We start from the raw sequence: 135462 nt of genomic DNA, 5'->3' as shown, positions 1-135462 counted from the left end.
GAGTCTTCAAGGTGGGTATTGTGATTCCCCCATTTTACAGATGAGGAAATCAAGGCTCAGAGAGGGGCCAAACCCCCCATGGCTTGTAAGCGGCTATATTGGAACTTGTGGCCAGAAGAGCCCTGGTACCAGCCAGTTTGGGCAGAGGGGACTTTGGTTGAAGTTGCAGCACTGGGGGCAGGGGGTGGGTGGTTAGTCTTGGGCGATGAGAGCCAGGGTCAGGGTGTGGCCAGATCTGCCATCCCTTCCAGCTGCTCTGTGTGTCAATGCCATTCTTTCAGGCAAATTCCCTCACTCCCCTGGGCCCCCAGGCTTCCTTCTCCCAGCTCAAATCACTCAACTCTGCCCCCAGAGGGAAAGAAACTTTCTCTTGAATTCCAATCAGAAAACCCTCAAGGCACGACTCTGATTGGCCCCAGCCAGGGGGTGGGGCACTGTGATTGGCAGCCCCCTTGAGAACCTCAGGGGAGGGGGAGGGGCGTAGGTCTCTAGAAAAGGGAGCCCTAGTCCCAGTTGTGCTTAGTCACTCAGTCGTGTCTGACTCTGCAACCCCATGGACTGTAGCCCACCAGGCTGCTCTGTCCATGGGATTCTCCAGGCAGGAATACTGGAATGGGTTGCCATGCCCTCCTCTAGGGGATCTTCCCAACCCAGGGATTGAACCCAGGTCTCCTGCATTGCAGGCAGATTCTTTACCGTCTGAGCTCTTCCCAGAAGGGGGTTTAAAGGCTCACACAAACAAAGCCCCCTGTCTCTGACCTTGTGCCAGCAGACCCCACCCCTCATTCCTGGGCTAGGCTTTCTCTGATGCATCACCTAAAACCCTCTGGGTGCCTTTCGGTTGTTCCTGCCTTCCTCCTTCCCAGTGCTGAGCTCCACTGGCTCCACTAGGATCTCTCCAGCTGAGATACAATGTGCATTCACCCCTGCCCACCCCCCTTGCAGTTTCTTAGTTTCTTGCTTTGTATCTGGTTTGAGGAGGAGGGTTAATATTCACCTGATTGATTCTGCTCCAACAGCAGAGCTGCTGCAGAGGCTCCTGGAGGGCTTTGAGACTCACCACGTCCACGGTCAGGGGCAGAGCTTTCCTGTGTGGAGGGCTGTGCTCCTCTCTGCTCCTGAGTCCCCACTCCCCAGGCACTGATGCACTGTGTCTCCTCAGACAGGGTGCCGGGCCCTATCTGACTTGGGTTTCCTTATCAATAGTCCTGATTGTCCTTTCATTTGGACTAATATCTAATAACCATTGTGTCTTTCTTTTTCTTGTTTTTTAGTCTTTATTGAATTTTTGTTATGCATTGCTTCTGTTTTGTGTTTTAGTTTTTGGCCCCTAGGCATGTGGGATCTTAACTCCCTGACCGGGGATCAAACCTGCAGCCCCTACATTGAAAGGTGAAGTCTTAACCACTGGACCTCCAGGGATGTCCCCTGTCCTGTCTTTGATCTCACTGTCTTCCTTATTCTTTCTGCCTCCAGTCACTACCTAGCTCTAGTGTGATCTTTCCAAAATGCCGATCTGGCCAGGCCACTGCCGTCCCTACTAAGAAGCCTTCCATCGACCCTGGAATTAGCCTAGAATGCAAGGCCTTTGGTGATGTGGTTGTTGCCTACCTCTCCTGCCTGACCCATCTCTCTTGCCTCTGTGCCTTTGCACATGCCATTTCTTCTGCCTGGAACTTCTGCTGGCTCCCATTGGCAACTTCCCCTTTAGCCTCCCAGATCCAGCCCCAGTGGCCCCCTCTGTGAAGCTGCCCCTGAACTCCCCGCTTCAGCCGTCAGCACTCACTGGGCTCCACAGGCCTGGCACACATCGCCACTCTTGCACTGTCACTGGCTGTCATCTGTGTCAAGTGGTTTGCGTTTGTGCACTCAGCTGAGGGCTCCATGTGGAACTATGGCTCTTTACTGGGAGACCAGAAAGTGAAAGGGTTAGTCACTCAGTCCTGTCCCACTCTGCGGTCCCATGGACTGTAGCCTGCCAGGTTCCTCTGTCTCTGGGATTCTCCAGGCAAGAATACTGCTGTGGTAGCCATTCCCTTCTCCAGGGGATCTTCCTGACCCAAGGATCAAACCCAGGTCTCCCACACTGCAGGCAGATTCTTTACTAAACCACCAAGGGAGCCCTGAGAGATGGAATGCACAAATCTCTCCAAACAATGGTTTTCTCATCTGCAAAATGGGGATACTGATCATCCTTACCCAGCCTTACTGTATCCAGAACATGGCTTGAGATTATTCCCAGGGAGAGTTTTGCAGGTGGTATCCATTCCTCCCTCCCCTTATTGCTTCCTGGGCCTCAGTGCTCTTAGGACCCCAGGTGGGAAGCAAGCCCAGATGCTGTCCAGGGTGCTGAAAGAGACTTACCACCCTCCCAGGAAATAAGGAGACAACAGCCTGAGCAGCTTACCCAAGCTCACCTGCAGCCTTTCCTTGCCTTTCAGACTGTGGCAAGGTCGTGGGTGAGCAGACCATCCCCACTTTCATAAGATCATACCCCAGGAATGTCCAACAAAAATATAACGCAAACTCTCTCTCACTCTCAAAGTCGCTCAGTCGTGTCCGACTCTTTGCAACCCCATGGACTGTAGTCCATAGAATTCTCCTGGCAAGAATACTGGAGTGGGTAGCCATTCTCTTCTCCAGGGGATCTTCCTGACTCAGGGATCAAACCTCAGTCTCCCACATTGCAGGCAGATTCTTAATCTGTCTGAGCCTAATGCAAGCTACATATGTGATTTAAAGCTTTCTAGGAGCTATTATTTTAAAAGTAAAAATTAGTAACATTCATTTAAATAATCTATTTAGCCCACTATATCAAGAATGTTATTATTTCAAAAACACATAATCAATATAGAAGATTACTGACGAGCTACTTTACTTTCTTTTTCCATACCTAATTCTCTGAAAGTGTGTGCATTACATGTACAGTACATCTCAGTTCAGAATTGAGGACTCAGTAGCCACATGTGGTCAGTGGCTATCATATTAGACAGCACAGCTCTAGACAGAATAAAGGCAGTGACCTTGGGCAAATCAATTCAGCGACCTCTGAAAAGGAGGTAGGAATACTACCTGCCTCAAATGGTCATGGGAGGATTCATGGAGGTGATGTTAAAAGGGTTCCCAGCTCAGTGCCAGTACCGAGAAGGTCCGAAGTCGATATTCCTGGGATTTGGGTATTCAGGAGACGCTAGTTGGCAGAGAGGGGGTGTTAGGGATATAGGAGAAGGTCCTGAGGAGAACTGTGCGCTGGCATCAGGCCTACTTATACTACACACCCCCTCCCCTCACCCTCTACAACCACTCTCAAAACCTGTCTTCCTTTTTTCCTGCCTGCAGCCCCAGATCCTGGGATAAGGGAGGCAGGTTAGGAAAGGCACTTGGATCAACATATTAAAACTCAATTGAGTTTAATTCACTTCCATTCGACACCAATTAAAAGAAAATTAGGTGGCCTAGGTGGCTAGAGGGGAAACCTGGGTGGAGGAGGCTGCCAACTCCTGTCTCTCTCGACTCGTTTCCCTTGAGGCTTCTTCTTGCGCCCCCTGGGCAGTTTATGGGGTCCAACAGTTGGGGCTTTTAGAGCCGGTCCCCAGTCCCCCCTATTACTCCTCCTTGCACTTTTCCAAGGACACCAACCCCAGGAACCCCCCTACCTCTCAGACCCTCGAAGAACTTGCTAAGTGTCCAGAGCAGGGGAGACTCTAATAAGGGTTTTGGTGTTTCAGACTAGTGGAAATCCAAGAAGGGTGTTGGGCAGGGGGTGGCAGGATCAGATTTAATAGGATTTCTCAGGATGGATGGGAAATGGATGGGGGCAGTTACTGAAGAGTGAGATGGATGTGGAGAGACCAATGAAGAGACCACCCATAACAAGGAAACTTAAATTAGGAGGATGCTACAGAGGGGGCATGGACTCTGAATGTATGCAGCAATGGGATTGTCAGCCCCTGGTATGGGCATTATCAGAAGGAGCCAAGGGCGACTTGTGGGCTTCTGTCTTAACATGCCTGGATGGATGACCATGCCATTGAATTCGGGGGCCAGGAAGAGAACCAGCTGTGCGGCAGACAATTACGACTTTCACCTTGAGCCTGTTAACACTGCAATACCTTGGAAATAGTCAAGGGGGAATTTCAAGTAGGAAGTAGGTGGTTAGACATACAGGACTAGAATTCAGGAGAAAGGAGGGACTAGAGTCACTGACATGGCAGGAAGCATACTGGAGCAGGCTGCAGGGTAAGGAGGAGGTGAAGAAATTAAGGCAGGATAGACAATTTCTGAAATGGAGCTAAGAAAAGAAGGAAAGAAAGCTCAGGGGCCACTGTTGATTCTGAAGGTGAAGTTACCTGGAGAGGATGATGGAATGTTTCCAAGGATGGAGAGGCCGTCCTTACCCCCTCCCCAAGATCCTACATAATGATAGACCAAAAATAACCAGTCTTACTGTCCTGGGAGGCAGGGTCCTGAGCCCTGGTAATGGATATCATCACAGAGATTGATTCTGCTCATTTGCTGGGCGGCAGGCCAGCCACAGTTCCTGAAGGAGGATGGGGGAGGAGAGGGGTGGGCATTCAACAAAACCTTGGCTCTAAGGTCTTCTGGGAAGAGGGAACTCTGGACTCTACAGAGTAGGGAGCTCCCAGGCACAAGATGGACAGACAAACCCACTGCCTTGGGCTCTCTGCGGCCCTTGTCCCTGTTCCTTCTGACCAGGCAGGAACAGGGGCGAGCTCACCCCACAAGCGTCAGCTGCCCACTGACCCTTCTCCAGGCTGGTATGTCCCCATCCCCAGCGGTGGCACAGCACAGCCCCAGCCATCAATCCAGGCATCCCCAGGGTCAACCAAGAAAGTCAATATTTAATTTGGGCACCATGTTAATGCCATCGATTGCTGACTCCCCTCCTCCACTTCCTCAGACTCATTTGTCACTTCCCACCCATGGGGGGCAGGGTGGGGTGATGCAGTACTGGAACCCAGGGGCGGTGGAGCTCCACCAGGGTCCGCTTGGGAAAACTGGCTGCATGTGGGGGTGCTGCCCTTAGCCACCCAGCCTCCCATTCTCCCTGCAAATCACTGATCTGCTTTGTTTGAGTTTCCTGAGCTCTGTCTCCAGTGAGGAGCAGGTGGGGAGGTGTACATTCCTCCCAGGCAGGGACTGAGCCTAACCCCCTGTAGGGTCCGTATACAGAGCAGGTGTGGTTGCACGTTGAGCAATGAAGGGAAGGACAGAAACCGTGAAGGACCCACCGTGGGACAAAAGTGAGGCCCAGTCCTGAGACCCGGAACCCGAGGGCCGTGTTGGCTCAGGCTTCTGGAGCCCCTCCCAGGCACCCGCCACTGTGCCTGTGTAATGCTGAGGAACCCACACAGGGACTTTATATGGAGTCCTTCTCTGGGCCCTGGAGGTGGGCTTCGGGGAGAGTCGAGCTTAGAGGCCTCGAGCCCCTCTGAGCAGTGAAAGAGGCTGAGGGGAGGGCAGAGCTCATCCCAAAACTAGGTGTGGGACCAGCTCCACCATGTGTTCTTGTCAGCTGTGTGGATCTAGATATGGGCTGGCGGGCTGTGCCTCTGCACGCAGCCCAGCCCACTCACCCTCAGGAAGGGCATGGAGTCTGCTTTACAGGCCAGGCTTGTGCTCAAACCACAACTCCATCCCAAACTTCTGATCGACCTTGGGTAAATTAAATAACCTCTCTGAGCCTTAGATTCCTCTTCTGAGAAGTTTCTTAGGGCCTGGATCATTTTTTATAGTTTTAGAGGGTCAGGGATGGGCAGGGGCAAACCTTGGTGGCCCAAGGGGGTATTACGAGAGTTCTCACATCGAGCAGTTGCAGCCTTGAGAACCTGCTGGCAACGATGCTCTGAGGCTGCTCACTATCAGTTAGGCCTAGGCCACTGTGGCCCCCTTGGTGTTCCTCATCATGCAGAGCTCAAGAGCCAAGACTGTGTCACCAAGGGGACAGTCAGGTCAGGCCGGCCATGTGGCACTGGGTGTGACCCAACAGGCAGTCCAGCTTGGGGCACCAGCAAGGTGGCAACAACATAGGTACACACACACACACACACACACACACACACACACACACACGCACGCATGCACGTGTGTGTGTGAAGAAATACTGCTTCGATGAACTTGCCCAGAGTTTTGTGACTGAAAAATCCACAAAGAAGTTGTTTTCATTTCAGCAGACATGTAAGTATTATGCCTTGTGGGTTACTGTTATTTCTGTTATGAATCATGTATGGGGAGTATGAGGATATCTAAATGTCTTAGTCTGGCCCAGATGACTCCCATTCTGAGCTGCCGAAACTTCACAGCAGCCCAGCTGACCCACTCGGAGCCACTCAGTCAAGCCTAAAGCCAGAAGAGCCTGGCTTGGTCATTCATTTATTCAGTAAACACTGGCTGATGCCAAGTTGTGCCAGACCCTGAACTGGGCACTAACAATGTAAAGATGAGGAAGACATACTTTTTAAGAAGGACACAGAAGAAGAGGGAAGCAGGACAAAGGGATGGATTTTGTTTCCTCTGCCCAAAACCTTCCAGGGGCCTCTTGTTTCTCTTAGAATAAAGTTACATTTCCTTCCTGTGGCCCCTGCCCATCTCTCTTGACAGAGCTCTAGTCACGTGGCCTCCTTTGTGCTCTTTGAACATGTTTCTCCCACCCCAGGACCTTTGCATATGCTATACCCGCCACTTGAAAGGTTCTTCCCTGGTTATCTGCTTTGCTGGCTTCTCATCTTTTGACTGAAGCTCTAATGCACCTCCTGCATACCCCTTGCCCTTCTGGACCATTTTTAATCACATGACCCTAATCCTTCCACAGTACCGCTCTCCTGGTGAAATTATGGCACCTAGCTTCTGTTTGGGCTTCCCTGGTGGCTCAGATGGTGAAGAATCTGCCTGCAGTGTGGGAGACCTGGGTTCAGTCCCTGGGTTGGGAAGATTCCCTGGAGGAGGGTTGTCTCCTCCACCAGACTGTAAGCCTGTGAGAGGGCAAAACAGGGTGAGTCTCTGACATTCACACCATTGCCTGGCACATGATAGGAACTTCATAGCTAATATGGAATGAATGAGTGAATGAATGTGGAGTTGAAGGTTCCCATTGGAGATCAAGAGACAAGTATCCAGAAAGCTGGTAGAGCTAAGGCTCTGGCCCTTGTTTCCCTACTGCAGACCAACTGCGTCTGCGTCTAGACTTGGGAGTGGAGGGAGGGTGTTGCGTGTGCAGGCCTGGAAGGGGAGAGCCCCAGAGAACACCAGCCTTCGAGCATGCATATTGCATATTAACTTGCTGCTGGACTGGCAGCTCCAGCTGCTAATTAACTATTTAGTGTTAGGGCCAATGGTTGATTGGGGATGAAGGGCACGTCCACTTGTGTGTGAGAGGGTTATGTGCAGCTATTTAGGCAGGGGTTTGCTCCCAGGTGGTCCCTGGGTGCTAGCACGTGCAGCTACGTGTCTGAGTGGGCTCTGCCCTTAGCTGGCCGACAGCACATATGGGTGATTGATGTTTTACATGCCATCACTTCCAATCCCAACCCAGGGAAGGAAGGGTCCTTAGAAACCATGAGTTTCACTCCCCCCCCTCCACATTGTGCAGGCCCACAGGGGGAGAGATTGCTCAACATTACACCAGGAGTCCATGGAGGGGAGAGTCAGGACTAGAGCAGAGTGGACACTGAGCATTTATGGAGAACTATGGTGAACCTGGCGCTGCTCTGGGCACTGGGGACTCATCACATGAGGGAAGCTCACAATCCAGGAAAATGAGCCTGGGAAGAGGGAGTCAGAACTGGGCATGAGCAATAGGCCCAAGAGCAGGAGGCGTCTCCTTTGCCGTTAGGGGGAGGGTGTCAGGGGAGGCACTTAAAGAAGACCACACTTGTACAGAGCTTTGAAGACTGATTGAAAACTCAGCAGGCAAAGAAAAGGGAAAGGACGCTGCTGGTGGAGGGTGCCACGTAAGCAAATGCACGGAGGCATGAAACAACCTGGAAAGTTTGGAAAATTGCAAATCATGAGGTTTGGGTGGAGAGGAAAGTGTGAGGAGGATGGGTTGCAGAGATGAGGTGGTGAAGGGAGACAGGTTCCGATGGCAGTGGGCCTTGTGGGCCACAATAGGGGTTTGGATTTTATTCTGAGGACTCCTGGCAAATCACTGGAACAGACTTGGGCTTTAGAAAGATTTCTGTAGCTCTCAAGGGAAAATGAATTCAACAGATACATTTTGAATGCATCCTTACAATGTACCAGGCACCGCGCTGGGTCCTAAGAATTCAGTTCTGAATGAGGCACACCTAGTCTCAGTCCTGCAGTTGGAAGCACAGACAGGTGGAGCAGGTGGGACTGTTGGCACACGGACTCAAGAAACACCCTATTTTTGTATTCTCATTAAATCAGCTCCACTCTGACTCTCACTCTAAGCCTTTTCCTACATGTTGGCAGAAGATTCAATCTCAACCATCTTTGGGGCTGCCTGTCACTTTCCCTATAGGCTTGTGCGAGGACCTGCTGTCCCACCTGGGGTCTAAACATGGAGTCCTGATTCTGGGTACACTGGTTATACAGAGATAGATGCTCATTGTACTAGTCCATAGGGTCCCTTGAGCTTTGGCAACTCAGCTGTTCCTCTGCCACCCAGAGGCATTGAGGTTGGTACCCTAGTGCTTGGGCTCTGGCCTCCCCAGGTTTCCACCCATCCCCTCAGTTCCCATTATCTATTGGGGGAGGGGCTACAGGACCCCAATCTCCACCATTCAGATGATCCCTGCTTCTGAATCCACTGCAGCTAGCTGCGTGCTCTCCTTTCTCTGCCCTCGTTGGCTGCCCTCTTCTCCCCATCCCTTGGGAACACCTAGCGCAGTCACTTCCAGAAGGTTAGCTTTTTCAAAAGTCAGGATGAGCCATCAGACTTCAAGTAGCTTTTGTGTTCAACCCCTCACAAGTTCCCCGAGGCTAGGAAAATCAAAGGGCTCAGATACCAGCTTGGAACTGGGAAGGGAGCAAAATAATTAACATCTCAATAAAATATACTGCCACAAAAGTGGATAGGTGATGAGAGACCCAGGCACTGGGTCCTGTGGGAGCTCAGACAAGAGGTACCTAACTCATGCCAGAAGGTCAGGAAAAGCCTCCCAAGGAGGGGACTTTTTTTCTTTTTTTTTTTCAGACAGAGTCCTGAAGACAGTAAGGAAAAGTATTCTGGGAGGAGGGAACAGCAGGTATGAACGCCTCGAGGTGACAGCCCCCAGGGGTGTGTGATGAACTGATAATTGCTCTGTGAGAATAGCTGGGATTGAAGGAGGTGAATCTGGGTGATGAAGAGCCTCCCAAGTCCCAAGCCAAGGTTTGGATTTCATCTGACCACGAGAAGCCACGGAAAAAAATTAATCAAGGAAGTGACCCAAGCAGAGGTCTGGTTCAGAAACATTTAGTTGACTAGTAGTAGAAGAATGAATGGAGAGAGGGTAAAATTGGAGGCAGGGAAGGCAGTTGCCAGGAACTGCAGGGATCCAGGCAAAGGATGCTGGCTGCCTGGACCCCTGATGGTGGCAGTGATAAACAGAAGAGGGCATTATCCTTAAGTAATGAGGGAAGAGGGACAGGTTTGGGGGGGAGGGGGAGGGTGGATCTTCGAATGACTATCAGGGGTGAGTCCTTGAGATGGAGCAGAGCAGGATGTTGGTGTAAAGGTGTCAGCAGAAAATCTAGGGAGAAGAAGGAAGGATTCGGGGTGCAATGGACCCCTCCCCGCACCCCATCTCTGCATCCCGCGATTCCCAAACTTCCCGCTAGATGGAGGGCTGGTGCTGGGAGACCGGCTCCGCCTCTCATCGTCTGCCCCTCACCCTCAGTGGGCTGGACCTCCACTTGAGCTTCTCCAAACCCCCTGTGTCCCTGAGCTCGACCCAGAGCACATGTATCAATATTTGGGGTCATCAGCTGTCCCCACTCCCTAGGACTCTGTTCTCAGCCTCGAGGGCCCAGTAGTAAGGGCCCTCTGCCCCAGGTTCCCTCGGTGTAGAGCTCTGTGTCCAGGTATACAGGAGTGTTTACTTGCTGGGGGCTGCCTCCACCCCTTCAGCCTCCAAAACTGCCTGGCTCCCACAGATAGGTCCTCAGCCTAGAGGCATCCCCATCAATGGCGCCATTGTTGCCGTCGATGCTCTCCTTCTCCCGACCTCACGCTGCGGGAGGAGGCCCCCATCCCTCTCACTTTTGCCCCAGCCCCCAAAGACGGGCCCAGTTCCGGTGCCAGGCTGTTAAGGAGAATGGCATCTAAGCCTTCCTGGACTTTGGGAACAGGATACGGGCTTGGCTGTGGGCGGAGCTAGTTAGGAGGCGGGGCCCAAGGTGGAGTCAGGGATGCCACCCGGGCCGTGGGTGTGGCCCAAGGCGGGCTGGGGGCGTGGCCTACGGCGGGGTGGGGTTGGGATCTCCCGAAACTGAAGGCTTCCTCCGCGCTCTCCCAGCACTCCCCACCTCCCAGCCCCTGCGGTCGCCCGGGAGTCCTGCCCGCTCTGGCTTTCAGTCCTATAGCCAGACAGACGGACGGTCGGGAGGCTCCTGGCCCCACTTAACAGAGGTCGTTTCTCAGGAGGCCGCGCCCAGCTCCCTGAAATTGCCAGGCCTTGAGAAGCCGAAGGGGAAAGGGGAGGTACATTTTCTGGGCGCTCACCTCCCCCACCCCCTACACCCCAAGTGTTTCCGTTCTTTGCTAGACAGACAGCTGGAGGTCCTGGGGCTTACGTCCTGAGCTGGAGAAGCTGGTCAGGCGCCTGCACTCCCATGAACCTCCCCCCGCCGCCCCTCGACGCTCCGGCCTGGAGCCGGCTCTAAAAATAGATCGAGGCCCGGGAGCGTGCCTACGCAGGAGGGGGTCTGGGAGGCCTGAGTCACCCTGCCGGCAGGGCCTTCCCGCGTCTCGGGAGCCGAGGCCGCCTTGACGGCTGGGCATCGCTCCGATCCTGTTGGCCCGACTCTGCACTTTTGGCTGTGCCATGTCCCCCTCCCAGGCCCGGGGAGCCAGCCAGGCGATGGCGGACCCGGCCGCGTGAGCGGTAGCAGCCACAGCCGGGAAGGATTAGGAGTCCCCCGGTCCTGATTTATTTAGTTGTTTTTGTGTGCCTGCCGGCAGCGCCCCCATCCCCCACCCGCCCGCAGGGCAGTCATGTCTACACCTGCCCTTCTCTCCTGCCCAGGCCCACAGAGATGTTCTAGGCTTCTGGGTGGGGACCTGGCCTCCGGGCAGCAAGAAGTCCCAACTTGGATCTTCGAGGTTCCAGAGTTAGCATTCCCATTCAACAGATGAGAAAGCTGAGTCCAGGAGAGAGGAAGGGGGCTATCACACAGAAGATTGTGCTGTGATATTCCTGGGTTCAAATCCCAGCTCTGACTCCTAGCCAGCCACTTCTCCCTGCCTGTTTCCTTACAGTAAAGTGCTCGAGTTGAAGATGACACCCATTCACCTGTAAAATTGGAATAAGTATAGGTACTTAGGATTGTCCAGACGATTAAAATTATTCTTTAAAAAGCAGCAGTGACCTGCTGGGTGTTACATGTGGGTTTAGTTCCAGCTCAGCAAGTCAGTTATCTCTGTCACCTATTTTTCTAGCTTCTGGATGTACAGAGGAGGATTAATGAGTGTGGTGCGGTGAGCCCCACCTCCTACCCGCAGGGGCTCAGCCAAGATGACTGGGGCCTGGTCAGGGCGCTTAAGTGAATGTGGAACGCTTGGGTCAGAGTGGAGGGAGGAAGGGCAGCATCCTGGCTTTGCCTGGGTCTGGCTCACCTGGCTGAGATGGTAAAGAATCCACCTGCAATGAGGGAGACCCGGGTTCAATCCCTGGGTTGGGAAGATCCCCTGGAGAAAGAAATGGCAACCCACTCCAGTATTCTTGCCTGGAAAATCCCATGGACGGAGGAGCCTGGTGGTTACAGTCCATGGGATCCCAAAGAATGGGACATGACTGAGCAACTAACGTTGGTTCCCGTTCTGAGGAGGGGGCATGTTTGGGTCATTACAGGTTTAAGAGCCTCAGGCTCAGGGAACAAAGGGGCTCAAGAGTCTCTAAGATCATCTTTTCCTTGTTGGCAAAGGGTGCAGGCCCTGAATCCAGGTCTCCTGTCCCAGGCTCTTTCTCCCCACCTTCCAACCACCTCTGTCCTCTGTCCTCTGTCATCCAGACACCAATATCAAGCCTATTCTGAATGATCAAGTCTGACAATACCCCAGTTGGTTTTATTTCTTTATAATATATTATTTAGGCCACTTCATGGAAAAAATTGTCTGATATCTGTTGGAAATATCATTGACCTTTCAAGGCTACATGAAATCAGCTTTGTAAATAGGAAGGCAGGTGGGGTGGGGAGGGACTGCCAGTGATGAACATGGGTGTAAGATGCAGAGCAAGAGTGCCCGGTGAATTAGCAGCCCTCCCCAGTACTAATGATGTTAATAATTAACATTGTTAGCATTTACTATGGACTTGGCTTAGCTTCATGTATTATCTCATTTAATCCTCCCAACAGTTCCGTGTGGTTAGGTGCTATCCTTATCACCCCATTTTACAGATATGGAAACTAAGGGCTTAGAGAGGTGAAGGAAGAGAACGAAGCCAGGAAGTAGCAGAGCCAGGAACAAACCTTCTCTGAGCTTAGATTTTATTTCCTGCCTTGATGAAAAAGTTGGATTTTCACCCTGAAAATCTACTCCCTCAGCCTCCCTTTCTAGCTAGGTTGTCAGGACTCCCCACCCCAGGCCTGGGCACTACTGGGAGGAGGTGGGGCTGGGCAGCAGCCAGTTTCTCTCCACCCAGAGTTCCAGGATTCAAAGAATTTATGAGTCCAACTGTCTGAGACTCTTGCATGCAAAGACAGAATCTCGGAGTCCCCAAGTGCTCCTCTCCCCACCATGCCTCACCCAGGAGACTCCTTGGCTTGCTCTCCACCAAAGGGAGTTTGTCCTGGGCCCTGTTTCATTCCTGCTGCCAGTATTTATAAAGGGCCTAGTCTCTGTCACATGCTCTAGGGATAAATGGTAGCAAAAACAGGGCTTTCGGCGTGGCTTACAGTCTAACAGGCTGATAATTAATTACACCCCTCCCTCTTCCAAGCTTCTGCTCAGATCTGCCCTTTCTGGGAGACTGTTCCCAATTGCTTTCCTCAGCCTCTTTGGGAAGGAAGGTGAAGATAGTCTCAAAGCTAAACATGGGAAGGGCAGGTGGGAAGGGAAGGCAGCCAACAGACTGTGTTTGTTGTGGTGGTAAGGTTACACTCTCTCATCGTGTGTATGGAATAGCTAGCATCTATTGAGTTTCAGGAGCTGTGCACAGCACTTGAAATGTCTCATCTCAGGGAACTCTCACAGCATCCCTGTGAGCTGTGGACAATTCCATTTTACCAACAAGGAAACTGAAGTTCTCTCCAGGAGATGAAGGGATTTGTCAAAAGTCACACAGCTCATAAGTGGTAGGAGTGAGGTTTGAACCCGATTATTCTGAGGCTGTATCCCCCACCCTTAACACTATGCTGAGTTCTTGCTTGACTTTTAGGTAAAGAAACTAAGACCTAGGACTTCTTGGTGGTCCAGTGGTTAAGAATCTGCCTGCCAGTACAGGAGATACAGGTTCTATACCTGGTCTGGGATGATTCCACAGGCCGTGGGGCAACTAAGCCCGTGCACCTCAACTACTGAGCCCATGCGCTGCAACTACTGAGGTCTGTGCACCCTAACTAGAGCCTATGCTCAGCAACAAAAGAAGCCACTGCAATGAGAAGCCCGTGCACGAAAACAGCAGCCTCGGCTTACTGCAACTGGAGAAAGTCTGCGTGCAGCAACAAAGACCCAGCGCAGCCAAAATAAATAAATAAATAAATAAAAATTTAAAAGAAAGAAACTAAGACTTAGAAAGGCCTAGCAATTGGCTAAAGATCATACAGCAAAACAGGGCTGCGAGTTGAGTTGGCTGGTACCCAAAATGATGCTTGGGTGAAGGTGTACAAGCTATCCTGCTAGGGCCTTGGGAAGCCAACTGTCACACCAGAAGGGATTACTGGGAATGGGGCAGGGCCTGGAGGAAGACTGGTGGGGGGCAGGTCTCTCTGAGGGTCTTCAGTGCTGCTTGGGCTGCACCCTCATCCCTGCCCCACAGGCTCTGTGCTATGGGGCAAAGGACCTTGCCCCATCCCCCCTGCCGGGGATGTCCCGGCAGAGGCACTGTCCCTCCCATGTGTGTTCTGAGATGTCCTCTCTGTGTCCTGCTCTGTGCAGGCCTGGGGAGGTGGCTGGTAGACAGGAGAAAAGGATGTTTAAGTCCTTCACTGAGTCCTTCACCACCCTGGGGGCTTCCAGTCTGTCTGGAGAGGAGGGAGGTGCCCTTGTTGGGAACAGTGATGCTGGTGAGCCTTTATAAGCATATTTGGTAGGTGCTGACACCAGGAGAGCACCTTCCCCTTCTCTCTCCCATAATCCTTTCAGCAAACCCTAAGTGACAGATACTGTATCTCTGTATACTGATTCTGCATACAGATGCTGTATTTCTGTTTATCCGAGGAAGAGGTGAAGTGATGCCACCAAATTACAGAGCCATGATTTGGACCCAGACATAAGTAATCTAACACTGTACTCTTCTGCAGGGCTTCTCACATGTGGTTCCTGGGCCCCAGCACCAGCATTGCTTGGGAAGTTACTTGAAAAGTAAACTGCTGAATCAGAAACTCTGGGGGTGAGGGGCTGACAGTCTGTGTTTAACAAGTCCTCCAAGCTCCCAACTTCTGCTCTCCTGCCTTATAGGCCCTGGGTGAGAGTGGGGCAGGGTGCAGGTGACCCATCTAAGATCATGGGCCCCGGAGTCAGACAGAGCTGAGTTCAGGCAGAACTAAGTTCAAATCTCTGCTCCACCAATTTCCAGCCCTATGACTTTGAGACTTTAATCATGAATCATTGCTTTCCTATCCTGTGAAGTGAAGGTGATAACAGTGCCTCACCTCCTAGAATTGTTGCTGGTTAAAAATGGAAATGGCAACCCACTCCAGTGTTCTTGCCTGGGGAATCCTGTGGACAGAGGAGCCTGGTGGGCTGCTGTCCATGGAGTCGCACAGAGTTGGACACAACTGAAGTGACTTAGCAGCAGCAAAGATCTCATTTGACAGATGAAAAAAATGGCAACTCTGGGATCTCCTTGGGGGTCCAGTGGTTAAGAATCTGCCTGACAATGCAGAGGTTGCAGGTTCAATCCCTGGTTGGGGGACTAAGATCCCATATGCCGAGCTGCAACTACTGAGCCTTCATGCCACAGCTAGAAAGTCTGTGTGCCACAATGAAAGATCCTGCATACCACAACTAAGACCCAACACAGCCAAATATTTTACAAAAAAGAAAAGAAAAAACAGTGACTCAGAGAGGGAAAGGGACTTCCCAGACCCCTGCTGTGTGAGCTTCTTTCCAGAGAGGACTCTGCCCTGTGGGTCTGTCCCAAAGTGACCGTTTCCCATCCAGCTCCATCCTGGCTAGCTGTGTAACCTTGAGCTGATTATTCATGTTCTTTCTGCCTGTCTCCTCAGGCTTAGAGTGGGGATCATAACAGTGCCTGGGCTTCCCGCCGTTGTGGCGAGACTAAAATGAGTTTCTCCGTGCGTGGTGCCAGCCAGCAACTTGAAAAGGGCTCAATAAATGTTAGCTGCTGTTATTGAAGGCAGAGACAGGAGCAACCCCTGTGTCTTCTAATGGCCTCCAGCCCTGGTCAGAGCATGATTGAGAGTTTAAAGGAGGTCAGAGAGCGTGGGAAATCTGAGGGGCGGAATCTTCCCCTTGGAGGAGAGCATTCTGGACAGGATCATTCTGTATTGTGAGAGACTGTGTTGTGCCTTGTACGATGTTTAGCAGCGTCCTGTGGCCTCTACCGTCTAGATGTTAGAAGGTCCCCCCGCCAAGCAGTGATGACCCCAGATATCTCCAGATGTTACCGAATATCTTCCTGGGAGGAAAACTGCCCCTGTTAAGAATCACTGACATTATCAGGCAGGGTGGTCTGAGGTGCTTGAACACACCAGGTGGGTTAACGCGGGATCCTATTGTTTGCCTCATGGGATGGTGGGGAGGCTGGGGTCCAGGGCCACACAGCAGGTAGAGATGGGCCCGGACTCCAGGGCTCTTGTGCCTGTCGCCTCTCCACAGGTCCCTCAGAACAGGTGGGCAGAGCCCAGGGGACAACCAAGCTGGGGCTCAGGATGCCTGGAGTGTCCCCGCTTCCCCCATCGGGGTCTACTTCCCTGACCACTGCCACACGCCTGGCAGTGCCCGTCAGAGTCTGGGCTCACCTTTCCAGAAGCTCCAGGGTGGCCAAACCAAGCAGGCACCTGGTGCCAGGTGCCACTGAAGTGGGCATCTAAGAATGCAGCCAGGGCTGGGGTTGTCAGTGTGGAGCTCGCCATGGCCCTGTGGGGGAGGGGGGCATCAGCGGAGTGGACTGTCAGCCCGCCCGCCAGGGCCATAAAGCTGCCACCAGAGGTGAAAGATGGGTTCCCCTGCCACTGGGATGCAGAGAGCCGTGGAGACGTGGTGACAGGGCTGATTTAGCGGGGGAGGAGGGAGGATGAGAGACAGTCAGAGATAAAGAGCCAGAAACAGAGGCAGAGAGACAGGGTGAAGAGAAGCAGAGAACAAGATGAGACAAAGACGGGAGAGAAGGACGTAAAGACGCAAAAAATGCAAGAAAACAGATCAGAGACACACAGAGAGATGCAGTTAGAGACGCAGATCCAAAAATAGAGGGAAAAAGGAGTCAGAAACAGACACAAAGATGAGAGGGAGCTGCAGAGGGGGCTGGAGTCACAGAGAGGGAGGAAAGAGAGCTAGAGAATTGGACGCAGAGAAAAGAGGCCGTGAGGGAGACACGTTCAGTCAAAGGAGACAGGATGGAGACATCCAGAGATGCTCAAGGGGCTGACCTCTGCCTCTTCTCTGTGACTCATGTCCTCTGGGCATGTTTGTATATCTCTGCCCACGTGCACATTCACGTCTGTGCTCATGTGTCACACCTCCCGTGGGAGCCATCTGTGTCTGAGAGCCCGGCAGTGCTTGGGTGCGTTCATCTGCTAATTCACCACTGGCTGCCTGTGGGGTGCAGGGCAGTGGGTATCAGTGAACAAGGCCCGTCATGGAGATGCTTGCTTATTCATAGAAAAAGTATACAAACAAATACCAGAGCTGTGCAGAGATGTGAAACGGAGTCATGTATTAGAGGACGACTCAGGGCTCCTCTATATGTGGTGGTCAGGGAAGGTCACTGAGGAGGTGACTGGTGAGGTGAGACCTGGATGTCAAAGAGCCAGCCTGGCAAAGATCAGGGGCAAATCCTTCCAGAAGGATGACTTGGTACAAAACTCCGAGGAGAAAACCAACTTGGTGAATGCAAGACTGAGAAAGGAGGCTGGTGGGGCCACAGCTTCAGGGGGTGAGGTGGCTGGACAGGAGAGCAGAGGGCAGATCATGAAGGATTTGGTAAGGCCAGGGGAAAGATGTCGGGGCTCTTCTAGGTGAAATAAAAGCTGGAAGATTGAAGCCGGAGAGTGATGCCAACAGATACAGGTTTGGAAAGATCTCTCTGGCTGCTGGGTGGTAAGTAGGGGGTTGCGAGGCTCCTGCAGTAGTCTAGGCAAAAGAGGTGGGTGGCTTGGGTGAGACTGGGGAGAAGTGGGTAGATGCGGGCTGTGTTTTGGGTGTAGAATCAACAAGATAGTGGGATGGCAGGGAGAAAGGAAGGAGCCAAGGATGACTCCTGGGTGGTTTGCCTGAGCATCTGAATGAATTATGGTGGTGTTTACCAGCATGAGGAAGACACGGAGAGGCGGCTCTGGGGGACCAGTACCGGAGTCTGTTTCGGCTGTGTGATGTGCCTGTGTGTGTGTGCACCTGTGTGCACATCTGCTAGGGCCCAGGTGTGCACGTGTGCCTGTGTGGGTTCAGACCACCTCTTGCTTGGCCGTGTGGGGGCTCCTGGGCCTGACCTGGGCCAGGCCCTGTCTTGATTCTTCGCTTCCCCCAGCCCCAGGTGCTGCCCCTGCCAGATGGGGATTCCCCAAGGGCCAGCAGGAACAATGGGGTGGGCAGGCCCTTGGCGCTGCTGACATCTGGGCACACAACCCCAGGCCCAGGAGGCCCGGGAGCCCCGCCCGGCAGCAGCAGGCAGGCTCCGGGGCAGCTGGTGGCGATTAGCAGCGTTGATTACCTCGTGGCGATGCCATCTGGGGTGAGGGCACTGAGCCCAGCCCCACGGGATACCCTGCTTGCTGGCATGCAGGGCTTTCTGGGGCTGAATGCATGTAAATGTGTCAGTGTCACGGCCTGCGTGTGTGTGGATGCCCGTTGGTGAGTACATATCTGAGCAGGGGTTTCCGTGGGAGCCGAGTCTCTGTGGCTCCCTGCGTCTGTGTCTGCATGTGTGTGTGCTGCAGGTCTGCAGGTTTCCCTGTGTGTGTATATGAAGAATGATGCCTGTGGGCACGGGTGTGTGTTTCTACGTGTATGTTTGTGCACACACATCTGCATGTGTTTCTTTGTGCATATCCAAGTACATGAAGTACTGTATGTGTGCATTCTGAAAATGATGCACCTGTGTTTGAGTACACCCAGGGATGTATTTCTGTGGCTTCATCTGCGCTCACACGTGTGTCTCTGTGTATCTGCTTATGTGGAGGAGTATCGTGTGTATGCACGTGTCTGTGTAAAGCTGTCTATATTTGCACATGGAGTCTATACACACGTGCTGTGAGAGAACATACCTAACTCTCTGCTTCTGCATGGGTGCATATATGTGTCCAGAGCAGGGAGGGGCACAGGCTCATTTCTAGACTGTGTCTGTGATAGTGTATCCAGGCATAGGGTGTGCCCCAGGCTTGGCTGTTCTTATGAGCACCCTTAAGGAGCAATGGAAAGGGATCTGGACTCCCCCTTCTCAGGTCCCTTCTGCTCCGGGTCCAGCCTAGGAGGGTCTGGGGTATGAGTGGGGGAAGGATTGGGGGTGCCCAGGGTGGCACAGTGGTTAAGAGCATGTGCAATGGGTCCAGGCTAGCTGATGTGGGCCCCTGCCCCACCACCCACTAACTATGTGACCTTGGGCAAGTTGAGTCACTCCTATGCTCCGGGTTTCTCCATCTGTAAAATGGGGTTAAGCATAGAATTCTCTTTCTGGGGCTGTTGTGAGGGTGAAAGGAGCTAGCCGATGTGAAATGCTGAGCGCAGAGCCTGGCCTCTGTCTGGGTGTTGTCTATTCATTCCCAAGTGCCTGCCGCTGGGGCAGCACCCTGTGGAGGCGGAGCCTGTACCTACCCACTCCTCAGGCCAAAGCTCCCAGAAAGCCCCACCCCCTCCACTTCCCGCCTGCTGAGCTCAGCGCTTCCCAGGCCCTGCCACTGTCGTAGCCACATCTGGGCCGGCTCTGCACAGGGACCACAGTGGTGCGCCTCCGTGGCCACGGATGGGGTTTCCGCTGACTCAGCGCCTCAGGCTCTGGAGGCGGGAAATCCCAGTCCTGCCCCCCCACCCCCACCTCAGGTTACATGGGGCCACAGGGCTATGGCTCTACAATGTTGCTTTTCCAGGAAGCCCCCTAGCCCCAAATCAGGGGACTCCAGTTGCTCCCCCACGGGCATTTTTATGCTCAAGGACTTCTTGAACCTACTTCTCAATAGGTCGTTATCCTTGGGGCCCAGAAATTTGCTACCTCCCTTAGGAGGGTCACCTTGATCATCCCCCTGCCTCTGGACAGAACTAGACACTTTACCTGCTTCCTTCTCCTCGGAAGTCCAACCTTCTCCTCATCCAACCTCAATTCCCCTTGCTTCCTTGCATTCTGAGCATAAAGCAAAACCCTCTCCATTGCTGGGCTGGCCCAGCGTCACCCCCTCACCCCATCCTCCATCCTCAGATCCTGCCAGCATTCACCATAATAATGATAAAATAGCGAACATTTATTGAGCTCCTCTTTTGTGCCCTTGGTAAGCACTTTTACAGACTAATTTGTTTTCTGCTCACAAAGTATATGCAGTCATTATCCCATTTTACAGATGAGAAAGTAAAGTCATCGTTAAACAGTAAGTTCACAACACGAGGATAGGGATTTGAGCCCTTCTAACCTCAAGGAGTTAGGAGGAATAAGGGTACCCGCTGGGTTCCACTTGTCTGGAATTGAGTCCTGAGAAGAAGGGGTTAATTTAGCACCCTCCCCAACTCCTGGAGGGAGCCCCCCTTCCCCCAGTTCAGACGGTCAGAGAACAGAGTCACAGGGAATGTCAAGCTCAGAAACTGGAAAAAGCTGACCAAGGAGTCTTGGGCAGCAGCCACGTCACGGGTGCAGCGGAACTGGGGAGGAGGGTCTTCATTCCCCCTCCCCCAGCCCCACCCCCACCCCCGTTTCTGGAGGCCCAGCCGGGGAAGGGGAAGGTGATGGCAAAGGGGAGGCCTTTCAAGCTCCAGGCCTGGCTCTTAAAGGGCCGGACTCCTCCCCACCCCACCCGCCTGCAGCCAGAGCCCCCTTGCAGGGCAGCTCCGGGCACGCAGGGTCCCGCCTAGCTCGCTCGCTCACCTGGCGGGCAAATGGGAGGGGCGGGCCTGGGACCGCAGCCAGGCCAGCAGCGGGGCCGCGCGTCCCGCCGCCTCTGCCACCGCTGGAGCCCCTTCCCGGTCCTCCCTCCCTCCTCCAGCCTGGCGGGCGGGTCCAGCTGTGTTCCATTAGCGGCCCTGGCAAGTCCCCAGCCCCCTGGAGCCGCCCCCTATTCCCCCACCCGGAGTAGCCGGCAGTCCCTGGCAGTCGCGCGCGCGGGCGCGCGAGCGGGACAGTCTTCAGCCCCCAAAGCTCGGGACCCGGGAACTTGGGGTCCCCGAACCCGGCCAGAAGTGATCCAGGACCTTCCAGCGGGCTGAGGAACCCAGGCCCTGCTTTCTGGGGTTGGCTGCATTGGGCTGCCTGGATTACTCAGTGAGGTGGGGGCGAACCCCAGCCAAGGTAAGTGAGGGTGGAGGGGGTTGCCTCCCGGCGCTGGGCTTGCTGTGTGATCTGGGGCAAAAGGCGTTCCCCCTCTGGACTTAAGTCCTCTTCTTTCCAGCCGGATAAGCTCTACCTCCATGGCAGTTCTGACTCTCCCTGACCCCAAGTCTGTGCCTCCCTGTTGGGATGGGATCGTTTCCTCGCGGAAGCATGTCTCCTATCTCTGTAGTGCCCTGCTCTGGCTGGGGCTAGGTGAGTGGAGGCCAGAGGTCAGGAGCGGGAAGGGGACAGGGAGCACATGGACGTTCACGCCTCCACACACACGCAGACGCCTCTCGCAGCTGGCAGTCCTTCCACTGACTGGCAGGAGGGGGAGGTCAGGAGAGGGTTGGAGGGATACCGGCAGAATGGGGGATGAGTAGGGTGGGGGAAACAGTGTCAGACTTTATTATTTTTGGGCTCCCAAATCACTGCAGATGGTGATTGCAGCCATGAAATTAAAAGACTCCTTGGAAGAAAAGTTATGACCAACCTAGATAGCATATTCAAAAGCAGAGACATTACTTTGCTGACTAAGGTCCGTCTAGTCAAGGCTATGGTTTTTCCTGTGGTCATGTATGGATGTGAGAGTTGGACTGTGAAGAAGGCTGAGCGCTGAAGAATTGATGCTTCTGAACTGTGGTGTTGGAGAAGACTCTTGAGAGTCCCTTGGACTGCAAGGAGATCCAACCAGTCCATTCTGAAGGAGATCAACCCTGGGATTTCTTTGAAAGGAATGATGCTAAAGCTGAAACTCCAGTACTTTGGCCCCCTCATGCGAAGAGTTGACTCATTGGAAAAGACTGTGATGCTGGGAGGGATTGTGGGCAGGAGGAGAAGGGGACGACAGAGGATGAGATGGCTGGATGGCATCATGGACTTGATGGATGTGAGTCTGAGTGAACTCCGGGAGATGGTGATGGACAGGGAGGCCTGGTGTGCTGCGATTCATGGGGTCGCAAAGAGTCGGACACGACTGAGCGACTGAACTGAACTGAGGGTGGGGGAACAGTTCTGCCTCAAGAAGAGGGAGATTGGGGTCCTATTTCCAAATATATGGAGGCAAGGGATCCTTCCTGCTCTCGTTCCCCATCCAGAGCTGAGGGAGGGGGAAACAGAATTCCTTTACAGCTGGAGAGAATGAGGTCAGGCTTGCATAAGAACTTCCCAACAGGAGGGCTTGCAGGAAGGGTAGTCATCGCCTGCCCTTGTGCACGTGTATGCGTACAAGCTGGTGTATCTGGGTGGCCCCTGAACACATGTCTCTGTGAGCATGCCTGTGTGTAGGTAGGCTTGTGTGCACACAGTGCACAAATATGCCTGCGTGTATATATGCCTGTATATCTGTGTGTATCATGACTGTGTGCGCACGCGCGGGCTGCCTGTCTCAGGGGACGCCGGATGATGTATGGCTCGCCTGGCCGCTTGCTGAGCCCGCATTGATTTATCTGGGCCCATCCATCAGGGTTTAATAAAACTAAAAGACGAGCATCCATCAGCAGGGGAGATTGGCAACAAGGTCCTGAGCCCCGTGACCTGCTCTCCCTCCCACTGCACCCATGAGGGAAGCTTCCTTGGCCCCTGTGATGACTCTAGGAGACTCAGCTCAGTTGTCAGCCCCTTGTGGGTGCCCAAAAGGGCCAGCTGGCTGAGCTGGGTGCAGCTAGCCAGGTACCAGATAAGCATGTACCTATACAGTGCACAGGTTGATAAAATATTGAAATACTTCCAACTGTCTTGGCAGATAGCATCTGCTTCAAACTTCCGCGCTATCCCCAGTGACCTGGCCTTTTAGGACCCTCTCGATCTCTCTTCAGTCCAGCAACTGTCCACTAGCACAGCCCGATGCTGCCTGGACCTGGTTTCAGTGCTCTGGCCAGCATTCTGCGCTGGCTGCTGGATGTCCGTGCCATACTGGTGGTTAAATATTTTGAATATCACCACAGCCCAAATCCTAGCCCAAGGCCTGCGGTTGGGCCTCTGAGAGGGACTGATGCCTGGCCAGACCTCCTGCCACCTCAGGACCAGCACCTGGGCCCCACGGGCTGGCTTCTGCTTGCCCACGTGAGAAATCGTTCTCTGTGAGCTCTGGAATCCACCCTCCCCCTCCCTATGGTTTTCAGGTGCTGTGGCTGCAGTCGACTTCTCTGGACCGGGATGTGGGCATCTTGGGCCCCTGGCTTGTGGCTGCTCAGTCTCTGTGTCACCTACAGCCATGGGGCAGATGCAGGTGAGATGATGTGAGGATCGGAGTGCCATAGGCCTGCCACTGGCTCTCTGAGGTGTGGGGCCCTATGCAGGTATGTGCCCATGGACCTCAGTCACGTGGGCATTTATAGGAGAGTCCAGAGGCTGGGCTCAGGGTGGCCTGAGCTGTTTGCACACACGAGCCAGCATGAGGCGAGCTAGAGCAGGGGTTCCCGACCTCCAGGATCTAACACCTAATGATCTGAGGTGGAGGTGATGTAACAATAATAGAAATAAAGTGCACAGTAAATGTAATCATCCTGAAACCATCCCTCTCGGACCCCAGTCCTTGGAAAAATTGTCTTCCACGACACTGGTGCCTGGTGCCGAAAAAGTTGGGAGACCGCTGAGCTAGAGAGTGTGTGTATTTCTGTCTACATATCTGTGTGTCTCTGGGCCTCTCTGTTTTTACATCTCAGAGCTGCTCTGTGCTTCTGTACATACTCCTATGTCTCTGTGTGTGAGAAGAACCCCCTTCCCCAATACATAAACCCAACCTGTGCCCCAAGGGCTGGTGAGGCCAGCGTGGTGGGGAGGAGCCGGCAGAAAGCTCTCCTTGCAGACAGGCCAGGACTCTCCAGTCCTTTCCATGTGGAGGATCCATTCTCCAGCCCACGTGCTCCTCCTCCTCCCTGGCAATCTTGGATAAAGGGCCTGTCTCAAGGCCCAGACACTGGATAAGACAGAAGGGTGTAGCTTTCCAGGGCCCAAAGCCAGAGGAAGTTGACCGGGCAGCTTGCCCTGCCCTGCTGGGTGCCCTCTGGCCGTGTAGATGAGCAGAAATAGAAATCCTAGAACCCCCCAATCCAGCCAAAAGAGGCAGAAAAACCCAGGGACAGATGTGAGAGGGTGTATGTGGCAACCTGTGGGTTGTGTGTCTACATATGTGTTTTCGCATGTTCCCACGTATGCTTTACTCTCCTTTCCCTCACTGGGTCCCCTGGGGATTGGGGCAGAAAATTTCAACATCTGTAAGGAATTTGGGCCCATTGCCAAGGGGTGAGTCACCCCTTGCTGCTGCTGATACTAAAGACGGTGATAGTTTTTCTGGCCAAACCTGCGGCAGAAGGATTCCATGAGGGGGGTTGGTCACTGAGCCTAGGGATCCAGGATTCCTTCTTCTAGCAAGGGATCCAAGGAGTCCAGTGTCCCGGCCTCTGGGAGCTATATCCATCGCCTGGTCCTAGCTACCCTATCTGCATTGATGAAAAAGCTCTCTCTTTTTAAAAATTCTAGCCTCTATCTCTTCTGTTGTAGTACCTCTCTCAAAACTTCTGTTCAATCAGCCCTAGAGAAGAGGCAGGCCCATGGCTGCTTACCTGGTCCCTTTAAGGTTTTGGAGACCTGAATAAGCTATCCCCTTCTGCAGGAGCCTCTACCCCCTTCATATAGCCTGTCTGGAGCCCTAAAGCTCTGGTGGTTCCCTTGAGCTTGTGGTCCACTCAGGCCCTCAGCCTTTCCTCACAGTTTCATAAGGTGGCTCTCCAGGTGAAAAGTCAGTCTGTTGACTCAGACTTGTGTCTGGCCTGCTTTGTTTTGGCTGCGGAGCGGAACCCCACCCATTGCTGAGAGCACGTGTACCGGCGGCACATGGCATCCCTGGTGGCACAGGCATCTGCAGCTCACACATGTGCAGACCCGCGTGTACATAGATGTATAACACAGTGTGCACGGATCTGACATCTCCTTGCCCTTGAAGTGCTCCTTTGTCCCCCACTCAGGTGTGTGTCGTGCGATATGTGAGCTGTCTAGAATTTCTTTCATTCTCTAGAATGAAAGCAGCCTGGCCCCTGTCCTGGGGCTCTAGGAGATCTTGCTCAGCTATGAACTCACTTAGTAGCCTTAGGCCAGGCCTCAGTCTTCCCATCTGTGCCCTGACTCCCAGGGTGGGTAGGTAGGATTAGTTGCTAGGTCATGTCTGACTCTTGTGACCCCAGCAGGCTCCTCTGTCCATGGAATTTCCCAGGAAAGAATACTGGAGTAGGTTGCCATTTCCTTCTCCAGGGGATCTTCCTGACCTAGGGATCGAACCCGGGTCTCCGGCATTGCAGGCAGACTCTTTACCGACTGAGCCACCACCAGGGTCAGAAGGCAAAAGCTGAAAGGAGCCCAATGCAGAGCCTGGCTGAAGATCCAGAGTAGGGAACATGAACTGGCTCTGTCCCAGGTTCCCCAAGAGCTATGCCTCCACCTCAGCCTGAGCCCCTCCAGATGCCCTCACTGCCAATTCTTTTGCAGGGGAGCAGTGCCCACCTTCACAGCAAGAAGGACTCAAGTTGGAACACAGAAGTGACTTATCGACCAACGTGACTGGTGAGCACCCAGCTCAGCCTTTTGTCCCCCCTCCGCCATCTTCCTGGAGTGGCCTGTACCCCACTCACCTGCCCAGCTGAACTCGTCATCTGGTGTCTCCCTTAAAGGCTTCAACCTCATCCACCGACTCAGCCTCATGAAAACGTCTGCTATCAAGAAGATCCGAAATCCCAAGGGACCGCATATCCTGCGACTGGGAGCAATCTCAGTCACCCAGCCCACGCGGTAAAGGCCCCAGTGTGGCCACTGGGGAATCCTACCTACCCACCCTGGGAGTCAGGGCACAGATGGGAAGTCTGAGCCACACTCCTCAGCAACTCTGGATGTGGAGCTAAGCTCAGGGGGACCGTGGGTCATTTATTTCACTCCTTGCCAGGAGTCAGCCTGGTCCCACTCCTGGGCCTGGCAGGGCAGGCAGCGAGGGGACTGGCAGGCCTACCCTCTGTCCTTTCCCCATCTCTGGCTAGCAGTAGGTGAGGACAGGTCTGCATCCCCTGGGCACGGTGAGGACCCCAGGATGGAGGAGGGAGCCTGAAAGAGTTGGGTGTGTTTGTGTGTGTGCGTGTGTGTATTCACATGCGTTGATGCGTGTCAAGTTCAAGCTCCTATAAGTTTCTGAGTGTTCTGGCCTCTGCTTAACTCTCCAGCCTCATCTTCCAGAACGTTCCTCTTTCTTTCCTGATTCTCTAGTCATGCTCAATCTAGTCATCTCTTTTCAGTATCTCTTCCCTTCCCCCAGGCCTGGTCATGTTCCCCATGGCATCCTGGTTTCCTTGGAATCCTCGTGAAAGAGCGAAACAGTCATTCTGAGGATTCTTTGTTTATGGCCTTACCTCCCCCATCATCCCGTCAGACTTGCAGGCTGCCTGAGGACAGACCTCTTCTCTGTCTTTTCATCTGTTACCTGCAGCAACCAGACCACCCCTGATGCATAGTAGGCCCTCAAGAAATGTCTGTAGAATGAATGGGTGTGTATATGTATATGTGTGTCCATGGGACATTGAATGCCTATCTATGTCTCGTGTAGGTCCAACAGTGCTGAGGGCCCAGAGTGGGTAGTGGATGGTCTCTTACCTGAGCCTCAGGGTACCCTCCCTCTTCTACCCCCAGACGTGTGTTCCCTCGGGGCCTCCCCAGTGAGTTTGCCCTGGTGCTGACACTATTGATGAAGAAACACACCCACCGGAACACGTGGTATTTGTTTCAAGTGACCGATGGAGACGGGTACCCGCAGGTGAGCCTGGTGCCCTGCTCGCTCCACCCGTGTTGCTCTTGGGTATCGAGCAATACCAGTCCAGCCCAGCTTCTGTCCCAGCTTGTGATTCTGGAGCCTCCCTGCTCCACCCCAGTGCCCACCCTTGAGGCCACCTGCAGCACACCTATCCCATTCTTTTAGAAGGTATTTCTCTGTGACCCCAGCCAGCTTTCCTAGCTTTGTGGGCTGAGTTTCCCCTCTTGTGAAATGAGCGGGAGGGCCCTTACCTTTGTCAGGCTGTGGCTCACGGGGCTCTGATTCTCTGTCCCTGCCTTTCCCCCGCTGCACACAGATTTCCCTGGAAGTCAACAGTCAAGAGCGGAGCCTGGAGTTGAGGGCCCGCGGCCAAGATGGTGACTTTGTGTCCTGCATCTTCTCAGTGCCCCAGCTCTTCGACCTGCATTGGCACAAGCTGGTGCTGAGCATGGCCGAACGAGTGGCCTCCGTGCACGTGGACTGCATGTCAGCCTCCTCCCAGCCTCTAGGGCCCTGGCGATCCATACAGCCTGTGGGCCATGTCTTTCTGGGCTTGGATGCTGAGCAGGGCAAACCTGTCTCGGTGAGTGCTAGGTCAGGCTTGGACTCTGCTCCCACTTTCTGGGAGCCTGAGTGGGCTCCCCAGAACCTGTATCTCACCAGGGCTCAGAATCCCCTTATGCTTCCCTATTGACCTCCAGGTGCAGCCTGGCATTCAAGGCCTTTCGTGACTTGGGCCCTAAAATGGCTGCAGCATCACCTTCTGCTCTGTCCATGCACCTTGGCTCTGGTTGATCCCATGCCGGCCATCCTTCTCACCTAATACTTTCACACCTCTAGCCTTTGCCTATGCTGTTACCTCCACCTGGAATGCTTGTCCTTGCATACCTACCTGCCGAATACCTACTGGTCCTCACAGCTTAGCTTGAATGGAACCTCCTCTTCCCCGCTTCCTCTGGCCAAAGCGAACGTTTCTCCCGCCTCTCCCTCTATCTTGGGTGTATGGTTTTGCTTTGTATTTTGTGACTATATTCTTGATGATCTCCCAGGCCAGACTGGAAAGCCTCTGAGGGCAAACCCTGGGATGGAGCCATCTCTGTGCCTCCTTGGGGGCCAGGACACAGAGCTGTTTGCTAAAATGAAGTGACACTTGTGTGTCCCCTGCAGTTTGACCTTCAGCAGGCACACATCTACTGTGACCCAGAGCTCGTGCTGGAGGAGGGCTGCTGTGAGATTTTACCAGGAGGGGTGAGTGGCCTGGACCCAGCCCAGCTGGGAGAGGCTGAGGCACTGCCCTGGGGCACAATGTGCTGGAGGAGAAGGGCCGGCAAGGGGATGCCTAGACATCTTAGGATGCTAAGGCATCCTAAGGGTTAAGGGGGGTCCACCTTCTGTACTGACCCCAGCCCTTCCCCCACACTTGACAGTGTCCCCCAGAGACCTCCAAGGCCCGCCGGGACACCCAGAACAATGAGCTCATCGAGATCAATCCACAGACTGAGGGCAAGGTCTACACCCGCTGCTTCTGCCTGGAGGAGCCCCAAAACAGCAAGGTGTGTAGCCAGGGTAGACAGACATGGGCACAGGCTCGAGTGGTCCTGTCCCTCCCCCGATCTGACTAAAGCCTGCCCCCAGGGTCAGTTGGTCACATGCGCCGGGGCAGGGAGGTCACTGGAAGGCCTGCCTATTTGCTTCCTACCCCTACTGGATTCCAAGAGGCAGAGAGACAGCCCACTGTATGACCCTGTGCCTGCCTGCTTGCTGGCATTGAGAACTGTGCCTATCGAACTCTGACACTAACCAGAACTTCACTGGTACCATCCCAGACCCTGGTGAGGGAAGGATCAGGCTGGCACCCAAAGGCATTTTCTCCAGGACACAGATACCTAGGATCAGAGGCCAGGCGCCACACTGCTTGTCTTGGGGCTCACTCATTCTTCTGGGCTCAACCTGGGCCAATGCCAGACTGGTTCCATGCCCAGCACCATGGCCAGCTGCCCTGCCTGCTCCCAGATTCTTTAGGGGGTGGCAGGGAAACCCAGTTCCTCTTGTAGCCCCACCCCTGGCCCTGCAGCCTCCCTGCCCACCAGGCATCTTGCCCAGCCTTTGGCTCCAGGAACACAGGATCCCATTGATTCATGGTCTTGTTTTCTCCGACATCACGTGGGTGGGGGGAAAGAAGGGGGGTGGACTGTGGGGGTGCCAGGGGTCTGAGCAGGCTCTCGATACCCTGGGAGCTGCCAGATATCAGGCTGAGGGGGTCCCTGGGGTCCATGCCCCTGCCTAGGGGTCCCCAGAACTGTCTCCTTCTTAAGACTTGGCCCTTATTCTTTCTGCTCAGGTGGATGCCCAGCTGTCGGGAAGAATCAGCCAGAAGCCAGAAAGAGGAGCAAAGGTAGAGGCAGGCAGTGGGCGGAGGAGCCTACGGCGTCCTCAGTCTGCCCTCCGCGTCCTCTGTAAACCCCTTGAGTAAGAGATTCTCTCCGCCCACGCTTGTCCCACCTGCCCCCACTCTTGGACAGAGCTTAGGGTTTGAAGATGCCAGCTCTGAGAAGGAAAGATGAAGGGGGAGAGGCAGAAAAGTACCTGGCTCTCTGTAGGGCCCCTGCTCCTGGTGGTTCTTGGGTAGGGATCTTGGAAGCCGCGCTTTGTCCCCTCCATTTCCCACCCGTTCTCATGCCCCCTCCTCTTCCCAGGCCCACCAGGAGACAGCAGCCGATGAGGTAAGCCTCCCATCTAGACTGGAGAAAAGAGCTTGGTTGGAAGGGTGCCAGCCTGAGCCCTTTGGACAAGGCTCTGAGGCCCTGGAGGCTGGGCCTGGGGTGGGATGACCACACAGCTCCCGGCATTTTGTCTGCCTGCTGCTTCTCCTTAGGAGGTGGCTGTTTAGCCCTGGACACTCCTGTTGAGTGGGCAGCAAATGGCCATGTGTGTCTTGGAGAGAGCCCAGGCCTTGCCCATGGGACCCCTGATTTGGGGGTCTCACTCTGCTCCAGTATGCTGTGTGATCCAGGGCCCACTGTTGTTCCTCTCTCGGCTTCAGTTTCCTCATCTGAGAACTGGCTTGGCTCTGGGTTGGTGGGAGTTGGGGGACATGGCCTATTTGAAGGGATTTCGATCTTTATGCTCCTCAACTCCACCCAGACACCTGTGTACTTGGTGTGTGTATGGGGGCCAGTGGGGTGCAGGAGGCTGGCCCTAGGCTCTCAGACCTGGCCTCCAGGTCCATTCTTCCCTTTCAGTGCCCACCCTGTGTCCATGGTGCCCGGGAGAGCAACGTGAGTGGAGAGAGTGTGCTGGGTGGGGTGGGAAGAGGCTGGGAGTGGGCACTGCCTAGAGGTTGGCTTGGCAGCGTCTTGGTTCAGGACAAGGGGGTCTTTGTGCACTTTCACACTCTCTGCCCACCCATCCCCCAGGGCTGGGCCTGACCCTCACCCCCAGCCCCACCAGGCCAGGGCCTCATGGACGGAAGCCTCATGCCCTGCGATCCCGGCAACGCACTAGGCTCCAGGGTGGAAGGGGGATGGGGTGGCAGCCTGCAGGGTCAGGGCCTCAGTACTGATCCCAGCACTCCCCACAGGGACTCACGCCTGCTTTGCTTGGAAGGCTTCCCATGTCATTCTAGAGACAGAGAAGGGGAAGGGCTGGCTCAGGGTGACACAGCCCAGCATGGCCCCCTAAGCCACATGTTGACTCGGGGCCTCCCCTCTAATCCCTCTCCAGGTGGTCCTGGCCCATTCTCCCTCTGGGGGGCCAAAAGAACAAGGGAAAGGGGCTCACTTGTGAGCCCAGCTGGTACCCAACTGTGCCTCTTCCGTGGGCAGTATGAGTCACCACTTTCCCACAGCCTGACATTCTGAGTTGACATTCTGCATTGATCCACAAAGGACACAACCCTCTCTCCCCTCAGCTCTAAGCCCCTGGCCTTTGGGGATGTCAGGAAGTACCCCTCTGCTGCCCGCCCCTTTTTTCATCCTGTCCCCCACCAAATCCAGTAAGGCTGATCATCCCCAGATATGCAGGGGTTACCATGGCAACTGAGCAGCCATGTTATCCTAGCAACTAGGGGGTGGAGCTAGCCAAAGCCGGGCAGGTTAGAGAAGATAGGTCAAACCCCTCTAAGTTTGACAGCTTTAGTATATAAAATCAGCATGCTGGTTGGCCTGGGAGGCAGAGCAGGGGCTGGGATACAGGATGTTGGTTCAGCCACTCCTGTGTGACCCTGACTAAACTGCTTGCCCTCTCTGGGCCCCTGGTTTCCCCCTCCTCCCTAAGATGATTATGTCCTCTCTCCTCTGTCCTTTCAGGTCACAACTGGTCCCTCTGGCCCCCGGGTAAGTCCCAGATGGAGAACAGGACACCCCTGCCCTCTTCAGTGGTGCTAGCCCATCTCATGGCATGTGGCCTCCTGGTTGTGTGTTTATATCAGGGCTACCCAAGCCTACCTGGGCTTCCCAGGTGGCGCTAGTGGTAAAGGACCCACCTGCCAGCGCAGGAGATGGAAGAGATACATGTCGGGCAGATCCCCTGGAGGGAGGCATGGCGACCCACTCCAGCGTTCTTGCCTGGAGAATCCCATGGGCAGAGGAGCCTGGCGGGCTACAGTCCTACAGGCTACAGCTCCCTACCTCTAGGTCTCACAGAGTTGGACATGACTGAAGTGATTTAGCGTGCATGCATGCACCGAAGTCTGCATAAGGGTGGGGCTGATTAGATGTATATTTGCATGTGTGTGTGTTTGTTAGAGAGAGTAGGGGGTGTATGAATCTAAAGCTGTAAAGAACTGCGCGCATCTAAGGGTCTATTTTGCGTCAGGCCCTGGGCTACCATTGGCAGTATGACCTTCTTAAACTGCCTCAGGCACAGGTACTGTCATTTTATTTCAGGGCCAGCTATGCCCACATGTGTGACTGGTGTGATTTTGTGTGTGTGTGACTGTGCATTTCTGAACACATGTTTGCATGTGCAGGGGGTGAACCTGTATACCTGTGGGCCTGACAAGACCATAGAACTGTGTGATGGGCTAGGCAGCATGTGCAAATGTGAGATTGCACTCTTGGGTGTGCCCATGAATAAATAATGTTATTCTTGGGGCCACCTCCGTGTGTGTGCTAAGTGGCACTGAGCAGTTTACCTGCAGGGTTACATTTCTTCTGCATTATAGCCCCTTAGCCCCTTGAGGTAAGTGCGGACATGAATCCCATTTTCTTGATGAAGAAACTGAGGTTCAAACAAGTCGCATGACTTGCCCTAAGTCATGTACTAATAAGGTGTGGAGGTAGGATTTGAACTTGGGCAGCCTGAGACTCATCGTTATGGGTGTCTGCCATTCCACATGTGTGTGTCCAAGCACGTGTGTCCCTAAGCCCCTGGGTGTGAGCTAGCATGCTTGGAAAGGGGTGTGGGGAAGAGATGCTTTCTGCGTGAGACTATAGATCTACCAAATATAGCCTTTTGGGGTGGGAGGGACAGGCGGATGGATGCGTATGGGATCCATATGCTGTGTGCGTGGTGGTGGGGGTTGGGGTAGGGCTGTGCTCATTTACACACCCATGTGTGGTGGATGCATGGAAAAGATCAGACTGAGGAGAGCTTCTTCAAGGCTCTCATGTGCTTCTCTGGTCCCAGCCCTTGTCTTGGTCTCATCCACAGGGAGGGAAAGGTGAGCGGGGCCTGCCTGGTCCATCAGGACCCAAGGGAGAGAAGGGAGCCCGGGTAAGTGCTCCATCCATGCCCACAGCAGGATCTTCCCAGTGTGCCCTGGGGTTGGTCTGGAATGTGAGCCATCATCATCCCATCATCTTAGCTGGAAATCTGCAGCCTGGTCTTAATAGAGGAGGAGGGCCAGGATCTTTCAAGGGGTTAGTGTGTAGAAACCTCTATTTTCTAGGGGCACCTGGGATGATGGGATTCCTGGGCCCTTCCTTCTCAAAATAGGTCTAGGGCAGCTCCCCTAGGAAGCTGATTCCTTGCTCCCCACTTCTAGGGCAGTGACTGTGTTAGACTCTCCCCGGATGCCCCGCTTCAGGTAAGACCTGGAGGAGAGGCCTGCTTTAGGGCCAATATGTGGTGACTCCTGGGGAAGGGGGCTGTGCCCTCCGAGCCCTGGGGGTGACCCTGGGCCCCTCTCAACACCTTATCTCCCTGCTCAGTGTGCAGAAGGCCCGAAGGGAGAGAAGGGGGAGTTGGGAGCCTTGGTGAGTATGCGACCAGGGCCAGGGCAGGGCAGTGGGGTCGTGCCAGTCTCCCCATCCTTTCCTCACCTCTCTTGTGTGTCCCCTTCTCATCTCAGGGACCCTCAGGACTCCCCGGCTCCACAGGCCAGAAGGTAATGGGCCTGGATTCTGAGGGGATGGGTACCGGGGAGGTCTGCGAACCCTACAGACAGGAAGAGGGAGGTGTCCACAGTCATCCTAGAGGATGACGTCATTGGGCCCAGAGTGGCTGGCACCCCCCCAACACCCCCAGTCATCCTGCCTTGTCCACATTCCCACCAAAACCGGGAGGAAAAAAGCCACAGACTCCCTGAGTGAGTGGCCTGGCTAGTTGGGCAGTTCTTTCTGTTGTCTACCCTCCTGTGAAGCCATTTAATCTCTGGGGAGGCTGAGACTGGCTCTCGGGAGCAGATGAAGCTGTCCTGGTTCTTCCAGCCCCTTCTCTCAGCCCCTGTCACTCTGCCTCTTCCTCCTTCAGGGCCAGAAAGGCGAGAAGGGAGACGGAGGCGTGAAGGGCTCGCCGGGAAAGCCAGGCCGAGATGTACGGTGCTGGGACCCTTACCCCCACAACCCCCTCGTCCCTCAGCACGTGGTCTTGAAGTGCCGAACTGTAACCTTTGGAATCCAACCCACGGCCCTTGTTCAGACAGAATGGAGACACAGGGAGGGGAGGGCTGTGCCCCAGGAGGGGGCAGAAAAGGGCCTGACTGACTCCCAGCTTCCCAGATGGCGCCAAGGGTAAAGAACCCGCCTGTCAATGCAAGAGATGCAAGAGACGCGGGTTCGATCCCTGGGTGGGGAAGATTCCCTGGAGGAGGGCGTGGCAACCCACTGCAGTATTCTCACCTGGAGAATCTCATGGTGGGCTGCAGTCCATGGGTCGCAAAGTCAGACACACCTGAAGCGACTCAGCGCAACATGACTCCCAGTCCAGGAGCCCGTGACCTCTAGGCCCTGAGCTGACATCTCATGGCCTTGGGCACTGGCTGGAGTCTGGCTTTGGGACAGGGCAGTGAGGGTGGGCATTTCCACATCCCAGTGGGGCTGCTGTCCTGGGAGGCGCCAGGCCTCAGCCATTCTCACAGCCTCCCCCCCGCCCCGCCCACAGGGCCGGCCAGGAGAGATCTGTGTCATAGGGCCCAAAGGGCAGAAGGTGAGCTGCGGCCCTCTGACGGGGAGGAGCTGGTGGGGGGCGCAGAGGCAGTGGTTCGCTCACACCCACCTTGTCTGTGCTAGGGAGACCCTGGCTTTGTTGGGCCTGAGGGGCTGGCAGGAGAGCCTGGGCCCCCAGGCCTCCCTGGGCCCCCTGGCATAGGACTTCCGGGGACCCCGGTGAGTACCCCTTGCTCCTCCTGCCGTTTTCCCCTCAGAGACCCTTCTCCCTCCCGGCCGGGGTGGGGAGGTGGGGCTGGGTCCCAGGGAGCCAGGCTGGGGGAAAGGGCCAGTGTGGACCTCACTGTAATGGGAGGCCCCTGGCTGACCCACCCTGTTTCTGCCCTCAGGGGGACCCAGGTGGCCCTCCAGGCCCCAAAGGAGACAAGGTAAGCACAGACAAGAGTGGGGGCCCATGTGGGAACCCCCTGCTTGGTGAAAGGAGAGAGGAAAATGGGGCCGGGGTGGCCGGGGCAGCAGGAGGCAGGCAGCAGGCAGGTTGGGGAAGGGGCTGGGGGCTGGGCCCCTCAGTGGGCAGTGTCCCCTGCCAGTGCTTGCTGATGTGAAGGCCTTGGCCTTGGTTCACAGGCCTAAGTCTGGTTAATGACCACAGTGGTCCAACTGGAGGACCCAAGCTCATGTGAGGGCCTTGTGCCTCAAGAGCAGAAGCCCTGGAAATGTCTGTCTGCTGCGGTTCCTCTGGGCTCACCCAGGTCACCTCCCAACCTGCTGCCCTGGGGCAGGGACACACAGAGGCCTCGTGATCCCCCTTCCTGTGCAAGCAGAAGGACTCGGGTTAGACACAGAGAAGGACAGGCAACAGGAAGGGAGTGTTTGTTGACAAAACTGACCAAGAGGAGACAAGAGATTTGGCAAGATTGTCCTGCCATCCAGAGGGGACTGGAGGGTGACGGGGTGGATGGGCTGAGGCCACAGCCAGCACCCTTCTCCTTAACCCTTCTTCTGACCGCAGGGCAGCTCCGGGGTGCCTGGAAAGGAAGGTCCTGGCGGGAAACCTGTGAGTGGCCCAGTGGGAGCACAGCTGCCCACCATGCCCAGACCTCCTCTACCAAGGCCCCCAGAGGGAGGGGGTTCTGTCCTCCAGCCCTCTCGGCCATGGCTAACACCTGCTGCTTCTCCAACAGGGCAAACCAGGGGTGCCCGGGCTGAAGGGAGAGAAGGTGAGTCCCAGGCCTGGTTGCACTGGGGTCAGGTGGGAGGTCAAGCCTATCTCTGAAGGTGACAGTGAGCATCAAGGGTGCTGAACCTGAGACCTTCCTTGGGGGACCCCCACCCCTCCTTTGTTCCAATAGCATGCCTTTGACTACTAAATAAAGGGCCTGGCTTTGGAGTTACATAGCCAAGTTCAAATCCCACCTTTGCCACATACATGAATGTGACAAGTCAGTTAGCTTCTCTTTTTTGGCCAAGTTTCCACACCCCTAAATGGGACACAATGATTTCTTATGGCTTGTTGTGAGGAGGTAGTTTTTGATGTCCAGGAATTGTGCTCTGAGTGAATGAGTCAGGTGAACAGAAAGCACCCTCTGCCCCCCTAGTGTTCCTGCTGCCCACTTTGCCCTGGCTCACCCCTTGTCTTCCCCAGGGTTTCAGCCCCACCCTGTCCGCTCATGGTCTTTCCCTTCTGCTAGGGTGACCCCTGTGAAGTGTGCCCAACACTGCCTGAAGGGTTCCAGAACTTTGTGGGGCTCCCTGGAAAGCCAGGACCCAAGGGAGAACCAGGTGATCCTGCACCAGCCAGGGTGAGTGCCTAGGGTGGTCTACAGGACTCCATCAAAAAGCCTGGGGGCATAATCATGGAGAGGAGTTGGGCAGAGGGGCTGGAAACTTCCCATGGCCATAGAGACCTCGTGAGCAGAGAGTCTAGGATCTTAGTTGCATGGGGGTAGGGACTGAACCATAGAGTTTAGGGCTGGGCTAGAAGGCTGCCCCAGGTCTCCTTAGCAACCAAAGAGGGTTCTTTAAGCCAAGGCTTAAGATGCCTTTTGGGCATGCTGGGGTGGAGCCAACCCTCATAGTGAGTGAGGCTGTGCCCTCCTCCTGGGATTGGATGCTGGTTGAGGGTGGAAGAAATGAGTGGGCAGGTGTGGTTAGGGTCCTGGCTTGGACTGTGTGCTCCACTCCCTCACAGATGCTTTTTTTCAGGAGGGTCTGGGAGCTGTGGGACAAAAAGGTGATCGGGTATGTACAGGCAGCTTCCAGTGGGGTAGGTTAGCCTGGCCTTCCTTCCTCTCTGTCTGTCACCTGGGTTGATGAGCCCCAACTCTGGGATGCTGACCTTGAACCCCCTGGGACTCCTGGCTGTTTGAAGGGTTTGTGGTATGTGACATGGCTGTCCTCATAGATGGCTGGGAAATTTGGGGTGCCTCAACATACCCAATCTCTCAGCCCATAAACCTCTTCTCCCTGCAGGGAGACCCTGGCATCCAAGGCCTCAAAGGAGAGAAGGTGAGGGACCCCGTCCTCTGGCTGCCCCCCTCTGATCACTGCGAGCCTTTCTGATCCCTTCTCTTCCTTCCCCAGGGGGAGTCCTGCTCGTCCTGCAGCTTTGCCGTAGCGGCCCAGCATCTCCAGCCTTCTGCAGGGGCCAAAGGAGACATGGGCCCTCCTGGCCTCGGTTTGCCAGGGCTTCCGGTAAGTCACTGCTTCCCCCAGCCAGGCCAAGGCAGCCCATCTTTGCCACACTGGGAGCCTCCCTCGCTCCTTAGGCCTAGTGTCCCAAGCAAGGCAGAGGCCAGGAGGGAGGCCCTGAGGTAGGGGCCCCAGGCCTGTAGCCCAGTGTCTCCCTTCACCCCTGCATCTCCCCAGGACTCCCTCTTAGAACCTCTGAGTGCCAATCTGTGTAACAGCTGTAGTTGTCCAAACACTGTGGGGTTGTGGGATTTGTAGTTCTGGGCTGGCCTTTCTCTTTCTGGGTGGACACTGGGACTCCTGGAATCTTGGAGGGATTGGGAGTCAGTGCAGAATGCAGTGACTGTGACTTGATTGTTTTTTTCAGGGGAAAGCTGGGGCCCCAGGGCCAACAGGGCTGAAAGGAGAGAAGGTGAGATCTGGTTAGATATCAGGAAAACTGGGATCTTCTTGACAAGGAGGCAGGGGAGGGGGCCCCTGGGTGGGGCATAGGGACAACATGGACAAGAGACCAAACTGTAAATCCACAGAGAAATAAATTCATCAATGTTTTGCAGACTGGAGTCAAAGAATTTATTTCTGAGAGCCCACATGCTCTCCAAGAGAGTTCTTTTAGTATTGTATTTTTAATTTATTGATGATCCAAAACAATGGAGTACCTTCATAAAATAACAATAACAGCCCTTCCTTACCACTTACTTTGTGCCAAGTAGCATTCCAAAGGCCTATAGATGTATTGACTTGTTTCCTCCTCCCAAAACCTCATGGAGTAGGTACTCCATTATTTCCATTTTGTGGATGAGGAAACAGAGGTCCAAAAAGACCAAGTAAATTTGCCCAAAGTCGCATGGGTGTTCGGGTGCAGACCTGGGATTTGAGCACAGGGAACCTGGCTCCAGCGTCTATAGTCTTGCTACTCGGCTGGGTCGCTCAGTTTCAGCGCCCTGTGAATGTATGTATTTGTGGTTTGTTGGAGACAAATGACACCATTGAACTGGTAAAGCAGCTACTCCAGTGAGGGGTTTGCTGGGTGCACGGGGGTTTAAGTGTGAGAAATCCTGGAATATATGTTCAGACTCCGCTCTACCAGGCAGATCATTTGTCAGATTTCTCAAATGGAGCTTTGCACCCTCCTCCTCACCTGTTTCTTCTTCCAGCCCTCCTGATGGCCATAAATGGCATATACCCAATTCTTCAAGCCTCCTCAAACCCCAAACCTGTCTCCACCTCATCTCCTCCATCTGACAGGTCTCTCCCAATCCTCCCTCTCCCCCTGCTTGGCTCACCTCCACGGCTGCACATCGTCTTGGTCCCACCAGCCTCTTACTTGGATGGAGGTGGCAGCCCTGTAGCTCGCCTGCCTGCAGCCACTGCAGCTCTTCAGCGTGTTCACCCAGTAGCTATTGTGGCTTTGTTAAAACAAACACACGCTCAAGTTACACTGTTTCCCTGCTGAAAATCCTTCTGGGACTGGACATTGTCTCAGAGGCTGGTTGTGCCTAGCAAGACCCCAGACGCCCAGCCCTGCCCACCTTTGCAGCTCCATCTGGTTCTTCTCTCCCCATTTCCTGTGCTTTAGCTGTGCCGCCTCCTTCCTTTCTGGAATATGTCAAGAATGTTCCCACCTCTTAGATTTTGTCCTTGTGGCTCCCACTGTCTGGAACGTTTTCCCCCTCTTGCTCCCCCTGCTCTTTCATTGACTGGGCCTTAGTCTCCTCTTTCTGACAACAATTGTTAGAATATAATAATAAACAGTTCTCTGACCATCCTGTCTAAAACGGCCTGCCCTGCCTACTTTGTCTCACCACCCTGCTTACTTCCTTCAGAGCACTCCTGGCCATCCAGTTACAATTACTTAAACATTATTGGTGTCCCCCACAAAGGTGTAAGCTTCACAGACGTTTTTGTCTGTGCTGTTCACTGCTACTGACCGGCACCTTGCCCAATGCACAACACGTCCAGGTGTCCAGCGAGTGACTGTTGGATAAACGAATTCCTGATCTTTGTGTGCTGGGCCAGAGCTGAGGGTGGGTCTGGTATTCTGCAGCCTGCGCCTGAGGACAGAAACAGGCTGGCCACAGTCTCCCCTGGGGACCTTGGCGGAAATCCCTTTGCTTTCTGGGTCTCAGTTTCCTAGCCAGGAAATGGGAGTGGGGATGGTTAGGGGTCCCCGGGGGCCTCTCTTGTGGCTTGGGGTTTTGGAATGACCTAACACTTGTGTGCCTCCCCATTTTGACGCTGTGTTCTCTGCTTTGCTCTCAGGGTAATTTCGGGGAGGTAGGGCCAGCTGGCAGTCCGGTAAGTGAGCTTTGGATGACAACAGCTCGAGGGAGCAGGACGAGGTGGGAGGTGGACAGACGTTAGGCCCCAGCATGGCCCAGGCAGATGCCGGGCATCACACATGGCTTCTTATCACACAGGGGCCACCAGGGCCTGCGGGACCCACAGGCATCAAAGGGGAGAAGGTGAGTCCGAAGACCTTCCCCATGCAGTCAGGGCCAGCATCCCAAACACACTCCTCCTGTCCTACTTCAAACCCTCCCAGGCTGCCCACTGCCTGAGGGTAACATCGGATCCCTTACCATGATGTTCAGAACTCCTGAGGCTTGGCCCCACCTCCTTTTTTAATCTGGTTTTCCACAATGTCTCCTGAGAGACCTGTCCCCCTGTCCAGTCCAGGTACTAGGTCAGGCCCGGCTACATTCCCAGCCCCAGATTCCAAGCCTGGGCTGGGGTCCCCCAATCCTGTGTCCTTGCTCGGCAGGGGGAGCCTTGTGAGCCATGCAGAACCCTGACCGAGCATCAGGATGAAGACAGCCACGTGGTAGCCTTGCCGGGGCCCCGCGGAGAGAAGGGGGAGCCCGGGCCTCCAGGTTTCGGTCTGCCAGGAAAACAGGTGAGTTCTGGGGCCTGTGGAGGTGGGATACAGGCAGGGCTGCCTGGGTCTCTAGGCTCCTGGTGCAGTGGAGGGGTAGGTGGGAGCGTGGAGGGGCCAGTGCCTCTGTCCCCAGAGGGAGCTGGCCTGACGGACCTCTGCCCTTCGTCCTGGGACACAGCATGGCTGAGTGTGCAGAAAGACCACCAACCTGGCACCAGACAGACCTGGGTGCAAAGCCCGCCTCTGCCTTTTACGAGCCCTTTGATTTGAGCCAGTTACCTCCCTTCTCTGTGTCTCTGTTTCCTACAAACAGTGTTGCTGTGAAGTCTAGGAACAATGTGTGTGAAGCATTGGTGGCACACAGTAGGCATTCAAGAATGATAATCACAGAAGAAAAGAATGACGGTTACCACTGGGCGATTGTTACTGTTACCGCTTCACTCATAGCAGGGAACGCTACCACAGTGCATATCATGGGCCATTTGCAGCCTCATATATATCAACTTGTCTAATCTCACAAGGGCTCTGTGGGATAGAAGGCTGTGCCCTTTTTATCATCCCCATTTGATAGATAAAGAAACTGAGGCACAGAGAGGTTAAGTAGCTTGCCAGTGTCACCCAGGCAGGAAGTCTGACACAAGGCTCTTAATCTACACAAATTCACTAGAAGGAGAGCAGAGGTTTTGTTTTGTCTCTGTGTTGTCTTTTCCTCGGATCTAACACACTGCCGGACACGTAAGGGTGTCTAGTATGAGGGAACGGACGCTGGAAATGGTTTCTTCTCAGGGCAAGGCCGGAGAGCGTGGACTGAAGGGGCAAAAGGTGAGAGAAAATTCGGTGGGCACAGGTGGGCACCGCCTTCTCTCAGATGCCGTCCCCACCTCCTATTCCTGAATCCCGCTCTCCACTCCCTGCCCAGCCCCCAACCCCAGTGAAGGGCTCTGAGTGCCCGTAGGTCCCAAGAGGCCACCATGCCCTGAGCTGGGTCATCCCTGCCCTCCTTGAATATTACTCCTTACAGGGTGATGCTGGGAATCCTGGAGACCCTGGAACGCCAGGCACCACGGGGCGGCCAGGACTGTCGGGAGAGCCAGGGGTTCGGGGCCCGGTGGGGCCAAAAGGAGAAAAGGTCAGTCAGGCAGGGGGCAGGTTGCCCCACGAGCAGAAGGAGATCAGGCAGAGAGCTAATGAGGGGAAGGACTTTGGGGTCAGGCCATGACCCTCATGAGATGCTGCCGGCACCGGGTGGAGGCGCCCTGGCTCTTCTCCAATATTGATATTCCGGGCTGAGGAGGGGTGGGCAGAGGGGCGGAGCTCCCCGAAGGGCACAAGGACCCCCGTTTCCAATGCCTCCTCTCTTGGCGGCCGGGCCTGGCTCACGGGTTCCTGGCTGTGCCCATCTCTGACCAGGGTGATGGCTGCACCGCCTGCCCCGGCCTGCAGGGGGCGCTGACAGACAGAGCAGGGCTGCCTGGAAAGCCAGGCCCGAAAGGAGATCCTGGGCCAGAAGGCGTGGGCCGGCCTGGTAAACCGGTGAGTTCTGGCTACCTGCCTTCTCGTCCTTCCCTCCCTGGGCTTTCTTTCTCTCCCTCCTGCCCCCTTGTCCTGGTGGGAGCCCTGGCTCACCTGTGTCTTTTAGGGCCAGCCTGGTCTACCAGGAGTTCAAGGACCCCCAGGACTGAAGGGCATACAGGTGTGTGTGAGTGTGGGGGGCCTGGGCTGCAGCCCTGTCGGGGTGGGGAGAAACTGGGGGCAAGTGGGCCTGGAGTGGGGAAGGGAGATCAGCCACTGAGCAGGGGGAGGGGGAGGGGGAGGAGGTTCAGGAGGAGGGGCTGGGGCAGGGGTGAAGGATGAAGATGGAATCTCAAGCTCAAGCTTGTCCTTCTGCCTATTTAGGGAGAGCCCGGCCCTCCAGGAGTGGGAGTCCAGGGGCCCCAGGTGAGCCTCTAGCGTTCCTTTGCCTGCTTGCCTCCCAACACCTACTCTCAGTTCAGTTCAGACGCTCAGTATTGTCCCACTCTTTGCGACCCCATGGACTGCAGCACACCAGGCTTCCCTGTCCATCACCAACTCCCGGAGCCTACTTAGACTCATGTCCCATTAAGTCAATGATGCCATCCAACCATCTCATCCTCTGTCGTCTCCTTCTCCTCCTGCCTTCAATCTTTCCCAGCATCAGGGTCTTTTCAAATGAGTCAGTTCTTTGCATCAGGTGGCCAAAGTATTGGAGTTTCAGCTTTAGCATCAGTCCTTCCAATGAACACTTACTTAGCCAACTGCTTACTCCCATCTGCCCCTCCAAACCTCAGCCTCCTCCCCGCCCCCAGAGGCTCCAGGGCACATCCCTGGCCTGCTGTCACTTCTCTCTGGGACTTTGGTTTGGACCCCCTGCCCCTCTTTGACCCTCCAAGTCTCCTTGTGGAGCCCTCCTGAGTTTGGGCTGGCAGATACCCCACCCTAGAGCAGGTCTGCCAGTGGGGCAGGTTGGCTTGGGCAGCTGTGACCCAGGCTGCCTTTTTCTGACTTTCAGGGGGATCCTGGAGCCCAGGGTTTGCCTGGCATTCAGGTACGTCTGCCTCGGGCCTTGGAGGAGCCTGGCAGGGGAAGGGGCCACCCAGGGATAGAGATAACTAAGTGTGCTTCCATCTGCAGGGGCTTCTGGGCCCTCGGGGACCACCTGGTCCTGCTGGAGAGAAGGGTGCCAAGGTGAGCCTCTGAGTCCTTGGGCTCTTGACTAGTAACGCTTCAGAATGTCCTGGCTGTGGGCACAGGGGATGTGGGAACTGAGGGATACTTATCAGACGGCTGCCCAAGGCCTGGTCTCACCTGCTGGATTGTCGCGAGCTTCAGACTTGGGCCCTGCAAACTTGGTACCCTCTCTTCCACAGGGATCTCCAGGAGTGAAAGGAGCCACTGGGCCTATGGGACCTCCTGGTGCCAGTGTCTCTGGGCCTCCGGTAAGGGCCCCTTCTGTATTCCACACTGGGGATGTTGCTGAGACTAAGGGCCTTGCTGCCAGGAAGAGGGCATGGGGCTGACCTTGCCTGTGGGGGATGGGAGGCGAGAGGCCTCAGCTCAGCCCAGGGTGGGAGTAGGAAGACCACACTGTTTGGCGGGAGTCCCTGAAGAATGACAGTATTGACCACCACCAGTTTTTGAGCAGTGACCACGCTGAGGCCCATGCTAAAACAGATTAACTTAATCCTCACAACAGCCCTGTAAGTGAACAGCTATGATTATTCCCATTTCACAGATGAGGACAATGAAAGCCTGAGAGTGAGGAGACAGAGCCAGGATTTGAACCCAGTTCTGTCCGACTCAAAGCCCATATGTTCAGCCCCCTACCCCACTTCAAAACTTGGAGTCATTCTGGATTATCTAAAACAGAGCTGACCAGTAGAACTCTCTGCCCCGCCTGAGCTACAGCCACCAGCCCCGTGTCACTCTTGAGTATTCAAAATATAGCTAGTGTGACTGAAGAATGAAATTTTACATTGAATTTAATTATTTTAAATTTAAGTGGCCACATGTGGCTGTTGGCTACCATGCTGGCCAGCATAGCTCCATCTAGACCAGCAACACTTTCCGTCTCATTACCCTCAAGGACCTCCCTTGATTACTGTCCCACCAATGATTCCCATATTCTGAAAGATGTATCTATTGAACAAATTGCACAGATTAGGTAATAATAAGTTCATTTCCTCATTTTTATTCATCAAAGACCTATATAACAGCTAGCTTCAGCTCCACATGAACCCACTAGAATTTTTCAAGACGATATAATTCTAGCCTGAATCAAAGAAATGCTACTCTGCAGCCAGCCGGTGCTGTGCCAGGTCGTGGGCAAATGTATAATTTTTCTTAAGCTTTTGGTAACGTTGAAAATAGCTCAGTGAACCATATCTTTTCTATCTTTATCGATCCCTAGAGAAAGTCCAGACCCAGTTTGGGAATCACTGATTCTCATGAGGGGGCTACGGCCCTACCCAAGTCCCCACTGTCGGTCTGGGTCGTCATGGTCCCTGCCTGAGCCGAGGAGCACCCCCCGCCCAGCCCCCGGTAAAGGCATATGTGAAGGTGAAGGAGGCCCTGGTCCTCAGGGAGCTCCGAGTCCCATGTGGGAAGGTGGCCTGTCCGGCAGGAGGCAGCTGTCTGCATGTGCCCTGGCTGGTCTCTCCAGACCAGCTTCCCTCAAGCTGAATCCCAGCCGCAAGGCTCCACAGTCCCTAGCTGAGTGATCTTCAGCACGTGACAGCCTCTCGGAGCCTTTAATTCCCTTTAATAAGAGCCGAAATCCCTATCTCCTCCTTAAGTCAACTGAGAGAACTTTTATGATGGAGAGACTGTGTCTCAAGCACCGAAGAGAGAGAGGATAGAGCAGGTACCTTGGGATAGAGCACAGACCGGGGTGCAGCCGTCCTGTTGGGCCTATTAGAAAATCTCATTAAGCCTTAGTTTCCTCCCCTGTGGGCTTCCCTTGTGGCTCAGCTTGTAAAGAATTCACCTGCAATGTGGGAAACCTGGGTTTGACCCATGGGTTGGAAAGATCCCCTGGAGAAGGGAAAGGCTACCCACTCCAGTATTCTGGCCTGGAGAATTCCATGGACTGTACAGTCCATGGGGTCGCAAAGAGTTGGACACGACTGAGTGACTTTCACTTCCTCTCCTGGAAGTGGAACAATACCATCCTACAGGGCTGGGAGCAGGGGGGTTCCGTCCACTGCCCTCTGACAGGCACTTGGCCCAGTGTCTGACACCCAGAAAGTGCTCAAGAAATGCCAGTCTTCCTCCTTCCTCCTCTCCTTGTCTCGTGGGCCTCAGTCTCCTCCTCTGGACATGGGCACTGAGATGTGGGTTCCAGGGAGCCCGGCGCTGCTTCCGTTTGTCCCGTCACCCTCCCCTCCAAGCAGGCCAGCTGGCTGGCTGTTGTCCAGCCCTGCCCACTGACCCTGGGCTCTCTCCCTGCAGGGCCCTGATGGGCACCAAGGACAGACTGGACTTCCAGGAGCCAGAGGGATGCCGGTGAGTGCTGTGTCTCAGGGCAGCAGGAAGCCACCGCTGGCCTTGATTCTGCAGCGCTATCTCCTCACCCACCTGTGTTTCTTCCCTGCAGGGTGAGAAGGGATCACAGGGAGAGAAGGTAAGTCCCAGGGACCTGTGACCAGTACCTCCAGGGGAATTAGCAGCCCCTAGAACCCTGCCACTCGGGGGATTCTCTGCACTTGGTCGTGACCCTGGACTGGAGGATGAGTGCTGAGGAGTCATCCTGGTCTTCTTGCCGCCCACCAGCTCCCTGGTTCCAGGTTGCAGGGGGCCCCAAACATTTCCCAGCTCACCTGGTTGCCAGCCCACGGCTCAACCAGGTTCCTAGGAGACCCAGAGAGCTCCAGGTCTCCCTACAGTGGGCAGCTGCATTTTCAGATGAGTGCCGAGTCACAGGACAGGGGAAGGAACTGGGTTCAGAAGAACTAGTGAGAGGACAGGGATGTGAGGGACCAGGAGAGAAGGGCATGGAAGGTGGCTGGGCCAAGGGGAATGAGCCCAAAAACCTGTGCAGTCGCAGATGGTGATGAAGCTGAAAAGGCAGTAATGGGAAGAGCTGTTGTTTGCTGAGTGCTTGGCATGTGGCAGGAACTCTGTATACATTCATCCAGTCCATCCTCATGACAGTCTATGCAGTGGGCATTATTATCCCCATTGTACAGATGAAGAGACTGAGGTTCAGAGAGGTTGAACAGATTACTCAAGGGCATAGTCATAAGAGGCAGATCCTGGATTTAAACCCTGCCCTCTCCATCTCTGGAGCCCACCCTGCCTCCCAGCTGTCAGTTTCCAGAGGGTACTCCATCCTTGTCCCTCTGCCACTGACAAAGGCTCTTCTCTTTTCAGGGCGAGCCGGGGGAGTGCTCCTGCCCCTCCCGAGGGGACCCCATCTTCTCTGGCATGCCGGTAAGTGGTGCCAAGAGCCTTCCCCCCGAACCTGGGGGAGAGGCCTGGCTTTCTGCCCCGTGCCCATGATGCACGGGCCCCCGTGCCCTGGCCAGCTGCCTCCCCACGCAGCCCTGCGCTTGGTGTGGACGTTGCCTATAACCTCTCCCCTTCTTTTGCGACCCCCACTCCCACCCAGGGTGCTCCGGGACTTTGGATGGGCAGCTCCTGGCAGCCGGGCCCGCAGGTGTGTCGCTTGTCTCCTCTGCGTCTCCTCTTGTCCGCCAGCACCCCAAGGCTTGCCCGTCCTCACACCGCTGCCCCAGCGATGGGGCGGAACTTTCTTCTGGGTCTGATGATTTCTTCTCTCCCTCAGGGTCCTCCGGGTGTTCCTGGACCACCAGGCCCTCCTGGAATGCCTGGGCTGCAGGTAAAGAGGGAGAGTGAAGGGAGGGCAGGGCGACAGGGCGCATGCTGTATGCTTGACCCCAAGTGTGCCGCTCCCTGGCCCCAACACCTGTATGTGTCATTTCTCGCTCCTTGTCTCCTGCTTCCCAGAGTGGTACCCAGGGCCCGCTGGTCCCTGAGGGCAGGCTGTGTGTACTCCCAGCTCCTTTCTGAGGCATGTCCCATTGAGTGTAGCCCAGGCATCGCACTGACACCCGTGCCAGCTTGGGCCTTGGTCAGCTGGCGGGAACCCAGAATCTAGGTCGACTAACAATCCTTGACACTGGTACAGAGCTCACCATTTTGGAGCAGCATTGACCATTCATTCATGCAACATATATTTCTGCGCATCTAGCACTTTCCATCTGGCACTGCTTTAGGTGCCAGCAATACAGCAGTGTACAGAAAGAGATCTCTGCTCTCTGGGAGCTTGCATTGTAGTAGGAGAGACAGATGATAAGCCAGAGAAAGAAATAAAATATAGTATGTTAGAAAGTGATACGCCCTGATGAGAAAGCTAAAACAGGGAGTGAAGATAGGAAATGGGAGGAGCCCAGGGCAGATATTTGAGAAAAGTGTTGGAAAGAAGGGAATGCCTGAATCAAGACCTAAAGGAAAAAAAGAGAAAAATAAAAAGATGCAAAGAAAATGAAGAGTGAGCCTGCAAAAGAGAATATTCATGACAGACAAAGCAGTAGGTGCAAAGGCCCGGGGGTGGGGCCATGCCTGCCATGCCTGGGGAGCAGGAAGGAGGCCACGGAGCGGGGAAGAGGAGCAGGCGGCATCGGGAGAGCCACGTGGCATTGTGATTAGAGTGTGCGTTCCGGAACCAAGCAGCCTGACTTTGAATCCCACGTCTGCTATGTGTTAGCTTTGTGATGCTGGGTATGTTACTTACCCTCTCTGTGTCTCAGTTCCTTCATCTGTTAAGGGGAAATAATTACCAAACCTACCTCATGGGGCCTTTGTGAGTATTGTTAAACAAGTTCAGTTCAGTTCAGTCGCTCAGTCGTGTCCGACTCTTTGCGACCCCATGAATCGCAGCACGCCAGGCCTCCCTGTCCGTCACCATCTCCCGGAGTTTACTCAAACTCACGTCCATCGAGTCGGTGATGCCATCCAGCCATCTCATCCTCTGTTGTCCCCTTCTCCTCCTGCCCCCAATCCCTTCCAGCATGAGGGTCTTTTCCAATGAGTCAACTCTTTGCATGAGGTGGCCAAAATATTGGAGTTTCAGCCTCAGCATCAGTCCTTCCAATGAACACCCAGGACTGATCTCCTTTAGGATGGACTGGTTGGATCGCCTTGCAGTCCAAGGGACTCTCAAGAGTCTTCTCCAACACCACAGTTCAAAAGCATCAATTCTTTGGTGCTCAGCTTTCTTCACAGTCCAACTCTCACATCCATACATGACCGCTGGAAAAACCATAGCCTTGACTAGACGGACCTTTGTTGGCAAAGTAATGTCTCTGCTTTTTAATATGCTATCTAGGTTGGTCATAACTTTCCTTCCAAGGAGTAAGCATCTTTTAATTTCATGGCTGCAATCACCATCTGCAGTGATTTTGGAGCCCCAAAAAATAAAGTCTGACACTATTTCCACGGTTTCCCCATCTATTTCCCATGAAGTGATGGGACCGGATGCCATGATCTTAGTTTTCTGAAATGTTGAGGTTTAAGCCAACTTTTTCACTCTCCCTTTTCACTTTCATCAGGAGGGTTTCTAGTTCCTCCACTTTCTACCATAAGGGTGGTGTCATCTGCATATCTGAGGTTATTGATATTTCTTCTGGCAATCTCGATCCCAGCTCGTGCTTCTTCCAGCCCAGCGTTTCTCCTGATGTACTCTGCATATAAGTTAAATAAGCAGAGTGACAATATACAGCCTTGACGTACTCCTTTTCCTATTTGGAACCCGTCCATTGTTCCATGTCCAGTTCTAACTGTTGCTTCCTGACCTGCATATAGGTTTCTCAAGAGGCAGGTCAGGTGGTCTGGTATTCCCATCTCTTTCAGAATTTTCCACAGTTTATTGTGATCCACACAGTCAAAGGCTTTGGCATAGTCAATAAAGCAGAATTAGATGTTTTTCTGGAACTCTCTTGCTTTTTTGATGATCCAGCGGATGTTGGCAATTTGATCTCTGGTTCCTCTGCCTTTTCTAAAACCAGCTTGAACATCTGGAAGTTCACGGTTCACATATTGCTGAAGCCTGGCTTGGAGAATTTTGAGCAATACTTTGCTAGTGTGTGAGATGCGTGCAATTGTGTGGTAGTTTGAGCATGCTTTGGCATTGCCTTTCTTTGGGATTGGAATGAAAACTGACCTTTTCCAGTCCTGTGGCCACTGCTGAGTTTTCCAAATTTGCTGGCATATTGAGTGCAGCACCCTCACAGCATCACCTTTCAGGATTTGAAACAGCTCAACTGGAATTCCATCACCTCCACTAGCTTTGTTCATAGTGATGCTTTCTAAGGCCCACTTGATTTCACATTCCAGGATGTCTGGCTCTAGGTGAGTGATCACACCATCGTGATTATCTTGGTCTTGAAGATCTTTTTTGTACAGTTCTTCCGTGTATTCTTGCCACCTTTTCTTAATATCTTCTGCTTCTGTTAGGTCCATACCATTTCTGTCCTTTATTGAGCCCATCTTTGCATGACATGTTCCCCTGGTATCTCTAATTTTCTTGAAGAGATCTCTAGTCTTTCCCATTCTGTTGTTTTCCTCTATTTCTTTGCATTGATCACTGAAGAAGGCTTTCTTATCTCTCCTTGCTATTCTTTGGAACTCTGCATTCAGATGCTTTTCTCCTTTGCTTTTTGCGTCTCTTCTTTTCACAGCTATTTGTAAGGCTTCCTCAGACAGCTCTTTTGCTTTTTTGCATTTCTTTTTCTTGGGGACGGTCTTGATCCCTGTCTCCTGTACAATGTCACGAACCTCTATCTATAGTTCATCAGGCACTCTGTCCATCAGATCTAGTCCCTTAAATCTATTTCTCACTTCCACTGTACAATCATAAGTGATTTGATTTAGGTCATACCTGAATGGTCTAGTGGTTTCCCCTACTTTCTTCAATTTAAGTCTGAATGTGGCAATAAGGGGTTCATGATCTGAGCCACAGTCCACTCCTGGTCTTGTTTTTGCTGACTGTATAGAGCTTCTCCATCTTTGACTGCAAAGAATATAATCAATCTGATTTCAGTGTTGACCATCTGGTGAAGTCCATGTGTAGAATCTTCTCTTGTGTTGTTGGAAGAGGGTGTTTGCTATGACCAGTGCGTTCTCTTGGCAAAACTCTATTAGCCTTTGCCCTGCTTCATTCTGTACTCCAAGGCCAAATTTGCCTGTTACTCCAGGTATTTCTTGACTTCCTACTTTTGCATTGCAGTCCCCTATAATGAAAAGGACATCTTTTTTGGGTGTTAGTTCTAAAAGGTCTTGTAGGTCTTCATAGAACCGTTCAACTTCAGCTTCTTCAGCGTTACTGGTTGGGGCACAGACTTGGATTACCATGATATTGAATGGTTTGCCTTGGAAATGAACAAAGATCGTTCTGTTGTTTTTGAGATTGCATCCAAGTACTGCATTTCGGACTCTTGTTGACCATGATGGCTACTCTATTTCTTCTGAGGGATTCCTGCCCACAGTAGTAGATATAATGGTCATCTGAGTTAAATTCACCCATTCCAGTCCATTTTAGTTTGCTGATTCCTAGAATGTCGACGTTCACTCTTGCCATCTCCTGTTTGACCACTTCCAATTTGCTTTGATTCATGGACCTAACATTCCAGGTTCCTATGCAATATTGCTCTTTACAGCATCGGACCTTGTTTCTATCACCAGTCCCATCCACAACTGGGTATCATTTTTGCTTTGGCTCCATCCCTTCATTCTTTCTGGAGTTATTTCTCCACTGATCTCCAGTAGCATATTGGGCACCTACTGACCTGGGGAGTTCCTCTTTCAGTATCCTATCATTTTGCCTTTTCATACTGTTCATGGGGTTCTCAAGGCAAGAATACTGAAGTCGTTTGCCATTCCCTTCTCCACTGGACCACAATCTGTCAGACCTCTCCACCATGACCCATCCATCTTGGGTGGCCCCACATGGCATGGCTTAGTTTCATTGAGTTAGACAAGGCTGTGGTCCATGTGATCAGATTGGCTAGTTTCAGTGCGTCTGCCCTCTGATGCCCTGTCGCAACACCTACCGTCTTACTTGGGTTTCTCTTACTTTAAACGTGGGGTATCTCTTTATGGCTGCTCCAGCAAAGCACAGCCGCTGCTCCTTACCTTGGACGAGGGGTATCTCCTCACGGCTGTATAGAACCTTGCCTGATATATAGTAAACACACAGAAGACATTAGCCATCATTATGACAACTACTGTTATGATTTTACATCCGTTCTCTTGCATTCATCTGGGCCTTACATCAACTCCAATAGGAGGGCAGTGTTATCCCCAAGTCACAGCTGAACACACTGAGGCTCTGGGAGGTGAAATATCTTGTCTAAAGTCATCGGCTAGGAATTGGCAGCACTGGACTGGGGCTTTCCCAAGCAGGGCACTTTTGTCTGACCTCCACTGCCCTGCAGGGTGGCTCCCCCAGGCTTGCATGCCAGGCCACACTTCCCAGAGACCCTAGGAGGCACAGACAGTGGCTTCTGCAAGTCTGGCTCCCAGCTCTTGAACGAGTGAGTCTCACCTGATAAAGCAAAGGAGAATCACATGGAAGATTTTTACAAACCACTTGCTCTGCCCTGATGATCTATTATACACCGGCTTCCACCCTGGCCTGAGAATTGGCTCTGGGGACCCCCTTTGCTGATGGGAGCCTCTGTCAAGATTCCAGTTCTCTGTCTCTTCAGAGCCAACTTTGGGTCCCCCACAGGCCAGCCTCACCTTTACCAAGTGTCCAGACTTCCTGCCGCATGGCCAGGAAACAGGAATCAGTCTGCAGGGGGCTTGCGGTTTGCCAGGAGAAGTGTGAGAGTCATTTCAAAGTGACCCATTAACAAGCACACGCTGATGTCATGTGAACCTGGCCAAGACACGCTGGGGGAACGAGGCAGAAAGAATGACTGCCACCAAGTCTGGGCCCAGGCACCAGAGTCCCCGTCTGGCACCAGTGCTGGAGACCCAGCTGAGGCTGCTGCCAGTGGGCACCTGCCCCATGCTAGGCCGGGGCAGGTCCCCATGCCTGTGGTCTCCCGCAGTCCTTCCAAGGAAGAGAGAGCCCAGCAGTAACTCTCTTCAGGCACAGGAACAGGCTCAGAGATACACAGCATCCCAACTCCAGTAATGACATCCATTCCTACAGACATTAAGAAATGTGCGGTTCTATAGCTAGTGGATGGTGCGTAGGTAGCTCTTCAGTCTACAGTAGAACCAAGTGGGAGGTGGGGTGCTGGGAGGGCAGGACAAGAAATTCACAGTCTCAGACTTGAACGAACACATGGGCAATGAAGAAGGGAGCAGGGGTGACTGATACTTCAGGGGTATGATTAGAATGAACATGGTCAGGTGCTATTCTAAATACTTTACCTTCTTAACTCACTGAGGGCTCAGAATGAGCAGGGCTGGGTGACGGCACGTGGGGTGCAGGAGGGGCCGGGGGAGACTGGCTCTAGGTCCGTCTCAGGCCTGGTGGAGCCTGGCCTGAAGTCAGGTGGGCTGCCAGGGAGGATGCCAGGTTCTATTGCTGGGCACTGCGCCTTGAAGGGAGGCCGGCTATCAGAGTAGACCAAGGGAACCCCGCTGGGGGGAGCAGCAGTGCATCCACGCGGCACACAGTTGATGCGTGCCTCCTCCAGGGCACTGGGGATTCAAAACTGAACACACGCCCAGCCTCCATGGAGTATTTAATATGCAAATATGCATTGTGTGTCTGTAAGGGGAACGGAGTCTGGGTGACAAACATTTAACATGAGCATCGCAGGTGCCAGGCTCTGTACGAAGCTCCTTATAGCCATGATCTCCTTTATGTCACCCCGTAAACTACAGAAAAGGAAACGGAGGCAGAGATTTTTTTTCCCCTCCCAAGCAACCTGCCAAAAGCTGTGCAGGTGGTCAGTTAGGATCTGCACCTGGATGGGTCTGACTCCCGGCCTCCACCCTGTGTGTGCACGAGCGTTCTGGGAGATGCTTTTTGAGGAATGATGCTGAAATAGTCGTTAAGAGGGGGGTTGAAGTCAATGGTCCTCAGTCTGCATCTCGCCTCTGTGCCTTGCTCATCCTGTGACCTTTAGCAAGTTACTTGCCTCTCCGAGTTCTTCGTCTTGTTTTTACGCTGGAGATAACACCCAACACACCGAAACAATTGTGGTGACTAAATGAGAAAATACAGTGAGAAAATATAGGAAAAGTACTTAGCACAGAAAGAAACCATAGTTATTTACTACAGAGAAGACCCTCTGCCCCTAACGTGCAGGGGAAGAACTCTTTTGGACTGTTTTATTGGGGGGGGGGGTGTCGCCCCTCTGGGCCTACCTCAACTACCCCTACGAACCGTCTGGAGACTTTCGAGCTAAGAACAGACATCAGCTTTGTGCCAGCCCAGGCTCTCATCTCTGCAGGATAAAGGGAAGGGGCAGTGATGGTGAGGATGAATCAGAGGGACCTGCAGGCTAGAGAGAGGTGTCCACTCACCCGTGTCTCTTCTTGGCTGCAGGGGGTGCCCGGGCACAACGGTTTGCCAGGACAGCCCGGGCTGACTGCAGAACTGGTAGGTACTGGCCAGATCTCACCACCCACCACCTCCCCTACTCTTCTCAGGGCTGAATTTGCCATGCCAGCACCCTTAGTCTCAGTGCGGGTCCCTCTTCCCTCCCTCTTCCGAGGCTGGGAGAAGCCTGGATCCCACGTGGCTTCCCAAGGCTTCACCTGGTGCCCTAAGTCCCCATGCTCCTTCTGAGACCTCGTGTCTGTCTCTTGCAGGGATCCTTGCCCATTGAACAGCACCTCCTGAAGGTAAGAGCGTCAGAGGAAGAGCATGGGAACCGGCAAGGCTTCCCCTAAGGGGGTCGACATAGTCAGCGCTCAGCTGCACAGCGCCGCTCACACGGCGCCCTCACAGAGAGCTGCAGATGGAGCTGTTTGTGGGGACCAGGCATGCCACACATCTGTATAAGGGGGCCTAACACAGTGCCGGCTCAGAACAGACCCCCCCAGTCAGTGTTTGCTGAACGAGTGTTTGAAGGAATCCTGCAAAGGCACCCACGTGGCCATGGGTGCTCTTGTCAGTTGCACCTGTGAGACCTGCCCGCAGCTGCCGCTGGTGAGGTCACAGTGGGGCGGAGCGGGGAGGGGAAAAGTGCACTCTTCCAGCTGCCTCGCAGGGGCCTGCGAGGGTTATGCGCTACGGTTAAGACTGGGTGAGGGCCTGGAAGAAGCCTCCGCTGTCCCCGGTCAATTCAGAAAGAATCCAGGAAGGAGCAGGGTTTGAGAGGCAATTCTAGTGGTGCAAGAACCAGGAGCTGGGGCCTGGTGGGAGGGCTGGCCTGAGCTGTCAGCAGCATTAAGTCTCACACCCCGGGGCTGTGGTCTGGTCTGACCTCCCACGCTGGGCACCATGGGTGACACAGCCTTTCATTGCTCAATCACCTCTAAAGACCAGATCAGGACTCTTCCTCCTCCAGCTCAGCAGCCCTAGGGGTCCATCCCAGGCTCCCTCCGGAGCACCCCTGTCCTGGGCACCCCCTTCTAGCACTGGCTGGTAAGTGCTCTGGACCTCCCATGAGTCCAGCAGTTCTGCTCAGAACAGAGCATGGGGTGCCCCACCCTGCTGTGGACAGCAGTCGTTGTCAGAAGCAGCTTGAGGTTGGGCTAACCTGGCGACAGTTATAGGTTGGATCATGGTGAGGCTGTGGCAGCGAACCCCTGCTCTTCCACTCTAGGCCTCTGGCAAGCCGAGGTTCCCCAAGGTCTGCCCCCGGGCAATGATGGTATGACTCCAAAGGTAGCATTCAACATTCTCTGTGTAACATGTCATTTGACAGCTTCGTGATCAAGTGCTCCATGGAGGGCCCCCGACAGGAACCGAGTGTGGTCTGGAGAAGGGGTCCGATGGCGCCCCAGGGGGTGCTGACTCCCACAGGCCCTCACAGCCCAGGGAAAGCCTGAGTCTGTGGACAGAGCGCTCGTTACACCCTCAGATCAAACTCCAATCCCGGGTCCCACTTAACTTATCTAAAGTTAAGTCTCTTTGAGCCTTGGCTTTCTCATCTCCAGAGTGCTTGTAAGATGACCCGCCTCACTGCACTGTCTGGGTTGAACGCGGTCATGTGCAGAGGCCTGTCACCACGCCTGATGTCACGAGTGCTGAGTCAATGACAGCCATTATCACTGAGCTGCACAGCGAACAGTGGCGATGGAGTGGCAGCTCCTCTAGAGGCCCACGGACGCCCCCCCACCCCACCAGGCTGTGGGTAGATGCCCGGCTCCCGAGTCCTCTGAAACTGTAGTCTAGTTTTCTCTAGTAGGTTTCATTTTAAGGGGGAGCAAGGACTCATAGCCTCCATCAGACACTCAGAGAGGTCTGTGACCCCAAGAGGTTAAAGCCTCCAGGAAAGAGGAGGACCTTTCTCATCACAGGAAGACTTCAGGCCCGCACACTGGGGAGCCCGTGACAGCCGGGACCTGCCGTCCCATCCCCAAGGCTGCGAAGGGCCGGCAGCTGTTTCCTTGGCTCCCTTGGGCAGAGGAGCTGCTGTGTGGAGCTGGCCTTTTCAGGCTGAATCCTGGTGGCATGTCCTCACAGTGGGCGCAGGTTGCAGGAACAGCCGGGACAGATGGTCCTCCCTCCGGCGGGCCCCTCCGCCTCCTCCCACATGGCTCTCTGCAAAGTGGCATTGGCTTGGCCCTACTCGAGCTTCTTCCTGGAGGAAACTCAAAGCCAGTGTTGGGACCGGGTTCCCCAAGGAGGCAGCCAAGTGGCCGCAGGGATGTGGCTGGGGAGGAAGAGAACGGTGGCTGGGGAGGTCTTAAGAGTGTGGGTGGGGGCCTAGTCTGCAGGGCACCCCGGGCTGGGTTCGGAGCAGGGATTCCCCCCATCCGGCCCATCCTGGCCCTTCTCCGGCTCTGGCCCCACCGCCCTCCCTTTCTCCTCATCAGAGCATCTGCAGGGACTGTATCCAGGGCAAGATGGCCCACGAGGTGGCCCTCCTGGAAAGCGGAGAGAAGGGAGACCAGGGCATCCCCGGCGTGCCAGGCCTTGACAGCTGCGCCCAGGTAGGAGGCAGGGGCGGGGGGTGGGGGACTCGGGGTGGCCCTGGTGGGGGGCGAGCTCCCCAGCTGACCCCCGACGCTGACTGGGCCTCTGGCTGTCGTCCGCAGTGCTTCATGGAGCGGGAGCGCCCGAGAGCCGAGGAGGCCCGGGTGAGTGGGCCTCCGTCTTCTCCTCGCCTCCTGCCCCGTGTCCCACGGGGCTGCTCACACTCACTGTCCATCCCGCTCCAGGGGGACAACCACGAGGGAGACCCGGGCTGTGCAGGGAGCCCCGGGCTGCCGGGTCCTCCGGGACTGCCTGGCCAGAGAGGAGAAGAGGTAAGAGCCTGGGCTGGGCCCCGAGGCGGCTGGTGTCTGCACCTCAATGAGCCCCGGTTCCTGAGGGCAGTCTCATCCTGCCAGTGGTCTCCTTGGACCTTCTGGTGGCTCCTCGTCTCCCCTTGGGAGTCCCTCAGGGGGCACTAAGGCGTCAGGCCACCCCGCACCCCTCACTGCACTGGCTTCATCTGCCCGCCTGGCGCCCGGGGCCTCCGCGCAGTGCTGGGCCCCCGGCCACTCTTCCTACCTTGGCCTGCAGCTCTTTCTTCTCCAGGGCTCGCGCCCTCACCCCTTCAGCCCCCTCCCTTTTTTTTTTTTTTTTTCCAAAGATTACCTTCTCAGTGAGATATTCCCTGTTGTTCAATCACTAAGTCACGTCCGACTCTTTGCTGGACCATGGCACACCAGGCTTCCCTGTCCCTCCCCATCTCCCGGAGACCTTCCCTGACCATCCTCTAGAAGGGAGACCCCACACACCCCACATCCCTCGAGCCCCAGGCCCTCTCCCTGCCCCGTGCGCTTCGCCCTCTGGCGTCCTGTGTTCCCTTCCCTCGGGAGCACACTGCAGGTATCTGCTGAGCACCGCCTGCGTGCCAGCCCCTGTTCTATTCTTTCCTGTCCACCTCTTCCCAGAACGTAACAGCCACAAGGCAGGGATTTTAACGTCCCGATTACTGTTGTGTCTTCAGCACCTGGGTTGGTGCTCAGTACGTAACAGTTGCTCGATAAATGTTAGTTGGATGATTGAACGGACCGAATGAAAGCTTTACCATCCAGCACTGACAGCAGCTGCCTCTTGACTCTGTGGCAGGCTTGCAGAGGGGGCTGTGGAGATCCCCGGCGCTGCAAGCTCTGAGCCTCTTCATTTATTTCCGTGGCTTCCTTCGCAGGGTCCACCCGGTATGAGGGGCTCCCCGGGTCCTCCAGGCCCTATTGTGAGTATCCATGGTCTTCTGGGCTGCTTGAGAGGCTCTCAAAGGAGACGTAAAACCCAGACACCATTCTGCTGCCTTGTCCCAGGAAGCTGGGCAGGACAGAAAGGGGAACGTCTTCTGCCTTTCCCTCGTCACAGCGTCTGTGGGGACTGTGGTCTCCCACCTCCGAATCCCCCAGAGCCGGCCTGCTCCGCCATGATCTGCCTGTGGAGGAGGCCTCGGGGCATATCTGTGTTTCCCACTCCCCGCCATCCCCCACCCCTGCTATGTTTTGCACGACGGCTCATGGTCTGGATTGCCAGGAAAGCGTGTGGCAACCTGCAGGCAGGGGCCGGAAGCTAAGGTGGAGCCGCCCTCCATGGCTCTGTAGGGCCAGTCTCTAGGACAAGCCTGCAGAGGCCAGCCTAGGAGCGTCTCCCCTGGTGTTGACATGGCAGGGACGTAGAAGTGACTAGGAAAACCCGGAAGAACCGATAATGCTTCCTTTGGAGGAAAAAAAAAAAATTGGCCGGTGGGAGCCATCTTAGAACCAGGGAGCCCCGACCTGGGGGCCCGTGGAGGTCAGGTAACAGGCACCGTGGGCTTCCACTCTGGCACTGGGGTTCACCTGGACGTGGGAAGATGTGGGCCAGTGGTCTGATTCCGGGGGCTGTTGCACGTCTCCGCCGTCAGCAGAGCCATTCATTCTTCCTGGAGCCGAGGCGAGGAGCAGGTGGCTTCTGGGCCAAGACTCGGGACGAGTCTCTTTTCTAGCTGCCTTGATAATACCCCCATGACTTCCTTTCCCCGTGAGCCCTCAGCCCCAGATCGTGACCCAGGGTTACTGTGCTTGTGAGATGTGACCTGCCTGTTTCTCCCACCAGGGCCCCCCAGGTTTTCCTGGTGCTGTTGGCTCCCCCGGATTGCCTGTAAGAACCTAGCGCTGCTCGACCTCCCCTCCCCTGCCAGCCAGGTCTCTGTGGCTTTTGCTCGTCTCCCTTCCTGCCGTGCCCTGGCCTCCCTCCTCCTTGTGTGTGTGTGTGTGTGTGTGTGTGTGTGTGTGTGTGTGTGTGTCATCGTCGTCATACCCTGCAGGCTCGGTAGCTAACGACACAGGTTCCCTGAGGTCCCAGCAGCTTGGACAGCCTCCCAGTCTTTGGCTCTCTTTCCATTTTTCCCTTCTCCCTCTTCTGCTTTCTCTCTCTTTCTCTCATCGTCTGTCTTCTCCCCCCTTCCGTTTCCCTTTTTTCTCTCCCACAATCACACATCACTCCCCCCTAAATCCTCCGGAGCTATTTTACCTTCTTATTTTAAGCTGGTGCCTCTAGGGGCCTCTTTATTCCCTCCCTTCTCACTCTGCCTCCTGCTTCTCCCACCTTTGGTGTTGACTGAAGATTTGCTGAAAGTAGTTCTTGGGGCCCTGCCAGGCGCCTGGCACAGAGCCCGGCAGAGATGCCAAAGCTTCAGGGCTTCACACTGCAGGCTGGCACGGGTTCGCTGCCCTGCTGCTTGGCGGGGCTGGTCCAGCGGCGCCCCGGGGGTTTCAAGGCGGCCACGCTTGCAACCTTCCCCATCATCCTAGAGGAAGCTTCCTCCTCTTCCCTTCTTCTTCTTTGGCTCTGGGCTAAGTCTGCTCTGAAGCTGGGCATGTGATGCCAGCAGTAGGGTTTCTGGGTGTCACGGGGCCCTGCCCCTCCTGCCCAGTGTCTTGGCCACCTCCTTCTGCCCGGTGTCGTTAATTGCTCTGCCTTCGTCATCATCACAAGTACGTTTAAGTCATTCTCATCCTCACTGTTGCTCCCTCCTGGGTCATGGAAACTAACCTCCTGTTTTGTCGGACTTCATGTTCCCGGGGTCGGCTCCTCTCCTCCCAGGGCTGGTGATGGTGGCTCAGGGAGCAGGGCCCCTCCTTGTCCCAGCTCCATCTGTCCCCACGTCCTCATCCTGGCCGGACCTTGTCTGTTTCTGCTTGCTTGGGTGGAGGGGCCATCTGTCCGTCTAGCCATCTGTCTTGTGTCGTGGAAAGGTTTGGGCGCCGCGTCTCTGGAAGGCATGAGGGAGAAGGGGCAGACACGGCCCCTTAATGGTGTGTGTTGCATCTATGAAGTCCAGGTTGAGGATGAGGGATGGGGACTCTACTTTGCAACGGATATCCCCAAAGAGACAGGGACTGCTCTGGAGGGAGCCTTCCTGAGTCCTTCCCCAGCATCCCTAAAGGAAGTTGATTTTTGCCTGGGGTGGGGGGGGGTCTTGGACAGGTAAGTGTTGGGCATCAGGTAAAACATCTCGGTGGGGAGCACTCTAGGGACACCTCTGCTGACAGTCGCCCCTTGGAGGGAGCACGTGTGTTGCCCTCCTAAAGGTGCACCCCAGACACTGGTCACAGTAGGGCCCACTGGTGACCGTCATCCACCTGGGTGGGGGTATCTCTCTGGTGGCCTGTCGTGGGGGCCCCCGCTCCTGAGAGGCACCCATATGTGGGAATTTATACCTCTGACAGTGTTGCCCTTCTGGGTCCACCCCCTATGGTCACTTTGCTGGGGACACTCTGGGGGCCATCAGCAGCCACCCCCCCCCACCTTTGCCTAGAATGGGAACAGAGGGCTGCGGGGCCGTGGGGAGGAGGCAGGGGCTGGGTGGGGACTTCCCTCTCCTGCAGTTTCTCATGATTTTTCTCTCCAAGGGTCTTCAAGGAGAGCGAGGCCTCAGGGGCCTGACAGGAGAGAAGGGGGAGCCGGTAAGAGGGGGTGGCAGGGGGGTGGTGATACATGAAGATCCCTGGGGAGACGGGTTGGGCCCCTGGGATGGCTGTCAAGTAGAAGACGGGAGGTGAAACTCTTTGCCCCTCAGCCGTGATCCCCTCAGCACTGGGATCTTCACAACCCCTCAGGATCCAAGGAAGCCGATCTCCTGGTGCCCTCACTCCTGTTAGGGGCAGACACCCCCATCCCCAGGGGCTTCCTCTCTCCCTCTTCCTGCAGCGTTTAGCCTGCCCCTTCCACTCCCCAGCCCCGGTCCTCATCATCCCCTGCCCGGGGGTCTCCTCCTTCAGCTTGAACCCCCAGGGTCCAGGCCTCTGATGGTGGTCTCCACTGAGGGAAGCTGGCCTAAGGGACACGGCCTGAGGTGGTGGCTGTTCCGGGGAGTGGACTAGTGGCTGTCCCCGGGGTAGACTGGGCCTGCTGAGGGGCAGCTGCAGGCCGGCAGGCCTTGGCCGCCCTCTTACCCAGGGAGGGTGACAGAAATGTTGAAGGGCTGGCCCATCACGTCTCCCTTTCTTTGCAGGGTCCTCCAGGGCAACCTGGTTACCCAGGCGCCATGGGCCCCCCAGGACTGCCTGTGAGTAAGCAGGTCGGGGGCAGGGGGGGCTGGGCGGGGGTTGGGGTTGGGGTTGGGGTTGGGGGGTGCGGGTGCCCAGGGGTGGTGGTCAGAACAGGGCCAGGCTTGAGCAGCCTCAGTGGGCTTCCTCCTTTATAAGCATTTCAGCTGGTGTTTTCTGCCAGGCTGTGCATTCAGAGACCAACCTCCCCTCCCCTCCCCCGGCCATATAAGCCCCCCTGGGAGTGGGACTTGGCCCACCTCTCTGCTTTGGGGGGAGCCCACAGCAGTCGCTGTACATCAGGGGCCAGCGGCTCAGAGTACCCGGAGCCTCCCAGACGGGAGAGGACTGAAGGCTGTCTGATGGGGAGAGGGGGGGGAAAGATGGGGAGACCCCACGGAGGCTGAGTTCGGTAGACATGACCACCCCCCTCCCCTTTCCACCGAATGGTGGTGGGAGACTGTGAGCCGCGCTCCCCGCTCCGAGAGCACCCCACCCCACTGGTTCCCAGCCTCTTCCTAGGAGCCATCTGCGCCCAAGTGCCAGTCTGGGTGCCAGCTGCAGTCTCCACCCCTCTCATCGCGCTGCGCCAGGCGGCCGCGGGGCTAATTCCCTCTCTCTTTGCTGCCTGTCAGGGCATCAAGGGGGAGCGAGGCTACGCGGGTTCCCCGGGAGAGAAGGGAGAATCGGTGAGTGTCTGAGTGCTGCTCTCCGGCGGGGACGGGAGGAAGGGCTTCAAATGGTTGGTCCCTGCCCGCCCACCTCCTCCTCCTCCGCTGCTGCCGCCTGGAGAGCTTCCCAGCCGCCCCATGAACGCGAGATGTGACCCCTGCTTCCCAACCCCCTGAATCCTCCAGCTGCGTCTGGAGCAGTCATCGGCGCTGCCGCTGCCGGCTGGTTGCTGCGGGGGCGGCAGCTGCGAGGAGGAGGATCGCGCCAGGTTTAGTGGAGATGGCTGGAGGGGCTGCCTGGAAGAGGGGACCTCCTCCCACCCCCTCGCCTACAGGCTGGAGAGCCAGCCCGACAGTCTGGACCCCGCTGCCTCCAGGCCTGTCTCAGGCCACCCAGAGCCAATGGTGACGCAGCCAGTGTCCCAGACCCACCCTGAGCTCAGGTCATCAGTGGGAGCCTCCGCAGTGACAGGGCTCACCCGGGGTCCTCATTCACCTAGTTAGTGAATGAGGGTGGAGGCTGGACTTGAACCCAACCCTGTTTGTTTCCAGCCTCCCCAAACCTTTGTCTTCCCTTCCCCATCACTCATGCCGCCCACCCACAGCCGCTGGTGAGGGCAGGTAGGATGCCGTAAACCCCAGCTGTGCCTTTATTCAACAACACAGCTTTCTCCGGGGGCCTTCTAGGTGCCAGGCTCTGTTCTGAAGATGCCTTGATGGATAAAATAGGCAGTTGGGCCCCTGGCCCTCAGGAAACTAAGTCCCAGAGGGATAAGCAGATAACAGATGAATAAACAGATACATATAAATTAAGAGAGATGGGACTGGTGGAAAAAATCAAGCTGGAGCCATGAGTAGGATGTGTAGACAGAGGGTTAGGGAGGCCTCTCTAAGGGGGTGGCATTGGAGCTGAGGCTTGAATGGAGCTTCAGGGTCGAGGGTGGTGAAGGACATATGGTTGTCCATGCTGGGGAATCCCAGAGGGAGAGGCCGCGGGTTGGGGCACCCCTGAAACAGATTGGCACCATCGATGGTTTGATAAGGTTTCAAGAGACCTGGAAAGGATAAGGGATGACAGACATTCTAGGTAGAGGGGGCAGTCAGCGGTATGAATGTATAGTATTCAGGGAACGGCAGTCTGACCAAGCCAGGCAGAAGATAAGAAAAGGAGAAGGAAGTGAAGCAGGAATCAGAAGTTGGTATCAGATCACAGGATGCCTCAAAACTCAGCGTTCAGTTGGCAGAGGGGAGCCATGGAGGGTGTTGGAGCAAGAGGGTGTTATAATCAGAGCTGTGCTGAAGAAGAGGAGCTGGCTCTTAGAGTGAACTCAGAAGTGGCAGAACTAGTTAAGAGGCTGGTTCAGTAGCTCAGGCAAGGGAAGGGGCGGCCAAACAGACCAGGGAGAGGAGCCCTGCAGCTTGGAAGTGCCTCCGCCACATCCCTGCCTCTGCTCTGCACCCATCCCCTGCCTCAAGCCCGGATCTCCCCCCTCCCCCAGCCAGAGGGGCTGATTCTGCTCCTTTGTGCCACCAGGGCCCACCAGGATCTGAAGGCCTCCCAGGTCCCCCAGGCCCAGCGGTGAGTGAGGAAGGGGTCAGGGGGCTGTGGACATGAAAGCCCTGATCCTGCCCTGGAGTCTGGGGACAGGACGGTTGCCGGGGAAGGTTGCATTGTTCTCTGTGGTGACAGGGTCCCCGAGGAGAGCGAGGACCCCAAGGAAGCTCGGGTGAGAAAGGAGACCAGGTGAGTGGTGACAGGGACCTAGCTGGTTGTTCTGACCACTGTGAAGGGCTGGGGGGAGGCAGGGAAGGGGGCCTCTCCCTGGTGGTCACTCTTATGTATGGGAGTGGGGACCAGCTGTAGCCTCCCAGCCTCCACCATCCTTGAGCTGTAACCTCTCACCTGCTGCTCAGAGCCTCGCCTGCCGGCCTTTGGGGGCAGAGTGGAGGACAAGGCCCCATGACTCGAAGCAGCCTCACCATGTCACTCTTTCCACCTGGGCAGCCAGGCTGGAGCGAGACGGTGGTGCAGCACACTGCCCGTTGCTTTCTTCCCCTAGGGATTCCAAGGGCAGCCCGGCTTTCCAGGCCCCCCGGTGAGTGCAGACACAAAGCCAGCTCTGTCGCGGTGCTCCCAGTCTGGCAGGGGCAGGCCTGGTGAGGCCAGGCCGCATGAGGGTGGGCCTGGGGAGGGGAGGGAGGAAGGCCCGGAAGGAGGAACGGCCTGGGTGGTCAGGCCTGATTCCAGGAACAGAGACCTGGAGAGCAAGGCCTCCTGGGTGGGCCCCAGCAGCCCGGAAGTCAAAAAAACACATCACATTAACACAACGCGAAGGACATCCAAGAGGAAGAAGGAAGCGGAGCTCTTTTCCAGCCCTGAGTTCATCCCTGCCTGCTCCTTTGTTGGTTTAGGGTCCCCCTGGATTCCCAGGCAAAGCTGGAGCACCTGGCCCACCCGGCCCCCCAGCGGAGAAGGTGAGCAGGACCCCCAAGTTGGCCACACTCACAGATCTGAGCCATGCAGCTCCTAGCCCGTCTGCCCCCTCCCACCCCCCCACCCCTAGTATCAAGCCTTCAGAAAGTCAAGGACTGACTCGGTTACAGCAGGGATGGGCAAAGAGACTCAAGAATGGGCCCAGCAACTTCTATAGGGCAACAAAGCTGGAGCAGACCAGTGGGTCTGCTGGGTCCAGGATGCCTGCTGGCCTCTGTGCCACCAATCTCTGCACCTCTGCCAGTGGGAGAGGGTGGCTGGGGAAAAGGCAGAGGGGTGTGGTGAGAGGTGGCCCAGTAGAATGTGACAGGGTGGCCTGGGCCAGCTTGCAGCTTCTCCAGGGCAGGGCAAGGAGTTGAGAGAAGCACATCCAAGACTGGGAACCCCCCGCCCAGCAGTGAGAGGAGCTCTGGGCATTTGCCTTCTGGGTCTGACAACAGAAGGAAAGGGGAATGGGGCTCCTGGGGAGCCAGGCTCAGGGTGTCCCCAAGGGCCAAAGAGGGCAGGCATGGCTTGTGACCTGGTGACAAGGGGCAGAAGGAGCAGCAGTTGGGGAGCGCCCGCACCGGCCATCCTTGGGTGTGGCTTTGGGACTAGCTCTGCTTTTGGTTTTGGTCTTTAGGGCTCCCCTCGTAGCTAAGCAGGTAAAGAACCTGCCTGCAATGCAGGAGACCCGGGTTTCATCCCTGGGTCGGGAAGATCCTCTGGAGAAGGAAATGGCAACCCACTCCAGTATTCTTGCCATGGAGAATCCCACAGACAGAAGAGTCTGGCAGGCTACAGTCCATGGGGTTGCAAGAATCGGACACAACTTAGCATCTAAACCACCGCTGCTTTGGTCTGGAGGCTGACGTCCCTGACTCAGCCCGCCCTCTGGGCTTCTCCAGATGTGACAGGCGGGTAGTGTCAGGAGGTGTCAGGAGGCCCGTAATCGTAATGGACCTGTGAGCTTGGGGTGGGAGGATCACGGCCCAGAGGGAGGGGCAGGAGGTCTGTAGCCTCGTGGGGAGCCTCCTTCCTCTGAAAGCGGGAAAGGACTCCTAGAAGGGGCCACCTTGGTCTAGGTTCTCACTGTTCACGTGAAGAAATGAGGCCTAGAGAATGCTGGAAGGCCCTGGAATGCTGGCGGCATTCCAGGACACACAGCAAGATAGCAAAAGAGCCAAGATTTGTCCCCCGATACCCAGCCCCACACCCTTGCTGCCTCCCCGATCAGCCATGGTTGAGGCAGTGGCGGGTGCCACCTCCCTTCACCTGGGTGGCGGCCCCTGCCAGAGTCTTCTGTGCTGCCTCTGTATCCAGGGCTGCCTGCTCTCCTTAGGCCAGTCATTGCTGACTCGCCAACCTCTGGCCAGCGGTTCTCCAGCTTGACTCCCTGCGGGGCCGCCATTTCCTGGGGTTGTGCTGACCCCTCCTGGTAGCTGGTGGCATTGCGGTACCACCCGAAGCTCTCTCCCCCTGACCCCTCCCATGGGGTCTCTGGCTGGAGCCCTTCCCCTTGGCGAGCCCCACAACCACTGACTGCTCCAGGGCAGCCAGCCTCTTCCCCCTGGGAAAATGCTGCCACCTCCCCTACTTCGCTGCCTGCCTCGCCCTCCCTTCCGACGATAAACATTCTAATTCACTCGTTCGCTCCCACCTTTTCCCCTGCTCTGAACTGTCAGTGGCGCCCCAGTGCCTGTAGCGGTGTTTTTCAGGCTTTATTTTGTAGTCCCCAAGGCTTTTCCCTCATGGCTCAGTTGATAAAGAATCTGCCTGCAATGCAGGAAGCCTGCGTTCGATTCCTGGGTGGGAAAGATCCCCTGGAGAAGGAAACAGCAGCCCTTTCCAGTATTTTTGCCTGGAGAGTCTCATGGACAGAGGAGCCCGGCAGGCTGCAGTCCATGGGGGGGCCACAAGAATTGGACACGACTTAGCGACTAAACCACCATCACAGGGCTTTTTGCCACACAGAATCTCATGTGAATGCTCAATCTATAAAGCAGACTTGCCCAGCAGTCCAATGGTTAAGACTTGGCCTTCTGACGCAGGGGGTGTGGGTTCGATTCCTGGTGGCAGAGCTAAGATCCTACATGCCTTGGGCCCAAAAAAAAAAAACACACAAAAATAAAGCAGAAACAACATTGTAACAAATTCAATAAAGACTTTAAAAATGGTCCATATTAAAAAAAAATCTTAATTAACAAATATGTAAGTGGAGCTGCTCTGGCTAAGCAAGGGGTAGAGGTCTGGAGTCCCACCCCTGGGTCTCCACTCTGTGCCCCCAGCTCCTCCAGAGTCCTCCAGGAGCCCCCAGACTCTGAGAGGTAGTTTGAAAGCCACTAGTCCATTTGATAAAGTCTAGTATAGGGTTCAGGATCCTCTCCCAGTCTAACTCTTCCAGCCTCCCCCACCCCGCACCATACAGGCTCCCCAGCCACCCTGGCTAGACCAGGCATGTCTCCCCCTGCAAACCTCTATCCTTCTCTGAAGTCCCCAGTGGCACATCCTTTCCGCCCTCTCCATCTGCCCAAATCCCAGCCGCCCTTCAGAGCCCAGTGCCTGTGGACTCCTCTGTGACACTTTCCCTCACCGCACCCCCCCATCCCCCACCATACTCCCAGCAGAGTGAGCTGCACTCTGTTCTGAATGCCCAGGGCCCCTGACTCACAGAGCACAGGGACTGTTGCACTGCCCTTGGTTGTTGTGGGTCTGTGACTCTCACTGGACTGTGAGCTCCTTGGGGACAGGAGCCACCCTTGTTCCATCTGGGGGACCAGAGGCCCAGCCTGCATTACCGAGCACCTGCCAGGCCAGTCCCCGGTCAGCCCTGGGGAAGGTGCTGGGCTGAGCAGGCTCTGTCCCTTCCTCGTGGAGCAGGGCAGAAAGGGGATGCTCTGCAGATGAAGACAGATCGTCTTGGGCAAGTGGTATGTGGGATATCAGTTAGACCAGAACTGAACTGGGATTTGAAGCCAGCTGTCCTGACTTCCAGTAGCCACCAGCCCCTGTGGCCCAGGGTCCCTTCTCCTGCTGGTGTCCAGGGGAGGGAGAGGGACAAGGTCCTGCTGACTTTGTTGGGGGGCTCATTTCCAGGGCAGTGAAGGGATTCGAGGCCCATCAGGTCTGCCTGGTCCCCCTGGACCACCAGGATCTCCCGGGATTCAGGTAAGTGTGTCATAGCCTGACCGATGGGGTGTGTGTGTGGGGGGTGTGTGTGTGTGTGTTAGGGGTGGGAGTGGGATGAGTGGTGGATGGGGTGGAGAGGGATGCAGGGCTGGTCAGGCTCCCGCCTCCGAGGGCTGCAGCACAACATGCAGAAGCGCCTTTTCCTCGTGTCCAGGGCCCCGCCGGTCTGGATGGTCTGGATGGGAAGGACGGCAAACCTGGCATGAGGGTGAGACGTGGGCCCAGGAGGGCACCCCCTTCCTTATCCTTCCTTCCCCAAGAGCCAACGCCAAGGGAACCCTGATGAAGGGAGTTGAATCGCATCCCCCACACGGCTTTCAGGAGGTGCCCCCCCTTCCCTCAGTCTGCCTCTCACCACACCCCACTTCTCTAAAGGTCCAGAGCCCCCCGGTTTCTCCATTCTCCCGGTCGGCCTTAACCAGGTTGGGTGTGCTAGCAGGCAGCAAAGGCAGTAAATTTATACCCAGAAGCTCAATCAACTAAGAAACTAGGCTGGGCATCAGAACAGGCTGCAGATGTGGAAGGACCTGGGCAGCCCTGGCTCCTTGTGCCTGGTTTTACTGGGGTGTCTGAAAAGGAGGGGGCCATGGCGAAGGGCAGAACATCAAGGTCAACTGCCTTCTGTGCCCAAAAGAAGGAAAACAGGTTCAGAGAGGGGCCAGGATTCAACTCTGGGTGCACAGCCAAGTCGGAGGCCAAGCCCCATGTGACAAATCCTCCACCCTGGGAGAGCTGGGGGAGGGGCTGAAAAAAGGGGGAGACAGTGGTGAACGAGTGGGTGCAAGCTGGACAAAGCTCCTGTCTCCATGCCCCCGGTCTCTTTCCCTAGGGGGACCCCGGTCCTGCTGGCCCTCCTGGACTTATGGGACCCCCGGTAAGCTGAGCTGCAGGGAGGGGCTGGGAATTGGGAGGTTCCAAGGCTGGGCAGGTGCCTTGGTGGGCGGAGCAGCTCGCATCCACATTCCCTGGGGACTGAGTTACGACTTTGGGTGGGTTTGACTTGTTTGACCCTGGGGGAGAAGAGTGAGAAGTGGCCTCTGCTTGAGGCGAAGGACGTGGCAGCTCCTGCTTTTACTTCCAGGGCTTCAAGGGAAAACCCGGCCATCCTGGCCTCCCAGGACCGAAGGTAAGGACCTGGTGACTTCCGCCCACCAGGTTTTCTAGGCTCTTCTCAAGGCTTGACCCCAGGCAGATGGATCAGCCTAGCTGGAGTGGACAGGCTGCCTGACCCTTGACTGAGACGCCATTCCAGCATCCAGGCCTTCTGAGTCCACTGGTGCCTGGCAGACCGGGTCAGGGCTTTGCCATCTGCCAGCTTAAGAGCGTCAGGGGGCCACTGGCATGTGGCAGGACCCCTCTGATGTGGAGTCCGTTGGGGTGACAGAGCCAAGTGGCGATCTGGTGAGCCCCAGCTGCCGTCTCTCCTCCAGGGTGACTGTGGAAAGCCAGGGCCCCCGGGCAGCAGTGGCCGGCCCGGAGCAGAGGTAAGGGCCTGGGGTCTACGCGTGCTGCCTTTAGACAGCCCTGGGTTCTGCTGAGTCCTAAATGCTGCCCCTTCCTCCCTCCTCCCTGGCAAGGTGGCCACCTCCTCTGCTTGGGCTTCTAGGGGAGGTTTTCCCCAACTCTGCGCATCTTGACCTTCCCCTCTTAAGGCTTATAACTGGCTCCTCCCTCTATGGGCTGCTGGGTCACTAACCTACAAAGGCCTGGTCTCTGCTTCCCCCTCCAGCCGTGCTCACGGGTAGGGCTGGTCCCCTAGGGCTTAGACCTAGAGGCCAGGGCTCAGCGAGGTTCCTCTGGCCGTCAGTGTGTCCCATCTGCTCTGCTCAGCCCTCTCCTGCCTAACAGCCTGCGTGTGTGCGTCTGTGTCTGCATCATCTCTCCCTCTCTCTGGCTCCTGCAGGGTGAGCCTGGTGCCATGGGACCCCAGGGAAGACCCGGCCCCCCTGGCCATGTTGTGAGTTGACCTGTTTTAGTCTCTGTCTCTCTAAGGGTTTGGACTGCATTGGGCTGGGTGGCGGGGGTGGTAGGCAAGCTGATGATGACCTGAAAGAACTGGCTGCAGGAGCAGCATCAGCCATACAGAGCCAGAGGGGCTCTGGGCTCACCCCATCCAGCAGTTCCCCGGCTCTGTGCCATTTTCGTATTTTCTGGGCACATTCGAGTTTGCTTATCAAACAAAGATCATTCGGTTATTCAACAAATAATTATTGAGCACCTGCTTCATGCCAGGCACTGTTCCAAGCCCTGGGCTACGGCGACGAGTGAGGTAGAGAGGTCCCCCGATCCCAGAACTTCCACAACATGTTGATGAGTGCGGAGAGACCAGGCGGCGATGTGATGTCCTGGGGAGGGCGGGGAGGCGACTTCCCTGGAGAAGTGGTCTCTGAGCAGGGGCCCAAATAACACGCGGGAGCTGGCTATCGAGCCGACTGGGGGAGGAGTGTCCAGGCAGGGGTGTAGCTGCTGCAGAGAGCCTGAGACAGGCAGGGCATGGGGGGGTGGAGTGTGAGGAGGGCGTGAGTGGGGATGGGAAGGCTAAGCTGGGAGAGGTTGTGGCGCAGATGGTGGAGGACCTCAGGGCAGGAGGGGGAGGACATGCAAGTGGAAGGAGAGATGTCAGAGGACAGAGGGTAGCGGTGGAGCGGGTGGCAGTGGGCCCATCCCGCAAGTGTTTGGGGGTAGAGGGCTTGCTAATGACCCAGATGGCAAAGGGGCAGGAGGCGGCAGGCGCAGGATTGAGGATGACTCCTGTTTGGCTCGGGCAGCCGGGTGAGTGGGTGGTGTGTTTACTGACAAAGGGTGACTTGGAGAGGAGGTTTATGAAATAATGGCTTTCCCTTCTCCTTGACGCATCTGTAACGCAGATGACTGCCAATGGGTGCCTTTGATCAGTGTGACGGCTCTGAGCTGGTGGGGTTCCAGAGAGAAGGGAATACACTGAAGGCTTTTAAAAATGTTAAAAATAGATCAGGACCCCACAACAAGAACTCCTGGGGCCTCATCACTGTTTTTATGGCTCTCAAGGGGTCTAGAGACCTTGCACTGGGGACCCCAGGTCTAACCCTGTCTGCCCTGGCTCCACATCAGAGATGAAAGAAAGAATCACACACTCTGAATTGTGGAGACTCATTAGGGGGCTGGGGTGTGCAGGGCTCCTCTTCCCACATCCATCCATCCAGCTCAGCCCCCTGCTGAGGGCTGGCCACTCCTGCCCTGGGAGGCTTCAGATGAGTAGAACAGAGCCTGTGCCTCCAGAACTTTCCATCTGTGAGTACAGAGGGAGGTGCTCCGAGAGAGACCCATATGCCCCCCTGGGTTCAGAGGAAGTGTCGCTCTGACCAGGGAGGTGACGTGTGAGCCGGGCCTCCAGGGCGGGATGTGGAGAGATGGGGCAGGTGGGAGCCCTCCTATGCAGTTGAGGTTCGTCACCCCCCAGTGATGGGTGAGCGGCAGGGGACCAGGGAGCTTGGGGCTTATCTGCAAGGATGTTGGGGTTGGAGCTGAGCCCCTGTCCTTCACCTGCCTCCGCACAGAGACAAGCTCCTCGTCTCTGCTCCCCCCAGCAGAACAGAAGGAAGGCGGCAGGGTGGGGGTCCTCAGAAGACATCCAGGCCCAGGTGCCATGTACTTCACTCCCTTGCGCTTGGCTCTGGCTCCCAGACCATCCCCTCTGTGCAGGCCCCAGTTGTACCACTCGGCAAGCAGCAGGTGTGAGCATCTTGTGTGCCCAGGGATCCCCAGGCACAGATCAAATGCAAGAGTAGAGGGAAGAAAGGCTCAGGGAAGAGGATGGAGCTTTCATAACCAAGTTCAGGGCTTGTTCCTGCAGTTGGTCCCTCACCACCTCCCAGGGCCTTGTTGCCCGAGCCTCTTTCCAACCCACTGACTTTGTCTCCCTTTAGGGGCCGCCGGGGCCTCCAGGCCAGCCAGGCCCAGCTGGGATCTCTGCAGTGGTGAGTGCCGTGCTCCTCCTCGCGTCCCTCCCTCCCCGGTGTTTGTCCCTGCGTGTCCCCATCCCCCTTCCTTCCCTCTTGTAAGCCTCTCCTGCCTCCAGTCAATCTCCCTAACTGGCTTGGGGTGAAGACCTTCGGAGAGGCCCGGAGGCTACCCCGGGGTCCTTCCCCAAGTTCAGGCAGCGCCACCTCCCCCTCTGAGGCCTTGGAATTGGGGGCCAGAGTCCCTCGAGCTCAGTGTCTGCCTCTGGCTCTGTGGGGTTCACTCTTCCCTCCCTCCACCTCCATCTTTTTCTCTAGGGCCCAAAAGGAGACCGTGGAGCCACTGGAGAAAGGGGCCTTTTAGGTCTTCCAGGCCAACCTGGCCCCCCTGGACACCCTGGTCCCCCGGTAAGACCCCACCTCTCAGGGCTCAGCCCTGGGGGAAAGGGCCAGTGGACTTTGTCAGTTGTACACAGCCCTGCACCTCAGGGGTCTCTGGGGAAGGAGGGGTATTCAGCACCACAATGGCAGCTTGGAGCTTGTGCCCAAGGATCGCATCCTATTTGGAATAAAGGACAAGCTGTACAAGCCAGCACTGGGCCAGCCACGCAGCAGATGGCTGCCTCTGACCTAGCACTCACATGCACATCCCTCCTTGAGGTGTCGGACAGGGAAACTGCTCCCTGTTCCACCCCTGTCCCCTCCCCAGGGGAGCTTGTTGGTCGCAGAGAAAACCTGTAAACGTCAGGCACCCAAACGCAGTGTTACTGCTGGAGCTCTCTCAGCAACTCTGAAACCACGCCTTAGTGTCAGTTAGCGTGTATACCCAGAGCTGTGATACACTGATCCCTGACGCTGGGCTGAATGGTGACCTACATGCCTGACATGTTGTCATTCAGTCTGTACTGCAGCCCTATTAGTTGCAACCCTATTTAGTAGGTCTGATTGTCTCTGTTTTACAGATGAAGGAACCAAGGCTTAGCAAGGCTGAGTAGGGTGCCCAGAGTCACACAGCTATTAAGTATTAAGAGGCTGCCTGACTCCATAACTTGGGTCCGGAGCCGCTCTGCGATACTCCCTCTTTCAGAGGTTCCAGACAGGTGGACCACATCAGGCGGAACTGACTGCCAGGCTCAGGGATGAAAAATCTCCCAGGGGACCGAGGCAGGGACCCAGGTCTCCTAGCCTGCAGGCTGGGGTGCTTTCTACCCAAGCGGACTTCCTTCTGGGGAGGCAAGAGCAATGCCCCTGGGGCTAGTGCCCTGGAACGGAGTGGATGACTCCAGCCAATCTGCCAAGAGGCTCGAGTCTTGCCGCCCACTCCTCTGATTCTTGCCATGGGCCCTGGGCAGGCAGGTCCCATCAGTCCTCCGTCCCTCCTGCCTATAGGCTAAGAACCTTCGGAGTCCCCTGACGAATCTGCCAGCTGCCATGCAAGCATAGATTGCTCTTCCCCAGTGTTTCACTAGAAGTGAGCAGGTCCCAGGGGGCAGCCTCTCCTGTCTTGGGGAAGGAGTGGACACTGAGGCTGCCCTGGCCAAAATCTGGGACTTCATCAAGGACAGAGGTTCACAGGTTCACAACCTTCATTCAGCAAACACTGAACATACACTCAGAGCCAGGAAATGTGCGAGATGCCAGGATCTCAAGCAAAAAGCAGGGCAGGTGCAGTCTGCTCTTCCCTCCCAGAGCTCAGCTGGGGGGTGGCCGGGGCCAGGCTGGAGCATGGCATGGGGTCTGAGTGTCCACAGCCTGTGCCTAGAGTGTCCAGGCGAGATTGGAAGGATTGTGGCTCCCAGGTGGAATGGGGGCTGGCCACGCCTAGTGGGTGAGGTGAGGCATGAAATGCCAAGCTGGGTTGGGGCTCATCACAAGCTCCGTTGCTCTCTGCTCCCCAGGGTGAACCCGGCATGGATGGCGCAGCTGGCAAAGAGGTACCATTGTGCTGGGCTTCTCATTTTCTCTCGGGGATGCTTCTTTTAGCTCCTGGCTTTGCCCTGATCCCTCTTCATTCACTCGGTAAATGCTCCCTGTATGTACAGACCATCTCTGGACAGGTATACAGGCAACTGGTGCCCTTGTTATCACAGGAGAGGAACTGGGGACTAGGAAGAAGGATGAGAGTGAGCCTTGCTTTTCACTCTTCTTTTTTTTTTAAACCATATACCTGGTCCAAAAAAGCCAACGATAATAATAAAGTCCAAATAAACATCTCCTGGGGGCCAGCTCTTGCCAGGCACTCCCTTTCATTCTGACTTCTCACCTCTGTCTGTGACAAGGAACCTATCTAACACAATCATAAGAGGCCACATCCTGGAAACATAATTCTCCCTTCCCACTGTCCACGCTCTTGGCAGGGAGGTTCTCATCCTTTCTTGCACAGAACCCAGTAGGACACGGTTTGGGGGCCTAATGCTTTGGAAGGTCCTTTCATGACACCTGTTTCCCCTGGATGGTTTGGAGATGCTGCTCAGACTTCACCCCTGACTTCTGCTTTCTTCTAGGGACCCCCTGGAAAACAGGGACTCTATGGACCCCCAGGTCCAAAGGTGAGTTGGGCACTGGCTGGGTTTGAGAGGAGCAGCTCATGAGTTGATGAAGCCCAGCCTGAAGCTCTGACTTTAGCCGTGGAGAGGAGACACAGCAAGGCTAGTGGGCAGGGAAGAGAAGTGGGCAGAACCGGGAGCAACCTCGTCTCTGAAGACTTCTCACGCGGGGCTGTTCCAAGGTTCTTAGCTATGGTGGGAAGAATGGAACCCTCGTGTCCATTCACTCCTGATCGATCCATGCATTCATTCTGCGAGCATCCGCTTGGCTTTACTCACCTGCCAGGCCCTCTGTCCTAGCCTTGGGCCTGGTGCCCACTTAGTCCAGTCACACTTACACTGGAGCCTGTTGGGTTTAGATGCAGTGCTATGGAATCAGAGGGAGGGAGCGATCCACTCAGCCTGGGGCGCCAGAGAGGCCACACAGGGAACAGGGACCTTATAGCCGAGTGGGAGGACACTGGAGAGAGGGAAGGCATTCCAGGCAGGAGGGACTAAGACACATGGCTGAGTCAGAACTACAACCAGCAAGGTGTGGCTGGAAGCACATGGGCAGGAAAACAAGGCTGGAGAAGACGTAGTTGGGACCCCATCATGATGGCATGGAATGCCTGGCCGAGGAATTGAACCTTTATGCTGAGGGCAATTGGGAGACATGGAAATTTCTCAGCAGGGAAGTAAGAACATGAAAACCATCCTTTAAAAGGACTGTAAGAATTAAAGATTTTAAAATTTAAAAAAAATAAAAAAAAATAAAAGGACTGCTTTGTGGGCAGAGCAGACACGGGGCAGCCTGTCAAGATGCTGTGGTCCAGAGGGAGATGCTGGGGGCAGGGTGCGGCACTGAGGCCGGGGGCAGACCACTGAGACCCCATGAGAGAAACTTGACAGCACTTGGCAATGCTGGACTGTGTGACTTCCTGTCCTCCTAGGGTGACCCGGGACCTTCAGGACAGAAGGGCCAGGCAGGAGAGAAGGGAAGAGCTGGCATGCCTGGCGGGCCCGGCAAGAGTGGCTCCATGGGACCCGTGGGGCCGCCGGGCCCTGCAGGAGAGAGAGGCCACCCTGGATCTCCGGGGCCTGCGGGGAGCCCCGGACTGCCCGGGGTGCCTGGCTCCATGGTAAGGAGGAGGCTGGCCACCAGGGGCACTGGTCCCACAGAGCAGGTGTGTGAGGTAGAGTGCACACCGTTTTAGAAGCTCCTATTATGCTCTACAGAAGAAGAGCGTGACTCCCATATGGGTGGTTCTTAACTGTGTGGGAGAGTGGAGAGGGTGGAGACCCTTTCCCTGGGAAGATGCACAAAATGTTTTCTTCCACTTTAGGGGGTTAGGACATTGGCTTCACTGTCTATGGGAGGCTTCTGGGACCTTTGTTCCCCAGCGAGACCCCATCCTTTATTCCCATGAAATCTATTCTCAGGAGAGATGAGCCCCAGACTTGAAAGTGTGATTGAGGCAGGTTTCTTCTCTTTCCTCAGGGAGACATGGTGAATTATGATGAAATCAAGAGGTTCATCAGACAAGAGATCATTAAAATGTTTGATGGTAATTGGCAGCTGAACTGGCTGGCAGTGGGTGCTGTTTACCCTTCCCAGCTGCTTCTCCACCCCACCCCAGCCTCCTTTCCCTTAAAGTATCCACCCTACTACTTACCTCACTCCCCCACTTACGGGCATCTGTTCAATTAGACTTCAGCCTTTCCTCTCACCTGCTCTGTTCAGAGACAAAATGATTCCCTCCTGCCCCCCGCCCCAAGCCCCCACTGAAGCAGAGGAGACAGACAAGAAAATTGATATCAAATGAGTCTGCAGAGAGTGAGCTCTAAATAGAGGGGCACGCAGCAGCCTTAAGATGGCTGGCATGGTTTCATTTTCAGCTTTTTTTTCCTGTCGATCTGTTCATCCAACATCAATAAGCCAGGGACTGGGGAAAACATGGGCCCTTCCAGAAGGGGGCTAGGCATCTTGCTTGGGAAGCAGACCTTGAATGCCAAGCAAGGAGCCTGGACTTTATTCTGAAGCTGGTGATGGATTAATGAAGGCTGCTGGAGAAGAGAGATGCTGGAATCAGACCTGGGCTTCAGGAAGATCACTGTGGGGAGCAATGTTGGGAGACCCACCTGTGTGTTCCTTGCTCTGGCGTCCCTCTGAAGAAAGGCTGTCTTGGACTCTCCGCCAGCAGCCTGTCGTTCTGAGTCCCCAGGGTGCCCTGTGACCTGTCCCTGCCCTTTCTTACAGAGAGGATGGCTTACTACACCTCTAGGATGCGGTTTCCCATGGAGATGGTAGCAGCTCCAGGACGACCAGGGCCCCCAGGGAAGGACGGTCCCCCAGGCCGGCCAGGCTCCCCGGGGTCACCGGGACTCCCCGGTCAGATTGGCAGAGAAGGACGGCAGGGCTTGCCTGGGATGAGAGGTAGGTCTGCCCTCCGGTTACACGCCTAGTTCTCGGGGGCACACAGAAGCATTGCACGAGGTCCGTTGTGAATATAGCATTTGCGCGTATATGTGTGTTTCAAATAATCTGACCCAGGTAGATCATTTTTCTACTCCAGGATGGGATGTCTTATTTCTTTTGTTTCAGGATTGCCTGGTACTAAAGGTGAAAAGGGAGACATTGGTGTTGGCATCGCAGGAGAAATTGGTCTCCCCGGCCCCCCAGGTAGGAAAAGTCAGTCTTGGAGACTGTGAATCCGGAACAGCTGAGAGCTCCTTTCTTGATGTTCTTTCCATAACATAGTTGTGTAGCGTCTCAAATAACCATAGGCCTATCAACCAACATCTATAGTAATGACACTGAGTATGAGACTCTACTAGGGCATCGGTGTGTATGTGTGTGTGTGTTGGTGGGGCAGGAGTGTTGAGGATTAGGTGGGAGATCCCATGCCTGTTCTCTAGTCCTAACCTGGCCGAGCATGACAGAGTGGAAGAGAGTCGGATGTGGTGGGGCCAGGGAATGCAAGCTTAGGTCCTGCTCATCATCTTACTGGCTAGATTACCTCGACGAGCCTAAGTTTGATAGCCTGGTTCTGAGGTGTAGCTTCACCACATGGCAGGTGTGTGACCTCTCTGAGCCTGTATCCTCATCTCCAAAATGAGATCATAGCTTCTTTCTCATGGAATCGTTGCGACGATTCAATGAATAATGCGGAGAAAGCACTTGGCTTCTGCTTGGCAGCTGGAAACTCTGAATAAAATTAGCCAGTGGTATTATTGTCACTGTTCAGTTAACGTCAGGATCAGATCAAGTCTTCATGAAAATATGGTGTAGCTGGAGAAATAGTCATCAGATGTAAGGTATTCCTATTATTTACCATGACTGATATTTCTTCTTTTCTTATGACCTGGGTTTCCTGATCCCCCTTCTCTGACTCCTTCCTGCCTTAGGTCCCCAGGGTCCTCCAGGCTATGGCAAGATGGGCGCGACTGGGCCGATGGGCCAGCAAGGCATTCCTGGCATCCCTGGTCCCCCAGGCCCCATGGGCCCGCCGGGCAAGACCGGCCACTGTAACCCCTCTGACTGCTTTGGGGCCATGCCGATGGAGCAACAGTACCCGCCCATGAAAAACATGAAGGGGCCTTTCGGCTGAAATCACCATTTCCATCAGATGAAGAACTCCACTGGGAACAAATGGCTCAAACTTTATAGGACTCTGGACGGGTTGTGAATGTTTGGGATTTTTTAATTGCTATTAATATTTTTTTATCAATAAATAAAGAAATAAAACTATCTGCAATCTCAGTGCCACTGGGGTTTCTCTGGGGCTGCAGCTGCATCTCTGTCATCTTCTTCTTATCATTTGGTCCCGGGATCAAAAGGGGGCATCTCCTTCATTGCCTGTGGTCAACCAGTAAAGCTGTGGAATGCTGCTATAGAGAGGGTCCCCAGCTCAGCTCTCCTCTCCGATACTTCTGAGTCATCCTTTGGTCCTCTGAACCACGTGTTCTATCCTTCATGGCACACTTCTCCAAGTCAGAGAGAGGGCATTGCTCAACCCCTTCTCATGAATGAACCAAAAGCAGTTTGAAGACCTCTTTCCAGCTCAAAAAGGCCACTCCCTATTTTCTTCCCTAAAAGAGATGGGTGTCTGGTACCCCCACCCACCCTTTGGGGTATGACCCAAAGCCCCATCCAGGACGCACCTTGAGAAATGCCACTTGATGCTGAGGTGCATTCATCTGTCCACCTGACAGCTCTTCCCAGCAAGCACACTCTCTTCTTGCCGCTCCAGTAATTCCATGATTAGAAAAGTCTGTGCAAACAGGAGGAAAAGATAAGGTGGCAGCCCCTGGCCCAGGGAAGCAGGGAGTGCTTCTCCAGGAAATGACATGGAAATTCCTTCCTGTACCGATGGAGGGCCTTCTCACCTGCCCTCCTGGACTGCACATAGCATCTTTTGTTATTCTTTGTTAATCTAGCACGTGGAGTGGTTTTTTTGTACATCTTTAGCCCTAGGCCTTCAGAAAGAGGTTATATCAGTGCAAAGGGATCACGGGCAAGCCACAATAAGATCTGAGTTCATAGGCCTCCAAGCCCACTGGGACTTTGGTGATCCGTCTGCTGCCTCCTTCTCCATTTGTAAAAAGGCTCAGAAGAAGAAGAAAAAAAGAGAGATGAATATTATAGAAACATTCTATCTCAGACTTCTTCCTTTTCTGCTTTTCAGATCTCTTGATCCTGATGGGATGCCTACCTTGTGAGAAAGCAATAGGGCACATCCATGGGGACTTCCAGAGAAAGCCTTTTTACTGGCTCCAGCTTTCTGGACGGTTTATTCAAGTTGGATAAACTTCAAAGGGATCACAGAGCAGGCTGAGAAATGTACCCGAAGTCCAGATGCTTATCCAAACTGCCTGAAGCTTTCAAACTGGCTGTCAAATCTCTCCAGAGCTGGCATTTCCAGCAAGGTTTTGAAAATGCTCTTCCCCTGTTGAGCCCCAAATGCCAAGAGCTTTTCAGAACCTTTGACCTATTTTTTTTCCTGCCAGGAGCAGAAAGGTGTGCCAGTGATGAGAGAAATGAAATAAGGCAAACTCTTGAGGCTGCCAAGTGTCTCACATGATACTTTTAGATAAAGGAGGAGCCAGTTCTTATTTGATCTCTCACCAGCAATTCTCAGTTAACCCTGATTCCAACATAAAACATGAAAACGCAAACTCATCCTCTTCGCATGGAAGTAGCAGCCAGCTTTCGACAGTGGACGAGGACAGATGTTAAAGTGCTCCCATCAGAAGGCCAGCTTCTTTTCAACCCAATCTGCAAAGCACTAACTGATGATGGCCTTCACAATAAGAAGCACGTTGGCACGAGTAGAAAGAAAGAGAAGCAAGGACCAGCTGTTAAACTGAGCAGGTTGGCTTTGAAGGCCAGAGGGGGGAACCCGCTATGAGGAAACATCAAACCCATCCCCTCTGAGGACCACCAGGGAATCGATCCTTACAGAGTAAATGATGCTTTCTTCTCTTTTCTCCTCGAGTCAAATTCATTCTACTCTTCAGGGGATCCTACAACAGGCTAGGTTTAAGCTTTCATGATTTGAGTGCTTGTCTCCCTGGAGTTGGAAATTGCTGTATTTTCTTGGACCATGAAGAACCAGATGGGAAGCTGAATTTTATAGTCTCTTCTGTTACTGTGGTCAGCAAAAAAAAAAAAAAAATCATGGATTTTGCTCATAAGTAGGAGCTGGGTATGGAAAAGGCACTGGCAACCCACTCTAGTACTCTTGCCTGGAAAATCCCATGGACGGAGGAGCCTGGTAGGCTGCAGTCCATGGGGTCGCTTTGAGTCGGACACGACTGAGCGACTTCACTTTCACTTTTCACTTTCATGCATTGGAGAAGGAAATGGCAACCCACTCCAGTGTTCTTGCCTGGAGAATCCCAGGGTCAGGGGAGCCTGGTGGGCTGCCATCTATGGGGTCGCACGGAGTCGGACACGACTGAAGCGACTTAGCAGCAGCAGCAGCAGCAGCAGCAGGAGCTGGGTAAGCTTTTAGGGAAAAGCAGGAGCAGCGTGCACCTTCCCCTTCTTTCAGGGAGCTTGCTCACATTCCTGCCTGTCTTCATTTCTTAGTGTATTTATTTCAGGTTTTGAAGGCAACACACAGATCATTCGGATTGGCAATTGATGAGTCCATTTCCACTTTCTATTTTGTGCCGGGAAGAGTATCAGGCTCTGGAGATTCAGAGGCAACCTAGACAGATAGGGCCACGCCCCCACAGTGTCTGGGTGGAAGCAGAAGAGTTAAACAAACAGCTGCAATAACATGGGGTGATGGGGCAGTACCAGGCACCAGAGGAGCACAGAGCTGAGAGACCTAACCCTGTCTAGACAGGTCGATGTAGGCAGAGGGAACGTCGTGTGCCAAGGTCCAGAGATGACTGGGGCAGCACACTGAGTGATGAGAGACAGGGCGTGTGGTTGGAATGGGGAGTGTGATGGAGGAAGGGAGACGACGGGAAGCCAGGGTTTCATACGCGGCTGCGTCGAGTCAGGTTTGCATAACAGGGAATCCTTAATTTGAGAACCCCTCTCAAATTTGAGTGAGAGGGAGAAAAGGCTGCTTGCCTGTTTATTCTGCAGAGAAAAATCCCCAAATCTGATGTCTTCTGGAACTGAAATCTTTTTTGTCATAATATTTTCCATTGACACCCGAATTTAACGGAGTCTGTTTAGACTCTTCACATGTGGTCCATTAACCCGCTCCGAGACTAAATCTTTTTGTCATTGTCCTGAATAGTTTGTGGGAATAGGACGTATCAATGTAGCCTCCGTATGATCTCATAATGAAAGGGGTGTGTGGCTAAATTCCCGTGCCTGCTGTTCTCATTTTCCTGTTGGTTCTGTGGAAAGCTACAAATCACCCTCTGCTCCAAGGCATGCAACTGGAATTTAAATTCTGGAACTGGATCTAGTCAGAATCAAAGAGAATTAATTCTATAATAATTAAGTGGGTATTGGTATTCCTTCTCAGTAAGCAATACTGGGGCTTGGTGCTGAACCAGGATGCTTAGAGGGAATGACGTGTCTCCAGGGGTGGTGATATTTTCGTGGATGGTCCTTCCATTACCAAGCTCTGCCTCACCTCTCATGGGTCAATCATGGGGCTTCCATGAACTTAGGAAAGTACTCTGTGCTCCAAAAAAGGGCTGGAATCCAAGTTTCCCCCTTTGGCTAAAGCTGAAACAAAAACAGGAACTTCTCCACCCACCTCCGTCTGCCTCAGGTAGCTGAGGTTTTGGAAACGAGTTGATTGTTTTCCAGTCTTTGCAAGCTCCTGACCTCCATTTTACCCAGCCCTCTCCAAAATAAACACACCTGGGCCTGCTGCAGGTCCTCAGAGGCGTAGCCCTGGACTTGGCTTTGGCTGGTCTCCGACTGCCTGAGGGATGATTTGGATACCCTTGCCCCCAGATAGCACAGACATCCAATAGAACGTCCTCCTATGAGCCCTTTGCTGGGCAGAGGGAGCTGGGGTGCGAAATTCTCATAGCTTAATCCTCAGCACCTAGACCACAGCCTGACAAGTGGTGGGAGTGCAACAGGCTGTTAGGCTTGTGGAACAAAATTAGTGCGTCTCACACTGCCCCAGTTTGCAGGCCAGGTGTCACTATTCTCTCTCCCTTCACCTTCAGCCCAGACTGCAGGGCTTCCTTCTTTTGGAGATTTTGCAGTCGACTCCACTAATTGTTTTGGACTGTGCATGTAGGGGGCGGTGGTGATTTACAAAGGCAAAGAAGACCACCTAACTACTAAGTACTGATGAGTTAATTTGTGGACCTGGCTTCAAATCTGCCTTCCCATTTCCTTTTGATAGTTGGGAAGTAACTTAGCTGCTCTCAGCCTCAGCTCCTCATTATAAAAGGGTAACAGTATGTCAAAGGATTGTGGTGAAAATTGAGGCAATATATTGTACTTTGCAGAAAGTTTGACATGTAGCAAGCATTCAGTACAGGATACTACTACTACTGATAACTATTAATAGTCATTGAACTCATCCCAGGCACTATTCAGGCACTAGGGATAGAAGAGTGGATAAGGAAAAGGACACTCCTACAGTATACATGTAAACTTTACAGAGGACAACTCAAGTAGTGCCAAGTGTTATGAAAAAATAAGACATAGTGGTATTATAGATGACTAGAATGGGTGTGGGGGGCACTGTTACTTTAAGATTTATCTATTTATTGGCTGTGCTGGGTCTTCATTGCTGTACACGGGCTTTCTCTAGTTGCAGTGAGTTGGGGGGCTGCTCTCCAGTTGGGGTGTGCAGGCTTCTCATTGCTGGGGCTTCTGTTGCGGAGCACAGCTTCAAGGCACATGGGCTTCAGGAGTTGTGGCTCCTGGGCTCTGGAGGGCTGGCTCAGCAGTTATGGTGCACGGGCTTAGTTTCTCCGCAGCACGTGGTATCTTCCCAGGCTGGGGAATCGAACCTATGTCCCCTGCATTGGCAGGCAGAGTCTTAACCACGGGACCACCAGAGAAGCCCCAGTGCTACTTTAGATCTGGTGTCAGTGTCCCCACCCCCACCACCCAAAGAAGTGAGATTTGAACTGAGACCCAGATGGCAAGGAGAAGCTAGCCAGCGAAGAGCCAGTGGAAGACCATTCCAGGCAGACGGAACTGCTAATCCAAAATCTAGAGGTGCGAATGAGCTTGGTATGTTCCAGGGGTGGAGACCAAGCCAGCACAGTTGGGAGTGACCTGAGGACCACAGTGGTGGGAAGAGGGGCTGAAGACACAGGGAGGGTCTTCGCTACAGAGGGCCATAAACGCTATCAGGATGAGTACAGTTACAGATGTTCCTGTAAGAGTTATTGGAAGCCTCTGGAGAAGTTTAAGCCTAGGAATGACATGATCTTATTTACATTTAAGACAATCATTCTGGCTGCCCTGTGAAAAACAGAATGTGGGGGAAGGAGTGAAAGCGGGGACATTGATCAGGAAGCTATGGTCATGGTCCAGGGTGAACGTGCCAACTTGGTCTATTTTTGAGCTACAGCACATGGACGTGGGAGGGCGTGTGGAGAAACAGAGGTCGCACAAGAGTGATCCTCAGTTTCAGGCCTGAGAGACCGGGTGGATTTTCAGAGATGAAGGGGAGGAATGAGTTTGGGGGAAATTATCAAAGAGAACTCTGAAGCAGGAAGGCTGAATACAGCAGAGTGACAGCACCAAGTGCAAAGGGAGGCAGGCAAGTGGGTAACTCGAGCTGGTGGGGATGTGGGTTACGTGAAGGATGGGATTGGAACTGAGTTGTTGTTTTTTAAAAAAAATTAATTAACTGTGTCAGGTCTTAGTTGTGGCCTGCAGGCTCAGTAGTTGCTGCGCACTGGCTTAGTTACCCCACGGGGTGTGGGGGACCTTAGTTTCCCGACCAGGGATAGAACCTGTGTCTCCTGCATCGGAAGGTAGATTCTTAACCACTGGACCACCAGGGAAGTCTCTGGAACTGAGCTTTGAAGGACTGGACTTGGGAGGGCTGCTGGTTGGGTGAAAGGAGTGGTCTGAACACAAGTGTTGTCTGAACACAAGTCTGGGCATGAATAGGTGCCATAAACTCATTATTTCAGATCTCTTTATATACTCATTTCTGACAGCAGAGGAAACTGAGACTCAGAAATTAAATGACTTGCCTGATGTCATAGAGTTAGAAAGTGGCAAAATCAAGATTCCCCATTCCAAAGAAAGGGGGCTGAATGGTGGAACTGAACATACAACAGCAGACAAACGGAGGCTGTAAGACATAAGATGTAAAGGTGAGGCTGGGTCAAATTGTGAAGGGTCTAGTGTGCTGCAATGAAGAGGCTGGACCTTATTTTGTAGATGTAGATGAAGAAAGCCATTGTACTTTCTCCAGGGGGCTAGGAGCATGATCAGCACTGTGATTTTGGAAAGTGCTGGCTGTCGACTGAAAAAAAAAAAAGCAAAACATGAGCGCTGTGAGTTGTTTTATTTGGGGCAAAATGAGGACAATAGTCCAGGAGAAAGCATTTCAGATATTTCTGAGAAACTGCTCGGAAGTGGTAGGAGGCAGGTCAGTATATATGTGATTTTGGTGAAAAGGGAATACATGTAATCAAGCCCCTATTTTTTGCAGAACATGTCTGCCAGTGACGAGAGGCAGATGTCACCATGGAGGATTTTAGTTCTTTTATAGGTACGAGGCAATGCAAGAATGGGGCTCATAACACTGTCTCCTGAAAATACCTAACTGAAGACCTATTCTGCCAGTTTTCCCCAGAGCACAGAATGCCTCATTCCGAATCTCCACATTTAAATCCTTTCAGGCGGTGTTGAAGGTCAGCAGCAACAGTGGCTCATAGTTTGATCCTTTGTAGAGATAGATGGCAAATGACAAGTTGCAGGTGACAATGGCTAGATGGCCAAAAGTGACACCACCTTGTAACACTATTAATTATTTTTAAAAATACAGGTTCTGGAGATACAATGCCAAGCAAAATCAGACACAAGCTGTGCCATACAGAACTAACAAATTAATCAAATAAGCATGCAAACTAGTGGAGAGTCTAAACCACAAAGAAGCAAATACATGACTGTGAGGTCTTTGTCAACTAAAAAAATGTTTAGAGTCGTGAGTCAAGTTTTATTTGGGGGCAAAATGAGGACTGCAGCCTAGGAGAGAGCACCTCAGATAGCTCTGAAAGACTGCTCCCAAGAGGCAGTGGGGGGAGGTCAATACATAAGATTGTGGTAAAGGGGGAGTTCAATGCACTCATGAGCTTACTTCACAAAAGATTTTCTGCTAATCACGAGGAACTGATGTCACCATTGAGGGATTTAGTGCCTTTCTAGATATGAGGAGATGCAAGGACTGGGATCATAAAATCAGTTCCTGAAAATATCTAACTGTCTAAAGACCTGTTTCATCAGTTTCCCTGGAGCACAGAGTGCCTCCCTCGCCACTCTGAATTCCCTTTGGGGAGTGTTGAAGGTCAGCAGCTGCTGCAGCACAGGCAGACGGCAAGGGCCCTTGTTGGTGCATTTCAGTCACTGGCAAAAGCTCTTGGCAAGTGCCAATTTGTAGTTGACATCTCTTAATAACCAGGCTCTTACTTACATTGGGGATCAGTCCTCAACCCTTCCCTGATGAGACCTGGGGTATCCACTGACCCCAGTTCTAGGATACACTCTGCCCCTAAGCCATAGTGAACTAGGGCAGGTCATTGGGCCTATTTCTCCATTTATGAAACAAGTCAGCCTTATGTAACTCAATGAAACTACGAGCCATACCATGCAGGGCCATCCAAAGCAGACGGGTCACAGTGGAGCGTTCTGACAAAACATGGTCGACTGGAGAAGGGAATGGCAATCACTTCAGTATTTCTGCCTCAAGAACCCCATGAACAGTATGAAAAAGCAAAAAGATAGGATACCGAAACATAAGCCCCCAGGCAGATAGATGTCCAGTATCCTACTGGGGACGAGAGGAGAAATAACTCCAGAAGAAATGAAAGTGTTGCTCAGTACTACTGGACTCTTTGCAACCCTATGGACTGTAGCCCACCAGGCTCCTCTGTCCAAGGGAATACTGGAATGGGTACACATTTCCTTACCCAGGGGTCGAACCCGTGTCTCCTGCATTGCAGGCAGATTCTTAATCCTTTAAGCCATCAGGAGAGCCTGAACGAATGAAAAGGCTGGGCCAAAGTAGAAACAAGGCTCAGCTGTGGATGTGTTTGGTGGTGAAAGTAAAGCCCGAAGAGACCTCAGACGATCCAATTTCCCTCCCATTCTGACGGCTTGGAATTTTCCTGTCCAAATACCATAGATCCCACTCCAAAGTTACTGACATATGGTGTCCTGACATTAGAACGAAGTACTTCTAGCCCTAGCCTCTGTCCTTCCCAGGATGCCTCTGTCCCCCGTTGTCAGGGTAACCGCCTGGGCCTTCCCCTGGTGGAAACTTGGACTGAGGACAGCAACTACGCCACTTTCATGCGTCCTTTTTGCCAGGTTAAAACATGGCCACCGCTGCAACACCCTACCCAAGTTTCTCTCTAAATACCCAGGCCGACCAGTCCCGGGACCTACTCTAGAGCAAGAAAGGGAGGAAGAGCTGCGCCAGCACAACAATCAAGTTTTCCGGAATCGGTCTCCTGACCCTTAGCTCCGCTGGCCTCTCTCTGCTGCTACTGCTGCTGCGAAGTCGCCTCAGTCGTGTCCGACTCTATGCGACCCCATAGACGGGAGCCCACCTCTCTAGGAGGCACCAAACCTCCGCCCTAGAGCGTCAGTTCCGTCGACCCATGCGTCTAGGATGGACAGTCTCATACATCCAATCAGAATAGGGCCCGCCCCCAGGCCCAGAAGGAGGCAGGTTTGACGCTTGGAAGCTCCGCCCCTCGCGGGCGTGTGACGTCAGAGTCGCCATGGCCAGCTATCCTTACGGGCAGGTGAGTGTGAGGGGCGGGCGAATTCAAGTAGGGCCCTCGCTAAGTCCTGCCCGGACCCCCCTGGTTCGCTTTCTCCCCGCCTCCTCCGCGCCTTTTCCCACGCTGAGGTTGTCTTCCGCGAGGTTGCGCAGGAGAGAAGGGAAAAGAGATGGTCGGTCGCGCCTGGCTCACGTCACGTAGGCATGCACGTCTGGGAGGTCGTGTCGCGCCCCCTTTGACGTTGCGCATGGGAAGATTTGGGGCTCTTGGACCCCAGAGTCAGACTGCGCTTGGCCTGGGCCCTACAGCTCTCCCAGGACTCCACCGGGGCCCGTAAGCGGGGTCAGCAACGCCAGCAGAACGTTTAGAGCACTGGTTCTGTCGGTATCTTTTGGGGAGTCGATAAAAATACACCTCTGACGTACTGCATCTGAATAATCAGGAGAATCTGTGGTTTTAGCAGACTGCACAAGTGAGCTTGTCTGGCCACTGATTTAGTCCAGTACCTTCGTTTCACTCATAGAAAAAGTAAAACCCAAGAAGACATGGAATTTATTTGAAGTCGTTAGGCAGCAGAATCCGGAGCTGTCAGCAAATGCCTCTTACCCAGCGCACCTTGATCCAGCCAAGAACGCCACAGCAAGGTGATTGTGTGGCCAGAATACGTTGTTGGATGACAGAATGGTTGAGTGATCAAGTGCAGTTTGGTGTCAGAGGAAGGTTCACATCTTGGCTCCATCACTTAGTTTAGAGCCCTTAAACAGGGTACTTTTGCCTTTCTGAGTTGAAGTTTCCTCCTCTGTAAAATAGGGCCATATAATAGGGTCTATTTCATAGAGCTGTTATGAAGAATAATGAAGTGATGCTCTTAAAACCTTTGGTACAAATAAGAGTGTAACGGGTGTTACATTTTAGTATTTTGATTTTTCCTAGATTCCTAGAAGGTCAGTGCTGGAAGAGCCCTCAAAAGAGTTCCTTCGTTTTATTAATTTACTTTAAAATGTCGTTTATTTGGCTGCCTCAGGTCTTAGTTCCAGCATGTGGGATCAAGTTCCCCAACCAAGGATGGAACCTGGGCCCCCTGCGTTGGGAGTGCGGAGTCCTAACTGGTGGACCACCTGAGAAGTGCCAGGTTCCTTCATTTTAAAAGGAGGAAACTGAAGCTCAGAGAGGGCTCCTGAGTTGCCCAAGATCACACTAATTTAGGAGATAAAACCCACGCAGGAAAAATTGGCAAACAGGGTCACATGGGCTATTACTAAGCGCTGTGTGTAATCACATACCAGAAGATGTGGCAAGAGCCCTCTTCGGCAGTGCAGCCCTGTACACAGTATTTGGACATCCATATTCTCAGTCGTGAAGGCACTATAAGAAGGCTTGCAGGAATAATTGATTCAACTTATAACTCTGGAAAGAGCCCAAAGAAGTTAAGTGGCTTGCCCATGGTTGCACATAGCAAGTGAGGGAGCATCTATGCTAGAACTTTTGTTGCATACTTGGCAGAGGTAGGAAAGAGAGGCCCGCTGGGGCTGAGGTTAGGAGGAAGTATAACCAAGCTCGGTTCCATTTGCTGAGGCTCGTGAGGTGTTAATAAGTATTGCTAATAAGGAAGTATGGGTAAATAAGTTTGTTAAATATGGTACGTTTTTCATCACAAAGCATCTCAGAATTCTTAATTTGTTAGTATACATTGTATATTTGCTAGAGAGGGACGGAATATGCAGTGTTTCTTAAACTTACTTAACCATGGAAAACTCCTCCTCCCCTGTTTTGAGCCTGGTCGTTTTTTTGGTGACACCAGTATTATTCTTGAGGAATATAGTTTGGGAAAACATTGCCATGGTGCATTGTTTCTCGGTGGGTGGTCTGCCTCAGAATCCCCTAGGAGCTTGTTAAAAAAGCACGGATTAGATTTCCACCTCAGACCTGTTCTGTACCCAGAAAAGGCCCAAGTGTCTGCATTTTAATAAGCTTTTGGAGATCATTGGTATGCATCCTAGAAGCAGTGACAGAAATTAGGAGCCTGAACTTCCAGGTTAGACCGAATTGGGCTAGAATCCTAATTCTGCTATTTAATATTTATACCCCTTTGGACAAATCATCTAAGGACTCTGAGTCTCAGTTTCCTTACTTGTAAAGAGGGAGGACTAATCCTTCATAGGGCTGAAAAGAGGATGAGATATGGTAACGCCTGTAGGCGACCTGGTGCATTGCTAATGTGTAGTGTGTGCTGGCGGGCGGTGGCGTTGCTCTTGCTTCTGTGATCGCTGTCGTCATGCCGTGCTGCCTGCCCTTAGGCTCAGTGAGACAGTGAGAAGGAGCACAGAGAGAAATGTGCCTCAAGGAGAAGAAGAAATGCTCTTCCCTCACCATACCTTTGTTCCTCCTATCCAACTCCTGGTCCACCGTGTTGCAAAAAAGGAAGTGGGTTGTTTGAAAGCATCCAAAAAATTAGTACTGCCTATCCTCCACTCAGTATGTAGCCCTGGAGGATTCCAGCCTCCTGTTAGGAATCAGAATTCCTGTAACTTTCCACTGCCTCCTGCCTGGGGGGTCCTCAAGCATGGACTGGATAAAACTCAAGTACCCTTTGGTCGTGTCAAGGGAGCCAACCTAATGGATTTCAGCGCATAAGAGCTTGGTCTCTGAGACCAGAGAGATTTGGCTTCAAACCCCTCCACTGCCATTTTCTTGCAGATATTTCCCACCAAAGTCTGAGGCTTGGTATCCCCCTTTTTATAAATGGGATCATAGGCATACCTACCTCAAGAGTTACTGTAAAAATTAAATGAGATAATCCACGTTAAGTGAGTGATAACGGTGTTTTGGCATGTAGTAAATACTCCAGGTGGAACAGTGATACAGACACATGAATTGTAGAATCAGCGTGATGAGTATTAAATGTGAGTAAGAATCAGGCCTGCACAGGAGAGATCCCTAACTCAGTCTTGAGGGAAGGAAGGCTTTTTAAAGGAGATGACATTTAAGCCAAAAGCTGAATATCTGGTAGGAGTTGGCTGCGTGAAGAAAGTATCCCTGCGGAGAGAATAGTGTTCGCAAAGGCCAGGAAACAAGAGCCCAGTATTGTTGAAGGATTTAAGGAGATCAGTCTAGTTGTAGTGAAGAGGAGGGGGAATGGTAAGAAATGAGACCAGAAAGGTAAGCAAGGACTAGATCTTAAAGGGCCTTATGTTCCGTTTTGAGGAGGGTGGACTTGTGAGAGATCTCCTAAAGAGTTTTATCCCATTTGTGTTTTGAAGCTGTTCCCGGGGGGCACTGTCAGGATGGGTTGAAGCAGGGAGACCAGTTTCAAAGCTGTTGAAGTAATCTAGGTGATTTGCAGCCAGTTAAGCCGACTGTGCTCTTTCCACTGTGGGGGCCCCGTGTGCCATGGCCACAAACAGCAACCTCCTCTGAGGTATGTACAGCCTGTTGCCCTAAGGGACCTTGGAGGCAGCCTTTTCCTGTGGACATTCATGACTGGCATGCTGTCCCTAGTCTAGACTCCAAGCAGGTTATGTGCAGTGCCTTTAGAAAGCACCAGGGGAGAGTGGCCAGGTACACTGGCCAAGTCATACTGTCCATCCACACCAAGCCATAGAACAAGGAGCTTGTGATTGAAGCCCTCCGCAGGGCCAAGTTCAAGTTCTCTGGCCACCAGAAGGTCCCCATCTCCAAGAAGTGGGCATTTACTTAAGTTTAATGAGGACGAATTTGAAAACATAGTGGCAGAAAAGTGGCTCATCCAGATAGCTGTGGGGTCAGATACATCCCTAGTCGTGGTCCTCTGGACAGGTCATGTGCCCTGCATTCTTGAGAGCCTTGGCGCTGACCCCTCCTTATTCTTGCCCACCAATAAATCCTACTTTCCTGTCCAAAAAAAAGTTATCTAGGTGAGAGAACAGTGGCCTAGTGAACATGGAGCTGGGAGGCAGAAGTGAGGAAACTTGGCGCCTAATTGAGGCAACAGAGAGGAAAGCGGAGGGCTCGGGGTGCACCAGCATGTCCCTTCCCTGCCGTGGGCACACCGGGAGGAGCAGATTTGGATGGAGCGTCAGGAGGCTGTTGGATATGAAGGTCTGCAGCTCACAAGAGATGAAGCTGGAGAGAAAGATTTTAGAGTGTCAGCACAGAGGTGGTAATTGAAGTCTTGGGACAATTCTTGGCTCGTTGTTTATTGGCTGCAGGCTTCTAGCCTTTAAATATTTTAGGACGTTCTGCTGGTGAACGCCCAAACCGCTCCTTCTGTAGTCTTGTGACTGTTTAACTCCTTAGAATGGGCTCTAGCCTCCGGCAGCAGGCTGGGGGTAGCTCCAGAGCACAGGTTTGTCTTTGCAACACAGCCAACTGTTCCCCGTCAGCCTCAGCATGGACCAACCTTTGACACCTCTGAGCTTTACTAGCATCTTCAGGGTAGAAGAATGAGCTCTCAGAGCCAAAGCAAAATGTGGGACCTTCTGAGTGAGTTATTTAAGAGGGGGTGAGCTCCCCACTGGGGCTTCCTCAATTGCTCAATGGTAAAGAATCTGCCTGTGATGCAGGAGATGTGGGTTTGATCCCTGGATTGAGAAGATCCCCTGGAGGAGGGCATGGCAACCCGCTCCAGTATCCTTGCCTGGAGAATTGCATGGACAGAGGAGCCTGGCGGGTTACAGTCCACAGGGTCGTGAAGAGTCGAACACGACTGAAGCGGCTTTGCATGTGCGAGCTCCCCACCACTTACAGGAATGTAAGCAGAGATTCCAGATGGTGCTACAGAGATTCCATCATTGATTGAAAGGTTGGACCAGGAGGCCTCTGGGTCTCTTAGAATACTGTGGCTCTTGAACTGGGTCTAAGTGCTGGAGTGAAAACAGGATAGAGTTCTTCTGAGTCTCCCTGATTTCTGGGTTTGAAGCCTCTGAAAGATCACCTAATCCAACCTTTCCCCCTTCAACCCTGCCCACTGTAGAGACCCATTATATTTGACACATATATTTTGGACACTCCCTGCCACTGGTGTGTGGTAGACTCACCCATTTATCGTGAACACTTACTTAGAAGAGGGTCGAGTGGGTGGAGTCATGCAGACCCTGTTTTAAATTTCACTATTTCTAGCTGTGTCCTTCCAGGCACGTGATTGAACTTTCTGGTCCTTAATTTTCTCATTTGTGAAATGGGGATCATAGCCCTTACCTCATAGGACAGAGGGTCTGTGAGAGCCTTAATAAAATGTTAATTGCTCCCTTCCTCCATACAAACTTACCAAATGTATTTTTCTTGGAATCAGTAGAGACATAGGATTAGTTTGGAAAAGACCCTGATGCTGGGAAAGATTGAGGGCAGGAGGAAAAGAGGGCAGCAAAGGACTCAATGGACATGAGTTTGAGCAAGCTCCAGGAGACAGTGAAGGACAGGGAGGCCTGGTGCACTGTAGTCCGTGGGGTCACAAAGAGTTGGACATGACTTAGCAACTGAAAAATGATAACAACAACAAAGGGTTAGTTTTCTGTAATGTTTTGGAAACCGTGGTTACTGAACTTTTCCTGTCTTTTTTTTTCTCTTTTTTTTAATAATCTCGTGTTTATTATCAGCATGAAATGCTCTTGGAAAAACCTCTTAGAGGGGCTGGTAAGTGGCATGGAGTAGTATAAAAGAACATGGAGTCAAGGACTCTCACTCCTGTTTCATTTCTGGTTCTGACCTTTACTAATAACTCAGTGACCCTGGGAACCGTCTTCGCCAGCCTGGATTCTGCTGGTTTTACTCTCTTCATATGGTGCAGACTAGAAACCTGAGTCATCCTGAACACTTCCCCTTCTTCACTCCTCCTTCCATTGCTTCCTTAATCTCATTAGTTGCCAAGTCATGTCTAGTCTATCTCTGGAATAGCTCCGGAACCCATCCTGTTCTGAGTCTGCTGTCTGGTTCAGGCTCTGCTTGTCCTGCGCCTTGGCTGGTTCCTCCCCCGCAAGCTCATCCTCCACACCCTCTGCCGCTTAGTTCTCTAAACAAGGCTCTGATCACGTTTCTTCCCTGTTGGAAACCCTCCTATGGCACTCCGTTTCCCCTGGCATAAAGCTCCACATCTGAGTGATACTCATTTGTTCACGTTTTTACGGAGGCTTGCTGGTGCCAGGCACTATGCTGGACACTGGGGTGCTATGATGAATGAGGCCCAGTGTCTGCCCCCAGGGAGCTCACTGTTGTGTGACAGAGAGAAATTCTAAGATGCAGCCCCCCACCAGCTAACCGAAACGCAGCAGGAGAGGTCCAGGGAAAGAGCCTGCCTTTCTGAGTTCACACTGCATTCTTGCCCCTGCCCTCAGGTTGTTGGCCCACTCCCTGACCACTCCATGCTCGCCCTCAGGTCTGTGCCTTTTTCTTTCTTCTCGCTTCTGTCTGGGATGTCCAGTTTCCTTTTGGAGAATTCCTGTGCGCCAGACTCTGCCTCCTCCAGGAAGCCTTCCTTGAGCCCCTGCCTGCGTGTGTTCCTTTGATTGCTTATTTATCATTTGACAAATGGAACCAATTCCTCGACTCATGCCTCTGAATAGCATTTAAGTCGATTTTTCTGATGACACTGGTCAGATTGTATCACAGTTACCCCGCACTTCTCAAGGCCAGGCCCTGTTTTGTCTAGCACAACCTAATACAACATTATTGCTTTGTAAAGTCTTACTGAATGAATGAAGTCTTTTAACAGTTGTCCTCCTCAGTTTCTGAAAATAGGCCTTCTACCACCTTCCCTTTTTTCTGTTAAAGGATTGTTGGTGGGATTTTGCCAGTAGTGTTTCTGTGTGTATGTGAAAGTGTTTTGTAAACTGTTCCTCTGAGGGCTTTAATGCAGGGCAGAAAGGAAAGAGTTTAGTTGCCGTCAGCCCCTGGATTGTGATAGCGCCAAGGTCAGAAGCCCTGCTGGGACAGCCCTCACTTGATTGTCGTGGGGGCATTTCCTGAGGTAAGGACTAGGCCTCAGGTGTCCTCAGCCAGGAACAGTGTATGGCTTCACTCACAGGAGTTCTTGGGAACAGCAGTCGACTCCCTGGCTTCTTGTCCAGCCTGTTCTTTGGTTTGCGCAGCCTCTGCAGAGTCCTATCCCCTCTTCGAGCCTACCATGGAATCCTGTGCCCTGTTGCTTAAGGAAAGAGCGCTGTCGCAGGAGGTAGTGGGAGTCGCTGGGCTAGGGTGTGAACAAGGAGTGGTCTGCCTCCACGTCAGTGTTTCTTGAGCCAGTCCCTTCCCCTCACTGGGCCTTAGTTTCTTGGGTGTGAACTAGAGGAGATGGATTGAAGAAGTTCCCTGCGCATCTCTCCAACTCCATTGGGAATCTTTTAAAAATTTTATCGATTTATTTTTGGTTGTGCTAGGTATCTGTTGCTGTACCTGGGCTTTCTCTTGCTGTGGATAATGGGAGCTACTCTTCCTTGCGGTGCGCAGGTTTCCCACTGAGGTGGCTTCTCTTGCAGAACACGAGCTCTAGGACGTATGGGTTTCAGTAGTTGTGTCCGCACAGGCTTAGTTGCCCTGAGGCACATGGAATCTTCCAGGACCATGGATCGAAGCTGGGTCCCTTGTATTGGCAGGCGGATTCTAAACCACTGGACCACCAGGAAAATCCCCCTGTTTTCATTCTTTGTTGGTCCCATGGCACCTGGCTTATGTGTCCATTTTAAACAGCTCTTCCCTTATGCTGCTTCGTTAAATGCTGCAGAGGGAGTCTCCGTGCTCCTCCGAACATTCCCCTCTCCTTTATACACTGCGCCGCGCCCCCTGCACCCCCTCGCCGCCCCCCTCCCCCCGCCCCTGGTTTAGGGCTTTGCTGGTAGTAATAATAATAATATAACAATGGCAACTATGATTTATGCCAGACACTGTTGTAAGAACTGTTTGTCTTGTATTAGTGCTTTTCAAACTGCCTTTTGAATCACTGGGAGGGTTCTGCAGGGGCTCACTCACAAGCTCACAAGGGAGGGCTTGCGAGCCTGCCTGATTGAGGCTCTGGAATTGCCACCCCCAACCAGAGCAGCTTTCTGTTGTGAGTTTTTAGATTTGTATTTATCAAAAGGTTCTTTAGCTAAAATTTAACAAAAGCTGTATACATTTCTTGTAATCTGTGGAACAGTTCAGTGAGAAAGGGATTATTATGTATTTTGCTTGTGAGAGAACAGGCTTAGAGAGATTAAGCCACTGGCACATGGTCATGGAGTCAGCTGATGGGAGCAGAGTATGGAACTGAGATTTGCCTGTGGCTTCATTATCTGTGAAGGAGGCTTGCTGTGAGCTCTGGGCAGCTTCCAGGGCAGAAGAGCACCCACGATGCTGAGTGGGGAAGGGCCCGCCACCCACCCTCCCTCAAGAAGCTTCTCTTCCTTGAGCAGGCAGTCCCTCTTTAGATCAAGTGTGAATTTGGCCTTAGCCTTGAAGGTAACTGTCCAGGAAGCCATCAAGCACAATTAAAAGAGAAAGTCCAGGTTCACACTGGCTAGGCTACTGGCGGTTGGTCTAGGATTCGTCTAGATGGTAGCATCCTCAATTTTTGGAGCTGGGCCCAGTTGCCCTCTGTGCCCTTGACCTCAGCCTACCTGCAGAGGCCTTGGCTGTCCTCCACTCAGCCTTTGGCCGGCCTGGTAGGGAGATGGAGCCGAACGCTCTGAGTCTCAGGGATCCCTGGCTAGTGACGTGGGGACACGAACAAGAGCGGGAGTGCCCCCATGTAGGCGCTGCTGTTCCCATGGCCCGGGCTTAGCAGCCAGCAGACCTGCATTCCGGCCCCAGCCCTTGCATGTGGTTTTGTGTGATTTTTCTGGACTTGAGTTTCCTTCTCCTTAGGGGAGGGCTAATACTAATAGTTAATGTGCATTGAGTGCTTTGTGCTAGGGTCTCTGTCAGAACTCTTCACGCAATAGGCCTCATTTCATTCTCACACTAATTGGTAGGCAGGCACTTTTAAAGCAAAGAATATTGGGGTTTAGAGAGGCTAAGTCACTGGACCAGTTAGTAAATGGCAGAACCCCACCTTGAACTGGTCTTTTTCACTTCTAACCATTGTCCTGTATTGCTGTAGGAATAGGGTCTTGCCTGCCTGTCTCACAAAGCCGTGGGGTGAGTCCGGGGAAATGTTTTTGCATCATGAGCTAGAGTACATTAAGGGACGTGCTCTGGGTGAATCCATGCTATAGATGCACCACTGGTGACTGGGAGGGTCAGGGGCATTACTGGAGATGGTGTTTGTGCTGTGAATTCTGCAAGTAGTGATGGGGGTACCATGGAGTGTGGATTTTGAATTCAGTTTGATTCATTTGCCTGCTCACTGATACAGTCAATATTCACTGAGCATCCATTCTGCCCTGGGGGCTGGGGATAAAGTGGCAAACCAGTCAGGATACCAGCCCTTGTGGAGCCCCTTGGTGGGCAGGGAAGGGCAGGTTTCCAGGGGAGCCAGGAGAGCAGGTTTCCAGCCCTGCCTCTGCAGGTTATGGGCAGTGTGATTGGGTAAGCTGTATGTCTTCTGGACGCCACAGGTTCCCCATCTAAACCATGGGATCATGAGTCCAGCCCAGCCTGTAGGATCATTTGAAAGAAAGGCTGTGGCAGGGCTTTGTAACTGCAGAGTGCTGTGCCGTGGCCAGTTCCTGGCCTTGTCCTTCTGACTGATGTCTTGCTCTTCTTGCAGGGCTGCCCAGGAGCTGGGGGACAAGCACCCGGAGCCCCTCCGGGTAGCTACTACCCCGGACCCCCCCACAGTGGAGGGCAGTATGGGAGCGGGGTACCCCCTGGTGGCGGATATGGAGGAGGTCCTGCCCCTGGAGGGCCTTATGGACCACCAGCTGGTGGAGGACCCTATGGACACCCCCACCCTGGGGGGCTCCCTTCTGGAACTCCAGGAGGACCCTATGGTGGTGCAGCCCCAGGGGGCCCCTATGGTACACTACCTCCAAATTCCTACGGTGCCGGACCTTACGGACAGGGACCACCTCCTCCAGGTAAGTAGGGGTCTTGGACTCCAGGTGCCTTGAGCCTTGTTCCGAGTTATCCAGGGCCCTGTGTGCCCTTCTTGTGAATGCACAGGCAGTCTGCTCCCTGGCTTCTCAGCATCTTGTCTCTAGCTTTGCTTGCATTAGCAGAATGAGAAGTCTGTTAATTAGCTTTGCTGTGGTGACAACAATTCTGGAATCTCTGGCTTACAGCAACAAACGTTTATTTCTGTTCCTCACTCACACTTGTTTACTCTTGCTTACACGTCAGCAGCTGCAGGCTTGGCTGCTGAGGTTCTGCTCCACATGTCTTTTCTTTCCAGGATCTCGGCTAGAGGCACAGCCCCTTTTGGGGTATGCTCTTTCTCTGACAGGCGGAAAGAGCAGGAGAGCTAGAAGGAATGTACAGTGCCTCCTAAGCTTCTGCTCTGAAGGACTGTATATCTCTTCCACTCAGGTTTATCCCCTGGTTCAAGCCCGACATCAGTAGGATGGGAGTGGATATTTCTCTCATTAGAGGGGGCTCTGCAGCCCCTAGGCAGTGGAGAGGATGTACCATGCTCTTGCCAGAAGTGGGGGAAGGAGTGGATTAGCCAGTCATTGGAGACAGCACTACCATCTGCTGTGGGAAGGAACCCCTCTTCTTTGTAAGGGAGACTGACTGCTTATATGCAGAAAGGCACAGTTGCCTAATTGCTGCAAGCTTGGCCTTTGGGATAAGATCACTTACAGATCTGACCACATTACTTCATCTCTCTAAGCCTCAGTAGCCACATCTGTAAAATGGGTAAATATCACTGCTTCACAGGATCGTTAATAAAGATTAAGTGAGAAGTTGCAGGTAAACACTGGGCACAGTGTCTGGCACATGGGAGGGGCTTACTAGACAGTGTTCTGTTAGAGGGTTCTTTCTGGAACATTCTCAGCAGAGAAGTATTCAGCATTTAATGTGACAGCAGATGTGACGAGGGCTGTCCCACTGCAGAATGCCGAGGCAGGCAGGGGAGTGATGAGATGAGATGGGGAAGAGCAGAGGCAGTGAAGGTGAGCTGCTGGACAAATGGGCCTGGGGAGGGGGTTTGGCAACTTAGTGGATGTGGAGAAGCCTAGGTGGGGGCTTCAGGCTCAGTGAGGACTCCTGAGTGGCCTCAGACCGGCTGTCAGGAAAGGTGAGTGCCCAGACCCCTGCGCCTGCGCCCTCCCAAGCTCATCCAGTGAGCCTGTTCACAGCATACTTGTTCCGAGGAGTCCGCCCCGGCAGTGAGGCAGCCTGAAGCCACTCTGCTGCCCCTGAAGGGCCTCCAGGGAGCCGTAGTGCAGGGGAACTGCAGCATCTTAGTGTACAGACTGGCAGGTGGCCGAGGGAGAGCCTCAGACCTCAGGGGTTCTGAACACTGGGAGCCAGTGGCATTTATCTTGTCAGAGCCGGCACTGCTGGCTATTTGCTTTCAGCTCAGCAGCTTCCTGGTGGATTTCCTCCTCCTTATAAAATTTTGTTTCTGAGCCTGCATGAGGTCCCAGCAGGGGAATGGAACCCTGGCTGTGAACCCAGGGCCTGAGGCCAGAGATACCTTCTGGGGCTGCAGAGGAGGGGAGAAACGTGCTTCAGACTGTTAACTGCTCACCCTCTGCAGCTGCCTCTCTCCAGCCACCATCACCTCCCCGCCAGCGCCGCCCGTGAACCCCTGGAGCAGTGCTTCTGAAGCATGATCCTTGCATCGCATGCCCTGGGGTCACCTGAGGGCCCATCTTAGCCCTGCTGAATCCAGGGTCTAAAAGTTGAGCACCATGCTCGGCCAGAGAGGTTTGGCCCTTAAAGTTGCCCCCACTGCCCACAGGGAAGATCCTAGGGGCACTCGACTCCCAAAGGGCCTCTCCAGCTCCTCACCTGCCATTACCCCTCCCTCCCACCAACCCGAGACCCCGTGGAGTGCTCCGAACACACCCTGTGCCTTTGCCATACGGCTTTTCTTTTCCCCATTGCAACTCTCTTGTCACCCTTTCAGACCCAATTTTAAAAGCCCTTCCTCTGTGAGAATGTGACTGCACACATTCCAGGCCCTTTGCAAAAATTTTATTTTGCCATTATGTCACTTAGTCATCACAGAAACCCTGGGAAGTAGGTCCAATTTAGAAATGGAGGAATCAGTGCTGAGGAAATGGAACAGTTTCTCTAAAGTCACACAAGCTAGTAAGGATCAGAGCTCTTTGCTTCCAGAGGCTGAGCTCTTCTCTGCTGATTGCAGAGACTTCGCCCGTGCCTATGGCCTCCTCCACGTCTGGCACAGCAGCTGTTTTTTAGGAAAGAGGGTGGGGCCCGTCAGGATTTCCCATCCAAGGAGGTCAGCCTAGTGCCTCAGTCAGGCAAATCTTTTTCCTTCCGGCCTCGCTCTGGGGCCTGGGCGGTGGTTTCGGTGCAGTCTCTGATACTGCCTTTTGCCAGTGAGCCCTTTTTGTGGCCAGTCAACTCGGCAGGTTTACCAGTACTCTGGCTTCTTCCCAAGACAGTCTTCTGTGCTTCTCTGCTTTCATCTGCCACCCTCTCCCCTCACCCCCAGCCCACCCTGCAGTCACCTTTCCAAATGAATGATCCTTTCTCGCATCTTCTGACGTACGCACAAAGCTCTCAGACACCCAAAGCTGTTTGAACCCCGACAGCAACACTAATAATCAGCAGTTACACAGTACTTAGATGGTGCCAGGTGCTGACCTAAGGGCTTTCATGGATTCATTATATCTTCATAGTAACCTTATGAAGTAGATGCTATTGTGTCCTCATTTCACAGATAAGAAAACGAAACACAGAGGACTTTAAGAGCTTAGCCAAGGCCGCACCCGGGAGAGCTGAGGCTTGACCAGGAGCCGCCTCTGGCAGGGGCTGAGCACCTCCCTCTTCTGTGTCCTGCCATGCCCCTGAGGATTCAGAGATGAGTTAGCCTTGGATCCTGCCCACAAGTTGCTCTAAGTATAACCTGGAAGAAGTCAGGAAAAACATGTACACAGAAGAGTGATCAGGGCTATAGAGTGAAGGGGTACAAAGGAGAGAGGAAGGAGGTCCGTCCAGGAATGGAAGAAGAAAGGCTTTAGGGAAGGAGCAGCATTTTCTTTGAGTTTTGAAGTGTGGATGGAAAACGGATGCAAAGAGATGAGGGAGAAGGGGATGCAAAGCAGAGAGAACCCAGTGGGTCAGGGCTCCTCGGAGGGGCTGGGCAGCTCTGGGGAGGAGCAAGGGCCTTACTGCAGCTAGGCTGGCACAGAAGGGTGGGGAGACAGACCGACAGGTAGACAGGGGTGGACCACGTGGTGGGGAGGCTGGAATGCTGTTTCGGGGACGCTGGACTTCATTGTAGGCAGTGAGGCGCCTCTGAGGAGTTTTGAGTTGAGGGAGGGGGAAACTGGTGAGAACAGTGGGATTTTACAAAGGTTACTCAGCTACAAGTGCTGGGTGGTGGAGAGTTGCCATATGGGGGATTCGGTTAGGATTTGGGGTTTGTTCCACAGTCAGGTGAGAGGGGTCTGAATCAGGGCAGGTGCAGTAGGAACAGGGAAGAGTTGATAGCTGTGTGTGGAACTGCCAGCTTTGGGCAGCTCTTTGGATATGTGGGGTGAGGAGGTGTCAGAGATGTCCGCGGGGAAGTTCACAGATGAGGACCTCTGGAGGCCATGGGGAGGGAGGAGCGATGGAGCTCTGTGGCCACCCACACTCTGGTAGGTCCGGATAGGATATGCCAGCTCTCATGGTGCCAGGGCAGTCAGAGATGGACCAGACCTGGTTCCCACCACAGAGAACTCCCTGCTGCCTGCTGCTCAAGATGCTTGTCTCTGGGCCATGCGTGTTAGGTGCTCAGCAAACAGTTTTAGGTCCCCAGTCTGGGAGGAGGGCAGAGATGATCCCCCTTCTCAGAAGATTACTAATCTGACAAACGAGTCCCTGTTTCTCAGAAACTTAAAATCAAATAGAAGAGTGGCTGGAGCACTGTAGGAAAAGCCTGAAGGATTTGTGGAGTAGAATTCAATGCATTTACACAGAAGGTCCTCTTCCATTAGAAGAAAGGTGTTGTCTAGATGGAAGCCGGGGAGGGGGCAGACAGACGTGTAAGGCTTTCAGAGAAGGGAAAACCTGTAGCCAGGGAGGCGCCGAGGCTGGCCTTCCCAGCATTTCTGCGGATTGGTCTTGAGACCTGCGTCTGACTGTCCTGGTTGGCACCCCTTCCTGTAGGTGGCGTCCCTCCCAATGTGGATCCCGAGGCTTACTCCTGGTTCCAGTCAGTGGACTCTGATCACAGTGGCTACATCTCCATCAAGGAGCTGAAGCAGGCCCTGGTCAACTCCAACTGGTCCTCATTCAATGACGAGACGTGCCTTATGATGATAAGTGAGTCCTAGCCTTTCCCCACAGGCTCGAGCTGGGGTTGAGCCACCTCCTGTCTGACGGGAGGCAAATGGAAGGCCATTCTGAGGAGAATTTTTTCAGCCAGGGAAGATTTCACGATGAGATGTCCCTTAAACTGAGAGCTCTTTTCCTTAGATCTTTTCTCAAGTTCTAGACATGGCTGAGTCACAGGCCAGCTCGGTTTCTTGTTCTGCAGGATGGGACTACTTGTCCTGGTGGGTGATGGCAGGGACGGGGTCAGCCGCCAAGCCTGGGGAGACGGTGCACTTCTGGCAGGGATGGGGCTGGTACAGCGCTTGCTGAGGGTGCATCTCGGGTACTGGCATCTGGGCCTCGGGCCTCGGGCCTTGGTTCTGTGGAGTCTCCTCCTCGAGCCTGGGGGGACGGGCTGCCTGAGTGGTACCTGAGGACCCTGGGCCTTTAGTTTTGAAGCCTTCTTTCTCTTCCCCCACAAGACATGTTTGACAAGACCAAGTCAGGCCGCATCGATGTCTACGGTTTCTCCGCCCTGTGGAAGTTCATCCAGCAGTGGAAGAACCTCTTCCAGCAGTATGACCGGGACTGCTCGGGCTCCATCAGCTGCACAGAGCTGCAGCAAGGTGAGGGCCTGGCGGGGACTCGGTGCACAGGCGCGGCGGACCTTTCTCTTTACTCCCTAGGACAGAGCAGGGGATGCTCTCTGCCTTCTGACCACCTCGTGTCCAACTGCACTACAAAACGCTGCCCTCAGCACAGGCCCCCTCCCCACCCTGTCTGTGACCTGGCTGGACAGTGAGCCAAATCCCGGGCAAGGACATGAGCAGGGCTGGACTCTGACAATGAAATTCCTGGCAGCGCTGGGTCAGACAGATCCAGCTGGCAGGGAGCCTCGGGGATGGAAACTCAGCAGCCCAGGGCACTTTAAGGCTGGTACGTGTGGCTTGTGTGGCTCTTTCCTTTTGAGTTTCTAGCGTGCAGAATGGAAAGAGCCCTGTAGAGGGGCTCGGAAAGATGGCTTCTGTTGTTGGCTCTGCTGGAAGGCAGTTTCCTTCCCAGAGTATTCTAAACGTAGTTGGGTAAGATGATGTGAGGTCACAGCTCCAGGTCTCATTCCAGGTCTGACTCTAGAGGACAGTTGGTTAGTGTGGTTGATGAGAACTGGCCAGGGAGCTTTGCCGGCTGAGAGGGCGAAAGGGCTCCCCAGAGAACCCAGCCCATCACCCTGGCCATGGATTTACTCAGACCAAGGAGCTTGGAGGCAGGGGGAGAGGGGAACTCCCTGGTGGAAGAGAAAGGAGGAGATTTGTCCTGAGCACCTACCCTGTTGCCAGGTGGTGATTTGGTGATGGATGTTTGTAAGGGTGATATCATCACAGGAAAGCTAGTACTTATTGAATCTTTGCTATGGGCCAGGCACTGGAATAAGTTTTTCTCCTGTGTTACGTCATTCTGTCTCCGCACGTGATAGGTACTGTTTCTTATTCCCCACCCTTAGATGAAGGATCTCTTATTATTACCCTTTTACAGATGAGGAAACTGAGGCTTAGTCTAGGAAACTTGCCCAAGGGCCACATGGCAAAAGGGAAGCTGAGATAGTAGCCTGAGGGGGTAGATTATACAGAGAGGAGGAAGGGAGCATCCCAGCTGGGATAGGGGGACGTGGGGAGCAGTGTGGAGGCTGCTACCTTGGAACTGCCCTGCAGCCTCACCTGGGGGAGATGGGATGATTTTATTACTTTTAACACTTACTCTGAGTGTTTATTATGTGCCAGGCAGTATGCCAAGTCCTTTGCATGATCACCTCCTCTAATCCTTAATAGAGCCTACAAGGTAAGTATTATCCCCATTTTAGAGATTGTAAGACAGAGGATTAGCAAGGTTAATAAACTACTTGCAGAGGGGCTGTCTTGACTCCAGAGCAGGCCCTCATAGACTCAGCTGAGCTGCCTCTGATGTCTGTCAGCTTGGAGCAGGGAAGCTCAGGCTTCCATCTGTAATACAGACAAGTCAGAGATGAGCATGTACAGACTGGTGTCATTCTGGGACCCTGCGGGCCCCTAACTAAACAGACAGTAGAGACCTTGAGAGCAAGCGATGGGGGCCTTCCAGCTCAGGGGAGGACCCAGAGCTCCTGCTGTACTCCTGACATCTCGGACATCTGTCCCGTTTTCGCCTGGGTGCCAGTCCCTTTGACGTTCCTGAACTGCCGTGCTCCGTGGAGCTGGTCGATGGCAGTGCTCACGCAGGTTTTTGTGTCTGCTCTGTGTGCCCCTCCTCTCCAGCTCTGTCCCAGATGGGCTACAACCTGAGTCCCCAGTTCACCCAGCTCCTGGTCTCCCGCTACTGCCCGCGCTCCGCCAATCCCGCCATGCAGCTGGATCGCTTCATCCAGGTCTGCACCCAGCTGCAGGTGCTGACCGAGGCCTTCCGGGAGAAGGACACAGCTGTGCAGGGCAGCATTCGGCTCAGCTTCGAGGACTTCGTCACCATGACAGCATCTCGGATGCTATGACCAGCCCATCCGCAGAGTGGGGAGCGTGCCAGGCGACGACGTTTCCTGGCTCCTAGGGTGGGAAAAGCATGTGGGCCTCTCTTCCTTTCCTGCCCCTTCTAGAAAAAGAGTCCTCCCTTGCATGATGCAGCAGTGTTCCCAAAGAGTGCTGGGAGTCTGTGTCGTGTCCTCCGAGTCGCGGGGCCTCGGCTGAGGCCACACGGGTAGGGCCTGACCGAGGAGAGGACTGGAAGTTGAATGTCCTTATATCCCTGAGCGTTTAAGTGGCACATCCTTGTGCCAGTTGCAAGAGATGCGAGTCACAGCTGTGGAGTTAGTGTCCAGTTGGCTGGCTGCAGCCTCTAGCTTTTCCTTCTGTGCCCTGACGCCAGTGGTGAGTATTCGTCAGCCTCTTCCCATTAGCAGCTGCATTCCCTTGCCCGTGCTGTCTTGTCAAACAGACCCCATTTCTCCAAAGCAGAATCTGACCGGGGTAGGGGTGAGAGATCTGCCCATGGGACCTGTGGCTTGGATTTCACCCCCACAAGGCCATATATGGTTGACTTGTAGCTGCCCAGGGGTTGTCCCTGCTCGGGGAGCTTGGGCTGTCTGCTCTCTGGGCACCTTTGGCCAGGCTCCCCCTCTGCAGCTCGGACCCCTCACTTGCCTGTGTCTTCTGCTTGACTTCAGTCCCCAGGGAACAAGTTGCCACCTCCCACTGCCAATGCTTGTTTTATTTGTGTTTATTTTTTCATTTGGGGCCAAAAAGTTCAGTGACACCGTAAGCTTCAATATAAGAATAAAATTCTGGAGTTCATGTTTTTCACCACACCTTCCCAGTTAAAGGTCCACGCATGTATCCATTTAGTTACTCATTTACTTCATTCAACAAATATTTAAGTACATATTATATCCAGTGGTCCCCAGCCTCTTTGGCACCAGAGACTGGTCTGGTGGAAGACAATTTTCTCATGAATAGGGGAGTGGGGAGGGAATGGTTTCAGGACGATTAAAGTGCATTACATTTATTGTGCACTTTATTATTATTGGGTTTCCCTGGTGGTTCAGAGGGTAAAGCGTCTGCCTGCAATGCAGGAGACCCAGGTTCAATCCCTCAGTTGGGAAGATCCCCTAGAGAAGGAAATGGCAACCCAGTATTCTTGCCTGGAGAATCCCATGGACAGAGGAGCCTAGTAGGCTACAGTCTACAAGGTCACAAAGAGTCGGACACGACTGAGCGACTTCACTTTGACTTTCTCATTATTATTCCATCAGCTTCACCCCAGGTCATCAGGCATTAGATCCTGGAGCTTGGGGACCCCTGCTGTGTACCATGCTATGCAGAAAGAAACAACTCAAAGGGCATGGCCTTCATGGGGCAGCTGTCACTTACCTGAGTGAAGTTAAGTGTCAGGGCCTGCCTGGTTCAGTCCAAGGGGCTGACTGTGTGTTTTATAAGAGTTTTAGGGCTGGCATTCTGGGCTAGAAGCCACCACCCCAGACTTCTCACAGCATGGCCTTTTATCATCTTAAGCCCTAGTTTTATCTTCCAGACAAATTGCATTTATGAAGTCATAACTTTCCCCCCATTTTTATTAAGCACAAACATCTGTACTTACCAGCTGGGTCTTTAGCATGATAATCGGCCTACGCCAAACGTCTATAGTGATCTGACAAGATCTCAATCAGAAGCCAAGACACCAGACATTCTGGCTTGCCAGGGAGACTTGATGATGGGCAGTGGCAAGTTAACCCTTTCACTCTGGGGGGTGAAGATAAGCGAGACAGGCTCTCCTCCATGCTTGGTTGGGGAAACGGCTCAGTGAGGCCGGCAGGTGTGTCAGGCTGAGCGCGTTCAGCCCCATTCTCTTCTGGCTGCTGCTGTGCTAGAATCCTCAAGTTAAATGGAGTCCAGTTCCCAGAGGCCAGTCCCCACCTGGAGCTAGAACCCCCTCCATCTACTCCACTGTCAGTCTGGCCTCTGCTTGCCAACCTCCAGTGACAATTCAGTGCCTTTCCAGGCAGCCCATTTCCTCCTTGACTAATAGGGACTCCTTCCTGATATGGATCCCAAATCCCACCACGTTGGAAACCTCACCCATTGGCTGTGGTTTTCTCTCTCGGGCCACCTAGAACCTGTTTCACCCTCAGCATGTCAGCCCCCTAAGCTGAAACCTGTCACTGCGTTTCCCCCCAGGGCCTCCCTTCGCTAGGTCACATAGTCCTGGGCTCCTCAGAACTCTTCACTGAGCTTCATCCCTGGTGACCCCAGAATTATCCGAGTCCCCCAAAACGGAGGCCCGAGGCCCACCATGATGCTGGGCTCAACCAGCAGAGAGTCGGATAGAAATGCAGACATTAGGGGAAGCTTCTCTTGTTTCTTTGCTCCACTGAGCCATGTGTCTACTGAAACCCACGTGTAGAACAGTACCAGTCATGTGCTGGGACTGAGGAGCCCAGGACCTGGCTGTGTCCTTACGGTCATGGCTGCTTCTAGGCTTGGAGGCCAGCCGTCGCGCCTCGTTCTACCACACGGCACCCCCAAGCCTGGCTACAAACTTGACAAACAACTTTGGGTCCCAAGGCCAGAGGGAGGCGAGTGGAGAATGGGTGGGACACCCCATCCCGCCTGGCAACGACTCACAGGAGCTGGGCTGGTGAGTCCTCTGAGAGGGATGACAGGTGCAGACCACTCCTTCCACCTGCTCTGCCCACGAGGAGGGGTGCTGACGCATTCCTGGGCTGGGTCCCTGGCAGGAGCTGCATTTTGCCCCATTTTCTGACGGGCGAGGTCATTAATCAGGTTAAGCAGAGCCGGCAGTGCACAGGGCCGAGCCAGCCTCTGCCAGCTGTCTGCCGCTCCTCCCAGCAGAGAGCCCTTCAGAAGGCATCCCACCTCCTGCTCTGGCCGTGAGGATCAGGGCCTCCAGCTGCCCTCTAATCATCTGGTAGCAGATGGAGCCTGTCGAGCCCAGTCCCTGGCTTTCTCTTTTTATTCGGTAAGTTCACAGAAAAGAAATGCAAGCCCTGATCTCCAAGAAAGTGAAGGTAACAGTAAACTGGTTAACCCTGCTTTCTGCCCACCCCCTCACCTTCCACAGGCTCCTGGGCCCAGGAGCTGACAGGTGTGGCCACGACTGAGGTCCTGGCACCAGGATCGTGCCGCGTGAGGGGCAGCAGCCTGTGAGCCCCGAGGCCTGGCCAGGAGCCACCTGGGGTTCAGTGTGTCGGGGGCAAGATGTGGGAGGGGTCAGCAGAGAGCTGCCTTCCAATGCTGCCTTGACCCCCCCTCCCCAGCTTCTCACTCCCTGCCTTCTCCCTCCTAACCTAAGAAGCCCAGATTTTGTGCAATGACAAGGAAAGAGAATAGTCAGTGCCAGGCTTTTAATGACAGTTGCTTCAGGCTGCTAGCCTCCTTGCCAGACAGCCACATGGAGAGTGTTCTGTGACACCACCAGTCAACGGGGTCCAGTCTGTGGTGTGTGCACTTGGCACCTGGTGAGGGGCAGGGGGGGCTCTTTTCCCACCAGAGAGGGGCTGGGCTCAGATGAGTTCACACAGGCCTCAAGGAGTGGCTGCCAAGTGCAGCCTGGGCTTTAGGGAGCCCCTGGACCAGATGGAAATGCCTGCTGGGACCCTTAAAGCAGACTCCAGGGAAGACCTGTAATTGGGTAGGAGAAGGTCTCTGGGAGGCGGGCCAAACTCTGGAAGGATGATGGCGATGGATGGTACCATGGGGTATGGCCAAGTGAGAGGAGCAAGATGATAATCTTGTCTGTAATGCTTTGCAGTTTACAGAGAGCTTTCCGTTTATCCTGAGCGTGCTTAATCCTTGCAACCTGTGTCCCTACTGGGGACACAGTTGAGAGAAGGGAAGTGACACTGCTCGGAGGCAAACAGGCAGAAAACCAGGAGTGGCGCCCCAGGCGGTCTCATACTGCAACCAGCAGTCTTTCCACGAGGTGTGGGGGTGGGCCTCCCAGGAGCCAGAGGAGCAGCCCAGGCAGAGGACAGGTTGCACGCCCCCCTAGAGCCACCAGCACGACCCTCGCTCAGGGCAGCACCGTGGTGACGCTGGTGAGCAGCACATGCTCCGAGACTTTGGAGACGGAGCACCGGCTCTGCAAGGACAAGGACTTGTGGCTGGCAGAGGAGCGAGGGCTGGGGACCTTCAGAGAGACGCAGGGACCCAGGCTGGGCAGGCAGCAGGAGAAGGCAGCCTTAAACTGCTCCCGGAATTTGCCTTGGTTGAGAGACAGAAGACGCAGCCATAAGCAGACAGAGGTGGCCTTCGGCCCAGGAACACCGACATAGCTCCAGCCAAGCTGCCTGTGAAGGGGGGCGGAGGGTGGAGGGAGGAAGGGTAGCCCCGGGCAGGAGACAGCCCCAAGGCGACCTCGCCCCTGCCAGGTAGAGAGAGGATAGGCCCTGGAGCAGGTTCCCAAGGAGAAATGCAATTTTCTTCTGATTCCTTGACAGCGCTCTGGCTCTGAGCCCGGCTCAAAGCGTGGCGTCTGGCTCAGGGACCTTAGGTCACCTCCACCCCGGCCGGCGTGTAGGTGAAGGGGCTCAGGGCTCACCATCTGTGGCTAGGCTTTGCCCACCTCTGCCCTGCGGTGGTGAAGATGACTGCAGCAGTGGCTCAAATGAGGCGCTGTGTCCGGTGCCTGGGCTCATCCAGCTCACCCCAGCACCCTGAGGGGCCCGAGTCCTTCATCCTCACTCCACCGATGAGATACCCAGGCCCGGTGGCCTGTCACCATGCAGAATTTGGACTAATTCTAAAGCACTTCGCTTAAAGTTTAGGAGAGTGGGGGGACAGTGGGGAAGGAAGGACCACCATGGCCACCTGTTCAGCCAGAAGACCCCAGGCAATAGACAGTGCTGTAACTGAACAACCACGTTTCATCACCAGCAAGCCACGCTGGTGCCCAGCAGAGGGCTGAGCACACAGTATTGTGCTTAGACACGCAGCTGTGTCTGACTCTTTGCGACCCCATAGATTGTAGCCTGCCAGACTCCTCTGTCCATGGGGATTCTCCAGGCAAGAATAATGGAGTGGGTTGCCATGCCCTCCTCCAGGGGACCGTCCCAACTCAGGGATCAAACCCAGGTCTCCTGCATCACAGGCAGATGTTTTTACTGTCTGAGCCACCAGGGAAGCCCCCAACCCAGAGTGGGTGCTCAGTAAATGTAGTCAGTGAAGGAATGCTCTCCATCACATGGTCGTTTCTGTTCTCCGAGCCGGAAACCAGTGGCTAGCCTTTGTTAAGTGATTCTTTAGTCTCGGTGAAAGCTAAGTTATTGACCCCGGCCCCTCCTTTAACTTTTCAACGTTTTTGCAAAAATCGTTTTGTGTCCAGGCTTGAAGAGTCATCTGGTTCTCAGGCCTGGTCCAAGTCAGAGGTCTGGTGAGTCACACTCTGCTGAGCCCAGGCGGGGGCTGGGGTGGGGCCTTTCCGCCCTGAGGCTGGGAGGTAGTGGAAGGGGGTGGGGGCTGTGGGACAGCTGGGAGAGGAGACCTGCAGGGAGAGGGGCCCACAGATGCCTGGAGAGTGACAGGGCTGGTGCTGGAGGCAGGTGGATTCAGGGGTAGCCCCTCCAGATCCTGGCCATACTGCCAGTATGTGTCTAGCTGGGCATGGGGAAGCCACTTCCTGGCTCTGGGCTGCCCCTGCTGGTGGCCCTCCTTCCTTCCATGCCTTCATTATGCAGTCACCTTTTCACACAGGGGCTCCATCTGGAGCCTGTGTCAACCAGACTGGCTGATCCGTGCTGCTCTGCATGTGTCAGGCAGGGGTGGAGGGGAGCTGGCCCACCCCCAGTGCTCCCGCCCACCCACTGGTCTGCATCATCTGCAAAACTGGACCCAGGTGCTGGACACCTTCTTCGGCCACTACTGGGAGTGTGGCCTGTCTCCCACTCCTCATCGCCCATCCCCCCTGAGTGGGGGTGCCCAGAGCAGGGTCACAGTCTCCAGGAGGGAGCAGGCTTTATTCAGCCTGGATTGGAGATGCGGAGACTGCTGTCCTGGGGACTGTTGCCACCCTCTGTTACTCTGCGTCTCCAGTCCACTCACCACTGAGGAAGTTGTAGATGATGGGGTTGGCAGCGCTGTTGGCATACACCAGCCAGTGGGAGAAAGTGAAGCAGGCATAGACAGCTTCCCGGTCGCTGGCTTGGCGGAACATCCCAAACACCCTAGGACCAGGGGCAGGACACTCAGAAATGGGGTGTGTGTGTGTGTGTGTTTTGTCGGGCAGGAGTCACCATCCTCATCTAGCATATAGGAAAACCAAGACTCAGAAAAGGAAAGTGAGTTGGCCATGGTCACACAGCTCATGAATGGCTGTAAAGTACAGGAGTCCCACGGTCCCTCCTGTTCACCAGATGGCCTTTTCCTGAGCCTCTGGTCTAGGTTCCTGACCACAGTTTGGGGTTCCTGAGCACAGAGCGTACGGCCGAAGTGGGCCTAGGGGCAGGAGCCAGGGCACCTCTGCTCAGTCACTGGCCGTCTGATCCCCTAGGGCTCCCCTTCCCCTTTATCATCTGTCTTCACACCAGCATGGTGAGTCATAGACATCATCCGACTTCCAAATAGAGAAACAGATTCAAAGAAGCAAAGTGATGTGCCCAAGACCACACAGCTGGGAAGTGGCGGAGCACAAACTCACGCTCAGATTGTCTCACGTTGTGCAACGGCCCGGTGTTTGGCCCTCCCCACCCCCACCCCACCACGGCCTCTCTGCTCTTCCAGACACCCGTGGGCGTGGTCCCTCCCTTCATTTGGGCTCGTCATCCAGCTCACCCCAGCACCCCGAAGGGCCCAAGTCCTTCATCCTCCTCACTCCACCGATGAGACACCCAGGTCTGGTGGCCTGTCACCATGCAGAATTTGGACCCCGTTCTAATTCTAAAGCCCTTTGCTTAAAGTTGAGGAGAGTGGGGGGACAGTGGGGAAGGAAGGACCACCACAGCCACCTGTTCAGCCAGAGGACCCCAGGCAATCACCGGCAAGCCACGCTGGTGCCCAGCAGAGGGCTGAGCACACAGTGCTGTGCTTAGACACGCAGCTGTGTCCGACTCTTTGCAACCCCATAGATTGTAGCCTGCCAGACTCCTCTGTCCATGGGGATTCTCCAGGCAGGAATAATGGAGTGGGCTGCCATCCCCTCCTCCAGGGGACCGTCCCAACTCAGGGATCAAACCCAGGTCTGCTGCATTGCAGGCAGATTTTTTTACCGTCTGAGCCACCAGGGAAAACCCCTGTCACTTTCTCAGGCTTTTTTTAAAAACCATTACATCTTAAAAAAAAAAAAAAAGATTTTTAAAAACCGCCACCAATCTCAGTAATTGTCGCTTTCTATCCCCTTTCCCCATTTTTTTCTTCCTAGCAGTTATCGCTGGCTGACATTGTAATATATTAATATGTCCATTCATGTCCACCAGATGTCATTTCCACCAAGGCAGGACATTGTACCCTGCACTTGTTCACTCTGTTCCCGCCCCTACAACCTGATGACTGAGTGAACAGATGAGAGGATTTTCACAATAGCCTTAGGAGGCAGGCGGGTTATTCCCATTTTACAGATCAGGAGATTGAGGCTCAAAAAAGAGAAACACAGTGAATGAGCAGTGGGCCAGTCCTTTCGTTAAAGCTGAGAAATCTCCTTTCTCTTGACTCTATCACCTCTCCCCACCCCTAATTGCTCCCCATGTGCTCTCACCTCTTGAGGACATTGAGGACACTGATGGGCAGGTAGCAGAGGGCAAAGACCAGCAGCACCACCATCAGCATCTTGGCTGTCTTCCTCCGAGCTCGCATCTGCTTCACCTCAGCCAGGAAAGCGCGGGCCCGAGGCTGGGGCTCTGCATCCAGGCCTTGCCCCTGGTCCTCCAGCTGGACTGAGGGCCGCTTCCAGTTCCTGACCAGGGCTGACGTGGTGCCAGGGATCTGTCCAGCACACAGACAGCAGTTGTGGGTACAGCCCCTTGGGAGGGGTGTTCTGCTTTGCTGGGCTGGACTCTGGGGCAGGGCAGAAGTGAGCAAGAGTACAAACCCCTGCAGTAGGAAGGAACTAATAATCATGATAAAGACCAATATTCTGGACTTGAGTATACTTCTGTTTTTCCATTAGCTTCTTGTGAGCCCTCCCACAATATACCTCTTGGGAACATGTTATTGGCCTTTAGTTGTAGAAGAGGTAGAGGACCCTCGACGAGTCCCCAGGTCACAGCCTGGGGCCTGAACATCCTCCTAGCTACCCAACCATCTTTCCTCAGTGGTGATGAGTTGTGCCTTCCCTGGCCTGTGCCTGACTCTAGGAGGCCCAAGCAAGGGGTGAACAGGTGGCAGCATGGAATGGCCTGGGCCTCAGACCACAGGTCCCAGCCTAGGTCGGTGCCTGTAGGCCTATGATGATTCTGGGCTCCTGGAGCAGCACAGACGCCTTCACAGCCTCTCCCACACTAGACACCCGGATCACCCTACAGCAAAGGGCATGGGGCTGGAGTTCAGGCAACTTGAGGCCCAGGGCCAGCTCAGCGCTCATGAGCTATGTGACCTTGGTATGTGACTCACTTTTCTTTTCTGAGCCTTGGTTTTTCCTGTTGGTCGGACAGGACTGAGCAACTTTCACTTTGCACAATGTTTGAGAATCTACATCAGAACTGGAGAAGGGAAAGGCTACCCACTCCAGTATTCTGACCTGGAGAATTCCACGAACTGTACGTCCATGGGTCACAAAGAGTCGAACACAGCTGAGTGACTTTCCCTCACTCTGCACTTTTCCCTGTTGGTAAGGATAGTGACTCCTGCCATCTTGACTGGGGGACTGAGAGGAGCAGATGGCAAGTGTTGGTGGACCACAGGCCTGCTCGTGTTCAGGCTGGCATCCTCTCCCTGTCCAGGCACTGATCCAGGACTCACCCCCACAAGTGCCAGTGCCAAGGGCCACAGAGCACCCCTTCCCTTGGCAAACACCACACTCCACCCCATGGAACTTGCTGTCGGTCAGTTCGTAATAGAGGAGAGAAGGAAGGCTCTGGAACCAGGAAGGCTGTTACTCATTGGCTGTGGCAAACTGGTTGCCCTTACTCCGTGTTTGTATTGTGGGTAATACTGCTTCTTTGGTTAAATATTAATCGTTGTGAAGACACCACAAGCCAAGTGCCTAACTGGGAAGCAGCACAGAGGTACAATTCTTGTTGCTGAGGCCCTGAACCGAGCATTGGAACCCCCAGGCCCCTGATCTTCCACTCACTGTGAAGGATTTGGGAGAAGTTGCTTTGCCTCTCTGGGTCTCAGTTCTGTCATATATGGAGGTGGGGATAATGTTTGGTGGTGGAGAGGATACAAGACTGGCTGGGAGTGCCCGATAACTGCTGTCACTAGGGCAGTGGCAGGCAGCTGCTGCTACTAGAACAGTGTCAGTCACTACTTGGTTCCAGGGCCGACCCTCACACTTCTGGCCTGGAGTTTGTCTCTAGGCCTTGCCTCTCTGGTTGCAGCCAGAACGGCATGTTCTGCAGGCAGAGGACTGTGTACTCCCTCAGATGAGGACCCTTGTGCCCTCCCAGACCAGACAGTGACACCAGAGTGGGCCTCACCTGGCGGCCCCAGAGCTTGCGGAAGATCTGGAAATAGGCCATGGCCATGAGGCCCAGCGGGGCCAGGTAGGTGACGACGAAGAAGCAGCTGTGGTAGATCTTGGGGTAGAGGTCGTCTGCAGGGGCCAAGAGATGGAAGGGTTGGGCCCCCAGCCTGCCCCACTTAGCAACACCACCCAGCCGCAACTAGAGCTAAAGCCAGCAGCTCAGCCCCATGCAGGAGCCCTGGCAGAGAGACCCTGGAGTTACCCAGCCCACGGGTGTCCATCCTGGAGGAACCCTGGCACAGATGTCCACCCTAGAGGAGGTACCCACCCTGGAGGTAACCCTGGTGGATGCCTGTTCTAGAGTCGTCCCAAGAGAGCCACACCCGGGGGTGCCCACTGCAAAAGTGCCCTGGGAGATGTCTACCGCTGGGTATGTGTCCCAGAAGAGCCCGCCTCAGGTGCCCTCCCAAGGCTCCGCTCTTACCAGCCCAGCGTTCGTCACAGACGGAGAAGAGCCGGGTGCGGTTGGCTAGCTCGGGCAGCACACTGCTGCATTCCATGACCGCAGCCTGGGGCACCATGACGGCCAGCGACACAGCCCAGATACCCAGGATGGAGCCCCGGGCACGCCGGGCAGTGCTCTTGAACAGCAGAGGGTGGCAGATGGCATACCAGCGGTCCAAGGCGATGAAGCTGAGGGTCAGCACTGCCACGGACACAGACACGGCCTGCCCCATGGGGACACAATGTCCATCATTTTGGGGGCCGCCCGGAGACATGGGGTAAGTGATGGAGCTCACAGCCCAGAAATACCAGGCGTCCAGGTGCAGCGCTGATCCTGACTCCACCACTTAGGCCTGGGTGCTGTGCTGTGCTTACTCAGTCATGTCCGAATCTTTGGGATCCCATGGACTGTGGCCTGCCAGGCTCCTCTGTCCATGGGATTCTCCACGGCAAGAATACTCCGGTGAATGCCATGCCCTCCTCCAGGGGATCTTCCCAGCCCCGGGATCGAACCCAGGTCTCCCTCATTGCAGGCAGATTCTTCGCCATCTGAACCACAGGGGAAGCCTTACTGCCAGGGTAGATTTGGTCAAATCACTTACTCTCTCTGAGCCTCATCTGCAGAGTGAGAATATATCATCCTCCTGGCAGGATTCTTTTTAGAACAAATGAAATTATGGGTGGAGAACATCCAGCCTGAGATCTGGCACATAGCAGGTGTAATAACTTACACTTTTGGAAATAACTACGTGCCAGACACTGTTCTCAGGATCCTCACAATGACCCATGAGGTGAGTACTCTTACCTCCAAGGTACAGATGAGGAAACTGAAGAACAGAAAGGTTAAATAACTTGCCTTAAGTGAATTTCCTCACCTGCCTGTCTTTATTTTCAGGGTGGCTGGAGTTAATCAATTGAGCAGAAAACCTCAATATAATGGGAAAACCAAGAGGCATTCTCTCTGCCCTGGGATTTCATCCCTCTCCCCAGGCTGTAAGGGAAAAGAGTCCTCATTCTGGGAGGCAGAGATGAACCAAGGCCAGAGATGCAGATGAGCACTGGCTCCAGGAGTGCCCCCTGCCCTCTGGGGTATAGGGAGGTGAGGCAAGGGATGAAACCCTGGCCTCTGGCCAATCCTCCTTCCATCCCAGCAACCCCACTGGGTATTCTGATTCCCACCACTGGGAAAGGGAAGGCCCTGGTCAGGGGTGGGAGGGGAGGAAAGGGGAGCAGACTCTTTCCAGCAGGCCCCCTCAAATCTGCCCTACCTCCGGACCAGGGAGCAGGCCCAGCGCTCTGTCACCGCAAGCTTGTGCCTGTCTCCTCCACCGTGTGCCCGACTGTACATGTGTCCCCAAATGACTGTGTATGTCTGCAGGTGTGACCTGGAGGGGATCTCTGTATCCATACGTGGGGCTGTGTCTGTGTCCTTAAGTGTCAGGCCTGGTAGCCTGCCCTTGCTGACAGTAGAGCGTGACCCTGTCGAGGTACTGAGCCACCATCTGAAAGTCAAGACTAAGGGTCTCTGAGACCTAGCAAGGCCATGGTTGTTGTGCTTGGTGTGTCAGAGGGATCACGAGGGTCACCTAGGCGGAGCTCACCTGTAGATAGGGGATGACCTTGCAGAGGGCATGGCCGAAGAGCCAGGATTCAGTGATATCTACTAACAAGCTAGCCGGCAGGCAGATGGCCGTCACCAGCACGTCGGCCAGGGACAGGTTGACAATGAAGTAGTTGGTGACCGTCCTCATGTGGTGGTTGCGCCACACGGCCAGGCACACTGCAGGGTGAGCGGGGGAAGAGATGAGGCTGGAGGCAGAGCCACGCCCAGTCCAGCTGGGCACCAGCAGCGAGACCCTTCCCCACACTACTCGATAGGGACTGGGGAGAGAAGTGAGGCCCAAGACCCCTCCCAGTCCCCAGGGGGACGCCACAGCACCCCCAGAGACCTAGAGACCTACCCAGCGTGTTGCCCACCAGGGCTACGAAGAACACAGCCACGTAGGCTGCGATGAGGACCCACTCGTACTGCTTCGGGTACAGATAGTCACGCCACAGATAGCGGAGAAACTCGTCTTCGTAGTCTGGAGGCTCCGGGGACCGTTCCCTGCCCTCAGTGGGGACCCCCATCTGGGGCCCTGGGGTGGCTGAGGGCTCCATGAGCTCAGGAGCCACTAAGGCTGACGGGCATCCCAGGCTCTCCCCAGGGAGGGGTGCACCTGGGCCAGGCTTCAGCCCACTTCCCTTGGGGCGGGGGGGCCCAGTCTTGCGCTCAGGTGTTTAGGGTCCCAGCCCCAAACCTTCTGAAGGAAGGAAGGAAGAAAGGGAACATTAGGGAGTGTGCTGGGTTACGCGCAGATAAGCTCTGTCTTAATTCTCCCAATCATGTCGGTTAGGATGAGCCTGAAATGGTTGGAGAAAGCCTTGCATCCCCATTTCATACCAGTTGGTCAACTCACCTCTCAGCCTTGGTTTCCCCATCTATCTCGTAGAGTAATAACTGAACCTGCCTCACAGGGCCAGTGAGGAGAAATTACCTCTAATGAACGCCAAGGGTTTTACCCAGAAACTGGCTGGCTTCCTCGCCATTGCGGGTTACCACTATTAAGAGCTCCGCTTTGTAGAAGAGACAGAAGCTCAGAGAGGTTGAGCCCCTTGCTCAAGGTCCCAAGGCCACTATGGTCTGTCTGAGTCCACCAAACACCACAGCTTAGGAAGGAGAAGCCATCCTGGTTGCAAACACCTTTTCTCCTGAGTCAGTTCGCGGGCTTGAATTTCGGGGTTGTAAAAAAATGATCAAGGGAGGCTTTCAGAGACCCAGGCCCCGCCCACCAGACCTGCCAGACCCTCCTAAGTGAACACACACCCACACAGACACACGGTGTGGGTGGAGGTGCAGGGTGGAGCTGACAGCCTCCCTGAAAGCGAGGGGAGAGCCACAGGCCCAGGGGCTGAGAGGGTCAGCACCCCGGGCCCCAGATAGTCCTCACTCTGAATCCCTCGACCGCGATGAGCCCCAGCGGCCGCTAGGGGTCGCTGGACGGCGCGCCGGCCGCCCTCTTCATTCATAAATCTGGCCTCGCACCCCGCTGCTCCTCCCTCGCTCAGACCACCCCTCCCACCAAGCTGGGCCTGGACGACCCCAGATGTGTGTAGGAGGGTTGCGGATCCCTGGAGACCCCCGAAAGAGCACGAGGGGTTCTCCTTTAGATCCCCACCTGGCGCCGACGGACCTGCTTCCCCAGCGGGACCTCACTGCATCTCGGGGGCTGTGGGCGCTAAAGGTTCTTTAGGAACCTGCCGGAAAGAGGTCAGAGCCTGCTGAGGACCCAGCCTCCCAGCACCCAGGTCACAGCTCCCGAGACCCTTGGCTCCCGCCGAGGGTCCTCTGGAACCGCCCACCCCGGGCCCAGGGTCCCCCAAGCCCCTCACCTGTTGGCTTCGGGACCTGGGCGTCCTCGGCTGCTGATCCCCCGATCGTGTAACGGGACTTCGTCTCCCCTCCCGGAAGGCCGGTCTCCGGGGCCCGGGGCTGGGGGGAGGGCACCGGGCTGGGGCAGCCCCCTCCCTAGGCTGCGCTGTCTGGGCTCGCTCGGCTGGGCGCGAGCGCCGGCTCAGACGCGGGCTGTGGCTGGGCGCCGGCTCCGCGGAGCTGCGCGCTGCGGGGAGGGGGGGTCGGGGCGGGAGGGGCAGGGCGGGGAGGGGGCCCCCAGCCTGTCTCGGCTGCAGGTCTCCCAATCCCCGAGTCTCGGAGGGTGGAGGGAGAGGCTCGTCCTTCCCAGCTCACGACTTCACGCCTCCATCCCACCTTCATTCATGTGTCCATCCGTTCATTCATTGCGTTCGCATGCATTCAACATTCCTGCCTCCGCCTACGCTGCATTCAGAGCGCACCTACTGTGTGCCGGCGGGCCCTCGGGCACCTTCGGAGAGCCACAGTGCCGGAAGTGGGTCCCAGCTCCACCTCTGCCCGCTGCCTCACCTAGCTGAAGAGGATGATGGCACAGGTGGGTGACCAGGGCGAGAGCATCGCCCGCACGGTCTCCTGCCAGGCTCCAGCTGTTGCTGGAGCAGTGAGCTCCCAGAGGTGCCTGGAGACCCTGCTCGCCCATCTCCCAGCCACTGATTCTGCCTGCCCTCCAGTCCTTTCTGTTCATGACTGCTTCACCCCTCCCAAGACAGGGAGGATAGATAGGGGCAGCACGCAGGGGAGCAGAGGGGGCTGATGAATTCAACAAACATTTTCTCAGCTGTGTGTCAGGCAATGAGCTAGAATATTACAGCTGCCATTTGCACAGTCCCCGCCATGCATGATCCCATTTAATCTTCACATCAACCCAGTGAAGCGGCTGCTCACCACCCCCATTGCACAGATAAGGACCCTGGACTCATGTGGTTCAGTGACTTGTCCAGAGTCATACAGCAGAGACTGAGCTGGGATTCAAACCTGCCCAGTTCTCCAGGTCTGCCCTCCTCCTCTGCCAGACAGAGGTGCCGAGGCTGGCTGGAGGCAGGTGGACTCACAGCAGGCAAGTCCTCTACAATGTGACAGAGCTGCTGGGGCACAGAAGGACAGATTGATTCAACCAGGACATCAGGACAGTCTCCTAGAGCAGGGACATAGAGACTTAATGAGAAGGAAGCCCTGTGGTGGGGGCGGGGGGCAGGGGTGGTGGATTCAAGGCAGAAGAAGAAACAGGGACAGAAGTATGGCGGTTGGGCCTTCCGGGAGCCACAAGCCAGTGAAGGGTGACCCCTTAGGCATCGAGCCGTCACCTTGACCTTCCTCTGTGTCCGGACAGGACCTTCCTAACCCATCAGATTCACCCTCTCCTCTGACCCTCAGAGACTCACACCCCTTCCCTCCTGGGAGGGGATTCCTGAACTGGAACTTCCATCTTCCCTGTTGCAGCCAAAGGCTTTTTTCCGAAGGAGCTAGAGGTGCACATTAGGCATGGAGGGTGTGGGAGGGAAGCTGGGGGCAGGTCAGGGACGTACTTCACCTGTCCAGGGCCGGAAGGAGGACCGAGGCTGGTTCTTACGTAGCACTCTGTCCCTGGGTGGCATCTGCACAGTAAGTGATCGTTCAGAGCATCCATGAGGTTCCAAGGCTCTGAACCAGCCCCGCCCAACTAGAGCCACCCGAAGTGCCTGCCTGCCATAGGGAATGGATGAGGGGATGTGTGTGTGTGTGTGTGTGTGTGTGTGTGTGTGTGTGGTGGGGCAGGGGGAAGAGAGAGTTTGAGTGTCTGTATTTAGAAGTAAGGGTTGTGACTACATGTCTGGGGAATCCAGCGTGTGGCTCTGTGTGTGTGTGTGTGTGTGTGTCTGAGCACGCATGGGGGTAGGGGACAGGCTCTGGGTTGATGACTGGAGTCACCCAGGGTGGGATGTGTCTGTATGATGCGTGTCTTGATTTGTCTCTATGCATACTGGTGTCTGGGTCTATGAAGGGTGTGTGTGTGTGTGAGGGGGGGGTGTCTGTCTCTCGGTGTGTCTGGATGTGTGATTGTAGCTTTGACTAGCATGGCCTCCCAGTTCGTTCCCCTGTGAGTGTGGGAATGTGAGAGTGGTGTGCCTTTGTGTCCATGGCTCTGCAAGTGCGCCTGCATGGAACTGGGTACGTCTGCCCCCACAGCGATGACTCATCTAATCTCCCAAGTGAACCACCCCCCCCGCCCCGTCCCCCGCCCATCTAGAGCTGTGACTGTTTGCTAGGTAGGGGCTGGGGAGTGGGCTGTGGCACATGCGGGGATGGGAGGCAGATCCCCCGCGGACACTCAGCTGACAGCCACAGCAAACAAGGTACAGGCGGTGATGTGAAAGGGACAGACCCCTCTGTGCCTGTGTGGGTGATGGGCACCGGCTGAGCACAGCACAGCCCGGCTTAGAACCCAGCGCACAGCTCAGAATGCCGTGATTCAGGGCCTCCCAGACACCCTGGGTTGGAGTGAACAAGGAGCTTCCCAGGTCCCCCAAATCATTGTACTGGGGATGCACGTGTCTGTGCGGGGAAGAGTCAGGCTGAGAATCCACCCCCACACCCACAATATCCAGTTTCACAGAGCCTGTCCCATCTCCCCTTAAGAGGGATCCTTCTTCATTCCTGGGGACCCCAGAGGCTGCTCCCCAGGACAAGGATCCTGGGTGATTCCTTTTAACCTGAAGCAGCAGATCTTTCTTCCTCCCCTACCAGACCCTGGCCAGGGAGGAGGCTCTGGGTCCCCAGGTCCGTCTAGCCTGGAGTCTGGCTCCCTTAGCCATGGCTTGAGGGTGGTAGAGGCCAGTTATTTGGCCTCTGGGGGCATGGAGTAGAGACCCTGGGGTGTCTTGCTCAGAGAAAATCCTGGGGCCCCCAAGGGGGCCACTGATGCTCTAGGAGACCCACCAGGAGCTGTAGTGGTTTGGTCCTTGGGCTCAACAGAACTGTCCTCTGGGTGTGCCTACTAAGTCACTACTGTCCGCCAGGCTACTCGGTCCATGGGATTCTCCAGGCAAGAATATGGGACGAGGTTGCCATACCCTCCTCCAGGGGATCTTCCTGACCCAGGGACTGAACCCAAGTCTCCTGCATTGGCAGGCAGGTTCTTTACCACTAGTGCCCCCCGGGAAGTCCTCTGGGAGACCTTGGCTTCTGGCAAAGCACCTGTGCCCAGGGACCTCATATCCTCCATCTCCAGGCTGGGCGCTCAACCTGGTGCCTCCTCCTCCCAGGGAGGGCCAGCCTGAAGCCTTTGTTTTGCCCAAGCTGTCAGTCAACCTTTGGCCACACGACCTCTTTCCTGGAACCAGCCAGCTCCAGCCTTGTTGATCTAATCCTGAGCCTCTGAGCCACAGGGCCCGGTCACATCCGTCTTCAAGTGTCAGCCTGGGCACTGCCCCCAGGTGCTACCTCCCTCTCCCTCCCAATTCCAGCGTGACTTACAGTAACCTCTGTCTGGCTGGGACTAGACTAATCAAAATGTAATTGTATTTTCAACTCGCTAATGCTGCCACGGGCCCAGGATGGGGATGGGAACACTCTGGGCGAGGAGGGCAGAGGTGCTTGTCAGAACAGAGATCAGAAAACAGCAGAGGTTTGGGGTGGAGGCAGGGGAAGGCCAGCAGTGAGTGGGCTGTGGGCCTGGGAAAGGGGAATTCTTTCAGAGGGCTGAGTCCAGACAGGCCACGGAGGTGGCCAGGGTGCTGTGGTCCTTGGGCCCAAAAGTACTGACCACTGGAAGTTCCTGACAAAGCGTCATACCCACAGGAGGGACCGAGGGACCTCAGGTCCTCCATCTCCAGGCCAGGCGCTCAGGTTTTGTGCCCCTTCTCCCTGGGGAGGGCCAGTCTTTTTCCAGGGTTTGAGTGATTGGAAAGGACCCACCATCCACCAGGAGAACCAGGGGCCCAGGGCCGAAAGTCAGGCATCCTCAGTGGCTTCACCAGGTGGGGAGCATCTTCACGCTGGGGCAGGAGCTAGAGAGAAGGGGCTGGAGACAGCAGTCTTCTGTCTGCTCACTCACTCATAGACCCACTCAACAAACAGACACTGGTGGGAGGTAGGCTGCAGAGCTGGGGGGTCCTCCTGCTTAGGCTGCGGAGGCCCCATGTAAACATGGGTGGAGTGGGTATCAAACGCATCAGGGTGGGAGCTGTGGAGTCAGGCCTGGGGGTGGGCGGGGCCCGGACCAACAATGGGTAGTGCATGTGGATCCGAAGCGACACAAACTACACCCCTCAGCTTGTTGATTCTGGTGCTGAAAGGAGGTGAGGAGGACCGGCTCTAGGGCCAGAGAGGCCTGGGTTAGAGTCGTGGCTCTGTCGCTTACTACTGTGTGATCTTGGACTAGTCACTTCACCTCGCTGATGGACTGGGTCATGGCCGTCAAACGTGTCCGTGTCCAAATCCCCAGAATCTGGAAATAAGTTACAAGGCCAAAGAGGCTTTGCAGATGGGACTAAGTTAAAGATCTTGAGATGGAGCAGCCTAAGTTAACCAGGTGGGCCCAATGTAGTATAATGAGCACAGGTCCTCGTAAGGAGGCAGGCGGGTGAGAAAGAGGAGATGTGATGGCAGAAGCAGAGGGGAGAGCGATGCCAGCCCTGGAAGGGGTCACGGACCAAGCATGAGAGCAACCTCTAGAAGCTGGAAAAGACAGGCAACAGAGTCTTTCCTGAAGTCTCCAGAAGACACGCAGCCCTGCCAGTTCCTTGATTTTTAGCCTCATAAGACACATTTGGACTTCTAAACTCCAGAAACATGAGGGAGAAAATTTCGTGTGGTTTAAGTCACTTAGTTAGAGGTAATATGTTACAGCCCAATAGGGAATAATACAACCTCTCTGTGTCTAAGTTCACTGGTTGGGAGACCAACAGGAACCTTCAGCACATTGTTGTGTATTCACTGTGAACAGAGCAAGTGTGCAGAGCAGCAAGCGCTGGGCACCAGAAAGACAGACAACCAGACGTTCATTCTCATGATATTTTTAAAATAATATTTTTAAAAATCAGGGTGATCTTCATGGGAGGGATCCACGCTTTGCCAGACATCCTTAGGCTTAGCCTGTCATTTGTTTTGTTGTTGTTGTTTGTTTGTTTTCGATGTGGATCATTTTTAAAGTCTTCATTGACTTTGTTACAATATTGCTTCTGTTTTATGTTTTGTTCTTCTTTTTTTGTTTTTTTTTGGCCACGAGGCATACAGGATCTTAGCTCCCTGACCAGGGATTGAACTTCCGCATTAGAAGGGAAAGTCTTCACCACTGGGTCACCAGTGAAGTCCCTAGCAGTGTTTTTGTTTCTTGTCATGTATTGGTGCTGGAGGCTGTTAAAGATCCAGATCCTAACATAATAAGAAATATTAGTAGTAAACAATGATCACAGGAAACATGTACTGGTTTGGCTATTTCGATGCAGGAACATATGAGCGGAAGCAAAAGAAGGAGAGGCCTGATCTTCCTGGGAGGGGTGTGTGTGAGTCTGTGTGAGTGTGTGTGTGTGTGTGTGTGTGTGTGTGTGTGTGTGTGTGTGTAGACTAGAGGTGAAGAGCGTGTTTACTATGACTTAGATCACTATTCATATGAGGAAAATCTTTTAACAGGACAGAGAAAACCAAGATAAACAAAAAACTCCAGGGGCAATTGGGGCTAGGTCTTGAGGGACGAATAGAAGTTCTCAGATGGGCTTTGAGTGAAACATGCTGGGCAGAAGGGAGAGAGGAATAGGGGGCAGGATTCTAGGCAGAGGGGACAGCATGAGGGGTGGGCATGGCCACGGGTCTGTTCTGGGGCCCCGGTAAATGCTAGTTTGGCCCTGAGGGTGCTCCCACAGAGGGAAGCAATGAGAAATAGAAAGATGGATGAAGGGCTGGCCTTGAGTCTAGGCTGAGGAGCTTGGGCTCCATCCAAGAGACAGTAGAGTTCCTGAAGGGTGTGAGGGTGTGATGTAGACTGATTGGCAGCCATACCCTCTGACTGAAACACATTTGAAATGAATAAAGAGTACACTTTCCTTGTGAAAGATTCTAAACATTCAGAATAAAATAACATAAAATCATTATTTTAATTATGTAGAGTAGCTATTAATTTCTATATCAGAAGCTATTCTAACAAAGATTCCCCCAGTCACAGTGACTTAGAAAGATGGATGTTGATTTTTCTCGCCAGGACATCCAGGGCTGGTGAGGTGGCTCAACAATCATCAGAAAGCCAGAACTCTGCTGGGACAGAAAACTACCTGTTTTAAGCACTGGTTCTGGCGCCAAATTGGCCAGGTTTAAATCATGGATCTGCCACTTATGAGCTGTGTGTCTGTGAGCATACTACTTAACTTCTCTGTGCTTGAATTTCATCATCTGTTAAATGGGCATGATATAGTTCCAACCTAAGATAGAAAGAAGAATGTTCCCCCAAAGATGTTAGCCTGGTGAGCCATGGGGTCGCATAGAGTTGGACACAACTGAATGACTAACACTCTTGCTTTCTAAAGATATCTATGTCCTAACCCCTAGAAACTGTGAATGTAACCTTAAATGGCAAAAACAGGGGGACTTTGCAGAAATGGTTATGTTAAGAATCTTGAGATGTTATCCTGAGTGGCCCAGGTTGGTCCAATGTAATCACTAGGGCCCTTATAAGAGGGCCTAGTTATTATTAAAATAATAATAGGAGCTGTAATGATGGAAGCAAGAACCTGTAGTGATATGAGGACAGGATCGAGAACTGAGGAATTACAGGTGGCCACTCGGAGCTGAAAAGGCAAAGTGATGGATTCTTCCCTGAGTCTCCAAAAGGGAGAAGGCTGGCTGACACACTGTTTTTAGACTTCTGACCTCCAGAATGGTAAGAGAGCATTCTTTTTTTTTAATCACTACTGTAGGGACTTCCCTGGGGGTCCAGTGGTTGAAAATCCAACTTGCAATGCAGGGTACGTGGGTTTGCTCCCTGGACAAGGAACTAAGATCCCGCATGCTGCAGAGCAACTAAGGCCGAAAGCCCCAACTACCAAGGGCTCTTAGTCTAGGGCCCGTGCCCTGCAACGCAGAAGCCTGTGTGCCACAACAAAGAGCTGGCACGTCCAAAATCGATAATAATAATTTTAAAAAATCAGCGCTGTAATTTTTATAGCAGCAATAGGAAATACACACCCTCGTTAGGTTAAAATGAGTTGATACATTCAAAGCACTTAGAAAATTACCTGACACATAGCTTACATATAAGTCTTAGCTAAAACTCTTGTCCTGGGTCAGAGGTGGCCGGCTCCACCCATATTTCAGCTAGTGGGAGGCACGTCTCTTCTGTTACATCCAGTTGGCCTGAATTTGGTCACCTGGTCACACGTAACTGCAAAGGAAGCTGAGGGATATAATGTTTTTCTGAGTAGCCCCTGTACCTACCTGAGATATATGGGTTCTAAGGGAAGGAGGGGAGGTGGCTGTTGAGGAGCTAACAGTGTCCTGCTATGAAAGACAAGAAGTTGAGCAAAGGTACTTTGCCCTCAGAGTTCGGTTAGAGACACACTTTCCAGCTTCTTTTTCTTGCGCCCCTAATTTTATGTAACAGCTCTTGACTCCTGGCTAAGATGAGACATCCTCCTGGATCACTCTTGCCTCCCTCTTCCTGTTAAGCCATTACATTTGCATCTGGTTCTGTACCCACAATTAAAATGCTCTGGTTTTTTGTGTTGCGTATCTCTGAACTTCAAAGTTGAAAAATCAATAAAATGTCTAAAAAACTTTGTGACTATGCAAACATCATTCCCTGTAGAACTAACTAGCATTCTGGTACCTCTGAGGAAGGAACTATGATCTTATAGTTTAAATGCTCTTGAGCAGGAAATGCTCCAGGCTCCAAATTCAAATATATTTTTCTACATTCCTTTAGATACTCAAAGTCATGTTACATTTTAATCGCTTCGTATCTGGGCCACGACTTTCTTATACAACTTTTTGTTCTCCGGGAGTTTTTCATTGCTTTTCTCTTCTCTTCTTGAGAAAAGAAACATATGCCTTAAATCAGGTCATTAAAATCTTCCAGCTTCTTAATTACATTATTTTTTGAATGAAGCCCATTTTTTTCTTAAGGACATTCTTCTCCAAACCCTCTGACTTCCTGTTCTAATTTTGACTGATGGTTTTATAGACCTCTGGTATTTCAATTCATTGTACTCCTGGGTTAATTCCACTCTTTCGTGAATCTCTTAGCTTTCTCTTTCTGGAGTTTTGCCTCTGTTTTGCTGAAATACATCTTCAAATGACATTTTAAAAAGGAGTTCATGGGAGAAAAGCTTCATTGCATGTCTGAAAATGACTTTAATATGTTGTATGCTTACTGAGTCAGGAGGTCAACCAGCAGGCTTCACTTTATGGGATGTGGAAAGGGGGGACCGATAGGCCATCAGACATGAGTTCCCACCCTGGGCCAAATAAGAAGTGATCTACTCTAGACCCCTGCACTCTGAGTAGGAACCATGGTCCTTTTGAAAAAAGATTACTCAGTTTTTTTAGAAAGTACTTCTTTCTCATTTTTTTCTTTTTTAAAATATTTTTACTTTTGAAAAATTGAGATATAGTCGATGTACAGGCTTCCGTGGTAGCTTAGCTGGTAAAGAATCCACCTGCAATGAGGGAGACCTGGTTTCCCTGGATTGGGAAGATCCCCTGCAGGAGGGCTTGGCAACCCACTCCAATATTCTTGCCTGGACATTCCTCATGGACAGAGGAGGCTGGCAGGCTAAAGTCCCTGGGGTCGCAAAGAGTCAGACACAACCGAGTGACTGAGCACAGCTCGCAGTCGACATACAGTGTTACAAGCTACCAGGGTACAGCGTGAAGAAGAAAAGTCGCTCAGAGTCGATGTACAGTGTTACAAGTTACCAGGGCACAGCATGAAGAAGCGAAGTCGCTCAGTCGTGTCCAACTCTTTGCGACCCCGTGGACTGTAGCCTGCCAGGCTCCTCTGTCCATGGGGTTTTCCAGGCAAGAGTACTGGAATGGGTTGCCATTTCCTTCTCCAGGGGATCTTCACAACTCAGGGATCAAACCCAGGTCTCCCGCACTGTAGGCAGATGCTTTTACCGTCTGAGCCACAGTGTACAGCATAGTGATTCACAATTTTTAAATGTTCTATTCTACTTGTAGCTATTATAAAACATTGGCTATATTCTCTGTTGTATAATGTATCCTTGTGGCTTATTTATTTTACACTTAATAGTTTGTGCCTTTTAACCCCCTACTCCTATTTTGCCCTTTCCTCTCCGCACTGTAACCACTAGTTTGTTATCTGTGTCTGTGAATCTGCTTCCTTTTCGTTATATTCTCTAGTTTTGCTTGTTTTAGATTCCACATATAAATGGTACTGCGCAGTATTTGTTTTTCTCTGTCTTATTTCACTGAACACAATACCCTCCAAATCCATTCATGTTGTAAATGGAAATTTTTCATTCTTTGTTATGGCTGAATAATAACATCCTATCCATTCTTCTGTTGATGGACACAGGTTGCTTCCACATCAATTGTAAACGCTGCTGTGAACATTGAGGTGCATTATCTTTTTGAATTAGTATTTTCTTTTCTTTTCTTTTTTGGCTATATACCCAGGAGTGGAATTGCTGGGTCTTATCGTAGTTGTATTTTTAGTTTTTTGAGAATCTACTGTTATTTTCCACAGTGGCCGCACCAATTTACATTCCCACCAATAATGTACAAGGGTTCAGCTTTCTCCATGTCCTCACCGACATTTGCTATTCCTGGTCTTTCTTACAATAGCCTTCCTAATAGGTGTGAAGTAATATCTCACTGTGGTTTTACTTTGTATTTCTTTGACGATGAATGACGTTGAGGATCTTTTCATGCGCCTGTTGGCCATCTGTATGTCTTCTTTCTTACTTTTTAACCTGTCTGTCTCTGTGTATGTTCCTGATGTGAGTGTATTTGTAAGGGAGAGTTGGTGGCTGATACTGGCTTGTTATTCGCTAAACAGGCCTTTTCTTGAATATTTTCTAAACTTTGGTTTTTCACATACCACTATTTAATTTTTTGCCATATCTTCTTACTACCTGCATTACTGTTTACTCATGGTATTGTTTTTCTTTGAATTGACTGTCTTAGTCTTACCTTGTTGCTGCTGCTAAGTCGCTTCAGTTGTGTCCGACTCTGTGCGACCCCATAGACGGCAGCCCACCAGGCTCCCCCATCCCTGGGATTCTCCAGGAAAGAACACTGGAGTGGGTTGCCATTTCCTTCTCCAATGCATGAAAGTGAAAAGTGAAAGTGAAGTAGCTCAGTCGTGTCTGACTCTAGCGACCCCATGGACTGCAGCCCATCAGGCTCCTCCATCCATGGGATTTTCCAGACAGGAGTACTGGAGTGGGGTGCCACTGCCTTCTCTAGTCCTACATTATACCTATAAAATTACAAGTGTGTTGTTAAAATTATATCTCTTATTATTTGTAATTACACAGTTATATCTTATAATCTATGGGAAAACAAACACAAAACTCTTAAGATAGCAGAGGTTTACTTAATGTAAAATAATATGAACATGAATAAATATATAAAAAACTGAATTACCTTTATGTATACCAGAAAATAACACAACATTGTAAATCAACTATACTTGACTAAGTTAGAGTAGGGACTTCCCTGGCATCCCAGTGGTCAAGGCTTTGCCTTCCAACACAGGGAGGGGATGGGTTCAATCCCTGGTTTGGGAGCTATGATCCCACATGCCTCAGGGCCAAAAAACCAAAAACATGAAACAGAAGCAATATTGTAATAAACTCAATCAACACTTAAAAAATGGTCCACATCAAAAATGAAAAATAGAAGATAACAAAGGTTTATTTATTTACCACTAAATATTATCCACAGCAGTGGTTAATGTACTATACTTTGGGAAATATTGTTTTTTCGGCTTTGTGGCAGGAAGGATCTTAGTTCCCCAATCAGGGATCAAATCTGCGGGGAGGCGGGGTGTCCTTTCTCTTCCTTGGTCTTTATTCTGGCACGCTGGGAAATAAAGTACAAGAGTAATTATAGGAGACAAAATATCACTTTCATTGCTGATGATGTAAAACGTGGGGCCTCAGCTTAGGATGAACTCACTGAGATGAGGGCTAGCGGAGCCCCGCTCACAGCCATCTCTGCCTAGTGAAACTATTTGACCTCCGTTTCACATGCCATGGGCTCGGAGTCTCAGTTCAGCTGCTCCCTTTCACTCTTCGTGGCATGCGACTATGACGGTCAAGTATCTTGAGCTCAGGGACATACTCAGAGAACAAAGAGTCCATAACTTATACCAATGACTTCAAAAAATAAAACAGAAACACAAATCAACCCTTTATACTTTATGTGGCTAGTACTCCAGTGTTCTTGCCTGGAGAATCCCAGGGACGGGGGAGCCTGGTGGGCTGCCGTCTATGGGGTCGCATAGAGTCGGACACGACTGAAGCAACTTAGCAGCAGTAGCAGCAGCAGAACCTTGGTACTCAACCCAGGCAAGGACAGTTTGAGATAGGAAGGTCCATCTCAATAATGGATATGGATACAAATACCCTAAACACAATATTATCAAACTAAATGCAGCAATATATTTAAAAAATACATAATGACCAAGTTGGGTTTATCCAAGAATGCAAGGCTATTTTAACATTTGAAAATCATCACTTTAAGTTGCAGCATTAACAGGTAAAAAGATATAAAAATCCTGTGATCGTATAAAACAGATAAAGAAAAAGCAACTTATTCAAACTCTTGGCAAACTAGGGACAGGAGGGGCTTCCTTTTTTAACTTTTGAAATATGTTTTATCCTTATTTTAAAGTTTTTATCCAGGGGAATAGTGACAGCTGATCCAAATAACCCAGCCCTATTAGAAACTGGAAATTCTTACACTGAGGTATTTTTTTATATTATATTTTTAATTTCTAAGGGCTATTTTTGTTTGTTTTCTCAGTGTACTTTTATTTTTATTTCTTTATTTATTTTTGACTTGTGGGATCTCAGTTCCCTGACCAAGGATTGAACCCAGGATACAGCAATGAAAGCATCGACTCCTAACCAGGCCATCAGGTAACTTGCAGGAGGTAATTCCCTTAGTGTGAAAATTGTAAAGGATCTTTCTAAAACCTACAGTAAACATAACAATGATAAACCTTAAAAAAGCATTCATTTCAAAGTCAGAAACCTAAAAAAAGGGTGTTCACTATCCCTCTTTCTGTTCAAAGCTGTACTAGATTTTGTAGCTTGTATAGTAAGAAAAAGGGGGAGAAATGATATAAACCATTGAAAAGGAAGAAACAAAATTGTCATTATATATTTGTAGATTGATTGTCTACCCAGAAATTCTAAGAGATTCCACAGACAAATTCTTAAAACTATTCAGGGGATTCATAGTGAGGGGCAATTTCCCATAGGTCTGTTGCATTCCTGGATGACCTGCAGAGGCACTAAATTACCTTTGGACTTTGTCTTGATACTCTCTTCAGGAATATCTGTATGTCAACCATCTTTGGAATATAGAGTAAGTGTCTCCCTCCAGAGCAGAAGGCAAACTTGCTTACTGTCCAATATAATGAAGATAATGTCTGTCTGCAGCCAAGGTCAGGGATTCGGGTCCCCTCAATGCAGGGTTCCTCAGCAATTAGGCCAACTCACTCAGTGCGTGGGCAGCAGCCCCTGGGACCTGAAGGGCAAGTGGAACCACTGATTCAAACAGGAAGCTCATGCTGCTTGCTGAGCCACCAGTAATGAAGTTCTTTGTCTCTGACCCATGAGTCTCATCATCCAGGACACTCTGACAGCTAAAGGGTCTGAGTAGGGCAAAATCCCAGGCTCTTCACATTCTTGGCAATTCTGCCATCTCATTTCTAAATATTTGCAATAAATAGAAAATGCTGTTTATAAAAGATAACTTTCATAAAAGCACATAAAACTCTTAAGTGCCTAGGGATAAATCTAAGGGATGTGCAAGATTTTATGAAGAAAATTAGAAAACTTGACTGATGGTCATTCAAGAGACGTAGGTACATAGGAGTATACATCGCTTGTAGAAGGAAAGACTTAACTGTAAACTTGTCAGTTCTCCAATGAATCTATAAATCTACTTCAGTTTCAAAGGGCTAAATATAGGTGTGTGTGTTTTTTTTTAATTATTGTTTTCAGGGGAAAAAAAAGTTTTCAGAAACATGTCAAGCTTTTCCTAAAGTCATATGAAAGAACAACCAAGAATAGTCAAGGCAACCTTGAAGATATTGAATGAAGTGAGAATGATCCTCCAGGTAATAACACTTATTATCCAAGTGAAGCAGGTAAGACAAGGAGAGTTTGGCAGAAGGATATACAAATAAATAAACGGGGCAGAACTGAGAGCTCAGAGACAGAGACACGCAGATTGGCGGTTCAGCACGTGTCAGAGGTGGCATTTAAATCCATTCCCTCAAACAACCAGTGGGAAATTTGTTTTCCATGTGGGAAAAAAGAGAATTGCACCTCTCTATCACTCTGATCATCAAAGTCAATGCGGAAGGATGCTAAAGGTGAAAAAAAGAAAACTTTAAACTCTTAAATGAAAATCTTTTCTAGGCATCATGATGTAAAGATTTCAAGCGACAAGAAGCATAAATATAGAAAATACAGATAGATTTAACTACATTCAAATTCCAAAGTATTGTGTAGTAAAAGTATAAACAAAGTTTAAAGCCAAGCCACATGGCTGGGAGATGATACGTATTGATATAAAATGCACAAAACAGGCAAAGCATCAGTATCCAGGCTACACAGAGAGCTACAGCTCAAGGACTTCCCTGGGGGTCCAGTGGTTAAGAATCTGCCTTCTAATGCAAGGGGTGTGGGTTTGTTTCCTGGTCCAGGAAGATCCCACATACCTCAGAGCAACTAAGCCTGCGTGCTACAACTACTGAGCCTGTGTACCACAACTAGAGAATCCTTGCGCTGCAATAAAGAGATCCTGCATGCTGCAACTAAGACCCAACACAGCCAAAATAATACATAAATACATATTTTTAAAAAGGACTACAGATCAATACAAAAATTAAAAACAACTTGAGAGAAAAGGGGACTTCCCTGGTGGTCCAGTGGTTAAGACTCTGCACTCACAGCGCAGAAAGGGCAAGTTCAGTCCCTGGTTAGGGAAACTAAGACCCCATATGCTACAGCACAGAGCCAAAAAGTAAGAAAAGAGAGAGAGAGAAAAGCAAGTAAAAGATATAAAGAGGCAAACCATACAAATACATAAAATGATGTTTAACTTTACTTGAAATTATTGGAATACAAATCAAAGCAAAATGCAGTATAATTTTATGCCTCAAATTGGAAAAGATTAGCAACACTTTCGGGCTGAGTATATTATTAACAAGTGTGGGTTGAGTATGTGTGGAACCATGGGCATTCTTGTTAATGTTAAAGAGGGTTTAAACTATAACCACTTTGAAAAACAATATGGCAAAATCTAGTAAATTTCAACATATGCATACCATCTAATCTAGCAATTAACTCTTTGAAATAAACTCTAACTCTTGATAAGAAAAAAATGCTCATTACAACACTGTGTGTAGTGAAAGATTGAAGACAATAGAATAATGCATAAATAAATCATGTTAGAGCTTAAAAACAGATGAAGATGAATACACTGAAGGTCTGTACATGTATTATTGACAGGCCTGCGCCTAACATTTATAAGACCCAGGGCAAGAGTAATCTGGAGGCTCAGAGCCCATGCCTCGTCTCTTCCTACTCTGGCTCCAGCCCACACAGTGAAGGACCTCACACATCAGCCTATTTGTCTTAATTCTGTCCACCAGAACCATCCCCCCAAAACAGACACCCTAGACACCCTTTGGGCTTAGGGTGTGCGTGGCCTCATAGTCAACCTCAGGAGAGAAACTAGCAAAATTACTGCTCTGGCCTTGGAAACAGGTTCTGGGCCCTTGAGTCAAGGGAGTTCCAGGATCCTGTGTACCCAGACGAGGTTTAGAAGAGCAAGCGAATGGTCCTGGGTGATCCTTGGCACTTTAACCCATAGAGGAGGGCATGAGGCTAAGGGAGGTGTTACGTGCTGACATTGACAAATCTCACCTGTAGTACTGAACATATAAGGTAGAACTATATGTACCAAATGAAAACTTTATATGAAGCTTAAAAATACGCAAAACAGGGACCTCCCTGGTGGTCCAGTGGTTAAGAATCTGCCTTGCAGTCCAGGAGGATGCAGGTTTGATTCCTGGTCTGAGAAGTTCCCACATGCCACAGAGCAACTAAGCCCGTGGGCCACAACTGGAGAGCCCGCCTTCTGCAATGACGCAACAAAGATACTGGTGCTGCAACTCAGATCCAACACAGACAAACAAATCAATACTTTTTAAGAATAAGCAAAACAATACTATCAACTGCTCGAGGATACAAAGAAGGGGAGCAAAATAATAAAACTTTGAATGGGAAGGACATCTACTTCTGGCAGTTTGGTGAATTCAGTTCAGTTCAGTCACTCAGTTGTGTCCCACCCTTTGCGGCCCCATGGACGGCAGCACGCCAGGCCTCCCTGTCCATCACCAACTCCTGGAGTTTACTCAAACTCATGTCCATTGAGTCGGTGATGCCATCCAGCCATCTCTTCCTCTGTCGTCCCCTTCTCCTCCCACATTCAATCTTTCCCAGCATCAGGGTCTTTTCCAATGAGTTAGTTCTTCGTATCAGGTGGCCAAAGTATTGGAGTTTCAGCTTCAGCATCAGTCCTTTCAATGAATATTCAGGACTGATTTCCTTTAGGATGGACTGGTTGGATCTCCTTTCAGTCCAAGGGACTCTCAAGAGTCTTCTCCAACACCACAGTTCAAAAGCATCAATTCTTTGGCACTCAGCTTTCTTCGTAGTCCAACTCTCACATCCATACATGACTACTGGAAAAACCATAGCTTTGACTAGATGAACCTTTGTTGGCAAAGTAATGTCTCTGCTTTTTAATATGCTATTTAGGTTGGTAATAACTTTCCTTCCAAGGAGTACGCATTTTTTAATTTCATGGCTGCAATCACCATCTTCAGTGATTTTGGAGCCCAAAAACATAAAGTCTGACACTGTTTCCACTGTTTCCCCATCTATTTCCCATGAAGTGATGGAACCGGATGCCATGATCTTAGTTTTCTGAATGCTGAGTTTTAAGCCAACTTTTTCACTCTCCTCTTTCACTTTCATCAAGAGGCTCTTTAGTTCTTCTTTACTTCTGACCTTAAGATTGGTATCATCTGCATATCTGAGGTTATTGATATTTCTCCTGGCAATCTTGATTCCAGCTTGTGCTTCACCCAGCCCAGCGTTTCTCATGATGTACTCTGCGTAGAAGTTAAATAAGCAGGGTGACAATATATAGCCTTGACGTACTCCTTTCCCTATATGGAATCAGTCTGTTGTTCCATGTCCAGTTCTAACTGTTGCTTCCTGACCTGCATACAGATTTCTCAAGAGGCAGGGCAGGTTGTCCGGTATTCCCATCTCTTTCAGAATTTTCCACAGTTTGTTGTGATCCACACAGTCAAAGGCTTTGGCATAGGCAATAAAGCAGAAATAGATGTTTTTCTGGAACTCTCTTGCTTTTTCCATGATCCAGTGGATGTTTATTTCTGGTCCCTCTGCCTTTTCTAAATCCGGCTTGAAAATCTGGAAGTTTATGGTTCACATATTGTTGAAGCCTGGCTTGGAGAATTTTGAGCATTACTTTACTAGTGTGTGAGATGCGTGCAATTGTGCAGTAGTTTGAGCATTCTTTAGCATTGCCTTTCTTTGGGATTGGAATGAAAACTGACCTTTTCCAGTCCTGTGACCACTGCTGAGTTTTCCAAATTTGCTAGCATATTGAGTGCAGCACTTTCACAACATCATCTTTTAGGATTTGAAATAGCTCAACTGGAATTCCATCACCTCCTCTAGCTTTGTTTGTAGTGATGCTTCCTAAGGCCCACTTGACTTCGCATTCCAGGATGTCTGGCTCTAGGTGAGTGATCATACCATCATGATTATCTGGGTCATGAAGATCTTTTTTGTATAGTTCTTCTGTGTATTCTTGCCACCTCTCCTTAATATCTTCTGCTTCTGTTAGGTCCGTACCATTTCTGTCCTTTATTGTATCCATCTTTGCATGAAATGTTCCCTTGATATCTCTAATTTTCTTGAAGAGATCTCTAGTCTTTCCCATTCTGTTGTTTTCCTCCATTTCTTTGCATTGATCACTGAGGAAGTTTGGTGAATTAGGTACTCTGAAAGGTCTTCCCACTTGAGAAGAACCAGATGTTGAAAAAAAAAAACTTTATATCTTATTACTGGTTTCCCAGGAAGTGAAATCTCTAAGGAGATGAAACAAAACACGATTGTGATCTATGAGGGGTACATATTTAGGGAGGAGTGATGCATAAGAGTAAATGCCTATTTAGCACCACAGTCAGGAGTACAGATGAGGCCAGTAGCACCTGAGGGATCTGAATCTGAGATTCCAGCTTGAACAGGGACCCAGAAGTATATTAAAGTGATTACAGATCAGCAGCTCTCCCTAGTTCCCAGATACAATAATCTCACAATCAACAGCTTAAAAAAAAATCACCACCAACAGACCTGCATTAGACATACAAATGTCCAAAGTATGCACTTTTTTTTGGCCATACTACATAGCTTGCAGGATCTTAGTTCCTCAACCAGGCATCAAACCTGGGTCCACAGCAGTGAAAGCACTGAGCCCTAATCACTGGGCCACCAGGGAATTCCCTACATATGTACTTTAGAAAAAAGAAAATGATGGAAGAAGACAAACCTGAGATGCAAGGAGGATTGTTGAGGGAAAAAATGATAAATGTAAACAAATGTTGTATAAATATAAAGAGTATGATGGCAAATTCATGGGCTAAAAGAAAAAGAGGATAGAAATGAAACTTGATTGCTAGGAAGAAGGGTGCAGTCATCGGAATTAGAGTGTTCCGAGGTTCTTGCATTGTTTGGAAAGAGAGTTGGAATATTAAATTCATGCTTTGTTAAATGTGCAAGGTAAAAATTTAAAAATAACTACTCTAAGAATAGAAATAGAGTCAATGACTTCAAAGAAATGAGTTAATTTTCAAGCCAGTAGATGGAAAATGTGGAGTAAGGAAACAGAAATTCCGGGTATGGCCATGATGGTGGAGGAGGAAGACCCTGAGCTCACTTCCTTCCATGGGCACACCCAAACTGTAACTCTATACAGAGCAACTATCTATGAGAACAACCTGAAAACTAGCAGAAAAGATTTTCCACACCTAAGGATGTTAAGAAGGAGCAACAGGAAGGGTGGACACAACGTACAGTCAAGACCCTCTGCCCCACTCCTGGTTAGGCAACCCACAAACAGGAGGCTAATCACAACTGCAGAGGTTTTCCCAAGAAGCAAGTGGTTCAAGCCCCAGACTGGGCTCCCTAACGCAGTGTTCTCACCAGGAAGATGAGCCCCTAGAACATCTGACTTTGAAGGCTAGCGGGTCTTGTGTACAGGGGAGATTATAGGAAATAAATCTAGACTCTAAAAGTGTTAGTTGCTCAGTAACGTCTGACTCTTTGCAAATGGACTGAGGCCCACCAGGCTCTTCTGTCCATGGGATTTCCCAGGCAAGAATACTATAGTGGATTGCCATTTCCTTCTCCAGGGGATCTTCCCAATCCAGGGATTGAACCTGGGTCTCCCATGTTGCAGGCAGATTCTTTATTGTCTCAGCCACCAGGGAAGCACTCTTAAAGGGTTCACACAAAATCTCACATGCCTGAGACCCAGGACAGAGGCAGGAATTTGAAAGGAACCTGAATTGGACCCACTTGCCGATCTTGGAGAACCTCCTGGAGAGATAGGAGGCAGCTAGGACCCCCCTTGAGGACATGGACACTGGCAGCAGTCGTTTTGGGGGAGCTTGTTGTACCACCAGGACACTGGTGCTGGCAAGCACCATTTTAGAATCTTCCCTCTAGTTTATTATCACCAAGATGCAACTCCACCCACTGGTGGACCAGCAACCTTCACACTAGGGCCTGGTAGCCAGCTGGGCCAGGGTCAACTACAGTGTGCCCACAGTAATCCATCTCACTACAACAGAAGTGCCCACGTAGAGCATATAGCTTGAATGACCAAGGGGAAGTGTGTTACTGGGCCCCATAGGATGCTTCCTACATAAGACCATTTCTCCAAAACCAGGAAATGTTACTGAACTATTAAATACACAGGAATAAAAATAGAGAATCAGGCAAAATGAGACAACAGAGGAGTATATTCCAAAGGAAAGAACAAGATAAAATCCCAGAAGAAGAGCTAGGCAAAGGGAAGATAAGCAATTTACCCAATAAAGAATTCAAGATAATGATCATAAAAATGCTCAGTAAATTCAGGGGAAGAATGGATGAACACAGTCAGAATTTTAACAAAGAGTTTAAAGATATAGAAGAGAACTAAACAGAGCTGAAGAATACAATAACTGAAATGAAAAATACAATGGAAGAATCAACTGTAGATTAGATGATACAGAAGAATAGATCAATGAACTAAAAGACAGTACTGGGAATCACTGAAGCTGAATGGGAAAAAACCGAAATCTTTGATGAGGATAATTTAAAAGAACTCTGAGACAACATCAAGTATGCAAACATCTGCATCACAGGGGTCCCAGATGGAAAAGAGAAAGAGACAAGAACTTATCTGAGGAAATAATAGCTGAAAGTTTTCTAACCTGGGAAAGAGAACAGATCCAGGAAGCAAAGAGTCACAAACAAGTTGAACCCAAAGAAATTCACACCAAGACACACTGTCATTAACATGGAAGAAATTAAAGATGAAGGGAGAATCTTAAAAGCAGCGAGGGAACTCCCATAGGCTATCAGCTGACTTTTTAGCAGAAGCTTTGCAGGGCAGAGGGAATGGAATGGTGAAATATTTAAAATGGTGAAAGCAAGAATAT

General features: G+C 52.9%; 3 protein-coding genes across 11 annotated transcripts; 2 read left to right on the top strand and 1 right to left on the bottom strand.

Annotated features, from left to right (window-relative positions):
- COL16A1 (collagen type XVI alpha 1 chain) lies at positions 20465–76431 on the top strand. 9 transcript variants are annotated; one of them, XM_018057449.1, is made up of 72 exons: positions 20465–21014; positions 23159–23265; positions 25521–25595; positions 25703–25820; positions 26706–26829; positions 27143–27409; positions 27994–28074; positions 28254–28379; positions 29168–29295; positions 29523–29549; positions 30069–30104; positions 31134–31160; positions 32479–32488; positions 32813–32854; positions 32979–33023; positions 33119–33154; positions 33520–33582; positions 34150–34194; positions 34278–34373; positions 34544–34582; positions 35167–35211; positions 35339–35374; positions 35846–35956; positions 36360–36395; positions 36627–36662; positions 36738–36848; positions 37213–37257; positions 39108–39143; positions 39266–39310; positions 39610–39741; positions 40510–40545; positions 40745–40852; positions 41134–41256; positions 41363–41416; positions 41620–41661; positions 42254–42289; positions 42376–42429; positions 42612–42680; positions 44692–44745; positions 44837–44863; positions 45613–45672; positions 45851–45898; positions 46028–46081; positions 52772–52825; positions 53038–53070; positions 55213–55329; positions 55435–55476; positions 55558–55644; positions 56535–56579; positions 57443–57487; positions 59242–59295; positions 59844–59897; positions 60513–60566; positions 62083–62127; positions 62239–62292; positions 62609–62644; positions 62961–63023; positions 66118–66189; positions 66365–66418; positions 67040–67084; positions 67292–67336; positions 67641–67694; positions 68114–68167; positions 70116–70166; positions 70467–70556; positions 72047–72082; positions 72653–72697; positions 73627–73815; positions 74175–74241; positions 74934–75110; positions 75279–75356; positions 76082–76431. In XM_018057449.1, exons 2-72 carry the CDS (start codon positions 23193–23195, stop codon positions 76282–76284), a joined length of 4899 nt encoding a protein of 1632 aa, XP_017912938.1. In that variant the 5' UTR covers positions 20465–21014; positions 23159–23192; the 3' UTR covers positions 76285–76431. The 9 variants fall into 9 exon arrangements, with proteins under 9 accessions (XP_017912938.1, XP_017912967.1, XP_017912957.1 ...); XM_018057459.1 differs by having other exon boundaries at positions 20467–21014; positions 29168–29221; positions 32479–32541; XM_018057478.1 differs by lacking the exon at positions 45851–45898.
- Positions 85005–102740, top strand: PEF1 (penta-EF-hand domain containing 1). Its single transcript, XM_005676724.3, has 5 exons — positions 85005–85111; positions 94746–95055; positions 99266–99421; positions 99895–100038; positions 101701–102740. Exons 1-5 carry the CDS (start codon positions 85088–85090, stop codon positions 101928–101930), a joined length of 864 nt encoding a protein of 287 aa, XP_005676781.2. The 5' UTR covers positions 85005–85087; the 3' UTR covers positions 101931–102740.
- HCRTR1 (hypocretin receptor 1) lies at positions 105281–114783 on the bottom strand. Its single transcript, XM_005676725.3, has 7 exons — positions 113971–114783; positions 113611–113789; positions 111990–112233; positions 111519–111634; positions 109637–109863; positions 107989–108110; positions 105281–106152 (listed from the first exon to the last, which is right to left on the bottom strand). Exons 1-7 carry the CDS (start codon positions 114167–114169, stop codon positions 105962–105964), a joined length of 1278 nt encoding a protein of 425 aa, XP_005676782.1. The 5' UTR covers positions 114170–114783; the 3' UTR covers positions 105281–105961.

Source organism: Capra hircus, chromosome 2, assembly GCF_001704415.2.
Source record: "Capra hircus breed San Clemente chromosome 2, ASM170441v1, whole genome shotgun sequence".
Classification (NCBI taxonomy): domain Eukaryota; kingdom Metazoa; phylum Chordata; class Mammalia; order Artiodactyla; family Bovidae; genus Capra; species Capra hircus.
This window is presented reverse-complemented; position numbering and strand designations above follow the sequence as displayed.

Excerpts from the sequence above, each read along its gene's own strand:
- PEF1 (XM_005676724.3), top strand. The coding sequence starts at position 85,088 with ATGGCCAGCTATCCTTACGGGCAG. Across the intron at positions 85,112-94,745 it reads CCAGCTATCCTTACGGGCAG|GGCTGCCCAGGAGCTGGGGG; the intron begins GTGAGTGTGAGG and ends CTCTTCTTGCAG. Across the intron at positions 100,039-101,700 it reads CTGCACAGAGCTGCAGCAAG|CTCTGTCCCAGATGGGCTAC; the intron begins GTGAGGGCCTGG and ends CCTCCTCTCCAG.
- COL16A1 (XM_018057449.1), top strand. The coding sequence starts at position 23,193 with ATGTGGGCATCTTGGGCCCCTGGCTTGTGGCTGCTCAGTCTCTGTGTC. Across the intron at positions 62,645-62,960 it reads CCGGCTTTCCAGGCCCCCCG|GGTCCCCCTGGATTCCCAGG; the intron begins GTGAGTGCAGAC and ends TTGTTGGTTTAG. Across the intron at positions 66,419-67,039 it reads ACGGCAAACCTGGCATGAGG|GGGGACCCCGGTCCTGCTGG; the intron begins GTGAGACGTGGG and ends CTCTTTCCCTAG.
- HCRTR1 (XM_005676725.3), bottom strand. The coding sequence starts at position 114,169 with ATGGAGCCCTCAGCCACCCCAGGGCCCCAGATGGGGGTCCCCACTGAG. Across the intron at positions 111,635-111,989 it reads CTGTGACGAACGCTGGGCTG|ACGACCTCTACCCCAAGATC; the intron begins GTAAGAGCGGAG and ends TGGCCCCTGCAG. Across the intron at positions 109,864-111,518 it reads GCAAGCTCTGGGGCCGCCAG|ATCCCTGGCACCACGTCAGC; the intron begins GTGAGGCCCACT and ends TGTGCTGGACAG.